Source organism: Tachypleus tridentatus, chromosome 4 (assembly GCF_004210375.1).
Source record: "Tachypleus tridentatus isolate NWPU-2018 chromosome 4, ASM421037v1, whole genome shotgun sequence".
NCBI classification, from domain to species: domain Eukaryota; kingdom Metazoa; phylum Arthropoda; class Merostomata; order Xiphosura; family Limulidae; genus Tachypleus; species Tachypleus tridentatus.
This window is the reverse complement of record NC_134828.1, coordinates 93,029,786-93,131,976: the sequence shown is the minus strand read 5'-3', so window position 1 is coordinate 93,131,976 and position 102,191 is coordinate 93,029,786. Positions and strand designations below refer to the sequence as shown.

General features: G+C 32.2%; 1 protein-coding gene and 2 long non-coding RNA genes across 6 annotated transcripts; 1 reads left to right on the top strand and 2 right to left on the bottom strand.

The window, feature by feature from the left end:
* Positions 1-22,393: 22,393 nt before the first annotated feature.
* On the top strand, positions 22,394-85,409 carry LOC143249699 (solute carrier family 12 member 2-like). 2 transcript variants are annotated; one of them, XM_076500009.1, is made up of 25 exons: positions 22,394-22,887; positions 39,278-39,349; positions 42,682-42,757; positions 45,214-45,309; positions 47,326-47,465; positions 49,047-49,160; positions 50,796-50,907; positions 51,728-51,852; positions 54,281-54,493; positions 54,698-54,805; positions 55,029-55,152; positions 55,545-55,646; positions 60,052-60,207; positions 61,247-61,346; positions 61,945-62,056; positions 62,551-62,685; positions 63,278-63,384; positions 65,350-65,525; positions 68,155-68,208; positions 69,829-70,056; positions 70,840-70,954; positions 72,743-72,829; positions 74,039-74,147; positions 79,050-79,117; positions 80,488-85,409. In XM_076500009.1, exons 1-25 carry the CDS (start codon positions 22,555-22,557, stop codon positions 80,621-80,623), a joined length of 3,198 nt encoding a protein of 1,065 aa, XP_076356124.1. In that variant the 5' UTR covers positions 22,394-22,554; the 3' UTR covers positions 80,624-85,409. The 2 variants fall into 2 exon arrangements, with proteins under 2 accessions (XP_076356124.1, XP_076356125.1); XM_076500010.1 differs by lacking the exon at positions 68,155-68,208 and having other exon boundaries at positions 22,398-22,887.
* LOC143249702 (uncharacterized) lies at positions 22,822-29,255 on the bottom strand. Its single transcript, XR_013027915.1, has 3 exons — positions 29,140-29,255; positions 28,892-28,924; positions 22,822-22,947 (listed from the first exon to the last, which is right to left on the bottom strand). It is a non-coding gene; the product is annotated as an uncharacterized LOC143249702 (long non-coding RNA).
* On the bottom strand, positions 72,527-92,379 carry LOC143249701 (uncharacterized). Of its 3 annotated transcripts, none has more exons than XR_013027913.1 (3): positions 92,159-92,379; positions 83,533-83,700; positions 72,527-72,835 (listed from the first exon to the last, which is right to left on the bottom strand). It is a non-coding gene; the product is annotated as an uncharacterized LOC143249701 (long non-coding RNA). The 3 variants fall into 3 exon arrangements; XR_013027914.1 differs by lacking the exon at positions 72,527-72,835 and adding an exon at positions 77,086-77,241; XR_013027912.1 differs by lacking the exons at positions 72,527-72,835; positions 92,159-92,379 and adding an exon at positions 79,035-79,562 and having other exon boundaries at positions 83,533-83,669.
* Between the last annotated feature and the right edge of the window lie 9,812 nt (positions 92,380-102,191).

Here is a 102,191-nt window from a genome sequence, read left to right as displayed (position 1 = left end):
TTCGATACCCGTGGTGGGCAGAGCATAGACAGCCCATTGTGTAGCTTTGTGCTTAACTTCAAGCAAAAAGAGTGAATATGTAATACGTTTTAAATGAAATACCTTTTATTCAGTCAAAAACATATCAACTTTTTCGTATAAATTATGTTTGGATATGTTTATTGTAGTACATTTAAACTGTCTTGCAAGTCTTGTATGTTTAGAATAGAAAAACAAGAGGAAATCCTCAATAGCTGCGGCACTTGAAATTCTTTTAGGTAAGATTAGAGAAAATTATTCTATGATACCTTTTTTATATCCCTTTTTATTAGCTACATTTTTGTGTTCAAAGTCTAATTAAATATTATGTTATTGAAAAGCATATGACTAAGTCCTAATAAATATATTAAAACTTCTGAATAAATCTTCAAAGAAGATGACTTTTGTGTATAGCTTTCTCTGGGGTACCTCAAGTATCAAGTGCGATGTTTGTAGGCTTAACACAATTTCTTTTAACGAATATAATTGGTAACACTTGTTGCAAGTCTCACTCTCGATGCTCTTAGCGCTTCAAGTTTGTCATTATTCTGTAGTTTTCCAATTACCTTGGGTCCAAGGTGTATTCTGATCCTGGAAATTTCAAATCTCCGAGCTAAAGAAATCTTTGTGAACTGAGCGTATGCCAATCACCCAAGCAATGAATGTTAAAAACTCTTAAAATGTAGTTGCGATAACTTCTGGTCCATTTTAACTTTATATCGACTGTGATGGTCACATGAGCTGATCTACATATTAAAAGTATTTTTAAAGTAATGCATTCCATTCTCAACATTGGTAAGTTTAAAACTTACAAGGCTTAGTGCTATTTCTTTTTAAAAGTTTAGCAATGAAAGACCTCTATAAACATTTAACAGTGTAATCTACTCTACATCCGTTTACTTAGAAATCAGTATCACATGTAGTTTCAGTTTTAGTTTCCACAATGATAAGTACATATCTAGCGCTAATATTTTGTAGCCCTAAGCAAATGTTTGACTTGTCAACCCTCGAATTTCACTCTCATGGCAAATAAAACTAAGAAATGCATTTATTTCGTACAAGCTAACAAAATACCTCCAGTGGCACAGCGGTATGTCTGCGGACTTACACCGCTAGAAATTGGGTTTCGATACCCGTGATGAGCAGAGCACAGGTAGCCCATTATGTATCTTTGTCCTCAATTGCAAACAAACAAAATATGAGAAAATATCAGATTAACAGTTCAAACTCTCTCAAGTAAAGACATTTATCTTTCTCTCGCTTTTGTTGAAGTGAAATCGCAACAAAAATTTAGCCAACCAGTTTTGTTTGTTTTTTGTACCACGACTGATCTTGTATGCGTTTCAAGACAACGGTAATGCTGACATCATGATGCTTTGTGAATGTTGTTGGTCACAGGACGTAATGACCGAGTTCTCACTTTAAACGTCCCTGTGGATGGTGGCAGATTCACAGGACGTAATGACCGAGTTCTCACTTTAAAGGTCCCTGTGGATGGTGGCAGATATTGTAGTTAAATGGTGAGCCGAAATAAAAAAAAATATTATCATATCTACAGGTCAAGTTTATTATTTAATATCCCTGATTATAAAACCTCGTTCTACACTGGGATTTAGAATCCTTAATACAAGATATATAATAAGCATTTTATCACTCTGTATAATAAAATACGTGAATTTTACTATGAGAAAAAAAGATAAAACAAACAATATCAGCTTGTACTCATAATTAATATATATCTACTGCTCAGGCTCCAAATCGGAAGAAATAAATATGAAATGCACATAGAATGTGTATATACATCACTGAAGATGTTGATAGTTGTAAGGATTTATATATAATACAACATTTTTTATTGTGCACGAACAATCAAAACCGTTAAACTTTCTTAGAAATTAACTTTTGTTGTGGTCATTGTTACCTTAATAAGTTGCATATTTTAAAATGTAAAGACCTGTTAGCTGGAATTTAGATTAATCATCCGTCCATGTGGTGGCAGGTAGATTAGAATGTTGTTACACGTTCAGAGTGAATCAATTGTTTGTTTTGGAATTTCGCACAAAGCTACTCGAGGGCTATCTGTGCTAGCCGTCCCTAATTTAGCAGTGTAAGACTAGAGGGAAGGCAGCTAGTCATCACCACCCACCGCCAACTCTTGGGCTACTCTTTTACCAACGAATAGTGGGATTGACCGTCACATTATACGCCCCCACGGCTGGGAGGGTGAGCATGTTTAGCGCGACGCGGGCGCGAACCCGCGACCCTCAGATTACGAGTCGCACGCCTTAACACACTTGGCCATACCGCGACCCCAAGAACATTGTGTGAAAATAATTTACTCACCTCATTATGTTTTATGGCAGGTGCCAATACATTTTCTGACTTTTACTGATTTATATGTCTTTTTTAAATAAGTAGATCTTAATGATTGTATGTTACAAATATTGTGAAAAAGTAATATAATATTGAGAAATGGTCCATAAGTACAAATGTATAAATCCCTACCCCGAAGAAAAACACATTAAAAAATCTTTACTATATAAAGTCAGTAACAAACTTTTAAAATACCAACAAATCAAGGTAGTTTGTGAAAAGAAATAACGGAAGTGATTTCTTTAATTTTGAACGAGGTTTAACTGATAATTTAGCTTTTTGTTTTGTTGTAAGTTTTACACCTGTTGTAATTTGAAATTATACTTCTATATGATTCATTTTTATAATGTAAATAATCTACTAATATATTTGTGAATTTAATTAGAGAGTACACAATTTGTTGTGATATTATGTAGTTTAAATTATTTTAAAGATGTAGCAATGGTTCACAATGTTGTTTTTAACTTTTTATGATTCCATATATTCAAACTGTATTACTTTCACATTTTTAATTTCATTTTTAAATTATAATACTTCTATTCTAAAGAGTATTGAAACCCAGAAAATCGATTCACTATTAAAGAGTATAAATAAATTTGACTTTTTAAATTAGTATGTATACATTACCAGCACATTGCATAAATATATATATATGCTTTATCTGTATATGCACACACACACACACACAGATATATATACATAAAGCAGGGTTGTCCATGTATCTCGTTTAATGTTTTACTGCCTTCAGCTATGCTCTTGTCCCAGGTACTTGGTAAATTCTTACGAACACCCATGTCATTAATACGTCCGCAGAAACGTCAGAGGTGAAAATTGTTAGACAGTATCACTATCACGATTTCGTAATTTTAAAATCTTCTTTGTAAGAAGTGTCAATTTTCAATATTAAATCATAGCTCTGATACATCCTCTTACGGCGCGGCATAGCCAAGTGGTTAAGGCGTTTGACTTGTAGTCTAACGGTTAGAGATTCGAATTTCCGTTGCACCAAACATGCTCGCCCTTTCAGCCGTGGGGATGCTATAATATGATGGCCAATCCCACTAGTCGTTGGTAAAAGAGTAGCCTAAAAGTTGGCGGTTGGTGGTGATGACCAGTTGCCTTCCCTTTAGCCTTACACAGCTAAATTAGGGGCGGCTAGCGCAAATAGCCCTTGTGTAGCTTTGCACGAAATTCAAAACAAATCCGAAACAAAACAAATGTATTAATTTAAACTAGAATATTTTACATATACAACTCTTACGTTGAGTTTACCCGTGTATTTAACACAAGAGAGAATTCTCAATAGCCGCAGTACTTGAAATTCGTTTAGACAGGATTAACTTAATCTATGAGACATTTTTCTTTTCATTAGCTACTAGCGTCAAAAATTATGGGAGCCTCTGGAAACCAAAACTATTCCGCACACAACTGGAAATGCATAAAAAGTACATGAGAGAAATATAACATTTTCTTTCCCAAGAACATTCTACGTATTGCTACTGAATGCACTACAAATAACTCGGCAAACACGCTACCTATTGGTGCTTTTGGATAAAAGATTAAACATACGAAGACCTGTTCTACTTGTGATGAAAAGTCATCCTCTTCCATACAGATAACTGTTATCCACAGTCTCTTTTAATAAAGACTTCGTAATAGTTTCCAAACACAGTTTCACGCTAATTTTTGACCAATATTTCATAGGTGTTGATAGGTTGCGAACGCATTTCCGTGTCTTCGATCACGGGATGGCTTCTCGACTTTCCTATTGGATGCCTACCTCGCTTGACGTCATAATGATGTGGATAATTTCGTGTCACACACATAAAGCCATGTCTAAGATAGTCTGGAAAATTCTCTGCTAAGACAAAAAAGTGAAATTGGGTCGCATAACTCAAGAAATTCGGAAAAATCGAGCGTAACAGACCAACACTTAGTTTTTATTTATTGTCCCGGCATGGCCAGGTGGTTAGTTGTTCGACTCCTAATCTGAGGGTCGCAGGTTCGCATCCCGGTCGCGCCAAACATGCTTGCCCTTTCAGCCGTGAGGGCATTATAAGTGACGGTCAATTCCACTATTCGTTGGTAAAAGAGTAGCCCAAGAATTGGCGGTGGGTGGTGATGACTAGCTGCCTTCCCTCTAGTCTTAAACTGCTAAATTAGGGAAGGCTAGCATAGATAGCCTTCGAGTAGCTTTGTGCGAAATTCAAAACAAAGAAACAATCACTAATTTTTGGAGGTCTTCGTACCCATAGGCCCAATAAATTGTTTGATAGGGAGAAAAAAAATTAAAAGTACTTATCTGACTATTCAGGATGATTCTGAAGAAATGCTAATATTGAACTTCAATAGGCCAAGGAACTGTTGCAGGTGACCTTATGATCAATATAGCTTTACGTTACTTTTAGAAATGTAACCCATCTTGTCCTTTTAAAAAGCAACACGAGCTACTTTAATCAGTATCAAAACCGGCTTATTTCGTCATGTTTAATACCTGAGCGGTGTAATCCGTTTAGTAAACAACAATCAATAATAAAAAACGAATTTGACGTCAATAAGTGATGAAGTAACTTATTTCACGTGCTCATCAACAGATTAATTTTTTATAAGTGCACTGTAGTTCCTCGAAGCTGCTTTCGTGTTAGCAATGGATTCATGATGAGTGAAATCGAAGTTTAATAATGAAGACGAGGACAGTTGAGAAAACACACAATATTTTATTTTCAAGTTCCAACATTTCGGAATAACTTATTCCATCATCAGAAAAATCTGAAAATTGTGTTACAAAGGTGATTATTACTAAAATTATAATGTAATGTGACATAATCATTTAGTTCATTTAGTTGTTTGAAAAAGCAGTTAAAGGATGGAAAAAAAGCAGTTTATATACAACTGCTGACCAAAATCTTAAGGTTATTGAACATAAAGAAAAAATGTACATTTTGCGTTGTCAGACTCAACCACTTATTTGAGTAGAGCTTTGAAAGACGAAAATAAGAAAAGGGAAAATAAAAATAAAAAACTTTTTTAGCATTTGATATGGAAAACGTGAACACTTCGAATTTAGCCTGAATACCAGCTGTTCAAAAGTTTAAGACCATACTGAAACGAAGCGTTAATCGGTAAACACGAAATGAAATTTAGTATTTTGTGTTCAAGCATTAACGTTGTCAACATCTCCCACTGACATCGCCTGTGTTACATTTTGTAAGAACTTGGTAAAGGTTAAAAGTTGACAGAGTTTGAACGTGGTAAAATTGTAGAGCTGCAAAACCAAGGTCTCTCAACGTGCCATCGCTGGTGAGATTGGGTCTAGTAAAACTGTTGTTGGAAATTTCTTAAATGACCCTGAAAGATACGGAATATTAATTTCAAGTGGTTGGCCCAAAAAATTTCGCTGGCGTTGAGTAGGAGGATTCGATGGGTTGTCCGGCAAGACACCAGCCGATCGTCGAACCAGATTAAAGCCCTTACGGATGCAGAATGCAGCTCAAGAACAGTAATACGGCATCTTCGAAAGAAAGGTTTTAAAAACCGTAAACGTTTTTAAAGGTCACGCCTCCTTCCACACCACAAAACAGCTCGGTGAAACTTTGCTGAGAAGCACCAAACTTGGGACGTAGAAAATTGGAGGAATGTTTTGTTCTCTGATGAGAAAAAAATTAACTTGGATGGTCCAGATGGCTTCCAACGTTACTGCCACGATAAGGATATCTCACCGAAGACATTTTCTACACAACACAGTGGAGGAGGTTCCATCATGATCTGGGATGCTTTCTCCTTCCGTGGAACAATGGAGCTTCAGGTTACACAGGGGGTGTCAAACATCAGCTGGCTACATTGACATGTTGGAGAGTGCATCCTTATTGACTGAAGGCCCTCACTTGTGTGGAAATGACTGGATCTTTCAGCAGGACAACGCTGCAATCCACAATGCTTGCACGACAAAGGACTTTTTCATAGCGAATAACGTGATTCTTTTAGACCATCTAGCGTGTTCGCCCGAACTGAACCCTATTGAAAATGTTTGGGGGTGAATGGCAAGGGAAGTCTATAGAAATGAACATCAATTCAAAACAGTGCATTATCTTCGTGAAGCCATCTTCACCACTTTGAATAACATTCCAGCCAGCCTTCTGCAAATGCTTATATCGGCCATGCAAAAGCGAATGTTTGAAGTTATTTGCAATGACAGCTGTGCAACTCGCAACTGAGACCTCTTGTTGGGCATTTCCTACCTTGTTTAGAAGTTCTTTTTGGTATGGTCTTAAACTTTTGACCAGCTAGTATTTAGGCTAATTTCAGTGTTCACATTTTCCATATTAAATGCTAAAAAACTTTATTTTTATTTTCATTTTTCAAAGCTCTACTCAAATAAGTGGATGAGTCTAACAACGTAAAATGCATATTTTTTATGTTCATTGGCCTGAAGCATTTGGCCAATAGTGTATTACAAGCAGCAAAGTTACATGTGAATATTCAGAATAGTTTTAGGTCTTATGATCTTTATTGGATCATCAAGGATCAGGCGGTCTTCAGCTATAGGTAGACTTCCTTTAATATACAGTTAAAGGTTTAAAGATTATGTGGTGATGACAGATAAATCGTTAAATGAAATATTGTGTCCTGTAGTTTCAGGACGTGTACAAATGAATGAGTGGCTGGGTTTAAATAGTGGAAAGTTGGTTCTATGAGATACTCTTAAATGTTCATAGACTCTAGTTTTCAAGTGGTTATTTGTTTTGTCAGTGTACCTGACCTTACAGTTAATACACATATATTTATATAAGAGCCATGAATGTAGAACTTTAAGTAAACTGAAATGGGTGTTTAATGGATATTTAATGTATATAATATACCCTGTATATTATAAGCTGAATACCTCTACAGAACGTTTTTGTTAGGGTAGAGAGTTGTTTTGTTGAGAGTTGCTTCAACATTTTTTGTTTTTTTTTTCATTGTTCTGCCTTTTTCTCAATAGTTTGTAACACAGCGTTTAAGTCACACTTGCGAACTGTCCTTCAACGCGACACAGCTTTTCCATTATAGCTTCTTAACCTCTTTCATATCTATTAGAGGCTTATGTGTCCAAAACTTTGTCATTCTACTGTCCTGCAATTATTTATGCTTGAATAACAGATTAAAATGAAAGAGAAAATTACGAGGGATAAATTATAAGCCATCAAGTGGTTGTTCAACTGTCACATATCGAAATAAGTATATATAAGGCAACGTTTCCAAATACTGAAAGAGATGACAGGGCTGCTGTGTTTGATTTAGTATGTATGCCATATCTCAGCAACATATTGGTAATTTGAGTTCCTAATTCGTTTGTAACTATAAATTTAGTATTTTGACATAAAAAACATCATATTTTAACCAATGCTGGATTCAACATACCACGTAACTCAGGAAAATAGATATTTAGGCGAGTTATTTTAATATGTACTTTTAATTTAAGAAACTAACTCACACACAATATTAAAGTTTGAATTATAATCTACAAGTCAACAACCTCGATAACATAGTCTTTGACTCTTGTCCAGTCGCGAAAGGGATAACTCTCTAAGCACGTGATCAGTCAGTTTGGCTAACCACATGACTTCTTTCTATTCATTCAAAGTTTTATTCATTTGATATTACTAACTTTAATATAGTGAGCATTTCTTTGTCAATTATATATGTAAAACAGCTAGTGTTTAGAGGAGAGAACAACGTTTCGACCATCGTTAGGCGATGACCGAAAAAGGTCAAAACGTTGTACTCTCCTCTACATATATACCATTTATACTATATAATTTTCTCTACAAGTGGGTTTTCTCGTTATCACGAATTATTTCTTCATCAAATTTAGTAGTCTTTTAGTTAACATTATAAGTCTTTCACATACACAAAATCACACTTTAGTGAAGTATTTTATATGAGCGAAAAAAGGTTTGTCCTTGAATATATCGAATATTTATTTTGAATAATTCTTGTGCAAAGTGATTTTTATGTTAAGATTAAAAATACTTTTTTCATTTCAAAAGTCTCAAATTTCATTTGTTTAATCTCAAAAACCTCCTAATTACATTTAAAATGTTTGTTTTCAGTAAAACATCACATTTTGTCTGTTATTTTATTTTCTTTAGCACAAAACAAGATTGGTCAATTTAACTGGTCTCGTAACCACCGAAAACAAAATCGAAATAAATCAAAATTACCCTCCCTTTCTTTCCCGAATAATTCAAATATAGCGTCAAACTATGTTTGTTTATTCTAAGTCTCTTTTAACTCGTAACAGTACACATTAATTAAATATTAAACTTTGTGTTATTGCTTTTTGAACTGTATCTAACTGCTGTTTACGCAATTTCAACCAGCCTACACAAACTGATTCCAAGAGCAGCTGATAAGTGTGATGACCAGATTCTTATTTAGAATGAGCCAGTAGCCAGTCGTCCAGGGAATAAGGAAAGTGAAACCCTAGAACATCTAAGCGACGAGCGAATGCTTTTACCACCCAACAAAAATACTTCCCCATCATGATTAAAACGACGACAACTGCTGAGAGTTAAGAAACAGAAAAGAACCTTGATAGTAAGCTGATGCAAACTAATCTGCAGCCCTTGGAGGGAGAGGCCTGCTGACACTATCAACCAACTGAAAAACAAAATGTTCAGCATGAATATTAATGTCTGGAGAACAGGCGAACATGAAATACTGAAATAAAGAGGTATCCTGCAACAAGGTTTGGTTTTGTTTTGAATTTTGCGCAAAGCTACACGAGGGCTATCTGCGCTAGCCGTTCCTAATTTATCAGTGTAAGACTAGAGTCATGACCATCCATCGCCAGCTCTTGGGCTATTCTTTTACTAACGGATAGTGGGATTGACCGACACATTATAATGCCCTCACGGCTGAAAGGGCGAGAATGTTTGGTGTGACAGGGATTCGAACCCGCGACCCTTAGATTACGTGTCGAGTGCTTTAACCACCTGACCATGCTGGGCCAAAATAAGTTATTGATAATGCTTATAAAAGTGGATACTCCTTTGAAATTATGTCACCTCAATGAAATTGGTTGACACTAATGTTTTGGTTTTTCAATTAGCGTATCATAAAAAGTAGAAGAACAAGTAATTTAAACTTCTTGCTATGAAATTTATAGACATTATCAGAACTTGTAACTTAGTCATTTCACAAATATTGTTATAAAAGGAAACACTGTAAAGTTCTAATGATCTATTGAGGACATATTTACATACCATTTTGATGAATAGTATCAGCCATCCTACCATGTAGACAGTGTTGCTGCCTACTTCATAACACATTTTAGAAAATAATTTTGAAACCCTAGTTGTTATTTGTTCAATTTTAAACACGTCATTTGTAAAGTCGTATGTATAACTGCTAATCGCATTTTTGTTTTTTCTACCTTGCAAAATACCTCAGGTTTAATACAAAATTAAACTAGTATATTAAAGAGCAGAATAACTGATATTATTATAATCTAAATTTTTTATAATTATATAGAAATTAGCTAGGGGCAGCTGGGGTCATAGATGATAACGCTAAGATAGGCCTAGAAAGTTATAAAAGATTTGTGGTCAAGTGTTTCAGTAAATTCGAAACTAGCTTATAAACCTGGCTTCGTTTTTCAAGAAATAATCTACAAGATGGTAGATGAAGTTGTTTTAAGAATAATAATAAAAAAAAGGAGATGAATCAGTCCCAGCGCATTTGTAATGTATTTGTATCTTAACTAGCTATCATACGTGTTGAGTTACTGTGTACAAGCTGATTTTAAATTAATTCTAGTATTATTAGAGAGGTTGGAATGTTTAGATAAATGAAAGTTCAGTAGTAAACGACCATTACGCTCAATTTATCAAAATGTGTAAATGCCTTCCTGCAAAATTTTAAAGAGAGATTTGAATGCAAATAAGTAGACTTACAACAGTATATGTTTTAACTTGTAAAGATATTAAAAGGGAAATAAACTAGTTTGTTATAATTTATGCGGAATGGACTTGGAATTATTTAAAAAAAAAATACGTTAAAATAACCCGCCAACAAAAAACGTTAAAACAATATAATAATACTGCTACCATTGAAAAAATAAATTAACTTTCCATACACTAATAGTATTGCATTTTAGAAAAATCCATTATATTTGGATTTTATTTAAAAAAAAAGACTTTACTAATAAAACTAATTCTTGTATGGATGTAACATATTGAGCAGCAGACATACCACTGTGCTACTGAGGGGGCTTTCTTCCTTGTAATTTGTAGTAAAAACAATAAAAAGTGTGCTTAGAAAACACATTTCAACATTTACAGAGTTATCAAAGGAAAAGTTATAATCAAAGTGCTAAGATACTATTGTTATAAATGTGTAAGTAGGTCTGCTGAATCACGTAAATATTTAGGGCACAGACACTTCATCTTTGGACTCTACTATTTCTAGAAGTGGGAGACATTTACGTTGCTTCATATTAAATAAAACGTTTGTTTTAACTTAATGTTTGAAATGTATGTTATAATCTACACACACTGGTAAATAAAATAATGACTTTTAATTCATAAAATTATTTAATTTAACACACTGTTTACAGAGAGTGTAGGACAAAACTCCCTGGTACAAATAATAATATGAAATTTTAAGTCATAATTTTTTTTATCATTTAAAACTTATGAACCCTTCTTTGACATGTAAAATGTTTACTATGTCATAAGACTACAAAAAAAGAAAAGCATTATATTATATAGCAGCATGCATTAACACTTGATTTATAAATTTATAACTTACTGTTTTACAGGAACACCAAATTAGTTACACAGTCATGAAAATGAGCACTAAGCACTATAAAAGTAACATCTTGCTGTATTTAGGAAAAGTCAAATAAATAAAACACAGTATTGAAAATTCCATTAAGTGTTAAGGTTCATTTTATATCCACCTGATTCTGTGACCTATGTTATTAAGAAATTCCTCCAAAGTCTTCCTCTCATTCACATAGTCCAGCCATTGGTTCTTCAAATGCTATTGATGCTCCTTTGTAATACATTTGACTTGCTTTATTGGAAGCTTACCATGAGAATCCTTAATCAGGACTGTTGGTACAAGAGCTTGATCCTTTATAATACTTTCAGTGGCCTTCAAGATGGTTGGTTGGTCATGTCCCACAAGTAGATAGAAAGTGTAATACCAACTCTCACACAGATTGTTGATGTGATCTTCCTCATCAAAGATTGCCTTATGGATATTCAATAACTGTGGTGGAAACGTGGGATAATCCTTCTCATGCTTACTGGAAGAAGTACTCCATCATGAAGAGCTGGTGGCTTTTGTTTTATTTCACTAAGAGGGTTTTGTTCTACTTTGCAATTTACTTGAGGGGGATTTTCCAGGTGAGGTTGTCTGTCCTGAGATGCCAGAACTTTGTAAACTGTGTCATGCTCAGTACAGTTGCTCTTCTGGACAACTGTAGTAGTACATATAGAACTGATGGTTTGTGTGTAAAATTGGAAATAATCATCCCAATTGTTAGTCCTATCATTTTTTAAAATTTAGACTGTTTTTATTTGTTTTGTTTTTATAAACTTTCACTTTTGAGCAAGATAATCCACAGATTGGCTAACCAGTTTTATAGTTGTGAGCATGAGCTACAATGTTGCTGCAGTTCTGCATAAAGGTTCTTTTATATTATTTGAAATTCCTTGACTGGTTTGTTTAGGAATGACTAAAGAATTGTGTGGATATTGCTGGAAACAATTCTTCTTTAATTAAATACATGTACATGCTTACATGTTCACCTCCCACTAAAATTCCTTGTGAAGTTTTTTGTTTGATATGGGAATTGAATCTTGAAATGAATGTAATAAATTGCTGGGAAATAAAGAAATTATGAAAATTATTTGCACTGCTACCTTCATGTATATGGATTTTGGACCAATCTAATTATTTCAGGCTTGTCAAACCTGGTGAGAAATAATATTATTATGATTAGAGCTGAGAATATTCATAACAGGAAGAATACCCAATAGATAATTCACTCACATTGGTTATTGTATAATGTGTGCATTGATCTATTACATTGTGTACTTCTAGTGAGTCTGTTGTTTTAGAACCGACTTCAATAAGTTGAGGGTTGTTGTTTGCTTCTGATGTTTTTAATTTGCATATGTTGATCCTACACTACAAAATAAATAATCTCATTTATTCCTCAGTATTAATACATTAGTATAAAGGTGTACTAATATTAAACTATACCAAGCTCCATTTTCACATCTCTGTTCAATCATAACTATTAATGTAACTTCAAATTTAAGAGACATACTGGTCTATCTAGGCCATTCCATCCACTTAATTAACAAAAAAGAAAAATCTCAAAGCCAGCACCTATCATTCAGATATTTATCAAACTTTATCATAAACTCCATTATATTTACTGAATCCACTATATTTCAAAGGCTATCTACCCTGTTAGAAAAATAAAGCTGTCTTGGCTGAAGATGATTCCTACCAACATTTACATTTGTGCCACCATTGGTTGAAAAAAAAATGATGGATCAAAACTATCAATTTCCTAACTTGTCTTCACATGGCAAGCTTTCCTATAATCCTCATAGCCCTCCTCCAGAATGTATGGGTAAATCATCATCACCATTATTCAAGTCAGCACATCATTTTTACCACCACACTAATGTATTTATGTTACAATAAGGCTTTGTGAAAACAAGAATATTTTGGAATAAATTAATTATCACTGATATTGTTGAAAATTTTCTTCATATTATTTTAAAATAATAAAATTCAAGACAGCCTGCATGGTAATTTGTTCATTTTGAGGCACTTTTCATTTTTCACATAACAAATATTCATGTGATACAATTTTGTTTAGGGAAATGTGAACTGAATTTTTGATTAAGCAAGAAACTGTTTCTGTTGAAAAGCTAAATCATTTTTGTCTTCAGTTAGTTGAAATAGCTCTGTATGAAATCAAGATGTTTCAAACAATTATGTGATTATATAAAAAAAGGAAACCCACAAAACTTTCATACATTCCAAAACAGGTGACTGACATATGAACAAAATGTTCATGGATGTAATAATCAATTAATGTGCCAAACATTACCTTCCAATGTTTACACAATTCGTTTTTTATTTAGAAATTAAGCCCTGAAGATCTTTCTTAAATACTGGCATTGCTATTAGAGATAGCAAATTTGGTATTGCTATTAGAAATAGCAAACACAGTCCTTTTATAATCTAATGACTAGAAGAATTTACAAAAAGCATTGAACATAATAAATGGGTCTATGTAAATATGAGTTTTTATACAATAATGTTAATATATGTGTTATTTTCTAGATAGCCCTAAGTACAACATGAAGCATGGCTTTTCTAAACGAATCTAAGCAATATACTAAACTCCTAAATAAACTTACTGAAAATGAGAACAAGGCTTTAACAGTAACCTTGTTGACTTGTTCAAAATATCATGGAATACTTTTCTTTTCTATAAAAAACAAGTCAGTCTGTGTTAACTACTTTATGAAAATGACAAATAGGGACCAGAAGGTCATGATAACCTTGACATAAATGTGTCATAAGTTGATAATTGTAACTAAGATGGTTCTCTTACAGTTTAAATCCTTATTTTCCATGAACAAGTGCAAAATCATAATAACAGTTAACACAGTGATCCATACATTGGTTTAAACTTTATATCTTAATCATATAACAAAAAAAAATTTGACTTGTAATTTTTTATAACCAGTATTCAGATTATTTTCTACTATTCCATATCACTAAAAGTAATATCAGGCTTACATATATTTATTTCAATCAGTTTATTAATGTTAGAATACAGTGAGGAAGATAGTAAATGGAATGAACTAGGCTTGCCTTTTGATTGGCTCGTACGATAAACACTATGTTTAAAGTTTCACTTTTAACAGCACAGATTCTTTACATCAACTAATAGCAAATGGTAATGACAAGCTAAGCTAAATACTGTATTACTAAGATTCAATAAAGTTATAATAGTAATGGCAAAGAATAAGGAAATAATATTCTATGTAAAGAAGATACTTCCACTTTCTTACAGTGCTGGACATGTTAGCCTTGGAGCATGATGTTAAAGTTACAAACAGACTATCAAGTTAACATTCTTGATCACTTTAAAGATCAAATGGCAACAATTCAACTTATAACAAGAAAGAATCGTCAATAGCCATGGAACTTAAATTTATTTCAGGCAGGATTAAAGTAAATTAATCACAAAGACCTATTTTTACCTTTTTTATTATCTATATTTCTCGGTATCAGCAATACCAAATATGAGGTGCACATACATCTGATTCTGTTATTCACCAGCATCACTTCCAACTTGCCTTCATACTGAGATTTGTTTCAGCAGCGTTAGTGTAAATTAATCTAGGAAATATTGGGAGTGGTCAAATGCATCAATTGAAAGGTATGACCTCCTGAGTTCAAAACTATAATTATATCTCAAACTTGTCAAGAGATAATGGAGCTATGAGCCATTATATCACAGCTAAAAACAACAACCCTATACACTAATGTATTACTTTATTTCACACAATATGTTCAAATATGATGTAAGTAACAACGATTAATGAATTCACTTTGAGTAAACCCTGTGATATTAGTAAGCCTATAAAGATGAGTTAATCTTGTAGGTTTGGAATTGTTGATTAAAAATAAAAATAAACTACGTTTAATTGTATTTTCTATAATTTGCTGCTGAATTCATCAATAAATATTTACCTTAGATGTGTTTCAGTAGTGTTATTAGTTCAAGAATTAGGTACATGAACAAAAAAGTGGCTGAAAGAGAAAAGACCAGATTGACTCACAAGGACAATAAAGGGTAAAATTAAAGAAAAACATTATATTTAAATCAAGTGCTGTTATATGAGATTTACAGGATCAAAACAGTTGGTCAAACAGGCCAATAGCAAATAAAAAATATGTGATAAAAAGATTTAAAATGTAAAAACCATGGAAGGATTTCTTTAAATACATTATAGGTAAACAAAATGACAGGATGAAAGTACAGCCTTTAAGGGATGATAAATGAGAGCCTATTTCTGTTTATTATAAGATGGCTTGGTTACTAAAATCATCATCTTCTTCAATTTTTACCAATGAATATTGAAGCAATATTCTTCACCCTGAACATTTGCCAGGTGGCTTCAAGATGATCATAGTTCTATGAACTTCATAAGGTTTGGAAGTTTAGAGAATGTAGATAAGATTTTTGACCCAGAAAACATTTATACAAGAGTTTTGAAAAAAGGTTGTGGATTGGTTATGTGAGCCATCAATTATATATATGAAAAAATGGTCAACAAGTTGCTTAAATATCCTAATAAAATTAAGTAGTTGGGTGTGACTGGTTGTGATGAGGATGATACTTTACTTCTTGGTAATTTTAGTGAATAAATGGAAGATGGCTTTTAATTATAACAAGTGCAAGGTAATGCATGTGGGTTATCATAATGTAAATTACAAATATAATTTTGATGGGAATAAACTTGGGAAAGGATCTTGGTGTTTGGTGAACAGTCTCTTATCTTGGTGTTTGAGTTGAACAGTCTTTTATGCCAATCAAGGAATCACTTTTCCAGTGGTAGAACAGACAGTTTTTATAGAAACAGTGAAAATAAGTTTTAAATGATTATTACAACTATTGTTAGGGCTGATTTGGTGTACAGTATTCAGTCTTGGGCTTCTTACCTTACAGGGGACACTGAATTGTAAATGTTTCAAAATGGGTAATATCTGGGAGGGAAGGGTTGTCATATGAATACAAGTTAATACATATGAAATTATTTTATCCAGGGGGGCGAACTGGACTGAGAGAGGTCTTTTAAGATTGTTAATGGAATTAATAATACTAATACATCATCTTCTATCGCACCTAACAACGAAAGAGGACACACACAAATTTATAAAGATTACAATCACTTTTAACTGAGTCACTTTATCTTGCTAAGACAGTGACTGACCTTTAGAATGGGTTGTCTTCAAATCTGGTAGATGCAATAAATTACATTATATATAACCTCTTTAAATTTGGTATGATGTATTTCTATACATACAACATATTTGCCCTACCACTAGAAACAGAAAACTGGTTGGGTGGCCTGAGACTGATGAATCAGAACACTAAGATATTTTTCTTACCTCACACTATTATGGTGATTCCATCAAAATTATACTTGGAATTCAAACTGTAATATCCCACATGCACTACCTTGCATTTATTAAAATCAGTCTTCTGACATCTATTCATTCAACTGATATAATTATTGAAATCCTTCTGTGAAACAATTGTATCTGCCTCAGAGTTAGCAACAAGCAAAAGTTTAAAGTCATTAGAAAATTTACTACTCGAGGGCTATTTGTGCTAGCCGTCCCTAATTTAGCAGTGTAAGATTAGAGGGAAGGCAGCTAGTCATCACCAACCACCGTCAACTCTTGGGCTACTCTTTTACCAACGAATAGTTGGATTGACGTTACATTATAACGCCCCCACGGCTGAAAGGGCGAGAATGTTTGGCGCGATGGGGATGCGAACCCGCGACCCTCAGATTACGAATCGCACGCCTTAACACGCTTGGCCATGCCAGGCCAGACTAGAGGGAAAACAACTAGTCATCACAACCCACCGCCAACTTTTGGGCTACTCTTTTACCAACAAATAGTGGGATTGACCGTCACATTTTAACACCCCCACGGCTGAAAGAGTGAGCATGTTTGGTGTGACGGGAATTGGGACCCGCGACCCTTGGATTACGAGTCGAGTGCCTTAACCACCTGGCTATGCCGGGCCAGTTTAAGAGTAAATAAAACCAAAATTAATCGTATTAAATATTTTTAATTCTTACTTTTAAGTGTATTTTTCTTTTAATATTGTTTTAATTTCTTGTTTTGATACTCCAAAACAGGTAGAATGAAGCCGTCGTATTTTTTTCGCCCGCACTTCCCTTTCTAAGCGCATAGATAAATAATATACCGCATGCACTTTGTCCACTGAAGAAAATCGCGCCCTAGATTTTAACGTTGTAAGTTCATACTTGACCTGGCATGGCCAAGCGCGTAAGGCATGCGACTCGTAATCCGAGAGTCGCGGGTTCGTGCCCGCGTCGCGCCAAACATGCTCGCTCTCCCAGCCGTGGGGGCGTTACAATGTATCGGTCAATCCCACTATTCGTTGGTAAAAGAGTAGCCCAAGAGTTGGCGGTGGGTGGTGATGACTAGCTGCCTTCCTTCTAGTCTTACACTACTAAATTAGGGACGGCTCGGTGCAGTTGGCTAACAACCTACTCACTTAAATACCTGTTGAAGAATCCGCAAGCGATTGCGGCCCTATGTTCCTTGATGGAATCTAATGGTGATAACTAACTAAGTTCATACTAAAATTGGATGACCCAAATAAATTAAAAACAGAGTTATCTGATTCTTTGGTAATAGTAAAGAAAATTGCAGTTGGCTGTTTATTTAATAAATTAATTATTATTAAACTAATATGATGATGATGGCGTAATGTTCCTAATTTATTTTTATTATCAACAATATACTTTTTTTGTTGTATGTTCATACCCAAAAAGAAAAAAAAAAAAGATACAAGAACATTAAGCCTAATTAATTGGCCCAGCATGGCCAAGCGCGTAAGGCGCGCGACTCGTAATTCGTGGGTCGCGGGTTCGCATCCCGATCGCGCCAAACATGCTCGCCCTCACAGCTGTGGGGGCGTTATAATGTGACGGTCAATCCCACTATTCGTTGGTAAAAGAGTAACCCAAGAGTTGACGGTGGGTGGTGATGACTAGCTGCCTTCCCTCTAGTCTTACACTGCTAAATTAGGGACGGCTAGCACAGATAGCCCTCGAGTAGCTTTGTGCGAAATTCCAAAAAAACAAAACAAAAAACACACCTAATTAATCAATTATTCAATAAAATGTTTAACTTTTAGAGCAGACAGCAGAAGTTTGAGCTGCTGAAAACAATGTCCTGTTTAAAAATTGCATTAAAATCTTGGCACATCACAATGTTTACTAACAATATTACTGTATTTTTTTGCAAACTTAAAAACGGTTGTCGCAAGACCACAATTACTTGCATTTTGCAGTTTATAATGTTAGAATTCTATTAACTGTTGACTGCTATTATAAGTCAGAAGAAGTACCCTAAAACTAACATTCAGGCAACCACTCTTGGAAGTTAAGAGGTATGCATAAGAGCTTATAATGTTAAAATTCACGGTTGGAACCCTATGATGAGCATAAACATATACGTTATTTTTTGGATTTCGCTTAAGTTTCAAACAAAACCAACGAGCGACTCAAAATGTATATTTCCATTAATGGATAAATACAATATTATAATTTACCGCAAGACAACATAAGATTTGTTTTTTGTTTGTTTTATGAATTTTGTTCAAAGCTACATGTGGATTATATGCTCTAACCATCCATAATATAGCAGTGTAGGACTAGAAGGAACGCAGCTAGTTATCACCACCCGCCGCCAACGTTTCGGCTATTCTTTTACCAACGAATAGTCGGCATTCGACTTTGTTAAACCAAGATATATGATCAAGTCATTGAGGTCTCTTTTGCTGGGTTAATATGGGTTTCTCTCACGAGCTGCACTTCTGAAATTGTAATCTGGATCTTCAACGTCTACATCTTCTAATTTGCTGCTCTCTTCTAAGGATGGCTGCTTTCTCTCTGGCGGAGTGGGTACAGGGAGCTCAGGGCAGTGTGGCATTGGGGCGATGGATGATGGAAGGTCCGGATACATGATAGCAGATGTATTCTTGCCAGCCCGACGTTTGGAAGAGTCCACCAAGCAGAAGTAGCAATTGCTTGAGTGGTCAGTGGGTCCACGCCAACTTCTTGGAATGGCGAACTTCATGGCTCTCTTTTCCCCTCTGTGCCCATCTGCAAAGTAAATTTGTTGTTATGAAGAATAAATTTATTTCATCCACAAGTAATGTGTAAAAGGTTCATGCAAAATATTTTATATGTGATGTTTTTTCTGTACTATTAGAAATTTTAAAAAAAGATATTTAAATTTTAAAAGGTCTAAAATTTGTATAATATAAAATTTTATTACTCAAGCAAGCAAAAATTGTCCGTCTTACCTTCTGGAAGCTTTTTGCAGTGCTTGCAGGTAAAAAGAGGTGCCCAGGATTCGTCTTGGTCCCCAACGAGCATGCCGAAATATGCCTTGTAGGCTTCACACATTTTAGCAGACGTTGTCACAGAGTAATTTTTCTCTCTTGTCTTGATCAGTAGGCCACATACGTAGCAGAATGCGTCTGGAGAATGCTTGCAGCTTCTTGATGCCATCTCTGATAAAATCAGATAGGTCTATGTGTTCACTTAGGCAGCTGGAACTAAATTGAAGTAGTGAGCCCCTGTATATATATATATATATATATTACTATGAAGAGTTCTAGAAAATTTTAAAAGGTTCATGAAAATTCTTGTAAGTTCGAAAACATTCTCTATCAGCTAGTCAGTACTGAATCTATCTCGAAAAATGGGTAAATTTGAAAATTTATTACCCAGATCACAAAAGCAAAGTTTGAAGAGAAAAATAGGTCTTTTCTATTTACTTTAGGCATAAGCAATTGGGAAATAGTACTTTCTGCCCAGGAAAAGAAAAAGAAACATTTTGTTACATGGTGTAATTAGTGTAAATAAAATTAATCACCAGTTTAAATAGAGTTCGGTATTTATATTACAGTTTGGTTTGGCTTAGGGTTACTGATGAGGATACTATTCTCTATTGTTAATCTATAGAAGTGGATGGAAATAATAACTAAAGTCTCAGTTTGTTCATAAAAAGTTGTTTAAAAGTAAGTAACAATGAAAGACATTCGAGTGATTCGGCATGGCCAGGTGGTTCGTGCACTCGACTCGTAATCTAAGAGTTGTGGGTTTGAATCCTGGTATTAATAAACATGCTTGTCCTTTCAGAAGTGGGGGCGGGATTATGTCACGATCAATCTCACTATTCGTTAGGTAGCCCAAGAATCGGCGGTAGGTGGTGATGACTAGCTGCCTCCCCTTTCATGTTGCACTACTAAATTAGAGACAGCTTGTGACTCTTCACGTAATTCCAAACTATCAAACTGGACGTTCAAGTGACGTGGAAAAACAAAATACTAGAGCCATCTTGTTTAAAATGACCAAGTATTTATGTGCTTCTTTTGAAATTCGCGCAAAGCTACAAGAGGGGCTATTTGCGATAGCCGTCCGTAATTTTGATAGAAAACAGTCATCACTACACACCCACAACGTTTGAACTATTATTTAACTAACAACGAAGAGTGGGATTTATTGGTCATTATATCGCCCCATCCTCTGAAAGGGCGAGCAGGTTTGTTGAGAGAGGATTCGAACCCGCGACTTTCACATTGCAATTATAGTGCCCTGATCACCTGGCCATGCCAGGCTACTTATGTACCTCTGATGTAGTAGCTTTGGTTCGTAACAACGCAGATTTAATCCCACTTTATACATATGGCATCGCTAGGTGGTTAAGGCACTCGACTCGTAATTCGATTGTCGCGGGTTCGAATTCCTGTCACACCTACATGCTCACCCTTTCAGCCTTGGGGGCGTTGTAATGTTACGATTAATCCCATTATTCGTTGGTAAAAGAGTAACCCAAGAGTTGGCGGTGGGTGGTGATGACTAGCTGCCTTCCCTCTAGTTTTACACTGCTAAATTAGGAGCGGCTAGCACTGATAGTCCTCGTAGTTTTGCGCGAAATTAAAACACAAACAAACAAACTTCCAACATATTAAAGCTTATACCGTTAGTGCTTAATCCGTATTCAATATTTTTTTCTGTATTCAACAGGAAAATAAAGTCTTGCAGTTACGAATATTCCAAAATACATATTCTACTCAATCAATGTAGAATACAATAACTAGATACAATAGCATTAACACATATTTGCAATCCGATTAGATCAAGGAAATATTTCATTTGTTGTGAATATGAATTCATTTTCGAACGTTTAGTTTCTACCCTAAAGCATCAATGTGAGAGGAAAATCATTATTGACTTCTGTAATTCTATAACAAAAGAGAAAAGCCAAAGCTCCTACATCGCTATTTTGTAAAATGGCCACCACAACTAATAGAAAGTGATTCCACTGAGATTCGATATCTTAAAAGCATTGTAATATTGTATACAACAAGTGTGCCAAAGATCATACTTTTACGAAAATATACTTAATTGTTTCAAATACTGGTTTTACAATAAATCGCAAGTTTGAGTTGAACCAATATCTGGTCAATCTTAGACATTTTTTTGTCCACATAAATTCTCTCCTCTTGACGATGCAAAAATAAAACATTATTTTTAGATGTACACAGATTTTGAAATTAGCGTTTATAAATAAAGAAATAAAAACACAGATATTTAGTATGCTTTGTTTTTGAATTTCGCGCAAAGTAAAAGAGAAATATTTGCGCTAGCCGTCCCTAATTTAGCAGTGTAAGACTAGAGGGAAGACAGCTAGTTATCACCACCCACCGCCAACTCTTGGGATACTCTTTTACCAACGAATAGTGGGATTGACCGTCACATTATAACGCTCCCACGGCTGAAAGGGCGAGCATATTTGGCGCGACAGGGATGTGAACCCGCGACCCTCAGATTACGAGTCGCATGACTTAACACGCTTGGCCATGCCGGGTCTCGCCGGAAATATTTCAAACGGAGAAAAACATCCTAGCTTTAATGATTCCGATAATAAAGGATATTTCACAAGCTAATATTTTTTTTACGAGATATATGTTTTTAGAAAACTGCTTGATGATAACAGGTATATTTATCGGATAAGTGTGTCCATTGTTGTGTGTCAAAATGATATCAGTTAATTGACCTTTTTTGTTGTAAGTCGGAAAAACTAGAACAATTTCTTCTCTGCATTAGAGGGCGTGATTACGTGCTCTAAATATATGCATGTGGATAGTTATAAATATAGGATAGGTAGCAGAAACTAGGTATAACGGTACACTGTTAAAAACAAACGATCGGGAAGATTGGTAATACTGATCATAAGTTCGTGTTTACAGTTTGTAAATGGTAAAATAAGTGTAAGGATAATTTATGAAAAATGGAAGTTGTAAGCACAGATACAACATGTTCTAAACAATCGAGGTTTCAGGTAGACAAAGTTGATTTTGTCAGTGAAAATCCAGTTCTTAATTCAGAAGATTATACGGAGGAACTTCACTGTCATGGATCTTCAACACTTCATTCAACATCAGGAAATACAAATACATATGAAAATACACAAAACATCAGAAGTTTACGTCATTATACAAGGGAAGCTCTACCAAACGTTGACTACTATCGAAATATCATGTCCGTTCATGGTTATTTATACCGTCCAACATTGGATGAACTCCATAATGTTACGCATCATCAGCAGCAACCAGGAGAAAAGGTAAAATGTTTAGCAACTTTGATTTGAAAATATCAATCGATTTAGTGTTAGATGTTATTTCTGTAAAAAGAAATAAAAATAAAATAATGTATAAGACCAATGCTTTGTTGTTGTTTTTAATTTGCACACATCATTTACCCATGGTTTTTGTGTTCCACTTTATTTCAAGAAAAATAAACCAAGAAGCCTAATGTAACCTGTAATGTATGTGGAAACCCTTTTTTAATAAATGAACTGTTTTGTTGGAATATATGCAGTCCATTTCATTCTTCTGTTTTTATTTAATATTGCTTAGAATAATTAATATTGAGCAGTTTTGGTGCAATAATGTATCTATTAGTAGTACTGGTAGCAGTGTTACATAATGAATAAGGTGGTTAAATGCACCTATCTATGGTCCTGACTTCCTCATTTCAGTAATCTCAGATAAATCTTAGGTGATGCATTCCAGTATTTTATATATGTTTATAAAACTGTATAATTAGATAGCAGTTGTTTTATAACATAATATCTACCTTTAAGAAACATCAGTTACATTCTGTTGTCAAGATTAGTTACATAAAGGTAAGTACATGTGTTGTACTTATAAAACTGTGAGACTGAAACCCAGTTTTGCTAAACTTACAAATGTTATGAAGATGTAACTGTAACATATTGTGCATAAACATTACAAAATTACCCACAGTATGTAATAATTGTGAAGGAAAGCAGACAAAGTGAAATGGTTATGTCTTAACACGGTTAATTAATTTGTAAAATGCTTGAAAATGACAGTAACAAAAATTAAAGCAACTCTTTACTAACAAATGTAAATTAGTACCATATAACACTGGGTTATTTGTATTTGTAAACTTGTATATCTAAGTACAAAATTATCTGAGATAACTTTTTAGCAATGCTACGTTGTAATAATGAGAAGAAGTTATACAGGGAGGGAATTGCAAATTTAAAAATGGTTTTTAACTATAATTTAAAATTTAATTATTTACATATATATGGTTAAACTATAAGAAATTATAAGAAAGACTTAAGGCATAAAAGTAATCATAACTAGTTTTTAATGTTATGCATATTGTTACAAAATTTTTTATAGCATTAATAAGTGTAAGATGAACACTATATATACTTCATATTAAATTGAGGTATATGCTACACATTTAGCTTATTTGAGGTGGTATATGAGAAGCAAATTTTATTATTGTATGATTTAGGCACATGGAAAACTCAAAAATACAGTTAGGAATGAGTAGAAACCAAAATTGAGTATCATGAACATGTTTTTTTTTGTCTAATGTTTTACAATAACATTAGCAAGATATGAAAATATAAAGTCAAGCTGTAAAGGAATTAAACAGACAGTGCAAGTTGTACTAAAACAAGATATGTAGTATCTTTCTAATAAGATATTGGGTTCCAATTACAAATAAGTTTTAAAACAATGACCCACTTTGGGATAACTATGAAAAACAATGGAACTTACCTTTAAATATGTAGGCAAATGTAAATGTGAGTACTTGTTCTTGGATTAGGAAAGCTGGAGTTGGCATAAGAAATTTGAATATCAAATTAAACATTGAAGGTATAATATAGTATTATATATTTCATTTGCAAAATCATGTTAGTTTTAATTTTGAGTGTAGGGTGCATATGTATAGTTAATGGTGTGTGATTGTGAAATAGCTGATCAGGCACATGATTCTGCACATTATTGAATTCTAAGAACTTGTAGGTGAAAGAAAAGAACAGAATATAAAAAATATATCAACCTCATTGTGTGTTATATAGGCTGTCAAAAGGTCTTCTAGTCTAATACTAGGGCTCATTAGACCAACTCAGATAAGATAGATACAGTTGCAATTCAAACATTATTTACATTTTAAAACTACATGAACAACAGCTGATATACTGTGAAACAGATAAATCAATGAAGTGTAATTTTTATCAATTTTATGATTCATTTAGAAATATGGCCTGGCATGGCCAGGTGGGTTAAGGTGTTCGACTTGTAATCTGAGAGTCGCTGGTTTGAATCCCTGTCCCACCAAACACGCTCGTCCTTTCAGTCATGGGGGCATTATAATGTGATGGTCAATCCCACTATTCGTTGGTAAAAGAGTAGCCCAAGAGTTGGAAGTGGGTAGTGATGACTAGCTGCTTTCCCTCTAGTCTTACACTTGTAAATTAGGGAAGGCTAGGGCAGATAACCCTCGTGTAGCTTTGCATGAAATTTAAAAACAAAAACAGACACTTAGAAATTAGAATAATGATTAGTGACACTATTTCTTTGATACCCTTTATTATTATGTGAATTAACTTTTACACATCATTTTTAAGAATTGGTAAAGCAGAAAGCTAGTACTAAGGGTACTCACTGGTCAGATTAAATCTGGAGACATTCAAATATATTGACAGAAGGATAAAATCTTCTGGCAAATTGTGATTTGTCTATTTCTATTTCCAAAGAGTAACATAGTCATGTGGGAGAGAGAAGCATGTTTGTAACATAGTCATGTGGGAGAGAGAAGCATGTTTGGTTGCTCCGTGTACCGGCCCATGCAGGTATTACATGTTTTGATTATTAGATCTATGTCAGTTTCTTATATGCCCTTAACATTGATGGAGAAAGTATATGTATTGTGAACCCAGTGATCCATCACATATACCATTTTTAATGATATTTTTTGAGGCATTTTCATTGGGGCACATATGCCTTAGTTCAACATGTAACTGAAATTTGGCTACATATTGAATCAGTGTATTATGACTGTGTTGGCTATCATTTGTAAAGACCTAACATTGACTTAACTTGCTTGACTTTAGAAGCTTTGGCTCACACAAGTTTTTGACCATTCTTCAAAGGTATGAGGTTTAAGAATTGCAACAGACTTGTTTACTATTTTGACAATGTTTTGAGTCAATACATAAGTAATTACACATACATCATGTGATTGAGAACTGTGTTATCATTGGCTTGTTTGGCAGTGCATTGAATCAATAAGTTATGGTTCTTATGGCTTGTTATGGATGTGAATCATTATTAAGTATCACTTAAATGAAACTTTCTATACATAAAGGGGAGACAAGAAATACAAGATGCAACAGAAACTATTGGAAATGACATAAGTAATTACAACAACATAATAAGAACAGGAGGATATGGTCATTAGTAATCTGCTCACCTCCAAGTGCCATAGGATTTAAATTTTATTTTTTATGAATTGGTTTTAAATCCTAAAGCAAATTTGACATTTGCAATAGTTTTGCACTAATTTCACTTGTGTTGTTATCTTAATTTGACCTCCTCTTCATCAAAATTAGCCAAAATTGTCAAAGTAATTCTAAATCATTTCTAGGGAACCACCTATCAAATTTTCTGTTTGTCTGCTTTCAGTTGTTGCACTTCTGACTTGCTTAACATACTCCAACTTTGGCACTTCCACACACATTGCTTCCAGTGCCTAAAATTATCCGTTTATAGTAGAATATATATTTTAAATTGTTCCACTTAAGGGACCAGCGGCTTTTTTGTATTGAAGAGTGGAAGTCTATGAAATGTGGGCTTTCGAACAAGTTCTTGTTTTACAAGAGAAAGTGCTTGTAATATTACTAACACTGATCATTCCATTGGAAGTATTGGAATTAACCTGAATTACTGAGTAAATAAGACAGATTTTAATAATAGTTAAAATACCATGTTCAGTTTGTTAATACAATAAACAGTGAGTCGGTGTTTGAAGATTGGAGTTACTTGTGTCACTCATAATTTTAAAAATCATTGGCCTCTTAGTTTTACTTCTGTATTTGGAAACTTCTAAGTAGTCTGATAAAATAAAGTTTGCAAAATCATTTAGTAAAATATTTTATAAACGACAGCCAGTATGGATTTACTGAATGGACATTATTATCTTAATTTTCTTTTAACTTTTGTTTGAGGATGTAACTTGTTATCTGGATGAAGGAAGACTTTATGTATAACACAAGATAAACTAAGAAAATCATGTGAGTGATGGTTAGGGAAAGACTAGTTAATTGGTTCATAGGGTGAGTCGGTAACAGAAAAGGCAAAACATAGTTTTTAATAGAGTCCATTCAAACTTTGTTACTTGTGTGCCTTGGAAATCAGTGCCTGTACCTTTTAGATTTTGTCACTTGCATTTGTGATGTTGATATGAATATTACTAATAAATTAGTGCAATCCGATAATGAAATAGAGTATTTTTATATGTTTTGATGGTCTTGCAATACTAAGAGAATGGTTATGACTATCTGTAAAGCTGGACAAACAGTCCCTAATTGTAATAAGTGCATGGTAGTGCATATGTGTTATCATAATTTGGATCATATATTTAAGAGATACACTCAAGAGTGCAACTAAAAAAAAAAAAGGACATTGGCATACTGATGGTTAAGTTATGCAAACCACAAAGACAGTACTCTGTTTCTCATAGTAACGCTAACAGAATTTGAGGATACTTTTATAAATATGTTTATATAATAATAAATAATATCAAGAGGTAATTAACTCTTTTTACAAATTGCTAGTTAGGCCTTAATTAGATGTTATGTGCAGTTTTGGTTTACTCGTCTAAGAAAGGATGTTGAAAAGGATTAGTTGGATGATTCTATGGATTGGTTATCTTGAGAAAAGAAGGATAAGAAATGATCATATTCAATATTGCAAAATCATGATATTCAAAGGATTTAAAAGATAAAAACCTTTGATTTAATTTATGTTATATTCTAAAGACAACAGGATGAAATGATAAAATTTTACTTTTGGAAAAAGTAAACTAAGCTCTGGTCAAAAATTTTTTTTAATTATTCTTATAGGGCAATTGACTCATGGAATGAGTTGCTGTTGGCATTACTTTAAGCTGGTAATTTAAAATAATGTAAAGGGGGTGAATAGATGATTCTCTTTTAAATTGAAAGGTAGATCTACATTTATCATTTCTTACAGGTGGGTATGTTTGGACAGTCTTGAAGGATCAAATGGTCCTTTGTAATTGATAATGTTGTATGTGGTATCTTCCTCTCAACTGTTACTGTTTTTGAATATATTTACGGAACTTGCCATTGCAATACATTTCTATGCTTTTATAAATGTCAGAAAAACTGTACTACATTTGAATAATATAGTAACTTGGCATTAAAAAATACCATTAAATATATGCACAAATTTTCAGAATGACATAATGAGAATGTTATCTTCAGATTTTAAACTTTACTGTAATTTTATTCAAATGGGGAAAGAAATTTCTTAAATCCTGTTTTTGTTAATTAAGAAAATGCCCTTTGGAAAAGCTTAGAAAACTTAATTAAATATCTGATTTTGTTATGGAGATGAATCAGCTAATAGGGTTTTTCTCACAACTACTAGAAATGGATTCATATCTTTCTTTTCTTTGTCTTTGCTAATTACTGTTCTTCCTTTAATTACATACAAATTATTTTTGTTATAATGTTCAAGTGATACATAACACTTAATATTAATTAAATTTACGTATTATGCTCTTCTATTCCATGACAACATGACTGTAGAAACAACAGCAAATGCAGTAGACATCTATGGTGTAGTATAGTTTTGGTGTGTGCTTTTTGAGAAGGATCTATCTTCTTTGTTACTAAAAAAAAATCATAGATCCACCCTTAACTTCTGATGTGCCATGTTCTTAGTACTTATATTTTTGTTTATCTTTACAATAATATGTATAAGAACATTGTATTTTTAAAAAAGTGACTGTATGAAGTCTTATAGAGATGTAATCATAACAGCTCATCAAGACACACAGTAGTGTTTTTTGCGGCCAAGAAAAAGACGAACAGGCAAACATGAGACACGTAGCACACTGTGTTATGTATTAGAACCAATGATTTTCAGTTGCCTATGAGTTAGTAGCCCTTCTATAAAGTTTTCTGAATTCGTCACTTATAATAACTTCCAGTCTGATCACCTTAAATTTGAGGAAAACCAATGCAACCAAAATTGAGATACGATACTTACGTTTTCGTCTTTTATGCCTCAAATTGTATAGATCTAAAAAAAAAAAAAACATGAAAAACATTACCTCAAACTTCTGTTTTTATGAAATTTCGTACATATACAAGATACCGTTTACTTTGTCGTTGCAAAGTATTGCGAAAATCAAACAAGGTTTAGCTGTTACCACTAAAAAGAACACCAATTTTTGAAGGATAATTTTTTCATAACCGCAGGTTAAATACTAAATTAAATGTTCTGAAATTACTTACAGGAAATCCCCTTATTTCAACTTTAAAAGCGGTAGTTATTCGGTTTTTATCAGATATCGGTACTTGGAACAAAAACGGACCGTGGTGACAGTTAACGAGGTTGTACAGACTTACAATAGTACGCAGCGTATATATACATTTTGTATTAAAGCTTAGCTCATACTGTTGTTTCAATATGTAATATTTTGCATATATTTAAATACCAATATAATATTGCAGAATGCCACTTTATATTTTACAGATTATCTGCACGATTTACATTCAACTGATATGTAGACTAAATGGTACTTGACATGATAATTTCATGAACGCAATTATGTACAATATCCATTAATTTACAGTTCGCACGTGTACCTGTGTATTTTTAGGTTTTGTAGATCGTAAAAGCACGTGATGATACCCGTCACAATCACTTGTGCATTCTAATTCTTAAATAGTTATATTTACACCAAAAGCAATTCAGCTGTATACAAAGTACGGTCAGTAATAATTATTAACGAGCGATTAAAAGATATGAAATGAAAATTGGTGGCTAAGCCAGTGCAATAATTCTGTTAATAACATGAACAATTCAGGTAAACACTACGTTAAAAGCTATAAGTGAAACATCAAAGCTAACAACAGAAATCCAGCGCTCTCTTACTGTCCTTCTTGGTTCGGAGGATATTTAGAAATGCTACTTAAAGTCAGGCAGTCGAAAAAGCGTCACTGAGCTGTTGCCTTGAACATGATAGAATTTTCGGTGTAAGTCCTGAGACTCAAACCCGGGATCAGGTCGATGTTGGTGGATACCTGGATGTTTTCCGAAGGAAGATTTCTCTTAACCTCCCTCTTGTAACCCATTGAGAGGTCGTGTGAGAAAAGAAAGAGAAAAAACAAAACAAAACATGCATGTGTCAGGAAACCGTATGGGGTAACCAAGAAAAAATTCTCTTATTACAGACAGTTGGACGGTTAAGTTTCTTTTTTCCACTTTATACGTGACTAAAGAAAATGATTTCAAAAGCAGTAGGTGAGAATCTACAGATTTAATATCCCTATTGGTTTTTATATGGAAATAAAACTGGAAGGTCCCGAGAAAAACCGACTTTCGTAATCGGGATGCCAACAAATTACTTCCAGATAGTGCCAGAGCTGTTCAGAAATTGAACAAAAAAACATAAGTTAGTACATTACATATTACACAAGCTATGAGGAGACAATTGGTTGCGCCATGATACTGGGGTTGAAGCTAGTGTGAAGAATTTACTGGTTAATATTTTTCGACTGGTTGCTGCCCGATATTATTTGTTAACTATTTTAAAAATTATCTTTTTAGTTCTGAGAACTTTATATAAAATGCCAAGATTGGAAGGTGGTGTGTATATATGGGTGAACGGAAAGCTGTGTGAGTGACAGTATTCAAGGACTTGTAAGTTATTGTGTAACCTGTCAGACATGTTGCCTGTTACCACACCCAATTAAGGATCTAATATATGCATATAAATGGTTGTTATTGTGTTGAGGTACAGCCTATTTTGATGTTTACGATATTTCGTGACTGAGGCTCTATCTAACAGATTTCGAGACACTAATAATGAGTCTAGACTAATTTTTGTTGCTGTTAAACATAATAGCGAAACATTTAATAAATTTATTTAATAAATTGAAATGTGAATTTGGTTTCGAGCCCATGAGTTTTAGTAAAACATCATATATATACACACATACATACATTTTTATTTTTTTTTTCATGACAGCGGTAGAAAGTGATAGCCTGAATCTTTATCGGTTTTAATGTACGTAACTTATACCACGTTGTGACATGGATAAAGAAACGTGAACTTCATAGCAAACAGCGGATCTCGTGATGTGATCCAAGTTTCTTTGTCATCTGCACATTGTGATGCATGAATATATATGTAAGGTCAGGAAAAGAAATGTCGTAAACGTATATCTGACCAAAAACACTTTAGGTGTGAAAAAAATGGATTAAGCGTCTGACCTAAAGAATGAAATAAAACTGATAGCCAAATTGGAAGCAACATTTTTTTCTTTGTTTTGGAATTTCGTGCAAAGCTACACGATGGCTATTTAGCAGTGTTACACTAGAGAGCAGGTAGTCATCACCACCCACCTCCAACTCTAGAGCTACTCTTTTACCAACAAATAGTGGTATTGAACGAACATAATAACGCCCCCACGGCTGAAAGGGCGAGCATGTTTGGTGCGATGGGGATTCGAACCTGCGATCTTCAGATTACTAGTCGAACGTCTTAAACCTCCCGGGAGCAACATTTATATCATCGATAAGAACTATACAGGAAATATTCATTCATTAGTTAAACAGGCCGCGTTTGTTGTTCAACTTGATGCATTATGGTGGGTAAAGTATGTGGCCGAAATAACTAATGAATGAATATTAGCTGTAAAATTATTATCAGTGCTATATGTGTAATTGCCATTTCGTCTGTCAGTTTTGGTTTCATTCCTGTAAGTCACACGCTCAGGTTTTTTGTCACACTTTTCTTAAACATCTAAGGTGCTTTTAATTATATAACTTTTATTTTATCAATACGCACCAACAAACTGGAGCAAATACGAAAGTGACTCTAAGTAACAAACTTTAGCCGTAGGGTCGCAAACCATATTAATTGTAACACACTCATTCTTTACCAAATCAACGAAAATATATAAAATAAGTGCTGGTAGTTTCCCCTATAAAATAATGTTAATAACTTCCTTTATAGCAATACTGTGGAAACTAGATTTACAGTTTCGTATCACCCGCATGTGGTTGATAAGCTGTATCAGGCTAATTGGTTAAGCCTTAAAATATCACGTGACGCTAAAAGCTATTTAATTAAAATAAAGTAATAAAAATAAGAAAATTTATGGTTAAAATTTGGGAATGAATAATCAATAATAACCGTTCACTGTATTACTATTTAGAAATTTTCAGCTGAAAACTGCAAATCTGTTACGTTTGGTTTAACTAGTATTTACGTATCTGCACGTGGTTTCACCATACAGTTTTGCTTCTATAAATCAGTCGCCTTTTATCCGGATGACAAAAACAGAAAATGGTTCACTTTTACTTTTAGGTAAAGCTGCATTAATGTTTTTAGACCAATAGCTCACTTGACTTTACGTACACGTGTGCGAAAGCTTTGGTCAAAGTTGAGTAGTTTTCTTGGATAATTTTAGACATATAAATTGTGATTAAAAAAAAGAAATCCAAAGAAATTAAGTACGTTTTTCTGTCAAGTAAAGTTTCTTTATTTTTAGTGCGAAAATAGAAATTCAACCAAAGATGGACATTTTATATTTCATGTATTTCTTAATCGATTGCCTTGAAATTTGGTACATGAATATCGGGCCCAGTAAAGAACATGTCTTGCCCTGCAGGTTGTTTTGGACGCACTACCGTATGTCTTGATGATGTACACAACTGGTCAAAGTTGTGAGGCCAATGAACATGAAAAAAAAAACAATAAAAAAACATTTTGTGTTGAGTAGAGCTTCGAAAGATTCATATAAGAAAAGGGAAAATAAAAATAAAACACTTTTTTAGCATTTAATAGGAAAAATGTGAACACTATGAAATTAGCCTAAATACTAGCTGATCAAAAGTTTAAAACCATACTGAAACGAAGCGTTAATCAGTAAACATATAACGAAATTTAGTCACTTGTGTTCAAGCATTAGCATTGTCAACACCTCCCACTGACATCTCCTGTCTTACATTGGGTAAAAACATGGCAAAGGCTAAAAAGTTCACAGAGTTTGAACGTGGCAAGATTGTCAAGCTGCAAATGCAAGGTCTCTCTCAACGTGTCATCACTGGTGAGATTGGGCGTAGTAAAACTGCTGTTGTAAATTTCTTAAAAGACACTGAGGGATACGGAACATTAATTTCAAGTGATAGGCCCAAGAAAATTTCGCTGGCATTGAGCAGGAGAATTCAACGGGTTGTCTGACAAGACACCAGCCGATTGTCGAACCAGATTAAGGCCCTTACGGATGCAAAATGTAGCTCAAGAACAATAAGACGGCATGTACGAGAGAAAGGCTTTGAAAACCATAAATGTCTTCAAAGGCTACACCTCTTTTCACATCACGTAACAGCTCGGTTAAACTTTGCTGAGAAGCACCGAACGGGATGTAGAAAAGTGGAAGAAGGTTTTGTTATCTGATGAGAAAAAAAATTAACATGGATGGTCCAGATGGCTTCCAATGTTACTGGCACGATAAGGATATTCCACCGGAGACATTTTTTACACAACACATTGGAGGAGGTTCCATCATGATATGGGGTGCTTTCTCCTTCCATGGAACATTGGAGCTTCAGGTTATACAGGGGCCTCAAACAGTAGCTGGCTACAATGGCATGTTGGAGAGTGCATCCTTATTGAGTGAATGCCCTTGCTTGTGTGGAAATGACTGGATTTTTCAGCAGGACAATGTTGCAATCCACAATTTCTACAGGACACAAACCTTTTCATGGTAAATAAGTGATTCTTTTGGATCATCCAACGTGTTTGTCCCAACTGAACCCCATTAAAAATGTTTGGGGTGGATGGCAATGGAAGTCTATAGAAATGGACACCAATTTCAAATGGTGCATGATCTTTGTGAAGCCATCTTTATTACTTGGAATAACATTCCAGCCAGCCTTCTGCAAATTCTTGTATCGACCATTCCAAAGAGAATGTTTGAAGTTATTTGCAATGATGGCCATGCAACTCACTACTGAGACCTCTTGTTTGGCATTTCCTACCCTGTTTTGACCAGCTAGTATTTAGGCTAATTTCATAGTGTTCACACTTTCCCTATTAAATGCTAAAAAAGTTGTTTCTTTATTTTCCCTTTTCTTATTTTCATCTTTCGAAGCTCTACTCAAATAAGTGGTTGAGCCTAACAATGCAAAATGCATACATTTTTTCTTTATGTTCATTGGCCTTAAGATTTTGGGCAGCAGTGTATAATAGTAGGCTAATCACAGATCCTTGAAGAAGTCCGACTAGAAATTAAAAAAGACTCGGGAACTTTTATTGATTTTGACTTTAGTGTTTCTATTATGAAGTAAACTGCCAATGTAGCATGTGATAATTTCTGGGAGAATTATGTCAAACACTGTCAAAAGCTTTTTTGATGTCAAGAAATGTTGCAACTGTTATGTCTTTTCTGTTAAAATGTTAAAAACTGTCTCTGTAAATCTGATAAGTGGTCGGCAGCCTGGCACTTCCACTGAGAGAAGCATTTTGCACTGTTAATAATAATGTTTTTATTTTCAACACATTACAGGAGGCATTTGAGAGGATTTTCTCTAAGAGTTTACTGGTGTTATTAAGTGAACTAATGAGGCTGAAGTTATTAGGAAGTTGTGGCTGATATTGGAATGATGGTATTTTCCAGCTTCCTGGGTGGTATCCTTCTTTGAATGACAGGATGTAGATTGCTATTAAGTATGAGGTGTATTGGTCTGGAAGGTTTTGGGAATAAAAATTTGGGATTCGTGTTGATGAAAAACTCGCATGAAGTAAAAATATATTCTCAACGCTGCACTTTATTTTAGCACTTTAATTAAAATAAAGTTCAGAACAACGTTTGACATTCTTAAGCCATCTTGATAACCTGAAGGTCAAAACATTGTTATTTACTTTACTTTAATTAAAGTTTTAATGCAAATACCAGTTATCTTGAGAATACCTTTTTAAAATTGGGATTGTATCTTCCCCAAGAACATTGACCATTCTAGTGTGTATGTTTGTGTGTGTAAAACAAGGGCATGCAACTGAGACAAGTCCTCTGTTAATAGAATGAAAATATTGTAAACTCAAATTGGTAAAAAACATAAAGCCTTGTTATACATCCTGAGAAAATTTAGGATGTGCTTTGTGATTCAATGAACATGTGTTAAGAATAGTTGTCTGTGCATCAGGAAACCTCATTAGCTTTTGCCAGAGGAAGTGAAAGATATGCTCTGAGCCAAGGCAAGTCAAAAGACCAAGAGAGGTATTTAAAACAAAAATGATCCATTCCATGCAGACTGTTTTAAGAGCCACTCATTGTTAATATTGAAATTTGACCTATAGAACATTTTACCATTGTATACCACATTATTTCATCTTGTATACTTGCCATTTAATAACCTCAAGGTCGCATTAAAACATAGTTTTTCATATTTTATTTAGCTTTATTGATTCAACTGTTGTAAATGTTTCCAGTTATTTCAAATTGTTATGCATATATTTGATTATAACATCAACACAAGTGTCTCTCATCTGTTTGATTAGAAATAATTTCTTTCTTGCATTATCTTTATGAATTCACTGGATTTCTTGGCCTTTCCAGTGGGTGAGGGGTGAGAATGAATTGTAATTCAGATTTAATGAAATGAAAAAATAGTGTACTTTTAATTAAAACACTTCCACTCAACAAGTTTACAATGATATATATTTTATTATTATTGGTTACGATATTTCAATTTTTTTATGAATTTATAAAACAATAAAAATGAATTAAAAATACATTCAGTTACTTCACTGTCACTAAAATAACGCTCAGCTCCAGCAGTCAAAACTGGCACCACCAGTTTAATTTTAAGATTGCTGTAACTGATGTTTGCTTTCCACAAGTAATGCATAACACTGTTATCTTGATTATCTTACGTTCGTGTAACATACTTAGAGTTCAAGTCAACCCACATGACATTAGCATCCAGTCCATCAAGAAAGCAACATCCTTTCTTCATGTCATTGTATATTAAAATGTGTGTTGACTGTACCATTTGGAAAGAAGCACATATGTTGATATGGGAGACCACATGATGGTTGAACTTTTGTCCCATTTGTTCAGTCATAGTGTCAAAATTTGTTTTTAATGTTTTACATTCTGGCTCCTTTCCAAGAATTGGCAACGTACAAGAAATCTTTGTTTTTGAGATATATGACAGCTATTCCAGTAGTTTTCTTTACTCAAATGGGTACACAGTGTCCCTGTATCTCTCAAACATGTTACTGTAGGTGCCACAAGCTTAAGAATGGATGCCAAGTTTAGGTTTTCTTTTTACAAACCTTTGATGAAATTAGATACTGCTTCATCCAAAGCTACTATAGTAAAAACAACATTAGATTTCTTAATTTTCAGCAAGACACCTGCTGCTAATGATGCTAAATGTTAACCATCTTTGTCCAGCTGCATGCAGGCCATCAAAATTGATTTGTAACAAGTTAACACAACATGAAGAGGTTTTTGATTATTGAGCCAGTGCACTTTAACTGATTCTAGAATTTTTCATTTAAGTACTTCTAATGACCTCTGAACCTTGTGTAATATGTATGTATTCATGCTTTGACTTGTGGAAGAGTGAATATGTCTTTGACATGGATCCTTTTCACAGATACAATTTTATTTCTAGCACTGGTTAATTCTAATGATAAGAGATGGGCCTTACAATGTACATAAGAAAAATTTTTTCCTGATTTCTTTGAAAGTTACTTGTGCATACCATTAGTTTATCCTGAAAAATTTGCAGCAGGATCAAAAGTACAACAAGTTATTTTCTTATAATTAAGATTCCTTGTCATCAGTCTTTGTTAGGTGGACTCATAATGGTTTTGGAATCAGTGCCTCCAACATAATGTAATTCTCTAGAATATTTTTTTTTACTTCATTGTACTCAGCTGTTTAGCAATTGACTGTGATATTTGGCTCACCTTGTTGATGTCTGATGATTGTTGAGTAATATGTTTTATTTAATTCCAAGGTGTTACAATCATCTAGAACTTTGGATAATGCAGGTAAACTGATCATAAGCTGTAACTTTTCTTGCACATATCAAACAGTTGCTCTGATTTTCTACTCATTCATTCAGAAACTTTTAGCATAAGAAGATGAGAAATCAAATATTCATACTTCATACTCTGTGAGATTTTTTCTTTTGGTAAGAAGTTGATGGTTCTCACAAATGTAGCCATTGTTTTCCTGTTGTGACTACATTTCTGAGTTGACTGTTGAAGTATGAACTGATCTATCAAGACCCTCTTCATGAAAATTGTGCATTGCATGAATATGTGTCCTGGATTTAGAATACTTGTCCAGGTTTCTAGTATCCCCAGTTGGGTTTTTAGTATTAGTAAAGGGAGTTATGAAAATACCACATTTTTTATGTACTGTATCTGAATCAAAAATTCTTGGCAGCTCTTACAAATTGTCCCTTCAAATGATATATCAAAAAATAGCCATTCATATTTCTCTTCCAATCTTTTTTTCTGATATTGAACTGAAGTTGGTGAAGAAGTTTCAGCAGATAGAGATGATGAATCAACATCATTAGTTTCAAGATTCAGCTGCTTAAATTCAGTTTGAGGCAGAGACTCAGCATTACAACTCATTATCTGTAGCACAAAATGAATTAGTTTTCTTGATCACATATGTAAATCCTGCTTGTATGTAGAATAAATTATAAATTAAAATTGTACTGTATCAGAATTCAAAGATAGAAATTAATGGCATATTTATATTTTATGGAGATTGTACCAAATGATATTATTGTGTCTATTTGGTCTATTTAATGACTTGAGCTTTCTAGAAACTATAAAAAATCAGTTGAAAGTTATAAAATTTGTCCAAGACTAAGAGGAAGCTGTTGAGTGATTATTGAGTCAACTAGTTGGTTGAATGTTTCGGTGTTTAAGTGTGTTTTCAACAAAGTGCTACTGTTAGTATTATAGATGTGAGAATGTTAAATATCTTAACAAATAAGGAAGTAAGTGGAATTTCGATTCAGGTATTAATTATTAGTGAAGTTAAGACTATCGCTAGTGCTGTGACACTTGTGTAAGTCGTATATATAAAGTTTGTAATCATATACTTTTATTTTGATGTGAGCTTGGTGTTCTTGTTTTTTCAATGCAGGAAAAAAAACAAACTCCAAGAAGCACAAGTAGTCTTATTATTTTGAATTTGTCTTTGTCCAGGTTTGCTGATGAGGGATGGAATTATTTGAAATGGGTGTAGACAAGTGTATCAAACGATGAAGGAAATAATAATGGGACTTCCTACTTATTTTTAATCCACCCACCATCAAAGAAGCCATACAGAATTTTCAGAAATGCATTGATGCAAGAGTAAAACATCTGCAATTTACAAGTCCAGTGATCAAACTATCCACACCATTATTTGCATATATACAAGACTTATGACCTCAAACTATGCAGTTTAGCATAAGAGCATTTATCTGTTCAACTCTTCTTACCCAATATTGTAGTGCTATTTGTGACCACATTTATGCTGGTAGCCAGAAGGGTGGTTTATTGTATCCATCAACTCTAGAAGTAATTTCACACTGAGTTTAGTATGATTCTTATGATACCTTTCTATCAGAAACCGTTGGTTTTTGATTGATCAGTGTTCATTGTTGGTCCTTCAATAATACTCTTCACCTACCATTCTGATAAGTCTATCAGATATGGTCTTATTACAAATCTTGACAGGTACAAAATGATATCCTAGATGCTTTGCATCATCAGGTGGTGGTAGAGGAGTGATGAGGCCCATGGACTGTGTTGGCAAATATGTATTTTAAAAGGGCTAATACTACTGACATTTATGCACTAAATTTATAAAGAATGAAATTAAATATCTTTACCATATTGCTTAAAAACAGAACGATACAGTATTTAAATGTATTTACAGCATGTTACAGTATTTAAATGTTAAATGTAACTGTTAAAACCAATATTCTCTTTATAAATAAGGGCCTGGCATGGCCTAGCGCGTTAAGGTTTCGCACCCAAGTTGCGCCAAAACATGCTTGCCCTCCCAGCCGTGGGGGCGTTATAATGTTACGGTCAATCCCACTTTTCGTTGGTAAAAGAGTAGCCCAACAGTTGGCAGTGGGTGGTGATGACTAGCTGCCTTCCCTCTAGTCTTACACTACTAAATTAGTGATGGCTAGCACAGATAGCCCTCGAGTAGCTTTGTGCGAAATTCCAAAACAAACTTTATAAATAAAATGTTACCTGTATGGAATATTACCTGATGATACAGAAAACTGATACAAAATTTAATGTGTTTGTTATTCTACTCGTAAAACAGAATTATGGTCAAAGTAATTTTCTTGTTTGTGTAATTAATAATTTTTAATTTTCAGAACCATAAGTTGTCAAAGGGAGAAGTAAGAATCCCAGATGCTGTAAAGTTTGGTTGGATACAAGGAGTTTTTGTAAGTTTTTTTTTTCCTTTTTCTGTTAAGGTGCTATACAACTCATTTACTACCTGCCTGAGACTGAGTATCAGATGAAAATACGACTATCTTTTATGATAAGCGAAAAACATTAAATAAAATAAGATTCTGTATGAATGATGCAAGTTATTAGTAAGTATTTACACATTTGTTTGAAAATAATAGTTTAACAAACAAGATTTGACTTTTTGACTTATGAAACAATAAAGACTAACCAGCTATTGTCCTCAAGAGAAGTGACACCAAGTGCACCAACTCGCATTTGCTTATTATAATTACAGACATCTGATTAAACATTCAAGACAGATTAAAACTACATATTTAAGCACTGAACAAAAAGATTTGGGTGATATTAGATATGCATTTATAAACAAAATACAAGCTCCAGCAACTGGCATTCTGAACCCAAACTGCTGTAAACTGTACAGACTTTTCTGTAAAAAATGAATCTTAAGTGATTATACATCATTCTTATTTTAAAGACTTAACCTGATTTAAAATCCACTGTACATAGGCAAGTGCAATATTTGTATCAATAGTGTATAATCATTACAAAATAAAGTATAATAAGAATTTTTACCTTGGCAACTTATCCTATAGAACAATAAGAATGTCTTTATAGAACTATATGCATAGTATTAATTTTAATGACTACAAAGGAATTAAAATTTTATAATTTGTGTACTCAACAATGTATATATAAAATTACATGTATGTGTGTATTTATGTATTTATACTATGTTATGTATGTATGTGTATTTATGTATTTATACTATGTTACATGTATGTGTGTATTTATGTATTTGTACTATGTTACATGTATGTGTGTATTTATGTATTTGTACTATGTTACATGTATGTGTGTATTTATGTATTTGTACTATGTTACATGTATGTGTGGATTTAAAATGAATTTATAAGAAGAAAAAGTCAAAGTTAAAAATTAGTTTGACAACAAATGTATGATTCAAAAAATAATTGACATGTTTCTATATAGAAGCACATTGCATTTCAGTTCATAAAAACCTGTCCTATGAAAACTAATAAATAAATCTATTGAATTTTGTTTTTCTGTGAAAGTATGTGTATATATTCTGAAACACACTTACCTCTGTTCACAGTTTAGCTTTATTCCGGTGAAAGCTTTTCATTTTTCTCTGTTTGATCACTGGTATCAATTCTATCATGTTTATTGTAGTCTTTATACCCCATTATATCATCTTAGTGATTCTTCACCTATGTCGTTGCATCTTCTATATACGATCCGTATATAAGCTCCCCATTATTTTTTGTTAATCACTTTTTTCTGGATGACAGAAATTACAAAGACAGTTGTGTGTGTTTGTTATGAATTTTTCTTCGGTTTTGACACTATACTTGCAGTATTTTCTTTTGAATTATTTTGTATCTTTTTTTTTATTAGGCTAACTTTATTGTTTATTTTCTTGATTTACAATGAAAAAAGTTTTAAAGACATTTTTTAACAATTAAAAGATGTTTTCAGGCACGTAGTTTTCTGCTGTTCCTCTACCAATGTTACTTGAGCATCAGTGGACATCTTCTATGGAGGACATGCAGTTAATTATACAAATAAATTTCAAGTTTTACATACAGTCTAATGCTTGTTCTCCTATTGGCTTTGAGGCTGAGTTTGTGGAAGGTTAAGGGCAGACTAGTGAAAATTCAAACCTATTTTTACAGCACCTTGCTTTACTTAGATATCTACTCTTAAACTGTGGAAGGAAATTCTATCTCCTGATCCCTTCTGATAAGTATAAACAGTGGTACAGTGGTACCTGTCAGTATGGACTTACAATGCCAACTCAAGGGTTCGATTCCCCTCGGTAGACTCAGCAGATAGTCCGATGTGACTCTGCTATGAGAAAACACACACGTATCTTGACAAGTATTAACCATGTTTATGATGTTTTGAGTAATTCTCTTGTGGTTTATGTATCTTCAACTTCATTATTGGAAGATACTAGTTTGTTTCCCTACTTGGTCTTTTCACCTCAGTCAGATGTTGCTATGCATGCAAGGATATTTTCAGATGTTAAGACTGGAGCAAATGAGGTGGAGTTCATACTAATGCCCAGACAGGCAAGAAGAGAGCCTTTCTTCAGGATAAAGCTGAAGTGTGAACAGAGGTAAACATCATAAATACATGTTGGTAGAGGAAAATGTAAACTTATCAAGCTAACAAATTTTATGTGAACATAGTAGGATGTTTACTGATTTGTAAAAAAAAATGAGTAGTGTTACTGTGTAAGTAGGTGATTTGTCTAGTGTTTTATAAATACACATCTTAAACAACAAAATACATGTATGAGTAGCAACTACATTATGTATTTGTTTTTGGTTAATTTTAAATTGAATTTTCCATCACTAGGTATAGAAAGTATTATTCTGTAGATAAAATATAGGTAGATAATGAAAAAGTACAATTACTTTAACCCAAAAAATTAATGACTTATTTTCATATCACTCACTACTGGTGTGATTAATTTTATAAAATTGTATCATTATGTGTTTTTTTTTTTGCATTTTACAACAGTTATTGTAAAGGACTTATTGCAAAGGTGAGTGGAATCACTCATTTTCTATGTAAAATACAAAGAGTAATTAGGTTAATTTTGGCATGGATGGTACTTTTTATTCATTTTAAGGTTTGAATAATATATTATGAAAATCCTTGTAAAGAAGAAATAGATTACAGATTCACTTGGATCCAGGTGGACCCTGGCAGTCATTTTTAGGTTGAATTATTATAATTAACATTATTATAATCTCCAGCCCAAATGATGAGAAAGAGAAAAAAATGTTCATATAATAAAGGTTAAATCATTTTATTAATTATGCCTACCAATATTTTACTGTTGTTTGGTGTTAACTGTTTGTCCATTATCTGGTATATGTTTCTGAACTTTAATAAACATTTTTAACGGAAGAAATAAATTATAGATAAATTGGAAAAGTTATTAAAACATCAGAAACATTTCAGATTCATATGTAACTTTCCTACCAGTAGATGTCTAGGATACTTAGTGAAAGTTATCCATACATTATACCCTTAAGTTATCCATACATTATACCCTTTTACTTTGATATGAAGTCAGAAAACTTGTTTCCAATGAATTTTAAGTTTTGTAGTGTAGTTTTGATTGCTAGTGTTTCCCAACACAGTAGACACGTTTATCTACTTTCTTCGTGATTATTGAGTACAAATGGACAAGTAAAAAAAAATAGTGAAATTACAAAAAAGAAACCACTTTGATAGAAATTTGATATCATTTATAATATTTGTGTTTTAGGTAAGATGTCTTCTCAATATCTGGGGTGTTATGCTTTTTATTCGGTTGTCCTGGGTTGTAGGACAAGCTGGAATTGGTAAGTTGTAACAAGGAACTAGGTAATATCTGTGTCTTACTATTACCACAAAAAACAGCTTTATCTGCTACTTTATCAATCAAATAGAATGTTTAGTTTTACCATAAAATTGTGAACTTTTTGCATTTTCTCTTTAATTTGCATGAATATGATATGATAAACATTGCAGTTTGTAGTCATGTAATTACTATGTTGTAAGCAGTGAAATATATGTTTATTTATGCTGGTAATTCTAAATGTTAGATCTACGTATGCTAAAAATGTGTTAATGAAATTCCTAAAGAAAATAATCTATCATTAAAAATAACCTGTTTATTACCATTTCCTTAACTCTGAGTAATTATCTTATCAACCAGATGTGAACAGTTTTGGCCCATTGAAAAAGGAATGTTGACCATAATTCCAAATGTACTACATGTATGTATGTGTAATGTGGTAAGGTTTTAGTAAAATGTATGTGGTACACAAAAATGTAATGTTTTACAAAGTATGCAAACTCAAGATATGTCTATGAATTGACAATGTCCATCTGACTTTAAACTGACAAAAAATAAGAATAATTCTGTCCATTGTACAGTTTGCATATTGCATTTGTATAACCTTAACCTCTTAAATGTATATCTGCAGTGTTTTTCAACATTTGTGTGTACTGTATTTAATATTTATCTCTCATATCAAGTGCATATGTTGAATGGCACTCTGAAAAATCGTGGCTTGCACACTTTATTCCCACTTATGCACATAGAATTGGGTTCTATTATAATTCATTGCTGTTTTAGTTATTTGTACGTTTCTTATGGAAATAATTTCTTTTGTGACAACAACAACAACAACAACAACAACAAAAGCAGTTTCAGTTTTAACTGGAAAGATATGATATTTTAAAATTTTACCTTTTAGACTAATTTTTAAATTTTGTCCTGTACAAATTAAACAGGTTTTCACTTCTTTTTCACTATTAAAGGATTCCATGGTGGTAAGTTTCTTAAAGTGGATAGTGAGAATAAACCCTCTATTTTAACTACAATATTTATTTTTTTCTCATATTCATCCTTGTATGTTGACTTGTCTTGGTTCAGCAGTAATATCTTGGGGCTTACAATGCTAAATATTGCATTTTGGTGCTTACGATTGGTGCAACACAGATAGCCAACTATGTAAGTTTTGCACTTAACAGCAAACAAACAAATGATATAGATTGATTGTAAAACATTATACCCTGTATTATAAGTAGCATGATTTTTAGCTTTCTGTCACTTTTATGTATTAATTGTTGCTAATGTCTAGATAAAGTTCAATAAATGAAATGTATTTAAAATTGTTGTATCTACCTAGATTACTTAATATTGTCTCATCTGTTGCACTTATCACTCTGTATGTTATATATATGTTTTTCCACTTGTAATTATTCTGAATGCATTTTTGTTATAATACTTCAGGATACTAAGTAAAAAATTAATTATATTTTGCACATAAGACATACAGATAAAATTAGGATACTAACTATGGCTGAAGGATAAGGGGTATTTGCTAATTAAGTTAATCAGTAACCCCATTAATCAATTACCTTCAGTTAATTGATTTGTACAGTGTTTCTCCAATCCTAGTACATAAAAGCAAAAAAGTTGATACAATCAAAATGTTGCCTTCCCTTTAGTCATTTAGTGAGTAGTTTACAGACAACAGAAAAGGTTAGTGGTGGGTGTTGCAGACAGTTGATACCAGGTACAACCAATTTGTTGTCACCCTTTAGTCAGCCATTAAACATTAGTAACAGTGACAGATAATTTTAGTAGCTTTGCTGTATTGAAAACAAGGTGAGGAAGTATGGTTGAAATATTTTAATTCCTTGGATAGTTAGAATAATTGAAAACAGTAACAGTTGGAAACCATATTAGTTTATTTTCCTAACAATGAATTTTATCATAATTTTCATTAATTGTTTTTTAAATAATCAATGACAATAGTGATTGAAAGTACTAATTTTGATTAATCAATAGATTACTGGCACCAGTTGGTGTAATTTTTGTATGGAGGTAATGAATTATATCATCCACTTTTTAGTACCAGCTACAGTGTTGGAAGCACAAAGTGTACCTAGTTAAGAAAGGTTTGTAAAACGTGCACATTGCATCATCAATCAGATTAGATGTATATTTTGTATTAACTGAAAAAACATTTAAGTTTCTGTGTGTACTAATTTTGTATCATCATTTGCATTTATGTCAAAACTGATTAACTATTGAACTAAAGGTTGCTTTGTGTAAGATTACAGTATCTTTTTTTTATTAATAGTAAATGAATATTTTTAGAGTCAAAGAGAAAGTGTTTTGTAATTTAAAGTCTTATTAGAAAAATGATTTGTATGTTGAATCATGGATAAAAAAAATTGTGTTTATTATAGTTTCATATAATAAAATATCAGCATTGTTTATAAGTCTTGTTTTGTATTTCAGGACTTGCATGTGTTATAATTCTTTTGTCCATGGTAGTTACAGTATTGACAACAGTATCGATGTCAGCTATTTGTACAAATGGAGAAGTCAAGGGAGGTATGTTATAGAAAAATACAGACGTGTATATATAATATTGTTATTTTTATTGTTAGATTATTACTTACATCACAAAATAATTGTTTATTTAAATAATAATAAACAATAACAATAATTTCTGTTAATTTATTAGTTTACGTGATATTAAGTGATGTAATTATTGATTAAAGGCAATTGATATTATCACTCGCTTGTAGTATGAACTACAGTATTAGAAGCACAGAGCGCACCTTAATAAGAAAGGATTCTATGGAAGTGAGAACCATGTGGGGTTACATTATTTATTATTGTTCATAGGTAATTGATTATTCCACCTAGCTCTAGTATCGTGACAATCAAGTTAAGCATAATTCTCTATAATCAGTTGTTAGAATAATCAAAAACAGAAATAATTTGAATGTCTTTTGTCCATGGTGATCACAAAAAGTACGTATCAAAATATTTATAAAAGTAAAAGCATATGAGATAAGAAAACATTTATGAAAGAACATTGAGAAAATGGTCATTTTTTCATCAACTCTTTCACATCAGAGGGATTACGCTGTGTAACACAAATTTTGTTCCTGGATAGTATGTGTTATTTCTTAATTGTTTATGTTGTAAAAGTACAGAAAATGTCCATTATTCCCTCAAATTTTGCTTTTGTGACCTGGATAATGAAATTTAGAAATGAACCTATTTTCTATGTAAAAATGGGCAAATTTTCACATTTTCATTTACATAAGGTCTGAATAAAACAACATATGAATCAAGATTTACATGTATTTATACTAAAGTTATACAAAAATGTTTAGAAGCAAGTAGTTTTTCGAGATTTGTGACTGTAATGTAAATCACTGTCGCGTATCAGCCTCCAAATATAGTCTCCCATCATGTTTTCGTTATACACTCCCAGGTCACAAAAGCAAAGTTTGAAGAAAAAAATAGGCCTTTTCCATTTACTTTAGGCATAAGCAATTTGGAAATAACACTTTCTGCCCAGGAACAATAAAAAGTAAAAATTTTGTAACATAGTGTTTTCATCAACATTAATAACTACATTGTTTACAGGCAAATTATCCAAAGATGTGCAATTATATTTTGATAAGCTATTTTAACATGAATAATAAATAGAATATATTTATTAGTATAATAAATATAATGATACTTTTTGGTGAATAAGGATTTAATTTTCTAAAATATTTTACTACCTACCGTACATACTTAACCTAACCAAGCTTACTTACGGTCTCGGAGAAGAAAATATCTGTATATTTTAAACAGATTTAATGCAACTTGAAAGCATTTTCTAAAAAGCCAATAGAATTCAATGAAACTATAAATAAATTTCTAGCTGTGTGCTTCAATGTTTCTACATGTCCCATTGAGTTCTGTTGTCCACTATCATAGGAGCTCTAATTAGTTGAGATACCATAAATTATTTCTCAAATCAATTTCTTTAATCTGTATCATTATAAATGATTTATAAACTGCTCTTTCCAGTCATATTTAAATGTTTTCTAAATTAATTTTCAATCCAAGTTTAATTTGTAACTGTTCTTACCACATATTTTGATATTTAAAAGGAGGGTAGGAAGAAACATCTATAGTAATAAAGCTGCCGATAGAAAAGGATAATTATGTAAAGAACAAGCATATTTAATTATATTCTTAATGAATGGATATTCCTTAGTAATTGTAAACAGATATTTTTGGGTGTAGAAAAAAAATATGAACAAATCTATAAATTCAGTATTTTCTAGTGAAATTCCTCAGGGCAACAAAGATATGAAATTTTGGAATACATTTCCTTTTTGTTTGTGAATTACAAAAGTAGAAGTAACAAAATTGCAAGATATTAAGTCTCTAAAATACTTGTTAGTTAATAATTGTTGAAATACATTGTTTTGTTGTTGTTAACTCTTTGAACTGGACTTTCAGGAGTATACTGAACACCAAAAATGTGCTTCTGTTCATGATTGAGTTAATATGTTTCACCCAAATACTTATCATCGGTGTTGTTTTTTATATTTGTAGGTGGATCATATTACATGATTTCACGGAGTTTGGGTCCAGAATTTGGGGGAGCTATAGGTTTGATTTTCTCATTGGCAAATGCAGTTGCTGTGGCCATGTATGTTGTTGGATTTGGGGAAACACTAAGAGACTTGCTTGTTGTAAGCTGTCATGTTTTTTTTTTTTTTTTTTAGTAAGATTTTAAGATATTTGTATGTACCTTAATTACAGAAAAATACATTAGTTCTGGTTTTCTGAAGCAAGTTATGTTGGATATTTTAACTCTTTTGGCAGGGTTTGCAACCACAGTTGACTTGAAGGCTCAGCGAGGCAGGCGACCATTTTTTATTCCTGTTATTCTTATGTATTGAATTTAACATATATAGTATTGGGTACAATTACTGAATATTTCAGGGACTTTTCTCGAGTTATTTCTGAGATATCATGCTTTTAGTACTGATACCGTAATTAGTTGAAGTATCAAACATATATATTCAGTGCCATGCCAAACATTAAAAGTTGTTAATCAGTGCTGAAAGATTTAAAATATTCATTGTGCTGGAAATTAGGGTATAACAATTGGCAAATAATTGTATCTCTATGTATCTCCAGAACTGTGTTGTGAATATTTTATATTCATTTCAGTATGTTCAATAGGCATTTTCAATCTATTAGTTGAATTTACTCAGTTTCAGGCAAAAATGGAAATATTAGTATTTATTTCATAAGGATACTACATAATATTCTTATAGAATATCTGTAAAGAAAGGATTTATACTGGTTTGCACAATGAAAACTCGTAATAAAACCAATCACATAATGTCAATTATATGGCAGTTTCATCAAAATTGAAAGATGGATAAACATTTTCTTTATATAATACTTTAGATTAATGCAGATGTACTCATTAAAGTGAAGAATAATATTCACTTCTTAGACAATGACAGTCAGTGTGCACATATTAGAAAATGACAATTTGTGGCTGCCGAGTTTCTTTTAATAAATTTTGTGCCAGCACACATCTAACCAATAATATTACTGTAATTCTATAAACCATTAATTTATTCTTAAAAATTTAGAATAATGATGAAAATGGCATTAAGATGTTAATAGGCTTTATGATGATTGATTCATGTAGTAAGTTGTTATTATAACTGTATGATTGTGTGATTTTTCCTTTTCTTAACATTATAGATTAATCACAGTTAGACCAATGTAGTAGCTTTCAAATGCAAAACTTTCATACAATTTATTTCTGTTTTTCTTTAAATGGAAAACATGCATAAATACATGGAATAAAAATGATTTTTTTACTTAAATTTAAAGGTATTTGTTCATCAGTAAAATAGAAAAATATTAAAATAACATTAAATTTTTATCAATATCATAGATATGTAATATTTCCAACAGTGTATATCAACAGGTCTTGCTAGAAGTTATGGTATGACCACAAGTGTCTTTATACATTTTGAGGAAGTTACTGTGTTGTTCTAAGTCGATAAAATTTAAGGCTTAAGTGATGCCCAGTCATAATTTTTCTTTCCTCATAATAAAATTATACTGTGATTTGATGTACCCTAGACAGCAGTTTCTTCCCTTTTTTAGGCCTATTTTTGAAATTTCTCATTATACTGGATGACATTTCTTTATGATGATAAAGTACTGTATTTAAGGTTTCATCTGTTTGTTTTTCATTCTACTAAATATCTTGAATTATTAGATTGCTTTTTTATTGTTTCCAGTCTCTTAACATAGTTATTATTGATGGAGGGATGAATGATGTTCGTATCATTGGAAGTGCAACTGTACTGGTCTTACTAGGAATAGCTTTGATTGGAACTCAATGGGAATCAAAGGTGATTTTAGTTAAAAATTACTTTGATTAGATACTTAAATAAAATGCATTAATTACAATAAATATATCTGAGAATAAACTGTTTGAGTATGTTTTCGTCAAATTATTTGTGTGTGAACAACCTGTATCATGTGTTCGGTGTAATCTTAGTTGTTTTGTTAGATATACATAACTGTTAATGCAACTGTTATGATTTAGATGAATGTTTAATTTAGTTTTCTTTTCTTAGAAGCAATAGTTTATTATAGGTTTTTTTTACATAACCATATATTAATCATACTTTTGTATTTTAATTGTTGTAAATTGATGGTGGTTGTATTATTACATCATGCTACTAGAAACTTCTTGTTTTTCTTGTTGTTTTGGTTGAATATCAGTGTGTCATAATATTTTTAGTGTGTAAAACATTCTAGATCTCAGTCAGGCTTTAATGCATCTACAAAATGTAGACAGAGTAAGTAATATTGATTAATATAGTACGATAGCTAGGTAATCTAGAGTGTGTGATTGTGAGTTTAACCATAATAGTGTTTTGTGGTGATTTTAAAATGAAATGATCACTGATTTTATTGTAATAACAGCATATAATAATTCATTTTGCCAGTTGTGTTCTAAAACAGCCTGTGAACTTTGAAAAGAGACAATATTTAAAGTTCTTGATACAACTGTAATGAACAACATTATAATGAACATATGCATACATGTCTGACTTGTTTTAATGTTATTTTAAGACAAGTGAATTGTGTGCTATTTATTTATTGTTGAAATTTATAACCAACAAGTCAGACACCTTCTATAAAGATCTTGGTCCATGCATAAAACCTTTTACTATTTAATTATAGAAGGTCAGTTTAGACATTTACTGCAACTTAAAGTATAAATAAAAACTGCTCATATGTTATATCTATAATACCTACAAATTTGTGAAGATTATTTTTTATTCTAGGTATTTGTCTGAAACAGATCATTTTGTGCAAATTAGTTTTTTGTTGGTTCATTTAGTTACGTGTGTATATTTTAAAAAAAATTACCAGTTAGTGTATATTTCTGAAAATCAATTTATACAACATTTTTGTACACTTTTATGGTCCAATGATTAAGACTGAGGGCTAAAGGCACTACAGTTTTGTATTTGATCCCAGCAGTGGGAACAATGCATTTAACCACAGGGCAGCTTTGTGTTTAAAAAGAAGTACAACCAAATATACAACATATATATCATATATCATATATATCAGTGTTAGTAGAGTTTTGTAGTTAAACAACTTTTACTGGTTAGGAAGCCATATCTTATCTTAACTCAGATTAACACTGTGTGGGATAAAAATAGCATAACCATAAGAAACATTAAAAAAAAAAACATGTATGTAACACTAAGAAAAATTACCATTTTATAGTTTTAGTGTACAGTATACTGCATATGTTAACACACAAAAATTTCCTACTTTAAATATTTGGATCTTAATCAAACAATATTGAAGTGATTCGTATAATTCCTATTTCTATTCATAAAATGAACTTTTTAAAAAGTAATTTAGCATATTAGATTAATTGAGTTTTATAGTTTCAGTAAGTTATACCTTTTTTATTATCACAAACATCTCTAATAGAACAAAGTGATAAATTTTTCATTTAGGCCCAAGTTTTTTTGCTGATTATACTTTTGACTGCAATGGGAGACTTTTTAATTGGTTGTGTACTTTCACCAACTGTCACCCAACAAGCAAGAGGATTTGTGGGCTGGGATGGTAAGTGTTTCAGGTGTTTTGGATGTATTCTGTTCTCTGTATATATATATTTTAATGAGCTAATAAATAAATTCATGTTAAATATTTTTGAATTTGTTTATCAAGTGTTTTTTATTTGTTTTTTATCTTAACAAGAATTTCTTGCCAGAAAATATTTAACAGTGTACGTATGTATGTATGTGTGTGCATACTTGAGTCAGGAATTGTAGACAAGGGGAGAACATCACTGCTAAGGGGATACAAGTTATATCTGTTCCTATCAACATATATAAAATTCATGTACGTGATTTCGTTGTGATCAAAACATTGAAGTATTAATTTTTCTTTATACTGGAGCAGTGCTATAGTATTTAGTAATGTATCTTTTTATCAGTTTTTTTATTGTAATTTCCCATGCTAATATGATGAAAATCAATATTATACAGTTATATGATATGATTATTTAAATCTTCAACAAAAACTTTAAATTTCACAATTTGTTTTTCAGTTATTGGTGTTTGTCGGTTTTTGTGTACAGTTGTAATTGTCTTTGTACTGGTTGATTTTGACTTCAGTGACTGTGTTTCTAAACTATTAAAATAAATGTCGTACATTTTTGCTTGTAGGTTTGAATTTTACTAACAAATTTTTGATTAATATTATCTCAAGTAAATACAAAAATTATTCGTTACACAATTTTTCATCATTTAATTTGCCCATGTTAAAGCAAGAGGACTTAACAGTTTCTTCAGTTTCTTTTTTCTTATATTCATTCCTAATGCACATTTAAATTTTTATGAAATCAATTGATTTTGTCTTGAAAAATTTGATTTTTTGTTAGGTGCTGTAATGAGTGAAAACATTCAGCCTGCTTTCCGAGGAGAGGACTTTTTCTCTGTGTTTTCAGTATTTTTTCCTGCAGCAACGGGAATCTTAGCAGGAGCTAATATCAGTGGGGATCTAGCTGTAAGTTATTAGTACTGAAACATCCAGAAATTGAAAAAAACAAAATTATAATAATAAATTCAAAATGGTACTTTGCTTTTACGATTCAATAAAAATAACAAGCTACACCATTGTGCAAATTAATTGAAACAAATGGTCCTTTTACAATATTTTCAGCATGGCAGCTGGTGTAGGCTCGCTGGACCTGCTGATTTCCTTTAATAGGCATTTTTTCACACAAAAGGCATCATTAGCTGTGTTTTGCAGTACAGTTGATCTATTTTTGGATATATGACAAAATTTTAAGGAATATTGCATCATTCGAAATTGTGTTAGAAGGGCAAGGAGACCAGTCAAAGAACAACTTCTTACCAACTCAGTGAAGAAAAAACGGTATCAATTGGGTCTGAAATACAAGAATTGGATGCAAGAACAATGGAGGAAGATGTTATTCAGTGACGAGACTCGTTTCTTCATACAGGGTCAAGGAAGTCTGCATGTTTGCAGATCTCCAGGTGAGAAACTTTGAGAATCTCACATCAGTCAGTTTGTAAAACATCCCTTGAAGAAGATGTTTTGGGGCTTTTTCAGCTACTATGGTGTCGGAGGCTTACCTATCGTGGAAGGTATGATGCGAGGACCACAGTACATCCAAGTTTTGCAGAAAAGAGTCGTTCCAGAATTGAAAAAGAGATTTTCAGATGGATCTGACATTTTTCAGAAAGATCTGTTTCCGTGCCACACATCGAAACTTGTGAAGAATTTTATGACTACAACGCGAATAAAGGTGCTGGACTGGCCTGGAAACTCTCCAGACTTAAATCCTATTGAAAATCTTTGGGCGATTTGTAAAGAAAGACTTCGGGGAAAAGTCTGTACTACGAAAGATCAGCTAATTGAGGCCATAATTAAGGTGTGGTTCCGCGATCTAAAAATTAGTAAAGATTGTAGTCAACTCGTGGACTCGATGCCAAAGTGGATTAATGATCTTCTGAAAAATAAAGGCAGTCATATCATGTATTAATTTGTGAGTAATTTTTGATTATCAGAAATAAAATGCAAAAAATTGAAAAAATCGTAATTTTCCATCTTGTTTTAATTAATTTGCACAAGGGTGTAGTTGTAATGGTTGACAATAGTAAAAATTACATAACAAATATATGAATTTGACAAGTACATAGCAATTACAAAAGTGGACTGCATTAAAGATATTTATACATTAAAGCTTGTTAGTAAAGTTCTATGAAAATTTACATGCATGTCAAAAAGACGTATGGATGTAGGAAACCAAACCAAAATATTTTCGTTTAGTACGAAAATAAACCTTGTCAGTGTAATAGTTCTTTGCATATTACTGCTTATAGGTGTAGCTGTTATAGCATATAAAAGTAATGAAAAAATGTAGCTTGTCTTATTACACTTTTAACATTATTTTATGAAATTGGTTTATTGCATTGTTGGTTATCTTTGTGAATACTGAGTCGTGTGATTGTTTTTTATTTTTCTTATGCAGCTGTTATTTTCATCAATATTTATACTAAAAGCACAGCGTTGGTAGAACAGTATTCTGTTGGTTACTGTAATCATGCATGTTTTGAAATGATTTTTTAATTCTAGCATCAAGTTTTTGTTGTTCACATTATTGCTGTATATTTAATGCATATTTATAGTATTAGAAATAAACATAAACTATAGTAATAAACGGAAAAAATAAATACCTTGTAATTTGAATACTAGTGAACTATTCGTCTTTGTGACCTGTAACATAATTTAATTAAATTATTGGTTTCAATAAGAACATTATGCGATCTAAATATTTTACAAGTAATTTACACAGAGTGTACAACACTACATCCTAATAATTGTCATACATTTGTCCATCGTACTCTGTCTGTTTAGAGTGGCTATAAAGAATTTTGATGATACATTGTTATTGTTTGAGTATCAAATTAATACAATTAAGTATTCAATGAATTATGTTACATTTTGTGATAAATGATAGTATTGAATAATATATTATTCTCACCTTTAAATGAAATAAAGATAGCAACAGGCTGAAAAGTACTTTTGAGTTTCTATCAGTATACTGAAAATTTTTCGTTTACAAATAAAAATCAAGACATGAGCTATGAACATCCATAAAAATACATTAAATATCATAGATTGTAATATCGTTATACACTATGCAAGATTTTTGACATATTTTTGTTAATTGTGTCACAGATATTGGAAGTTAGTTATCCCTGTGAAACAGTTATATTTACTGTAGGAAATTTACTGCTGAATTATGACATTTTATGTACAAAAAAACTTGTTGATCAAGTCACCTGTAGAACTGGAGTGAACCTTTTTTAGCCACATCGATTTACTTACAATTTATTGCAAATCTTTCTAACATTTGCATAAAATTTCAACAGAGTATAAATTGTCATATTTGGTTGTTTTCTAGAATCCACAACGAGCTATTCCCAAAGGAACATTTCTGGCCATTTTGATTACGGGAATATCGTACCTCTTGTTTGCTGTGATTGCAGGTTGTATTTCCCTTCGTGATGCCAATGGAGAAGAGTTTTTTGTTATAAATGGAACAATTGATATGATACGAAACTGCTCGTTAGGTCCTGGAGGGGTATGTCCTTTTGGGCTAATGAATTTTTATCAGGTGAATACATGTTTCAGAAGTTATTCTATTCTCTCATTTAGTGTAAAATTCTTCATTTTCTTATGCATGGCATGCAAGTTTATATTCCTGTTACCTTTGTTACTACCACCATGTTTAATTCAGTAAAACCATATTCTCCTGTTCTATCTATATTTCTGTTATGATTTTTATTAACATTTTATTTCACTTCTCTCTCTTCTTGAGGCTATGGAATTAATATCAGCATTTGGTCCCATAATCTATGCAGGAATTTTTGCAGCAACTTTGTCCTCTGCTCTTGCTAGTCTCGTTAGCGCTCCAAAGGTTTTCCAGGTAATTTTGAATTTCTATTTTAATTTCTAATATTTTTGAGTATATTATTTAAATTATTTATTAAATAATTAAGAAAATATACTAAACTTGTTTCGTATTTTTTTGCTGTGTATATACCGTGCTTCATTGTATTTTTAAGGAAAGATAATTTCTTTTCTAATTGAGGGGAGTATAGTGTAAATTTTAGTATGAAATGAATAATGGTATACTATTACTTTTCTAGGCTCTATGCAAAGATAAACTTTTCCCCAAATTTGAGTTTTTTGCCAAAGGATATGGAAAAAACGAAGAACCAAGACGAGCATACATTTTGGCTTTTGTAATAGCTCTTGCTTGCATCATTATTGGTATGATAATATTTTCTAGTTCTCAAAGACATTTGCATGTGTATGAATTTAATCTTGTGTATTTTTGAAAAATAAATCTTGACTTTGTTTAATGATAATTATAAATCATATGTAGATGTATTGATTATAATGTGGTTTTTACTACTTTAAAGCCCTAATATATAAGAATGATCATACAAGTTTTGAAAAAGGTGATGGAATATTTTTAAAGATTAATAGCTACTCTTTATTTGTTGTAAGTATTATCTTTCTTTCTGTTATCTAACTTTTTGCGCTGTATTTTTATGACTAAAAGTGTAAAATATTTTAACTGACCAAAAATTATTATTTTTAAATTATAATTTCACTTGTGAAATCTGTGTATATCTCTCAGTTTAGATTTTCTTTCACAGGAGAGTTAAATGCAATAGCACCAATTATATCTAACTTCTTCCTTGCTGCATACTGTTTAATTAACTTTTCCTGTTTTCATGCAACATATTCCAGGTCTCCAGGTAAGAAGAAATCATTGTATTTCCAAAACTCTAACTCTGTTTATGTCTCATTGCTGATATACTGCTAGCCAAAACCTTAAGGCCAATGAACATAAAGAAAAAATATGCATTTTGCGTTGTTAGACTCAACCACATATTTTAGTAGAGCTTCAAAAGATGAAAATAAGAAAAGGGAAAATAAAAATAAAAAACTTTTTTAGCATTTAATAGGGAAAATGTGAACACAATGAAATTAGCCTAAATACTAGCTGGTCAAAAGTTTAAGACCACACCAAAAAGAACTCCTAAACAAGGTAGGAAATGCCCAACAATAGGTCTCAGTTGCGAGTTGCACAGCTGTCATTGCAAATAACTTCAAAAATTTGCTTTGGCATGGTTGATATAAGCTTTTGCAGAAGGTAGGCTGGAATGTTATTTCAAGTGGTGAAGATGGCTTCACAAAGATCATGCATTGTTTGGAATTGACGTCCATTTCTATAGACTTCCCTTGACATCCACCCTCAAACATTTTCAATGGGGTTCAGTTCGGGCGAACACACTGGATGGTCCAAAAGAATCATGTTATTTGCCACGAAAAAGTTTTTTGTCCTGCGAACATTGTGGATTGCAGTGTTGTTCTGCTGAAAGATCCAGTCATTTCCACACAAGTGAGGGCCTTCAATTAATAGATGCTCTCTCCAACATGCCAATGTACCCAGCTGCTGTTTGATGCCTCTGCATAACCTGAAGCTCCATTGTTCCATGGAAGGAGAAAGCACCCCAGATCATGATGGAACCTTCTCCACTGTGTCGTGAAGAAAATGTCTCTGCTGGGATATCCTTATTGTGCCAGTAACGTTGGAAGCTATCTGGACCAACCAGGTTAAATTTTTTCTCATCAGAGAACAAAAATTTCGTTCACTGTTCTCTGTCCCATGTTTGGTGTTTTTCAACAAAGTTTAACTGAGCTGTTTTGTGGTGTGGAAGGAGGCGTGGTCTTTGAAGACATTTATGGTTTCTAAAGCCTTTGTCTCATAGATACCATCTTATTGTTCTTGAGCTGCATTTGGCGTCCGTAAGGGCCTTAATCTGGTGATTTATGACAGGCTTGTGTCTTGCTGGACAACCCGTTGAATCCTCCTGCTCAATGTCGGCAAAATGTTCTTGGGCCAACCACTTGAAATTAATGTTCCTTATCCCTCAGAATCTTTTAAGAAATTTGAAACAGCTGTTTTACTACACCTAATCTCACCAGTGATGGCACATTGAGAGAGACCTTGCTTTTGCAGCTCGACAATTCTGCCACATTCAAACTCTGTCAATTTTTTAGCCTTTGCTATTTTTTTACCCAATGTAACACAGGAGATATCAGTGGGAGATGTTGACAATTCTAATTTTTGAACACAAGTGACTAAATTTTGTTACATGTTTACTGATTAATGCTTCATTTCAGTATGGTCTTAAACTTTTGACCAGCTAATATTTAGGCTAATTTCATAGTGTCACATTTACCCTATTAAATGTTAAAAAAGTTTTTTTTTTTTACTTTCCTTTTTTTTATTTTCATCTTTCGAAACTCTACTCAAATAAGTGGTTGAGTTTAACAATGCAAAATGCATATTTTTTCTTTATGTTCATTTGCCTTAAGATTTTGGCCAACAGTGTATATATTGAGAATAAAAAGTAACACGTTTTTACATGATATTGCATTACAGTAAATACTTTCTTGTTTCCTTTTGAGTGAATATTCTGCTTTTTATAAATTAGAATTAATATAAGTTTACCAGTTTGATTTACAAAATTCATTAAGTAGTTAATTTAGAAAAGAAAATCACATTGTTAACTTATTATACAATGAAATTTAGTCTGCATATATATTTGTATATACTACACAGTAATTACCTTTATGTAATCAGTAAAGTTGTTAACAATAAATTATTTCAAAGTATTAGTGATTATAATTAACTTTTTTTAGGTTTTTATCAGCAGATATTTATATTACAAAAGTTGACAAAGTATGTTTATTTTTAAGTGTAGAAAACACATTGAAATATTCCTATCACATGTGCACCACTTATATTGAATTAACAGAATGGAATAAATGATTTAAGTTTGGATAATTCAATGTAAAAATATCTTGATTATTAGGAATTTTAATGAAATAAAACCATTTGTTTTTTCAATGGTATCAATGCTGGTAGATATGTATTTATAATATTACAATACCTTAATTTCTATGCAAAAATAAACGTTATTAAAATCTAAGCTGTTTTTGTTTCTCACTGTTTGGAAAACATAACATATCATACCTTCAGAGAGGGCATACAGTTTATTTCATAAAATTGCATTTGAAGCTAAAACATAACTGTGCAGCATAATTCAACTTCCTGTGGGTTCTTTTAAAATTACATATAAAGGAAACAACTTCTTATGTCCTTAGATAACCTTTCATTAATCATGAATTTAAATAACTTCCATCCAGGGTACAGGTACCCCAGCTAGTATAAAATAATATTTAATAAACAATGCAAAAATTAAATTATAAAACAAATATATGTATTTTTAGTATGTTTCTCATACTGGCAATCTCAACAATAGTTTGGCAAGTTTGCAACATAAAGTAATGATAGAAAAACTAAATCAACATACATGAAGATTTTTTTTAAAACCATGAATAAATACAATTTAGTAACTTTGTACTATGATTCATGCAATTTGGTTAAATAGTTTTACTGCCAGAAAATAGGGATATTAGTGAGACTTGTATCATTCACAAGTTATTAACTCTAGTGCAATGTGTACTATGTATTGTTTGAATAACTTAGAAAGTTAGTTATGGTTTACAATTTTTTAACTTGCCCTTCTGAGAAGTTTGTTTTGTAGTCAAGGGGGAGATGCAAGGGTGGCCCAGCTCCCTGAACAAAATCCAGACATATTTATTGCATATTATATATAATAAACTCGTTTTGTTATCATTTTATAAAAAAATAAAACTATAAAAAAACTGTTACATTGATTTATTTTAATTACCATATTATTAAAAGTTTAGATCAATTTCACATTTTTTAAAATTTATTGCCCCCACCCCTTGACATTTCCTGCTGTTGTGTATTTTTATTTATTTTTCTTCGGCTAGGGTTATACATTTTGGATACACTATTTCAAGATGTTGATATTGTTGTTTTGAAATAGAACGTGGATATTATTTGATGGAAAATGTACTTGACGAGTAAGAAAGTTTTATCCTAGCCACTGAATTGTATTTGTTTCATATCTCTTTATTCCATAACATTAAGATAAGCAATCTTGTCACAGATAGGTGGTCCACAGAATTTCTTGAATGTAACATCTTATCAAGACTACAAATGAACTGTTTTTCTGTTTTCTTTCAGACCGATTATCTCCTGAGTGACACAGTAGTGCTTACAATGTCATTACGAACTCACAATGTTAGAATCTGGGCTTGATGCCCCTCATGGGTACATTACAGATAGCCCATTATGTAACTTTGTGCTTAACATCAAACAAAATAGACCTGTTGTTGATTAACAGTTTGAAACTAGGTAACATGTCTTTCACCATTGCATGACACTGATAACCTGTTTTCAAGATTTAATAACTGAAGGCTATGAACAAAACAAAATAACTCAAAATATTCTTGTAATTGCTAAACATTTTGTGTTGGTGAGCTTCACAGGCCTTTCAGATTGTGCTGCCTGATTCCATGTAGTCTAATTAATTATTAAATGTAGTAAATCCACAGTGAACATTTTCCAGAGAATATTTAATTGTGACAGTTTTTTTTTTATATTAACTTACAAAATGAAGATCTCACAAGTACCCTCATTTTAGGAAGTGATTATAAAATAAAAACTGAAACAAATTAAAAAACAATTTTTACATTTATCTCAGAGTTTGAGTAATAAAATATCGGTAGTTACTGCTCTTATACATGTTTTATGAATAAGTATCCTGTAAAACATCTTAGAATTGACAACTATAATACTTGTAAAAATATATGTATGTATGTATTATATGGATAATAATTTATGGATAACTTCAGTGTGATAAATGTTCATTACATTAATCATACCAAGTCATTATGTTTCAATATGACAAGATAAAAATAAAAACACATTAATTTCATCATTGAACTACCCATGTTCCAGAAAGTATAAAGTCTGAAAGTATACTATGGAAATAGCTTTCTGTTCACTGATGGTGAGACACAACCTTCCAAAGTTTTTCAGTTTACAAAATATACATTTAATGGAACACTGTAAGAAGTCAAAGTGAAAGGATAAACCTAATAATCCTTACAAAACTTCTGAATCATGTTTTCAAATTTGTTCTTTAATACTTCATTCAGTTTATGTAAGTTATAGAGAAACATACATCGTTAACAATGAAAGTAATTTATTTGCAGGTTTCCGTCCAGCTTACAAGTACTACAACATGTGGATTAGCTTGTTAGGTGCAATTATATGTTTGGCTGTTATGTTTATTATAAATTGGTGGACAGCATTGCTAACTTTTGCAATCATCTTGGCCTTGTACATATTCATTTATCACAGGAAACCAGGTAATTAGGTACTTTGTTTCAAGTTAGCATATTCATGTAAATCGATGTAGTAAATATTATAGTTATTATGAAATGTGTTGAAATAAGCAACTAAGCTTTTTCAAAGAGAACCAGTGAGGAAAATGTTAGCTTTCTGCTGTTTATTTTTTCTTGAAACTATTATATATTTGTTATGCCAACATTTATTATTAATTATACATAGAGGTTAAGACATATGTATTTAGCCTCCCAGTGGCACAACAATAAGCCTGAAGATTTATAACATTAAAACACATCAGATTTTGATACCCCTAGTGGCATTACACAAATAGCCCATTATGTAGCCTTGTGAGTAGCTACAAACAAACAAAATTGTGTGTGTGAATATATAAAACCATAAATTTTCAAGCCATAAACAAATGTGTGATGTAGATGTGAGATGCTGTGTACTTGATCACCCACATAACTCTCTCCTAACTTCTAATTTTCTTACATGAGACTAGCAAGTTGGAGGTTAAGACTGATAGACGGTGTGTCCCCACCGCTATGTGGGTCCGACTTTTCAGCCACCTCCAAAACCTAGGAAACATTTTATAATCCCATATAGTAGCTTGCACCCTAGGATCCTTTTTTTTAAAAAAAATATGCAGTGTGTTGTTTTATGTTAATATATTTTGTATATGACTTGAAAATTTATGATTATAATATAATTAATCAGAGGTTAGGATTTGCTGTTTTTAATGCAGTCCTTCCTCATGATTTTATTTATTCATTTGGCTTCATTTTGGATGTAATTATTTAATTCCACTAAAAATATATATATGTATATATTTAAGCATATACACTAAATTGTGAGCAATTTTTTTTGCTAACTCTTTCAAGTGGCATATGTGTACATGTCATATGTCATGCAAAAATAACAGAATAGTGGTTTAACAATTAAGAAATTCTTATTTTTCTATGTTTTATATGTTTAAATATAAAATATCTTTGTAGAATTTTCTGCAAATTTATCGTTTCTTCAACATAAAAAAAGTCATTCTGTTTTGTACCGTTTCAGATGTGAACTGGGGGTCATCAACACAAGCCCAAACCTATAAGGGGGCTCTGAGTTCTGTTCTCAAACTAAACCAAATCCAAGAACATGTTAAAAATTATAGGTAAGTGTACATTTGCTAACTTTATTTTCAGTTTAATGTATAGAGGCAATATCCATCTGCAATATGAAGTAGTTTATACAAGTTTAATCTAGTAATTTTCATTGCATAATTCAATCTGAATTTATGTTGCAATATTATTTGACTTTCCAGTCTTTCAATTTCAATAATATATCTCAACTACAAAGTTTTAGAACACAAGTTGAAACACAGTTCAGTGGATGGGGAAGATGCAGAGGTTCCCAGTGGGTGACTTAGAGGGGCTATATTTGGACTACAACACTCCTATGTTACCTCCAAGGAGGATAGTTCTTCAGTTTTTAAGCAGACATAATACATGTGAGGCCTAATGGTACATTCCATGTTTGGAAACAATTAATTCATCTGGTCAGCATTTATAAATGGCTTAGAATAGTTTTATTAACAATCAAACATTAGAATTAGTTTACTCTATATTTATATTAGATAGGTTTAAGTGTAGATATTTGTCAATTAATCTAGCATTAGAAACTGCTGTGTTAATTTTGAATTTAATTACACTTATAAAATTTTGCTTTTGAATGCAATAAACATAATTTTCCAAATCTTTTGTATCTTTCAGGCCTCAGATTTTGGTATTGACTGGAAAGCCTAGTAGTAGACCTTCTCTGATTGACTTTGTTTACAGTATTACCAAGAAATTGAGCCTTATGATATGTGGAGATGTTCGTAATGTAAGTTTTTTCTACCTTTCTTATAAATTCAGGAATTGCTTTATGTGCATTGCACATCAAAATACAAGATTTTGTGCTTTAACAATGATGACAATCAGTTCAAACACAGAAGTCCAAAAGATACACATTACATTTGCTGTATTGTATTTCAAGACCACAAATATAATGTAATTTTCATTTTGTTTCACACATAAAATTTTGATGTAATTTACTGTGTAGTGTAGTAGTTTTGAACAGCAAAGATTGAATTATGGTATGCTCTATTATTCCTATATTACCATAGATATGAAAGCATTCTTGTTTCCTAAATGTTTCAATTGATATGATTGCACAGAATACCTAATCACATGACACAGTAATGGTTTTGTTTGCATTTTATATTTATTAGCTAAATCAGTAACTTGTTTTTCACACGTTCTTCAATTTGCAACATTAATTTATGGTTATTATTGTTATTTCTTCTCAGTTCCTTGTATAATTTTTGTTTTAATTAGATAATACTAAATCAGCGGGAAAGAGATCAACTACATCGAGAAGCATATTCATATTTACAAAAAAGGAGAGTTAAGGCATTCTACAGTTTGATACAAGAAAGCAGCTTCTCGAGAGGAGTCAGGTCACTTATACAGGTGTGTAATTTGTTGCACATTTCCAACATATTCTGTCTGATTTTCCTTCCATATACTACTTTCCTGAATATTTAAGTAAATTACTGAGTGGTGATACTCTAGAGTTAGTTAATAAATAACTATTTTAACAGTATTTTCTAATTTTACTGAAGATGAAATGAGTGTATTCTGAAATATTCACATATTCTATAAATGAGATGTTTCATCAACTGTCTTCATGTTTAATAGACTTCTTTTCCCTTGAGCATGAATCCACATGTTACTGTATCTTAATTTCATCATATTCCTTTTTAGAGTTGATTGCTCTTATTTTTACAAACATAAATAACATCTATGCAGAAAAAATATTTTGTCCTTTCTTTTTTAATGTCATCGATACAGCACTGTGATATCTGGTTAGCTTGTTTTAATTTGATTTAAAAACAGTAACTTTCTCGTTAAGAAGTCAAGTGTTGTTCGTGTTATTGCTTTAATTTCATTATACTTCCATGGAAAGTCAGATAAGACTTCTAAAATTCAAAGTCTTTCTTTATATAAAGAAGAAAACGGAGAATACGTTCAATGTTTTGTTTTCTTTCGACTGATTTTTCAGTTGGTTGGTGTAGGCAAGCTTCGACCGAACATGATTTTTATGGGCTATAAAAATGACTGGCAAGAATGTGATAAAAAATATGTTTTGGAGTATTTCAACATCATTCAGTAAGCATTATTTTATTTCTCTTGGTAATTTATGTTTATAATCATGTTTATTAGCCATAAGAATGTTTAATTTTGGAGTTATACTTGTAACTGATGAATACACAACACAGTTATTTTGTTGCTGACATAATAATTACAATACAAGTTGATGTGCAAGTAAACATTGGTATTTGTATGTTAACAGAACAACTTACAGTTTTTAAAAGTTTAAATTTCTTTTCTTATTTTTCAAGATAATGTTATGTATTGTTTGGGTTACATGAATAATTTTCCCGCTGTGAAATGTGCTTGGAACATATAACAAGTGTTGTATGCATGCAAAGAGTATAGTAAAATCTGTATAATAGTAGTTTTCTTCAAGAAATATTAATTTGTCATGTTCTTCTATGGTCACTCAAATGCAGAGATCAAGAAAAATTAATTTGTTGGTATGCCATTTCTGAAAGATAAGGTTTCAGCTCCTCAGTGTTAATTGTGATGGCTATTACACTAAAATAGTTGGTTTCAGTACTTATGGTGAGCAAAGTGCTAATATTCCACTGTATAACTTTGCATTTAAATGCAGAAAGCAAAAACCAACAAACTGAATGATGATTTAGTTGAAGTAAAACAAATAATAATAAGAAACAATTTGGTGTGAAAATGAATAAACAATATAATTTTAAAAAGTCTATGTTCTAATTCTGAAGTGTATGAATATAAATTGAATAAAAGAACACACACAGCTGCTTAATCTGATTCACTTTAAAACAGTTGTTATTAAAACTTAACTTATGTGAATAGTATTTCAATTAATACTGTGTCAGTTGTATCTCAGCCAGCATAAAAAGCCAAGGTTTTGGTGAAAGATTTTGTTTGCACTGGAAAAAGATGTATGTGGGATACTTGCTATTATATATTTGTTTTAGGTTTTGCTCTTATAATTAAAATGACTGCAGAAAGGTATTCAGTTTAAACTTTTTTTTTAGAAGAGTTAAAGATGTGTGACTTCAGAAATGAACTAGGACATGTTTCTCACTTTTCATGAATGTGTGACAAGCAGTTTTTTAAGAGGTCTTTGTGCTACAGCTCTCAATAGCCCGAAAACCTGAATATTTCATGTGAAGATGTTTGATCTTAAGCATGAAAACCTTGTTTTATTAGTGTGAAAATATTTTTAAAACATTCCAAAGCTGTAACTCATTTTGGAGAAATTGCCAATATCAGACACACTTATATTTTAAAGTGGGTGTTAGGGACACACTTGTAGTACACCTTACAAATTGACTTGAATGATACAAACAACAGCTAAGATCGTTAATATCATGTGGGTTTCCCTGTGAGAATAGGCTTCAGTCACATAACTATCAATAAAATGAGCATACCATCATATTAATGTATTTGTGTGAGAGCCTTGAAGTAAGTTACTTTTTAATAAGTTGCATTTGATTAGATCAGCCATCAAAATTTGCAATAAAAATGAAGTTGGATTAAATCAGATTATCAGGCAGCTTGTTTGTAAGGTGGTTAATAATCACTCATAAGATGTATCTTTTTGCATCTTTTAAAATAAATGGTAATCAGCCTCATTGTTAAGCGAAAGGATGCCTACTCAAGCTGGTAATTATTACATAAGGATCAAACACACCATTGTAAGATTTTAAATCTTCACTGCTATTTCTTAAATCCTATGATGAATTCTATTTATTGTTTATGGAAAATGACTGAATAATTTTTACTGGGTTAACTTTGCAGGAATGTATGTTGTATATACTAATCTTTTCATTTGCAAATAGTTCATATCATTAGAAAGTAAAAGACAAAGTTATTCACTAAAGAATTTACAAAATAAACTGTGAATGTAAACACAAGATTATTCAAGATTTGGAAGACCATAAATCCAAGTTTTTATTGACAATTATGTCACTTTTGTTATTCTAACATTTTATTATATTTCTGAGGTCATAAGCAAGTATTATTTTTCAGTGATGCATTTGATATGCACATGTCCCTGGGAATTTTACGGCTTCAGACAGGGTTTGATTATTCAGAGTATGACATTCCAGAGGAGAATGGGCTTTCAAATGATTTACTACAAGGCTTTGAAAAAGAAGAATCAGATTATGCTTTCCCACGAAATATTTCAAGTGCACAGCTTTCAAGTGAGTAAAGACATCTAGAATATTTTGTTTAATAAATTCTGAGAGCTATTAATTTTTAATAAATATTTTTGCATAGAAATCTCCTAAATCTTGACTGAATAATTCTTAATTAGCATAAGGTGATCTGCCAAAGTTTTATTATTGTCACTTAATAACCCAAAATATTATTATAAACACAGGTATAATATTTATCATAACAGTTAATACTCATGAAACATAATGAAGGTGCATTGTTCATTTACTTCATTTATTTCAGTCTAAACTAGAAATAACAAATGTAATTAGCCAAAAGAACATTTGAAGGTATAACTAATGAATTAAAGAGACTAAACCAGTTAAAAAGTTGGAAGGTCCATGCCTTTTTTATTTGCTAAACATTAACAAATGTTTGTATCACAAATGTGACAGATTATATTTAGATTTCTAACTATACCTTAATTAATGGATGATTTAATATAAAACTGACATTAATGACCTAGCAGTGACACACAAGCTTTAAAACATATATAGTGGTTTACTGGCTTTAAGATGGCAGCACTGTACAAACATGTCCTTACTGGTGGGAGTCAAAGACAAAAAGGGGGGCCTGTTAGTAAAGACAAAAAATTCTGTAATACAAGAACTCCACTCTAAGAAGTGGCCAAATAGGTTATCCATTTGCTTGGTAAAATTTCATCTTGTACTTCTAACTCAGAAGATGACAAAGGTAATGAAACTGTAATACTATACAATTCTGCAGGAAGCACAGAGAAACAAGTATCAGTAACAGTCAAGTCTAGTTTTACAGGAACTAGGAAACTAAGATATTTACCCCTTTATCCTTTAAGTTTATGAAAATAAATAGTTTCTCTGACAACAATAACTCAGTATTACTGTTAATTTAATAAACTCGTTGATGCAGCATAATTAAATCTTAATAAATGTTTTATCAGTTTATTTATTCTCAAAGACTGAAATTTTTCAAAACTACAGATCTAAGTGTATAAAGTACAAGAGTTTTAATACATTTACTAAACAAACTGAATATGTTTGTGATATTTGAAACTGAATATAACGGCAAGAAATGTAATATTTATGTTTGAGGCTTTATAGAAATGGTCGATGTAACTTGACTAATTATTTGGTTTCTGTGGAGAACTGGACATAAAATGTTAAATTGCAAGTGTCAGTTGGTATGTACATGTTTAAAACATGGTATACCATAATCAGAATGAATTTTTACAATGAGGTAGCAGCCAATCTGTTGTATAGGGGATACTTTCTATTATCTGCTTTCAACTATTGATGTCCTTCCACAGTGTTTCATGTGATTAATTAATTGATAAGCACTGCTGGAGAAGTGTCTTTTGGGTCAAAGTTGAAGTATTGTGTCAAAATAGAAAGTTGGTGTAACTGCCTGAAAAACAACAAAAAAACAAAAACAATTTTATATCAGCCTTATGGTTGTCATTGAAGTAGAAACTTCACTTGAGTTTGTGTTATTGCAAAAGTGACAGCCATTTTGTTTCATTGCATTCCTCCATCTCACAAGATTTTATGCTCAGTGTTAGATATATGACATTTGTGTGGCTTCTACCATACTGTGTATATGTTGTGCTACAAGTATTTGTGGTGCCCTCTGTGAATGTAGCTATCTTTCACTTAGTTCAAAGATAATAAATGCTTAATAACAGCAGTTATGGGGGTGAGGGGTTGGTGAACCCTCCATTGACATGCCCTTTATTTCAAACTATTATCCCACAAATCAGCAACCTTGTAGTAGTTAGATAATTGACAAGCAGACATACACACAGATTTTTGTACTTGTGTATATATATATATATATAGATTCATTAGCCCTTAACATAAAATTACAAAAGTTTTGTAGACTATTGGTCACAAGTTTTTACGGTTTTTACAAATTTACTTTAAAATATGTAGGAATTGTACAATTTACATTATTATTTTTGAAATGTATGAACTGTGTGTTACAAATGTGTTTAGTACAGAATTGCAAGGTATTTTCAAAATATGATTTTAAGAATTGAAAATTATACTTTGTTCAATATACACATAGACCTAGTATGTTCTTGTGTTTACCACATATCACTGAGTCAGTCTTGTTTTAAGAAATTCTGATGACAATCAATAACCATAGACAAAAGGAAAGTGATCAAACTGCAGCTCAACAAGTGGCTTAATATTGTTCTTTGTGTTTCATATCATAATCTAGGGTTATTAACAAAAAGTGATAAATTATTTCACTTACAACCATAGATGAACAGATAAAGCCTCATTTCCTTTTGCAAAAAATGTCGTGCATTTGGATAATGAAGAAATTAAAAAAAATTACATCTTTTCAAACATTTTATCTAATGAATATTAGCATAGAAGCAACATTAGCTGCATTTATGCCTCAAATACATATACCTGTATATAAGTATAGGTTATTTGTGGTAGATAAATGACAGCTCATAAAACATACCACAAACTATGTGCCTCATCAGTCCATGGAGTTTACAAACTATATGTTAACTTTCACTGTGTTTGTGTGTGTGTAAACTTCATGATTTTTTTTTTGTCATCATTTCGTGGTATAACATTTTATCAGCTATGTTTCTTTGCCTTTTCCTTCTATTGGCATCCCCAGCAATGAAGCCTACATCTTCATGGCTGATGATGTTTGCAGCCTTTTCTGGTGTTGGTAAGTTCTATTGTCTGTCAACTGCTGCATGCCCTCTGTAGAATTTTTCTTACACCCTCTATTTTTTCACTTATTAAAACATAAGGTAAAACATCTGGTAAACTTGTTTAAAACTGAAGGTATCTGTTATATTTTTCATGTAATTTATCTGATTAATGTTTGTTTCAAAATGACAACACACTTGGCATCAAAAAATTAAGTTATCAATTGTTTCTTAGTTTATCTTTGTTTATTTTCATTCACTGAAAGAGTTCTATGAAATATCAGTAAAGAGCCTAAATAGTGTAACTTCCAGAATTTTTTTCTGTGCTTGCCGTAATATATAGTGTTATTGCATGTAAACAGTATAGTCATTTCTGTTAACATTATGGTAAATGAATTAATTTTTTGAAATACCATTTAGGATATTATTTGTGCTTTTTTGGTGTAGAATGTTGTTCAGATATAAAAAAAATAAAGAAATTCAAACTTGAATAATGTTTGACAAGGTGTCACATAAGAAGCTTATAAAAATGATTATAGGCATGGGGAATAAGTTAACAGTTTGGGAAGATTAGTGGCTTGATATTAAAATTGAATTCAGTCAAACTGGATTAATGTCAAGTTGGTACCTCAGGGCTAAGTCTTAGGACTGTTGCTCTTTCTGATTGACATTTGTGACATAGATGGAGGAATGGTCATAAAATTACTTATATTTGCTGATGTTATCAAGGTTTTGGGCGTTACTGGCTGTGAAAAGAATTCTTCTACTTTACGAAAAATTTAGATCATTTAGTGAGCTGGGCAAATAAATGGCAGATGGGTTTTAATTATAATAAACACAATACAATGCATAATATGAATTAGAGGTTATCATAATTCGAATTACAATTATAATTTCGATGTGAATAACCTTAAGAGTATCATGAAAGAAAATGATCTTGATGTATTGGTTGATCAGTCTGTTAAGCTGTTTTTAGTGGAAATAGGATTTTAGATTGTATCTACAGAAATATTGAACACAAGTCTGAAAGAAGTTGTTGTTTTATTGGTAAGGCTACTGGTTAGGCCACATTTGGAGCTTTCTGCTTAATCTTTAGCTTCATGCCTTAGGAAAGACATTGACTTGTTGGAAAGGGTTAAGAGAAGAATTACCAAAATGTTCCCTGGATTGGAGAAGAAGTTCTCATATGAAGGGAGACTGAATCATAAAAAATTGTTTTTTTCTTTAAAAAAGAAAAGTTACAGGGGATCTGGTTGAAATATTTAAAATTATAAAATAAATTTATAATGTTGTTGCATCACCATTTTTCATATTAACGATGAGATGTACAGAACTGGGGAACACAAATGTAGATTTAAGCAAGGTAGAAGCCATCTTCAGCTGAGACAATTTTATTTTTCAAATAAGGTGGTTGGCCTATGGAATGGGTTGCCCTTGGATATTGTGAAGGCAGAATATTTTAGTAAGTTTAAAAGAAAGTTTGATAAATATATGAACGAAAAGAGTTGGCTATAATGTTTTTGTTTTACTAAATAGTTTTAGTTTGACTTAGAGGATGGACCAACGAGTCCCTTGTTGTCCCTAAACATTACGTTATGTAATTTTAAATGTTGCATAATTTTCTATTTATGCTGTAGCTTCAAGCTCTCGTGAGTGTACTCCAGTCTCTACTCCTGTTTTAACTCGCTTTAAGTCTCCAACTTCTCGAGAAGAGAAGGAGAATACTACAGAACCACAGAAAAGTTCTCAGGTGATGAAAGAACCAATAAAAGAGATCCCGAAAGATGTATTAAGTAGTGTAAACCAGTTTCAACACAAACAAAAGAAGGGAAGGATTGACGTTTGGTGGCTCTATGATGATGGTGGTAAGTTAACTATAATTATATTCTTCATTTTTGCATCTCTAATTTGTATTTATACCTATAGATAACTTGTAGAATATTCTGTTTTTATTCTTATTCATATGTAGCTAATGTTAGTTTTCATCAATAATTTTAAAAAGTGTAAGCTAACAAAATAGTGTCAGCTAAAGAAATTAATTAATTAATTGAGTTCTGTATAACCATCTGAATAATAACCATTAATCAGTGATGACAAGAAAAACCCCTATGTAAAAACGGCTGGTTTAGGTTGAGAAAATTTAAAGAATACAAAAAGTCACCTTCACACATTTTTGAACACTGTAAATCAAATAAACACAACATAACCAGAGAACAGCCAAATACTAAATAAAGAAAAAAACATAAACAAATGCAAAATTAAAGAAGCCTTACTTATACAACAACTCAAGCCCAAAATAAACCTTTATGCCCATATTAATAAATATAATCAAACATCTAAGCATGCCCTCTACTTTCCTACACTCAGTTACACAACCCCCTTCAAACATGTGTTCAGTTACCTCTTTCTTTCTTTGTGAACCTGACGATGACCGAAGGTCGAAACATTGTTCGCTCCTCTACGTAAAACATTTTTCTCTACAAGTGTGTTTTCTTGTCATCAAGGAAGCTGTGACCTTTTTAATAACCAATACTTTAAAGAATTTTGTGATATAGAAATTGGTTAACACTATCAGATATATTTGAGATATTATTTCAAATATAAGTTACAAGTGAACATTATTTTTAAGAGTACTACTAAATTTACAGGACTCACAATGCTGATACCATATCTTCTCACAACTCGTTCTCACTGGAGTAGCTGTGAGCTCAGGGTTTTCTCTTTGGCCAATAAGAAGGATGAGCTTGATCGAGAACAACGAAAGTAAGCTTCTTCATGTGAAGAATACGATAATCCCGTACACATTTATATTTTCAGCCTGTACGCTGTAATTATTTATAACATGATAGGATACTATACTATAGACAATATATGCACAGTAAGTTACATTAAACACTGCAAAGGTTATTGGTAGTATTTTAAAGGGAAACTAATTTCCCTTAAAGAAATGTGTCAGTAGAGTAACAGAAGGTTAAAGAAGATATTAATTCTGAAGTACTGAATGTTTGTGTATGCATATAGGAAGAAAGACACTCCTCTATTTACTTACACTTTCTATATTCTATTAAACTTATACAAATGTTGAATGAGAATTAGTTAATGTTAGAACATAAACTTTAGTATTTATATTTATGATAAAAGAACTTCAACCTTGTTTCCCAAAATGATTACTTGAGCTTGAGAAAGCTAACTGAGGTGTCATATTATAATATACTAAATATTTATTACACTTTGTTCACAGGATGCATGTGCTATGTATGTTCCTTTGGTTAATTGATTATAACATTAGGGATGTTTAACCATTGAAAAAAATGCAAGTGAAAAAAAAAATCCTCTTTTAAGTTATCACATTCTCAAGGCCCCATATGGCCAAGCGTGTTAAGGTGTGATTCGTAATCTGAGGGTTGTGGGTTCAAATCCCCATCGCACCAAACATGCACGCTCTTTCAGCCATGGGAGCATTATAATGTGATGGTCAATCCCATTATTCGTTGGTAAAAAAGTAGCCTAAGAGTTGGCGGTGGGTGGTGATGACTAGCTACCTTCCCTCTAGTCTTACACTGCTAAATTAGGGATGGCTAGCACAGATAGCCCTCAAGTAGCTTTGCGCGAAATTAAAAAACAAAACAAACAAACCCCCTGCTAGTACAGCAGTATGCCTCTGAATTTACAGTGCTAAAAGTTGGGTTTCAATTCCCCTCAGTAGGTTCAGCAGATAGCCCTCTGTGGCTTTGCTATAAGAAAACACACACACATTCTCAATGGTTAAATGTTTTAGTTTATGAAATGGGATACTTAGGAATAGAATAATACAATCTAGAATAAGCTGATGCTAATAAGAAAATAAATATCAGATTGTGTCATTCTACTCTTAAGTATATTTTCTTTTACTAGCAAATTCTCAAGAAAGGTGTACTTAAGTAGCATTTTCTTTTGCTCTAAATGTCTGTTTCCTTATTAAGATAATACATTTTACTAGAATCTAAAAAATGTGTATTGGTATTTAATAGAGAATAAAAACCCTATAATCTGAGGGCTGTATAAAGATAAACATTTCCTGTTCAGGGATAAACTGGGAGGGCTGGTGTGACAAAATAAGATATGAATATATGTAAAGGAATTTTACTAACATCATGAAGGTCATCTGGTTTTTAGGAAATTTTTATTTCCTTTTTTATTTACTGTTGTAAGCATCTCATTTCTGGTACAGTGTAGCTGATGGTGAGAGTGTACGTGAAAAGGTGTTAGGTGTTGATTTAAAAATGGCTAATATATGTATATTTAAAATTATGCTTAGGTGTTTAAGTAAAATGAAGGTGACATCTGGAAACTGATTGAAAAAGATATATTGTACTAATCAATATACAAAAACAGATATTAAAAATTTAATAAGTACTTAATATAATTGATTGAAAAATTAAATGAAAAGATAAAAGCATGATGTTAGACCTTTTTATTTTATATCATTGTTAATTGTAACTTGTACATTTTAAATCATCTCTAATTGGAACATATAATCTACTGACTGTAATATATTTTTATTTTTTTAAGCATGGCTGCTTTATTGAGCAAATTTAGGATTGACTATTCCAATGTTATTGTCGTCCCAGATGTTGTGAAGCCTCCCCAAGAATCAAGGTAACACTAAAACAAAAAAATAATTGCTTTGTGAACTTTTATCAAACAAATATGATACGTTTCACAGTAGTTATTCAAACTCAACATCAACCTGTTTTATTTATCTTTTCTAAATACATGGTATAGAAATTAAAGCTAACAGTAATTTGTAAAAAAAAACAAAAGACCTGGAAGTTTTAACTTTATAGAAGTTAAATATATTCATATCTAAAGTATGTTTATATTAACCAAGGAGGCTGACATTTGTGGGTGAAAGCAACATGTCTTTGCTGTACGATTCCAAAGATGGTAAATTTTGACATTAAAAAAAAATGTTAAAAATATGGAAAAATAAAAAAACTGTCAATATCACTTCTTAGGACCTGCAGAAAAGTATCTTTGTACTAAATCCTATAAAAGTTGGTTGAAATACACTTGAATTGTTCATGGGAACCCATATTGTGTTTTCCTCACTGAAAAATTGAAGAAAAGTAAAATTCCTATATCTCTTCTTCAGATCTTTGTACCAACTTCCATCTAAATTGGTCAAAATATGGTGAGTGGTTGCCACAAAAGTGATTTCGTTTGTAAACGCTAAGTCATCTGCCCACCTAAAAATGTCTGAAAATGTACAAATCCAACTTTTATTGTGTGTCAGTGTGTTGGACACACAGATGTACATTTATGCCAGTTTTTATTTTAATTACAGTAAACATGATTGCACAAGAGCCCAAAATATAAATTTTTGGGTTGGTTTGCATTTGGCTTCATGAAATGTTTAAAAAGATTTAACTAAAAAAAAAAAAAAATATACATGGGTATTTTTTACCACGTTTCAAGTCAATCCACCAAGAAATGAATGAATGGAAAAAGAAGATAGAAAGAAGAAAGAAACACCAGAAAAACAAGCTATGTGGAAACATAAATATACAAAGGTTCAACATTCATAAAAGCACAACAAATATAAATTCAAAGGGGGGGGTAGCTTTTCAGCATTTTCTATTTTTTTTTATATCAAAATGAATTTGCAAAAATAAGATATAATTTTATCATCTTGCAAATAGTAATTTTGAAATTCTAATAGATAAATAATTATGGTAATGGGCTTTATCAGTTTATTGTCACATTAACTAAACATTTCATCGCTCTATTAACATCAGAATATTTGAAGTTTTAAACTGTTACAAATTGATTTTGTTTATGCTCAGTAATTAATTGCTTTGCCTCTAGCAAACAAGAGTTTGATGCATTATTGAGTAAATGGAGAACAAGTGATGACTCGGAAGAAGATCCACTTCTGTCTGTGTCTGATTCTGAGATTTTAGCCCTGAAGGATAAAGTAAGTATTTTTTCTGCATAAATTGTTCATATCATTATTTTCGTTTTTTTTTACATTTTTATTACTACTACTCTTAACCCTAATTTTTTTCTCTCCTGGTACTACCACAACTGTTAAGTTTCATGACAGAGATGTGTCGTCCCTAATTCCAGGGGTCAGCATCCTTTCAAAGATGAGCCTTTTCTTTTTGTTTAAGACAGTTTGAGAACCACAACATTACATAACGGTTTAACCTTAAGAAACAATTCTCTTGGTGGGATAGTAGTAAAGATTTACAATGCTAAAATCAGAGGATCAATTCCCCATTGTGTCTGAAATATTCTGAACTTTTCTCACAGTCAGAGAGCTGCACAAGTCCCCATAAATTGTTGCATTTTGCCAAACCTTGTCTTATAAAAGAAAATTTGGTTGTATCATATATATTATGGGTTTGGGATGTTAACAGAAAGGTAACAAAATAACTACAATATGTTGATAATTTTCCCATAGAAGCACATATCATAATGTAAATAACCTGTGTTTCTTGTACACATTCCTGTTCCAATTTCTTCAAGAAAATTTTTAACATTAATAATAAAAAAAATAAAAAACATACCTGGCCTAACATGGCCATTTAGTTAGAGTATACATCTCATAATCTGTTGGCCACGTGATCAGAATTATTTGCCTAACATACTTGTCCTTTAAGCTGTGGAGGTATTAATGTGATGGTCAATAGGACAGTTTATTGGCAAAATAGTCGTCCAAGAGTTTGTGGCAGGTGGTTTTGACTTTTGTCTTCCATCTAGTCTGTTAGTTCAAAAATTCAATAAGGCTAGTGCAGACATTCCATTACTAGTATTACTTGAAAGTTCAACAAAACATACAAACACAAATGAAAAAGAACCATCTATTTGGTAATGTTATTCTGTTGAGTTTGTAATCAAGTAAGATAAATAACCATCTAAATGTTAGGTTGTAAACATAATTTGTGGTCAAATATCTACTATTAACAGTGAAGGTAATCACCTCTGTACCAGGCACTGTTGTGTTATTCTTTGAAATTTGTTTCACTAATAGGGTAGTAATTATCCAAGTATGAGACTTGGTTACAGTTCCTCAGACAGGTTGGTAAGATTAACAAACTGGCTGGTCATCAGCATGTCGTACTCTTAACTTCAGTCATAATTTTAACACTAACACAATAAAGAGGATAAATTATCTCTTGTTCCAAGTTTCCAAAGGCAGAAGAGCAAACAATCAACTCTGTATCATATTGTTTTAGTACCAAACATGATGTACACGTAATGTTCAACATCGTTTTTGTATCATTCTCTCAATTAAAGTTCACCTGCTGTATTGGAAGAATTTGGTTTTAATAATTCATAACTCAAAGAAGATAAACATATCTCTACACTTTTTGTCATTCACAATGTGTTAGATCCAAAATTATAACAACCATAAGCAGTTGAATGAATATATTATCTCTGATGCTCTAACAGTATATGCCATTTCTATTTTTGCTCTGCCAGCTTAGTTCTTCTTGGTCTTAACCATTTAAAAGCAGGAAACATTAAAAATATTAAAGCCCATACACTTTTTTGAAGTATATTTTACACAAATCTCAATTTTTATGAAGCATTGAAACATGATATCATATATGTATATGATTAAATGTGTATATGTATTATTGTTTGTATACAAATAAACTGATGTATCCATCCTCTGACTAGGTTACAAACTGAAAAACAAATGTGGGGCAGATGGTATGATAAACGGTACAAAAGTCCTGACTTTCACGCACTATATTTATAATTTGTCATATTATTGCAGAGTCCGTTACTACTACACTGAATGTTTTGTATAAACTTTAAAAGCTCACTATGTATATATGTAAAGCATGGTATACACTGTACAATGGTCAGGGTGACTTTGAAGGAACAGGTAGTGGCTAAAGTGGTGGCTTTGTGTACTTTCTGTTACCTGCTTTTAACCCCCAGCACTTACAGTCCCTCCACAGTATTTCATGTGATTGGTTGATTGATGTACACCAGCTATAGAAGTCTTAAGGGCTGAAGTTAAAAGGTCATAGATCAAAGTATAAAGTTGCTATAACTCAAATGATGCTCATATAACACATATTGTTGCCAGTGTAGCAGAAACTACAGCTGAATTTATGTATCATTGAAATAGCAGCAGCCATTGTTTTACTTGTATTTCCACATAGAAAATGTGAGCACACTCTCTGTGATTCATAAGAGGTTTTTGTGCCCTCCCATAACTCTGTGTATATGTTTTATTATAAAAGATTCAATAAAAATATTTAAAGGTGTGGTACCATCTATGAATGTAGTTAAGGTAAACTGATATCAAAGATGATAAATGCTCAGTAACAGCAATAATGTGAACTCTCCTTTAACCCCTTATTCTAAACTGTCATCCAATAAAGTTTGGTTAAGATTGACCCAGTGACCTAGGAGTAGTTAGATAATGGTGAGATGCAGATCTTTGTGTTTTTATGTATACAGGTATTGGTTAGGATGTTCTTCAGTATTTCAGTGAAGAAGTACACTAAGATGTGGTAATAATTTTTTTCAAAAGCCATTATTACAAGACAGTCCTGTTTTTCACTTTGTGTGATATTTATTTAAAATCATTAAAATTATTCATTGGAATAACTTATTTATATGCAAAAATGACTCGTTTGGGTTGAGAATATTTTCTCAACTCAAACGAGCCGTTTTTGCATATAAATTTCTCAACAAGTGGGTTTCTCGACATCACGGAATAACTTATTGTTCCACAAGAATCACATTCTACAGATCTTCACATACAGACTCTGATTCATAATCATTATTTATATCATAATCATAAGCTGTTTTAAAACACATTCTACATCTACATTCAGTAGCAGCAACCTTTCTTTGATCTTGATGTTGTCTATCTTGTTCTACCCTAGTGGAAGTTTCTGTAACTAATTCTTTCATTCTGCTTGTCATTCTGCTATGATTTCCTTCTTATGTGTGAGAATTTTTGTCGGGAATCTCTTGAACTCTTCTCCTAGCTATCCTTTCTCTGTCTTGAGCTTGTCTTGCCTTCAAAACCCATTTGGTATCTTGACAAAGTTGGGTAGAGGTGTAGTTAGTTTGTGTGTGCACTTCACAAAGTTAATTATTTGGGAATCTACAAAGTAGCATTTATTCTATATACAGATATATATTATACCATTTGTTTACAATTATTGTCAAAGTCAAAAGCAGTGTGTGATCTCTTTGAGGTAATGGTGAAACATTGTGGAACCAAAGCTACATGTGGTTACTTTGTTTTCATATGATTAATTAATTGATGGTCATTGTCACATTATATAAAATGTAATCAAGTTTGTTCTTTTTGTGGTGTAAGGATGAATCTAGGTAACTTGCATCATCCCAGATTTACCCAGTGATCTAGGAGTGCTTAGATGAGGAACAAACAGACAGACATAGAGATTTTTGTGATTTATTTAATTTAGGTATATTGAGCTTTATTTAAAATGACCTTTTGTAATATTGGTATTATCACACACAGGTTTAGTCTAAAAGGTAAAATAGAAATACGTGAAAAATAAATTGACTCATTTTAAGGACAAAATAGTGTTTCAAAACCATCAACAAAATGTGGTATTTGTGGGTTAAGTATTAACACTTGTTATTGTAAAGTTAGTCCCTTAAATGAAATTAAATTGTTGTTATAATTTGCATTTCAACTTAAAGTCTCCATTGTTTGTTGACCCTGATTGTTCCGTACGTGAGAAGCCTGGCACGGCTAGGTGATTAGGGTTCTCGGTTGGCAATCTGAAGGTTCAAATGCATGTCTCACCACACATGCTTACCATTTCACCCATTGAGGTATTATAATGTGATGGTCAGTCCCAGTATTTGTTGGTAAAAGAGTAATATAAGGGTTGGTGGTGGGAAGTGATGACCACATGTATTCCCTCTAGTCTTTCATTGATAAAATGAGGTCGGCTGGCTAGAATGTCCTTGTGTATCTTTGAGTAAAGTTCAAAAGAAACAAGCCAGCCAACCATGTTTGAGTGTACTTTATATATTACTTGATCTTAACATGGAAATTGTTGGTTGTGTTAGTGTGGTTTAAATGAAAAGTATAACAGACTGTGACTTCCATTTCTTTGGGTTCTTCACACATGACTTCATTGTACAAAAACTGAGTCAGCATGTGTTTTTATTGGTAACTGTATACATTATCAAATTTAAGACTGAATTTACTTTGTTTTTTAATTGGATATTACCACTAAAATTATTTGCATATATAAACTTCCAATTCAGTCTGAAGAAGAAAGATCTCTCTTCTGAAAATGCTCAGTTTATTGGGTTTCTTACTGGATTTATCTAATACTTTGATCTTACGTGATGATATAATTCATTGCAAATGACTGTACACTCATTTAGTTTTGTACTGTAGAAGAGATGTTCAGTTTCTTTTTTACATCTGTTTCTTGCACTGTTTTATTTTTGAAATAGTCTATTTTGTTTATCAACAGATAATTGTGGCTTATAAAAATAAGTCTTATTATTCTGTCTTTTGAACCATTTTATATTTTCAACTGCATCTAGTTCTTTATAGCCAAAAATGTTTTATAATTCGCAGAAAAACCTTTAACTTAGTTCAATATGAATATAAAATCATTTTTCTTAGCACAACCTGAAAGTATTTTAAAGTAGGAATACTTCATTTAAAACTATGTTAAAATGATATATGTTAAACCTTTTAATGTACATAATGCAGAAGTTGAATATTTATAATCTTATTTTTCTAATGCATATTCCTTATCAATGAAATGTAATATATATAGTCTTCAAATAAATGAAATGTTGAGCATGTAGTAAACCATTCCAATATTTTATTTATTTATTTTTCTAGACTCGTCGCCACGTTCGACTCCGTGAGCTGCTGCTCCAGCATTCTCATGATTCAACTTTAATTGTAATGTAAGTTTGTTAGATTTGTTTGTTTGTCAATACATCTTGTTACAAGCTATATTGATATATATGGTACTGGAAAATATTTTTAATCAGAAGATAATAAATTATTAATACAGGACCTAATTATTATAAAACTATTTATTATTACCAGAGATTTCGGTGTTTCCAGTTAACTCATGGGGTCCTCAAACTCTTTTTCTTCATCAGAATTCATTGAATCCTTGGCTTCTGCACGCTTATGCTTTTATTTGACAACTATTATCTAAATTTGGTGGTTGGATCTGCAAGAGTATTTTTTTTTTTAGCTTTGGTTTGTGTGGCTCGATCATCTAGTGAGTTCTTATTAGGCAGGATCATAGGCCTAGACAGCGTCTTTGATGCAGATTTGTTAAATCTTGAAGGTATCAGACTGTGTATGTAAGGGTTATTCTCCTGGTATAGTTTCTTAGCTCTGTAATGAATGAAGACAAAGAAACAGCAACAGTTAATACATTTTTCAGCAACATCGAATGAAGTAACTACTGTCTTCATAAAAAGGTCAGTTCTTCCCATCATATACATTCCATGGATCAACAAGGGACTATCTTTCTCAAGAACTTTGTTTTGTGAGTAGATATGGATAAATACAAGTTCCTCATGAAAACATTGAAAAGGCTGGATCCACTGGTGGGAAACAGATAATCTCCATATTTTAAAACCTTAGTTATACAAGAATACCATTGCACTGAAGGCTTCTAGTTTTTGTCAAAAAAACTGCTTTTTGATGAATTTCAACCCTCCAACAAATTGATAGACGGTAGTCCATCTTTAAGTATTGAGCTAATCATGGTTTTTATGTCTCTTCCCCGTGGTGTTTTTTGTTTTATACTATTATCTTTAGTTTGAGTTTTATGGTATATAATGCTTAAGGTACTGAGACAGTCCATTGATTGAATGTATGTGTAATATTACATCACATTGGGACTTATAATAGTTTTTCTCGCATCTTATTTGCTGGTCTTGTGGTAACTCCAATCAATCTAGTATTGACTAGAAGACATCATGTCCAGCAGCATGTAATTAAAATGCTATTACATTTATTTTTTTTATTCTTCTTACCTAAAATTCACATAGGGTTGGTAAAGGTATGTTTTGTAAAATTATTATAAGTTTCTTTGTGATGTAATGTTACAAAACTACCAGAGTAAACTAATATTTTGTATTTATTATTTTAACAATTAGCTACATTTCTTGTTATTAAACACTTCAATTTGTATTTTTAGCCTATTCTTAAACCTTATGTTCATAGTTTCTAGACTATTTATTGTTTCGTTTTGGTGTATGTAAAATAGATATAGTATGCATTTGTAAACATATCAATGTATTTCTTTGGTCAGGACCCTGCCCATGCCGAGAAAAGGCACTTGCTCTGCTCCAATGTACATGGCGTGGTTGGAAATACTGACACGAAACATGCCTCCATTTCTACTGATACGTGGCAACCAAACTAGTGTATTGACATTCTACTCTTAAACATATCTCATTACAAAAAAAAAGAAAAAAACTATGCCATACTTACATCATACAAACCATTAGCCTTTTTTTATGTATAGGTAATGATTAAATTAATATACTTTTTAAATGTTCAATAGATATCTAGATGTCAACTACCTATTTATATGTGCATTAAATCAAAATATTGTATTTCAAGATTTTGAATTTTAATATTTGGATACAGTTTTAATTACATCAGTTTAGTTTATTTATTTTTTCACATGTTAAAATTGTTTAGAATATGATTCGTTTGTAAATACTGTATGCATACGTGTTTTTGTTAGTCCTGAAACAACTATAGTTCACTTAGTTTTGTGCACATGTTTATCTTGTAAAAGATTAGGTGATACATGGTTTTTATTAGTAGTCTTTGGGTTACATTTTACTGAAAGCAAATTATTTATATTTTTCTTCTTTCTAACAAATAATTTGTAGTACAGTTAATTTTATAAAATGTGAAAGTATCACATTAGAACTAAAAAGACAGACAAACAAACTACATCACACTTGTGTTGTTATCTAAGGTTCTCTTCAGTGCATAAAAACACAAGTCTTCTGATATTTTAAGAACAGAAATGTGTTACTGTTCACAAGTATTGCTTTTGTTTTTATGTTATTTAACTGAATATTATTGGAGTATTGATATTAAAAAAAAAAAAATCCTTACTTTGAATCACCTCCCAGACATATTGATTAATATGTCTCATATATATAGTTTATAATGTACTTAACTTTATTTAATTTGAGATTTCTGAAATTAGGCCATATACATATAAGTACTGTGAAAAGCCCTCATTTACTGTTACTACAGAATATATAATCTATTAAAATATCTTTAGAAAATACTTGAATTATTACACACAGATATATTAATAAAGATGTCAAGCCCATGTATATATTTTATAAAATATGAAACTGAAGAACCAGATTAAAGATTGACTGACAACAGAGGCAGACTGGCTGCTGGTTGGCCAAGTGAGAAAACTTGATAAACAGAAAACAACAACTGTGGTTTGCTCTCTTAAAACCTTTGACCTTCTTTTGTGTTCAATAAATTTTTACAGTTTTATATAAAAATCACTGAATGAAAGATAGCTTTCTGTTGGTTAAAATATGTATTATAACATTAACACCAGTCTATTTCAGACAGTATTAAAAATATAACACGTCAAACCTTGAAGGGTAATTTCATGAGTGGACAGCAAGCTCTAACAAAATTCAGAACTTCCTCAAAATTAACCTTCAACAATCTACAAACATCATTAGTATTATTACCTAAAAAACCTTGTCCCATTGTGGCACAAAGTCTGTTTTCAATTATGCTGAATTTTTTTTTTTTTTCACAATTTACTTGAGTAAAGGACAAGGTTAGAAAATATTCATAGCTTTAATACAAGGTTGTGTAAGCAGATGAGTGGATGTTGTATTTATGTAGCTGTTGAAGAAAGCATGTCAGATATAATTATGTTACTGCTTCTCATAACACTTTGCTGACAGGTTACAAAACATAGATTTACTTTCACTCTCTCTCCCCTCATTTTCACTCTTTTCTTGTCATTTTACCATTATCTTGTTGTATAGCTGTTTCAGTTGCTTTGGCGTTCCGTTTAAGGCCTTCAACTTTCCAATGTGAGCTTCTTTGGAATATTTTGCCAAATGCCAAATGTTTGTCTTTAACTTAATTTTGTTCACTTTTGAAAGACGACAAACAAATTCAGTAAGAGTGCTATTCCAGGTTGCTGTAACTTCTGGAAAATTCATAAGATCTAGAAAATGTACAGAACTAACTTGATTCTTATTTCAAGTTTAACTGACAAAAATCTGATCCTGAATAGCACAGTATACTTCTCTTTGATATACATTTAACTTTTTCAGGTTACTCATTCTTGGCTTCCTTGTTGTGTGCAACCCTACAGAAAGGAATCTCAATCTCCTAAAATTTTGTCTGCCAGTAGATAAGGTTTGAGTTTTGTATTTACTTTTATAGCAAAAGTTTGTGCTTTGCTGAGCATGGTGTCAAAACTTGGATTCGAAGTAATACTCATGGTATTTTGTACCATGTTTCATCTTGGTAGTTAGCCTAGGGTTCTTTCTAGGTACTTCAAAGCTAAGCCTACTGCTGTTAACACAGAAAGGTGAACATGTATTGTAAAATTTGTTTCAAGCATACAAAGTTTTATATGTAAAGCAGGTATTTTAAAGTAGTTTCTGAATCAAAATTGTTGGAATTCCCTTGATATCCTAAAGCTTATTCAGAACAGTGGGGAAATAAACGGTCATGAGACAACCAACAGGTCTCACCAGTTTATTTTTTTATTGTACTTGTAAGATAAGAGAGGGAAACAACAATTTCTATTCTTTTTCTTTCTACACATTCATTTCTGTGTATTATTCAACAAAATGTACACTTTAACCATTGATCAGATCAAACAGTCTGTTTTTGTGATTGATTATCAGATGTATCGCATACACGGAGATTTACAACATGGCTGTAGCAACGGTTATAGAAATTATTTTTTGTAGAGTTGGTCGATTTGTGCTCGTACTGTAACAGTTTTATGTCTTATTGAAATACCTTATCAAAAGGTAGGTAATATGTGGATAATATTATTGCATTTAACATAGTCTTTGAGATCATGTAGACCCTGACTAGAGTTTATCTCTCACAGAGGGAACTGCAAACAACCTTTATTTTACAACAGAATATTTGCATCTGTTTCCACCTGTCTGAAACCACCACTGGTTTTTAGCTGCAATAGAATTTCCACTAAGAGAAGCAAGAGTAAATGTAGGGGCAACAAAAGTAACTTCAAATTCTGTTTCGTATTCAGAGAAAGAACTGATACAACCATACTTTCAGTTACATTGTATTACATTAACTTGCATACCTGTTTAATGCAACAGACTCCTCCTTCTGAAGGATCCCTTGCATCTCTGTTAATTACAGTCACTTGATGGTGGGTAGAAAATGACAGCTGTCATTTTTTTATGATGTCCACCTGGCACTAGAAGGTCCTTTCATGTACATTTTTGTGCTTTTTCCACACTTTCCATATCTTGTAGAAAAAAAAAAAATTCTTTAAAGAAATCATTGGATGTGCCAGTCATATAACTTGGTTAGATGAATTTATCACTTGCCAATAACAAAATATCAAAACATGTGAACGTTGCTTGTTGCACATAGTAAGTGATGGAAACCTGTAACAACAGAATTATAGAGAAGTATGAGCTATCTCCTGTTTAATTTATTTTTATGATTTTTTTTACAAGAAATATTACAATAAAAATTATCTTACTGCTTCAAATATTTTAAAATGCTGATATGTAGTAATTCACATGAAATGTATAGTCCAACAACATGGCTCGAAACAGCAACCTGCTTGGTAGGAAATTTTCCACCATCTTACCAGGCTAGTCTGCCTCTGAATGACAACTATTGTAACAAAATATCTATGCAAAAATTAAACATAGGAAAGCAGTTGTAATTATACTTTTTACAAAAAAGTAAATTTCTTATTAATGACAATGATATCTATTTATACAAATGACGTAACAAAAACTTGATATACCATGTTTTTCATTTCCATCAAATAGTTTCAGTATTTTACATATGAAATAGTTTTGTTTTAGGCAAGTTGTGTTACTTACTTGAAAAATAGATAAATGGTGTTTATCAACATAGTAAAGTATCTATTAATAAAAACACCAATCAACTACTGTAATTTTGGGAACAACTCTTATTTTTAGGTTTTTCCTTAACTTGGAAGCTCTGGAGTGTAGATAGATTGAACTTCTGCTGTAGTTATGGTCCTGATAATAGCTACAATAAGTGCAAAATCTAGTTGGTCATTTTTTTAATAATAAATAGTTTATTATATTAAAAATTAATTTAGTTAATTTATTTTGGTTTTTGAAATTGGTTTTGATTTTCATGAATATTGTGCAGATAGCCTAGTTGCTTTGTGCCGTAAAACACCAAATCAACCATTCACGAATATTAGTTTAGGAGCCACAAAATACGTGTGCCAATGTTCTGAAAAACCAAATACCTCAGTATATAAACATTTTGTATCAATGGTTAGATTTGTAGTTTCTCTATATTTAAGCTCATTACAATGACTAAAATTTCTGCCTTAATACTCTTAGAAAGATGTTTGTAATTCACTGAGTAATGAATGAGTAATTTTATATAAAATAATGGTTTATTAAGATGTTACTTGAACACACCAATGCACAGTGCAATATGTGCCTTACTTTGTGGCACCAGTGTTGCACATGTCCATGTACTTGACAGTGTGTAATGTGATACATGTATATTTCTGATAAGGTGATGAGAAAATGTGACGAATCATTCCGTAAGAAATACATGTATTTATTTACATTCAGATATGAAAGTATCATGTAGGATGACTTGCCCACCATTCATGAGCACCTGGTGTCTGGGGGTCCTTAAATAATATGTCATTAATGTGAATAAATATATAGGATATATATTTAAATATTCTTGTAGTATTCATCAGTTTGTTTTTATTTCCTCAAAATGACTATTTGCAAAAAAAAAGAGTAATGTAAGTGTTAGAGAAGTTACTTTAAAAAATTCCGATTGGAAGGGTAGAAGAATCACATGGTGACTACTAATCTGGTACCATTTTTGAACCAGTTTACACATATGTACCCTTTACAAAATATAACAAAGTTCTTCATAAGTAACATGTAATTATGTAACCATTTTTAATGCAATAAAACGAAAAAAAAACTTAAAAAAGACAAGTTTAACAAAATACTATAGCCAAGCCTTTTCTAAAAAAGGCAACTGTCTTGTTATGCCCTTCAACAATAAGTTAATTCCATTATTTTTAAAGATGTTTAACTTTGAACATTTGTTTTGAAGACAAAAATTATTATTCTTCAGGCTGTCTTGATAGCAAAAACGGTTTGAATGAATTAATTTATTTTTAGTCTGATAGGTGCACTAGTAAAGGTTTAAAAATTTGTTCTTACTTATGTCAAAATTATTTATTAAAAGCTAGAAAAGTTGTGTGGTAATTATTTCAACATCTTGTGATCTCATTTTGTTTCAATGCTTGTCATTAATGTTTCATGGTTTAGTGAAAATAGTAATGAGGCTGAGCAAAAAGAGTTTTTATGGTTGTGGTTGTGAAAAGCTACTAATTTGGGTATTTATGATGTCTGGTACTGAATTAATTTTAGAAAGAAAAATAATATTTATCTATGTCGTAGTTGATGTATAAAACATTAGAAATTGTAAATTTATGTGCAATAAAATTCCTATTGTTCTATGAATGTGTAGTTGTAATTTATTATTCCATATTGAAACACTTAGAAACTTCTATTAAATTTAGTAATAGCCATTTGCTAAGTTTATTATATTTAATTATTATTTAATCAACTGACTGTAAATAAATTTACAGCATAATGTATTTCAGTTACTTTTCACTCTGGGATAAAGATCTTTTGAATATACGTTAACATGGGGAACTAGTTTTCAATTGTATTTACTAGTTATTAACTTAGATTTACAAAGTACAAAATTATTAACTCCAGAAAACTACTACCTTGATAGTATGCGTGTGTATTTTTCTCTTATAAGCCACATCGGTCCATCAGCTGTGCACCCCGAGGGGAATGAAACCCCAGATTTGAACGTTGTAAATCCGACCTTGAGATAGTCAAGATCGTATGTTTGTTTGTTAGTATTATGAATTTCGCGCAAAGCTACTCGAGGGCTATCTGCGCTAGCCGTCCCTAATTTAGTAGTGTAAGACTAGAGGGAAGGCAGCTAGTCATCATCACCCACTGCTAACTCTTGGGCTACTCTTTTACCTACGAATAGTGGGGTTGACCGTCACATTGTAGCGGCCCCACGGTTGAAAGGGCAAGCATGCTTGGTGTGACTGGGATTCGAACCCGCAAATTACGAGTCGAGTGACTTAACCGCCTGGCTAATTACAATCTTCCAAAATGCCTCAGGAACTGTAAGATATCTCTTTACACTGATTGGTCTTTTAAATTAAAAATAAGAAAAACCAGTAACATGCCAGAATAATTTTGCACAAATGATAATAAGCAACAAACAAACAAAAAAGAAAACTCCCGATCAGTTTTGGTGACCAATTTTGTCATTCATAAGATGTGTAGTGAAACTATTTTCCGTATTTTATACGTTCAAAACGGAAGAAGACATTTATTAACGAAAGTAGAATTTAAAAAAAAAAAACTAACTTGAAAAAACAAACTTTCACATAGGTCTAAGTTGAAACCCCAATTCACTAATGAGTTTTTTAAAAAATAAATACTTTTATTGGTTATATTGCGTTGATGGTAAAATGTGGGGTTGGGGTTGTTTGCAATAATTATTGCTTAGTCGAAATTAATTTTGTGGCTCGATATGTCTAACACTGCTAAATTAGGGACTGCTAGCACAGATAGCACTCGAATAGCTTTGTGCGAAATTCAAAAACAAAACAATCAATCACATCCAGCCTGCTCAACATCTGTACTGAACTAAACATGTCGCTGGCAATGGATATTATGGACATAGTTGAAATACTGTTATACATTCTTCTCCATGAATAACCCTAATATAGCGGTTCTCTAACTCTTATGACCCGAGGATTCCTTCTAATTTAAATGTTTTTTGCGGATTTCTAAACCTATTAATGTTTTTCTTTTGAAAAAAACAAAAAATCCGTTTACATGAAAAGCTTTATTCTGAAAGTAAATGTTTTAAATCATATAAATATCGGCAGCTAACCCGATGTGGCTTTGCTATAAGAATCCCACACACAAACATAAATATGATTTTACGAAAATACTTTTTATTCCATAAATCATATTTTGTGTATGTTTGTGTTTCCTAATACCAAAGTCACATCGGGCTACCTGCTGAGTCGACCGAGGGGAATTAAACCCCTGATTTTAGCGTTGTAAATCGGTATACTTACTGCTCTATCAGTGGGGACACATATTTTGTAAATATATATATGATGTTTAGGACATGACTCTCGCGAATATCAGTTTTGAAAAGGTTTTCCTGAGGAGCAGAATAAATAATGCATTATTTAAAAATATAATAAACATAACACTAATGTTTTATGAATGGTATGAGTAATGATAACCATTCTTTACCGGTATTCAGAAGACATTCTCATCATAATTGGATAACGTCATTTCCATTTGCACAACGTCATTTCTGTGGACTTATACCACTAGAAGCTGGGTTTCGATACCCGTAGTGAGAAGAATACAGATGGCGTCTTGTGTAGCTTTATAAATCACTATAAACAAATAAACCATAACAGGGGATTCTACAATTGGAGAACAAAACTGTCGCAAAGCATTACAAAGCTTGCGAATACAGTTTGTCTAAACACCTGAATTGTTTGTTTCTGATGCAAAATGACTTGTTTAGTGTAACTGAGAACCATAAAATATAAGTAAACCGTTTTTAGTTGTGTTTCAAATGACGTATTTTATAATAGTATTACTGTGTAGAAATCTACATATAATTGTAATGTTAACTGTCACTACATGTTGTAATACAGTGCATTTGTATTGTGAACTAAAATCGTTATCCACCTTTCTTATTATAATTTAACAAACATTTTTGTAATATAATGTAACTTGCTCAAGTCGTTTGGTTTCTATAACTTCATACAGCACAAGGGTGTGTCTGTACTGTCATGTGGTATAAATACCACCAAGGATGTGTCTGTACTGTCATGTGGTATAAATACCACCAAGGATGTGTTTGTACTGTCATGTGGTATAAATACCACCAAGGATGTGTTTGTACTGTCATGTGGTATAAATAAGCCTTCTTTACTTTGTGGCAATAGGACTTGCTAGGATCTATCTTTTTTTATCATTAGGATATAAATATATATTCATTCGAGTATGTTGTTTCAGAATTTCCATACATTTTATTACTTTTTAATCAATCATTTTAAGGAATTTCATGTGATGAGCTGGAATTTGTGTTAATCTCTGTCCAGGAAAGTTGAACCACAAATTCATCGCTCTACAGCTTATAATTGCATCTTCAAATTATTCTATTGTTTTGGTTTGCAGGATACAAACAATGTTCAAGCCTAACTGAGGTCTATAAGAGTCAGTATAAAGAGAAAATTTGAAATTTTCTTGTTTAGTGTAAAATGAGCATGACTTATCTTATGGCTACTGTTGTTGTTGGATGTTAATGAATCCAGGCAATATTTCGCTAGACAAGTCAGAGTTTACAGAATTATCCCAGTTTTTTGATAAGAGATAATTTGACTTTAGCAGCTAGTTCTAGTTACGAGAATATAAAGATCTGTACAATGAAAACTGTCATGAAAATTGTGCCAACGTTATTGAAAGACATAGTGGTAAAATTGTGGCGGAACATTTCTTCATGATTCTAGTCAGGTCCAGCACTGTCCAATAGTTAGCGTACCGGACAAGGGATCCAAGATTAGTTGTTGGTATATACCCTGGGTTTGAGACTTCCACGAACTGAGATCATAGACGATGACGTCATACTTTGGATTTAAATTGCTTGCACTGTCTTCAACCAGTGCATTTAGATCTGTCATGGACTAAAATCATCCTTTCACACTTGGTGCAACAGAAGTAATATAGCAATATCACTCGCTACTGTTATCTGTATTTCACCTACAATGACAGTGATTATTCAAATAGGAAACTATTACCCATAACTACAGAGCAGTATTAGGCTGTTGCTTCTCCATGGAAAGATCACTGCTCCATATCTAATACTGCTTGTTCCTGGATATGAAACAGTGCACTTCACATGTTGGTTTCACCACTACACTTTGGATGTACTAAATCGTAGGACAACATAACTTAATGCAGTCTTAACTTTTCTAGGCCTATTATAGCTGGCATTGAATATTATTTAATGGAAATGAATTTAAATGTTTCGCAGGCCAAAGTACAGTACATCCATTTCAAGGTTACAAATACTAGACCTCAATTGAAGGATGACTACTTTTCTTCTGTAACTGGATTTATCTAGACATATTCAGACATTTGGCTCTCCAGTCATGTCTGGTCTGTATTATATAAAGAGAGATCAATCAGTGCATCACCCGGAATTCTATTTCTTTTCGTTTTATCTTCATAGGCAACTACCAAGTTCCATTCATCCCTGAGAGAGCTTTGTTGACTAGTAAACCTTTTGATACAAGATGTCTCCTGCACCCCCAACCCTCAGAATGGCTAGAACTGTATCAAAGTTTTCTAGATATTCTTTGTTCCAGTATTCAGTAGTACAGCTTTAAGAGTTAGATCATCAGGAATTGCATCACCTTTTCTCAACTCCAGCCATTTCAAGTAAAAAAACAAATTCTCAACCCAAACGAGCCGTTTTTACATATATATTTCTCTACAAGTGGGTTTTCTCGACATCACTGATCACGAAAGACGTACCTGAAATACCTCAGAAATTGGTCAAAATTTTCCTATGTGACCCTTAAACATCAAGGGTTACATTTGTTTTAGTTATCTAGCAGAGCTTTCTCTAATTTCAGTGTAAATCTTGTTGCCAATACGTTCTTGTCTAAGTCTAGGTTGGGACTTCAAAAACATTGGGAGTGCAATGGATTTGGCATGCGCAGAAACACCTACACTTGTCCAGCTGTTTTACCAGTCGTGTGGCATTGACAAGAGCAAGAACTGAATTACACAAGTCAGCAAATGCTTGAGAGTACTGTAAAGTGCCAACGTTTCGTATTGTGCTGTGTAGGAATACCATAAGTTTTCTTTCTCATGATATTAATTAAAATATCAGTTTTCAAAGCTTCTCATTTATTTAGGTACATGTGGAATTTTCACATGACACTTTGTTTAAGAAAGTCAATAAGTTTATACTGCTCTAGTTATCTGTTGTTCTGTACCATTAAATAAGATAGCATCTTGTCGTTTCAGGGAAAATATAATTTTATAAAGTTATATATACTATATGATACACACATATTATTGTTTATGTTCTACCAAATACATTTTACTGTAAAAACATGTATCCAGTCTCTTTCTCCAAAATGTCAGTCAGATTCAAATAATTCAGTATTATTTTACAGTAAATATCTTAGTTAAGATTTGTTCATTCTTATTCTTAAGGAAAATCAGTTTTACTTGAGAACACTACTCGATTCTTAGTATTTGTGTGAAAAAAATAGGTGTAAAACTGAGACTTTTAGTGATTAATAATATAATAACATTTGTGGTGTAAAACAGTGAGGCTATTATGATTAGTAATATCATAAGAACACTTTTAGTGTCAAACAATGAGACTTTTAGTAATTAACAATATCATAAGAACATTTATGGTTTAAAACAGTGTGACTTTTAGTAATTAACAATATAATAAGAACATTTATGGTGTAAAACAGTGTGACTTTTAGTAATTAACAATATAATAAGAACACTTATATTTACCAAGTTAAAACAAAACATTGCCGTGATCGCTAACAATTCTTGATACTGGTGATGCAAAACGTTTTATTGTTTGAATAAGATTTTTGTTTGTTTTGGCATATAACTACACAATAGACCATCTACATTCTGCCTACCATGGAGAATAAAACCACAAATTTTAGCGTTTTATAAATCCACGAGCGTAATTTGACCATTTGAGTAGCTCGTGATAACGGAGGCTGGTATAACGATTACTAAAATTGTTTCATTTGACTTTGTTGTGAAGTTTTCAGTTTTTTTCATTCAGTTTGATAGAATTACTGATTGTAATGAAAAAGTAATTATGATGTAGTTTTACATTTTCTATGTATACGTTTAAATGTTCTTTGAATTATGTCAGATTTTATTCAGTGAAACTGATAAATCTTTAATCTATCTTTTGTTTTGTAACAGACATAAATCTGTAATTTTATGTTGATTTACAAAGTTTGGGAACCCAAAATAATTAACGTATTTCTTTATTACTTTTTATTTCAAAATGGACATCACTGTGTGATAAAGTGTAATATGTTTATATTCCCACTTTTAATCCACTTTGCTTCCCAACGGCATAGTTGTATATCTGCGGACTTATACTGTCAAAAACCGGGTTTCGATACCTTTTGTGCAGCCTTATACTTAATAAACAACAACAATAATCCGTTTAAACGTGCTTAAATTACGATTTGTTACCTGAAGGCTTAAGAGTGCAATTCATTTTTTTTATTGAGCTCGAAGCTAAAACATAGGTGGCAAGTGCAAACGTATAACCAGATTTTCAGTGTTGTAAGTCACCAGACTACTTCTGACCACAAAGAGGCTATATAAGTCAACCTTAGTTACTTTTAAAGTATTGTTATGCATTCTGTTTAAATAAAAACTAATGTATTTTCCACTTCATCTTCAGATGTGACGATCTGTTTACTTTATATTTTTGCTTGTCTCTTTGAAAGCAAAGTTAAATAATAGAGTATCTCTGCTGTGCCTAACTCTTGTATTTAAACCACATATTTTAGCGTTATAATTCTTCAGACTTACCTTGGAGTGTGTGTGTACTTTTCTTATAGTAAAGCTACAGCGAGAGATCTGCATGTGTCCATCGAGGGGAATCGAATCCCTAAGTTTAGCCTTGTAAATCCGATGACTTACCGCTGTCCCATCCGGAAAGCTAGGTGAGCGGGAACTTGCTTATAAGGAAATTAACTAAACAGCAGTGTCTTCCGATCATAATATAAAGTTTTGATGGAAAATAAAAACCGTCAAAGCATAACGTAGCGCCACCGTTTATTCCCATCCTCAAAACATGTACCATTCAATACAAAACAACAACAATAATAAATTCATTCAAATAAAATTTTTCAATATTCACGATGAATAGTACATAAAAATAAACTACAAAATAACAGAAAAATATTTAATAGAGTCAGATGTGTATGCCGTAGCAATAAAAACACTATTGACACTCGATTTGACTCATAGTAGGTTCATCAGTCCACTCTCAGAGCTTCGTAGCTTGATCTATTTCTATCATTTTACTTTTAAGATATACCATATATAGCGTTATTACTACAATAGAAAAAAGAAATTGTTATGAATTGTTAATTACCCTTTATTCAAATGTTTTGTGTGATGTAATAAAATAATATATACATATATATACTACAAAGTTACTCGTTGACAAGAGAATAGTGCTAGGCATAGCCAGTTGGTTAGGGCGCTCGATTTGTTAGCAGAGGGTCCAAGATTGGAAATCCGTTATACCAAGGATGCTATACATTCTAGTCATGAAGCCATTATAAAGTGACAATCAATGCCACTATTATTTGGTTAAAACAAGTTGGTCCGTGGGTGGTGATGACCAGGTGCTTTTCTTCTAGTCCTACACTGTTAAATTAGGGACAGCTAGCGCAGTTAGGCCTCGTGTAGTTTTGCGCAAAAATTCAAACAAACTCTAAAGGCACTGTGTAAAAATTTCTGAAATTGCTCAAAACTAATTATTTTATCATTTTAAAGAGAATAACTAACATTACTGATATCTTTGGGGTGTGTTAATTCATTAAATAAGCTGTATATTATACAGTGTTGCGTATTATAATTTATTTCGGACGATTCTCCGATTTATTATGTTACGTATATTAATGTATTATTATTTAAAATAGCCGGAAATTTGAATTTCAATTCATAGGTTAATAAAATGCTAGTATATATTAAATTTATGATATTTGTCAACAAGATCGAAGCACAGAATTTCCATTTTTTAACAGAAGTACATTTTAATATATAAAGATAAGACAATAACATTTATAATAATAATTTTGACTAATAGTTATTGCATATCATGGTTTATCTACAGCTGTTTTACAAACTCATATAAAATATCGGATCTTCTAGCTTGTTTGGAACTAAATATTTTATCGACTAACCTGGTCCTCGACGAGCAAATTCATTCTGAGTTTCTTGATTGACCTCATACCAGGTACTGACTCCTTCCAGAGAAGATTTTTTTTTAAATTTCGCACAAAGCTTCTCGAGGGCTATCTGTGCTAGCCGTCCCTAATTTAGCAGTGTAAGACTAGAGGGAAGAAAGCTAGTCATCACCATCCACCGCCAACTCTTGGGTTACTCTTTTAGTGTAATAGTGGGATTTATCGTCACATTATAACGCCCCCACGGCTGAAAGGCGTGACCTGGATGCGAACCCACGACCCTCAGATTACAAGTCGCACGTCTTAACACGCTTGGCCATGCCGGACCCGAAAGAAGATATATGATGTCCTCGTAGAAATCTAGCGTCTGAATTAATTCACTGAAGTTGAACAGTTTGTAATGTTTGAAATCTATAATGTTCTTATTCAGTTCTGTATTTTCCCGACTAATAGACGTTAATTACAGTTGTAACTTCCTAGGCCTATATAGCGTACTGACTGTAGCTGTCCAATAATATTCTCTTCTTCTGTCTCTCGGCTAGCCGTTTTTTATAGGAATCACACGAGTTTGTAGAATTTTCGACAAAATTCTCGTACGCTTTCCTCAAACCAGTAATGTTGATTTTTACATCAAGAACGTCTTATAAATTTCTAGGACAGGTCATATCAACAAAGAAAAGATGAAATATATTTTCGTTAGCTAATATTCTGTGTGATAGGTTAGAGAGAAAGCAGCTAGTCATCATTACCCACCACCACCTGTTGGGTTATTCTTTTACCAAGAATAGTGAGATTGATCATCACATTATAATGCTCCTACAGCTGAAAGGACGACCATATTAATAATATTGGGTGTGACGGGGAATCGAACCCGTGACCCTGGGGTAATGAGTCAAGCATCCTAACTACCTGGCCATACTAGGCCTTTCGTCCACTCTCCTTTTAAGTGTAACTGTATTCAAATCTTCATATTTAAACTGGTCACAAGACTGTTTCAAAAAGTCTTCAGATATTTAAATGTTTGCTGGACATTTAATCTGCCTGTAGATAATATTAAAATATTTCTTTCTGATTGAAGGCCTGTAGCCATTCGCTGCTTACATTTTTGTATATCACAACGTCTACTACTAACCAATATACAATAACTTTATTCCTGATAATCGATTTATTAACCAGGCTCTATCATAAAAAATACGAATGAAAGAAAGTAAAACATATTTCTCAAATGTTTAAAAATATTTAACATTCTACCATTAGTAACGCATAAAATCAAGAACAAATAAAATAATAGGTACAAGTATACAAAAGAGTCTTAAGCAAATATCAAATTCGAATAATCTCAAATCATAAATTGTTTTTCTTAGTTGGAAAGATTTCTTTCAACAGAATTTCAGATTCAGACTTTGCAATAGTTAGAATTCTAACGTTTAATTAATATAGTTGTCGAATGTTCTGTGTGTTCATTATACTGAAGTAATGCAGGGTTGTAAGTAATTATTTCCTCTTCTACTTCTTGTGACCAACAGTTCGGTATGTAAGCCATATGTAGAGTTTCTGAAGCGTGTGCAAATATTTACATTATAATTATTACCACTAGACTGTGGTGAAACACAAACCTCATTGATGAGTTCTTCTGTAGGGTACAGAAATTCAATGATGGTAGGTCTCACATTTAAAAGAAGTGAATTAAGTATAACTCTTGAAGAGACACTTGATTCTCTCTGTAAACACCAAATCTACCAAGATTCTCTTAAGTTTATCTCTGATATCATTGTCTTTTTCTTTGACTTCAACTCAAAAGCTATAAATAATGATTTGTTGATCTCATATCTGAGTTTGTAGACTGCATTAGTTAGTAGTCTGTGCAAGAAATTCAATTTGAGGAACCGTTACAAATCATAAATAGAATACTAATGTTACAGTGTTTAACAGTTTTTTTATTTATTTTTAGTTTCACTTTCAGACAAGGACCGTAACTAAGATAAAGGTAGGTTTAAAAGGGACTTTTTAAAATCTGCCTTGTGTCGCAAATCTGTATTTCACATAACGTACATCGTTGTACAATAATACCAGTTGCCGGACAATATGAAATTAGACTTTGTTAAGTATAATATGTGCAATATATTTTACTATACTTCTCTGAATTTTACCCAGAAGCAATTATATAAATGAACCAATTTCTTTGTTTACCATCTGATGGTCTAGTGACCCCCAAATGGTAGTGCCTTATTTTCCTTATTTTGTATTTATTTATTTATTATTTTTCATCTTTTATACGTTTATCTTTTTCTTATTCTAACTTGGGAGAGGAGTCACCTTCTTTCAACTGTCTGCAGGCAGTGAAGGGTGATATAAATGTGGGATGTTGTGGGCTTGAATATCCACATCTCACTCTCCTAATTTTTAATTTTCTTATGTGAGACTAGCGAATTGGAGATTAAGACTGATAAACGGTGTATCTTACTTTTTATTCTACCTCTTATTGCGATATCTGCCGCTTAAAACCATTCCAAGATAGAACATCTTGAAATTAATGATACTGTTCTTTGGTAAAAACCAGATTATGGTTGTTTATAGTTAAGCGCAAAGTTACACAGTGGGTTTATCTGTACTGTGCCATTACAAGTGTCAACGCCCGATTTTTAAGGCTGCGACGATTACGGACTTTTGTAACCGGTTAATCTTTGCCTCGTAACCGAACCGTAACCGGTTAATCATGTAATTGTCACAGCCCTAGGAATTTGCGCGTGACGGCCGCACCGAACGTTAACAAAAACTCTAAAGGCTTTCAACAACAACAACAACAAGATCGAAAATTCAACCAAACAAAAAGGCAAGCAGTTCGTATAATCGCGATAGGCAAACATACCAATGTCAAGGTCAAATAATGGAATATTTACATGTTGATAATCGTATTGTTTTTCCTCGTTTATTTTTCTCGGAAAAAATCTTAGATTAACCGGTTAAGAGCAGTAACCGAACCGTAACCGGTTAATTGTGTAATCGTCACAGCCCTAGTATCTTCATTGCTATGTGGGTTCTATTCTGCAGTCACCTCAAAAACCTTAGACATATTTTAAAATCCCACTTTGAAACGTATACCTTAGAATATTTTTAAAAACGTGCAACGTATTTTGCTTAATTTTAATGTGTTTTGTTTATGGCTTAAAATTTATGGTTATAATATATATATATATATATTTATTTATTTAACTTAAAGTCTATTTCCTGTATTGCAAACACAAGTTACAACAAATGAAATTCACTTCTTAAGGTCTAGATTCCTGCATTAGAACATATTAAAGGATCAAAATATAATTAGGAAATGGTTCGAAAACATTTTTTAGAATCTGCCTAGCTCATGTAATCCTTTCAATGGAAGCACGAACACATTTCATTTTGATGTCTCTCGTTTCCTTCTACAATAAAGAAAACTAATAATTATATATTAAGCACTTTCCACTATTACGCTCGTACCTAGAATGGCTGTAGTAGTCGAAATTCCTTTTATATAACTTCAAATATTTTCCTTTTATTTTACGTACGAGATAAATAAAATAAAAAATTCACTTCTAAGGTTTCCGCTTCCTACGCTAAAATATAATAAAGAACCAAAATGTAATTATGAAATTACTTAAAAACGTTTTCTTTCTTTTGCAATTTGGCTATTCCATGTCACGTTTATATAGATTAAGATTTTACAGAAGCACATATATTTCGTTTTGTAAACCTCCGTTGCTATTGTAATAATTATTTGTTTGTGGTTAAGGCACGAAACTACACAATGGGTTGTCTATGTTGTGCCCACCACGGGTACTCTGTAATGAACGGAACTAAATATAGTTAGATCATGAGCAAAAGAACTCTTTTACTCTCTAAGAAATTGCACTGGGCCCGGCATGGCTATGTGGTTAGGGCGTTCGACTCGTAATCCTAGTGTCGCGGGCTTGAATACCCGTCCCACCAAACATGCTCACCTTTTCAGACGGGGGGGGGCGTTATAATGTGATGGTCAATCCCACTATTCGTTGGTAAAAGAATAATCTAAGAGAGTTTTTGATGGCTGATGATGACTAGTCTTACACTGCTAAATTAGGGACGGCTAGCGCAGATAGCCCTCAAAATTAAATAACAAACGAACATTTAATTATCCAAATATTATGGTAAGGTTAAAACTCAACAAGGAGAAAGTTTTACTTGTTGTTTTTTGCATATTTTATTTTTTGAAATACAAGAGCTGCACGTTAATAAACCTGAACTATTATTATCGTTATAATTCATACACCAAAGAAAAGAAAATAATCCGTAAAATATAACTCTGTAAACAGGAACGTTATTCTACTAACATTAATATATTTTTAATCCTGACCTTCTTTTGCGGTATATTCAAGCAGAAGCTAGAAATCCAGCAACACACGTTTACTTACAACATATCTCATGCCACATGTCTTAGCTATTTCAAACAAAGTTTACACTTGTGCATATTGTCAAATTTCGTTTGTTATGCGTTAACTCATTCTTACAAACAACATTTTAAAACTAGTTTCAGTTTGTATTTATTGTAAAGGTAACTGTTAGGAGTCAAATGTATTTCATTAGTAAGAGTGAAACATGCAATCATGACATTCCCTTTGCCAAGATTCAATGTTGTTCTGAAAAAAGATTTTTCTTAATGACATGATTACCCATAACTACCCTCATTTTTAGGGCAAAATATTAATATGTTCAGTCATGTGATTACACAAATGAAATAAATTTCCATGAGTAAAACACGTGGTGCCTTTGTCTGTTAATATTACAGTTAGTAATTGTCCTAGCTGTTGGTATGACAGTTAATTTCAGCTGTATAAATAATAGTGGTGTCTTGGCCAACCACTAGAGGTAATTGGTTCTTTTTATTCACGTGTTTAATTCGTATGATTCATCTTGTACAACCGCTTAAGTAATTTTTATATCTTCCTCTGTGTACTATAGAACTTCTCTATCTTGAATTTCAATGGACTAGTTTGTTAACATTTCAGATAAAGAACTGTCCAGCCAGGAATGAATTGATTCTGTACCACTGACACATACCAGAAACTCGCCTAATCTCCATACTGTAACAATTATTACTCGTCTCTTTTATAGTAACCTCTCTTTTGCCATACATGGCATTTCTTATTACATAAATTCCTGCACAATAGACAATGCGGACTTTAGCTGCTCAACATTTTCTTTGGAGCACTACAATTTAACTGTTCTAGTGATGGACTGTATATCGTTTTCACAGGGAGCAGTACTTCCTGACCAAACATGAACACGTTTTCTTAAATAAATCTCCACCTCTGTTTTTTGGAAAACTGCACCACTGAAACATGTGACAAAAGATATTCGCGGTCGGTCTGACATTAAATTCAATATGAGGTGATAATAACAGGGGTTTTATTGATGCATAATGTCGTTTCATGTCGCTTCTGGTTGCCATAAATGATAAAGTATAACTATGTATTTTCTTACACTATATAGTATTTGCTTTCCATCACTCTTTTACTTATTTTTACCTTATTAATGCAGAGGAGGTCAACATACTACAAGTGGGGGATTTTATAAAACTTGCCGGCTTCTTCATTTGGCTTTAACCTTGGAAAACCTGGAACATGTATTCATATTATGCTCGGCTTTGTTATATTCGTTAGGGAACCAACACCTCTGTATTTTATTCAATACTGCCTGCGAGTCAGTCAAAAGTATTATGTTTATAACATTGCGTCTTTGTAATACCTTGTTTTCAGCAATCCAGAAAAGAGCTAATTTTGCGACTTCCTTGTACTAACTGTAGGAATCTTGAATGCTTCACAAGCCTTATGTAGAATGACGTTGCTCTGCAAAATGATGAATACCTATTTCTTCTTTCACTATATTCAGTGTAGAAATCATCTATGGGTATGGCTATGATGACATGTTAATTTTACATCATGGTATTTAAAATACTTCCTTTGTTGCTGTACAATTTATACAATTTTTACATTTTCTATCAAGGCTAATTTCCACAGGTTTAAAGGGCATTAGATGCATATTCAACATACGAAAATATGAGATGTAGGGGTCATAAATTAACTCAGTAATAGTTGCATAGCACCAACTCTTCCACGACTGTCTCCTGTTGAGATACATCATAGGTAATCATCTGTTTCTTTGGTGCTGTTAGGTGATTGTAGAAAATTTTCCAACTGAAAATGGAAGTGACTCAATATAGTGAATATTGGTTTTTACATTTCAAGGCCCTAGTGAAGAATTCTGCTGTTAGTGTTCTGTGATGTTATAAAATGGGTTACAGCTACACCTACTATCAGGAAGTACATCATGAAGCATGTAAGCTTATAATCATGCTGGATTATTAGCAACATCAGGAACACCTCAAGGATCACAAAAGTCTTTATCCACATCGTTGATCTTGTCCTCTCTAATAGTACAATAACATGCTGTGTGATAATATAAACTACAATCACTATTACTAAGAAGACGTTCTAGAAACACTGAAATCAAAAACGAAGTGCAACCAACACTGGGGAGAAAAACTGGTGTAATGACACAAGAATGATCACTTACAATCAGACTGGATAAATATCAACATTGGTTTGCCTGAAGGATGACCACTCTCAACAGTTGTTGTTGATATATATATCATTTATTTAATACGCCTTTATATTACAGCTGTGGAGTAATATAAACTAAGACATTTTATTATAAATAATAGAAAAGTTGAAACTGAAAGCAAGATAACCAGGAAGATCAAGTGATACAATGACACAGGAATGGCCATTGATTCTACAAAACCACAGCCATGTCCTGCACATTCAACAACAATGTTTCTGATGAGGTCAAGCCAGTATAGACATTGAGTTTTATCTGGAAGTAACACTGAAGTATCTGCGAGGTAACCTTTGACAGACAACTCAACTTCAGCAGTCATGTTAGTCTTATAATGACCCGAACTACAAATGGCATTAATACACTGAAATACAGTGTATGGAATATAACTAAAACACATTATCTGCTCTTGTTCTACTGAAGTCTTATGTGGTCCATCCTGAATGATTCAATATTAATGATCATTATAAGCGCTATACAGCTAGACATGATTGAAAAGATACACAACACTTTATCACAACTGATCTTGGGGTATACTTCAGCTACTCCTTAAAATTCACTGATAAATCTTAAGTAAAATATTTTGCTAAAATTATGACTTTTTGTGTATAAAATGTTTGTAATACTTATCAAAGTTTGTGGAAATACATACATTATATTAAATGTCATAGTATATACCCTATAGCTTGATGGTTACAAGGTCGGTCAAAATGATCGATTCCACATGCTTTAAGTTAATGTTACACCCAATCAGAATACATTTCGAAAACAATGGGACTAATCTCACCAGTTAATTGGCCCCGTCTTTAACATCCTAGTGATAATCCTACATTCGTTTGGAATTAAGCACAAAGCTATTATACAATGGGCTATCTGTGTGCTGTCCACAACGGCTATCGAAACCCGGTTTCGAGCTGTGTAAGTCTGTAGGCATACCGATGCGCCACCGAGGGGGCTCGTGTATTTGTATTTATAATTGAGCTTATGGTAGTTCTAATGTAAATAAAACCAAACACTAGAGCTATAACGACACCACGCTTACACTACACTAAGGTTATAAATGAGCATTTGGTAACACTAAGTAAGAAACAAAACTCAATCTAACACTATTGAAGTAAAAAAAAAGATAACTTTTACTATACCTAGGTAACTGGTAACTCTACAAAATACTTTAACTAAACATACAATACATGCACTTAGTTCTATAACTCAACAATTGGCAAGGGTGTAATTATTTCTATGGATAATTAGAACTTTAATCAAACTAAAACAGACAACAGAGGAAAACATAACAAGGTGAGTCCAATGGAATGGTTTATTTTGTTTGTTTTTCTGTTTTCTGGAATTTCGCGCAAAGCTAAGCGAGGGCTATCAGCGCTAGCAGTCCCTAATTTAGCAGTGTAAGACTAGAGGGAAGGCAGCTAGTCATCACCACCCACCGCCAACTCGTGGGATGCTTTTCACCAACGAATAGTGGGATTGACCGTCACATTATAACGCCCCCACGGCTGAAAGGGCCAGCATATTTGGTGCGAAGGAAATTTGAACCCGTGACCCTCAGATTACGAGTCGAACGCCTTAGCCCACCTGGCCATACCGGGCCTCCAATGGAATGGATTGCAGCTGCCTGTTTAGAAAATACAAGTGTAGAGGGCGATACTTCAAACGTTTTTCGTCTTCAGGTTCTCTCATAATAAGTGGTAAATTATTATACAGACTAGATTTATGGTTGACGAGCTACACGATAAAGGAGCTCAGCACGTGGCAGCGTTCAAGATCACCTTTTTCCCATAACGCACACTCAATAGGTTCAAGTAGCAACTATTCTTTGACTTTAGAAATCCAAGAGAAAACAATCAAACCAAATTTTGCCTTCCTAATCCTCAAACTATTTAACCCTTGCGTTTCTAAAGTCAAAAATAGTTGCTATTCGTCCATCATTTATTAAATATTACATATCATAATTATGTACGGGAATTATATGTTATGTGATATACATTAAATGTCATAATAAT

Coding starts and splice junctions, on each gene's coding strand:
- LOC143249699 (XM_076500009.1), top strand. CDS start 22,555: ATGGAAGTTGTAAGCACAGATACAACATGTTCTAAACAATCGAGGTTT. Junction 74,148..79,049: donor TTTTAGCCCTGAAGGATAAA/GTAAGTATTTTT, acceptor TTATTTTTCTAG/ACTCGTCGCCACGTTCGACT. Junction 79,118..80,487: donor GATTCAACTTTAATTGTAAT/GTAAGTTTGTTA, acceptor TTCTTTGGTCAG/GACCCTGCCCATGCCGAGAA.